At 41.8% G+C, this 128,538-nt stretch overlaps 11 protein-coding genes across 11 annotated transcripts in view; 4 read left to right on the top strand and 7 right to left on the bottom strand.

The window, feature by feature from the left end:
* LOC135492807 (MFS-type transporter SLC18B1-like) overlaps positions 1-6,866 on the bottom strand; it is a 25,843-nt gene extending 18,977 nt beyond the window's left edge. The window contains exon 1 of the mRNA XM_064779450.1: positions 6,813-6,866. Coding sequence (XP_064635520.1) covers positions 6,813-6,860 — 48 coding nt within the window. The 5' untranslated portion in view covers positions 6,861-6,866. The remainder of the gene's footprint in view (positions 1-6,812) is intronic.
* Positions 6,867-49,806: 42,940 nt separating this feature from the next.
* LOC135492990 (uncharacterized) lies at positions 49,807-51,842 on the bottom strand. The gene is made up of 2 exons (XM_064779740.1): positions 51,378-51,842; positions 49,807-50,628 (listed from the first exon to the last, which is right to left on the bottom strand). The coding sequence occupies exons 1-2, from the start codon at positions 51,840-51,842 to the stop codon at positions 49,807-49,809; spliced, it is 1,287 nt and encodes a 428-aa protein (XP_064635810.1).
* An 819-nt stretch (positions 51,843-52,661) lies between these two features.
* LOC135492989 (putative nuclease HARBI1) lies at positions 52,662-53,723 on the top strand. Its single transcript, XM_064779739.1, has one exon. The coding sequence runs from the start codon at positions 52,662-52,664 to the stop codon at positions 53,721-53,723; it is 1,062 nt and encodes a 353-aa protein (XP_064635809.1).
* Positions 53,724-75,701: 21,978 nt separating this feature from the next.
* On the top strand, positions 75,702-76,727 carry LOC135492988 (uncharacterized). The gene has a single exon (XM_064779738.1). It carries the CDS (start codon positions 75,702-75,704, stop codon positions 76,725-76,727), a length of 1,026 nt encoding a protein of 341 aa, XP_064635808.1.
* A 3,775-nt stretch (positions 76,728-80,502) lies between these two features.
* On the bottom strand, positions 80,503-82,538 carry LOC135492987 (uncharacterized). The gene is made up of 2 exons (XM_064779737.1): positions 82,074-82,538; positions 80,503-81,324 (listed from the first exon to the last, which is right to left on the bottom strand). Exons 1-2 carry the CDS (start codon positions 82,536-82,538, stop codon positions 80,503-80,505), a joined length of 1,287 nt encoding a protein of 428 aa, XP_064635807.1.
* Positions 82,539-83,357: 819 nt separating this feature from the next.
* On the top strand, positions 83,358-84,419 carry LOC135492986 (putative nuclease HARBI1). Its single transcript, XM_064779735.1, has one exon. It carries the CDS (start codon positions 83,358-83,360, stop codon positions 84,417-84,419), a length of 1,062 nt encoding a protein of 353 aa, XP_064635805.1.
* Positions 84,420-84,886: 467 nt separating this feature from the next.
* LOC135492985 (myb/SANT-like DNA-binding domain-containing protein 3) lies at positions 84,887-86,299 on the bottom strand. The gene is made up of 2 exons (XM_064779734.1): positions 85,885-86,299; positions 84,887-85,185 (listed from the first exon to the last, which is right to left on the bottom strand). Exons 1-2 carry the CDS (start codon positions 86,297-86,299, stop codon positions 84,887-84,889), a joined length of 714 nt encoding a protein of 237 aa, XP_064635804.1.
* A 7,676-nt stretch (positions 86,300-93,975) lies between these two features.
* Positions 93,976-98,526, top strand: LOC135492984 (uncharacterized). Its single transcript, XM_064779733.1, has one exon. It carries the CDS (start codon positions 93,976-93,978, stop codon positions 98,524-98,526), a length of 4,551 nt encoding a protein of 1,516 aa, XP_064635803.1.
* Positions 98,527-99,813: 1,287 nt separating this feature from the next.
* Positions 99,814-100,758, bottom strand: LOC135492983 (uncharacterized protein K02A2.6-like). The gene has a single exon (XM_064779732.1). It carries the CDS (start codon positions 100,756-100,758, stop codon positions 99,814-99,816), a length of 945 nt encoding a protein of 314 aa, XP_064635802.1.
* A 2,215-nt stretch (positions 100,759-102,973) lies between these two features.
* LOC135492982 (uncharacterized) lies at positions 102,974-106,024 on the bottom strand. Its single transcript, XM_064779731.1, has one exon. The coding sequence runs from the start codon at positions 106,022-106,024 to the stop codon at positions 102,974-102,976; it is 3,051 nt and encodes a 1,016-aa protein (XP_064635801.1).
* Positions 106,025-126,534: 20,510 nt separating this feature from the next.
* On the bottom strand, positions 126,535-127,578 carry LOC135492981 (putative nuclease HARBI1). Its single transcript, XM_064779730.1, has one exon. The coding sequence runs from the start codon at positions 127,576-127,578 to the stop codon at positions 126,535-126,537; it is 1,044 nt and encodes a 347-aa protein (XP_064635800.1).
* Between the last annotated feature and the right edge of the window lie 960 nt (positions 127,579-128,538).

Below are 128,538 nucleotides of genomic sequence, written 5' to 3'. Positions count from 1 at the left end.
TCTGGTTCATGTGCACTTTGACCGGATCTTCTTCAGAGATTTTCGGTAACGATTCAACCATTGGTCTAATGTAACCATTTTGTTTCATAGGTGTTACCTGATTCATAGGTGTTACCTGATTCATAGGTGTTACCTGGTTAATTTGACTGAAATACTTCTCTAAAGAGACATAACTGTACATTCTTTCACTCATGATTTAGAATAAAAAAAATCATTAAGTAATAGGGAAACTTGTAGTTTTATCCATGTTACGTATTTTAGTAAGTTTGGTAAGTTGGTTAGGTTTTTGGGGGGAAAAAAAATTAAAAAAACCAAAGACCCCCCCAGTGTTAACAGAAATTTTCCATGTTGGGTTTTTGGTAGTGTTTATGGGTTAAAACAATGAATTCTTGACAAATGTACATGAATAATGATGAAGGGTGAAGTTTTTTGCCCATGATTCTAGGTTTTGTCGTAGATAGTCGTACATACGTTTCCCTATTACTTCATTGCTTATACATAAAACACACACATATTGCCTGAAAGAATGTACATGTTCAGAGTAGTGTATCTTCTTCTTCTTATGATTTTTAATGGATGATAACGGCTTTTGTGTAATACGCAAGAACCTAGTTCATACCGTTAAAAAAAAAAGTAAGCTCCTAGATTTTGATAACTTAGGATACTGGCGATGGCATGATTACACACAGGTTAAAAGCGTTGGTTATGTGGGCATACATTGTTTGCGCGTGTTGTTAACGTTGAAGGGTGTTGTGACAACCAATGTTACGAAGGTAACAACTGGACATTTACTCGGGACATGCCGTTTTCGAAACCACCTGTAAGAAAAACGATAGAAAACGAGACTTTTCGAGTCCTTTTGTATTCTACCGCACCTAATTACGATAACATTCGAGTCTTTTCGACACTTTTAGACTCCTACATGCGGTTTCAATAGATGTGATAAGAATGCGGATTTGCGACACCTATAACGTATTGCAGAACTGAAATAATTGCTCGATCTGAATACCTCTCGAACTCTGTCGAAAAAAATCGAAAAAACGTCTCAAGCAAAAGGATCAACATTTTCGGTCATTTACGATCGTTTTTGTTAATATTCGACAGAGATTACACCAGCAATCACAATGGGATAAACTGTTTCGATTTTCTTCGAAACTTTCCGAGTTCTTGCCCAGCATGGCTCGCAAAGGCCGGGTCTAATTCCTTGAGATTTCCGAGAGACGGTTTAATGACCGTAAAGCATTTCGAGTGGTTTTCGAGTGATTTCGAGACCGATGCAGATTCCGAGAGTTTTCCGACAGAAAAACGAGAGTTGCTGTTCATAGTGTTTGACAATGTCACCCCACCTTGGGCCAATGTCACCCCGTCTTACGGTAGGCAATTTATACTGGAAGTTGATAAAACTTGGAATCAGTGAAACCATGTAACCTGTGCTAAACCATGGAATCAGTCCTAAAAATGCATAAAAACATGAAATAATGCCATTGGAACCTAAGGTGGTTACGAATCAATATTTGGATCTTATTTTTACATGATCAGATCGGAATTTGACGGTAGTTTAGAAATCAGTCGCATTTCCGATTCAACAACCTATATTTTAGAACAACCCAGTCATACCTCGCCTCCAGTGTACATTACTGATCTCCCAAATATGGGCATACACATCACGACACGCCCACAACACACCCATAATATGGACCAATCAGCGCTCCGCTCACTACGCCACCACACGGGGCCTATTTGAACTACGGAGCGGTGTGATCACACAGGGTGATACAGAGAAAATTGACTACATCATGCAGTACCGGCTGGCACGTATCCGTACATTATCTTAAACATGACAAGAAACGTATAAGAAGATTTATTACCGAATTTTTTAGCCGGGTTTGGAGAAGAAAATGAGAACGAATTCCTTCACGGTGAGCGATTTCGCACATTTTCTTCGAGGGATGTAGATATATTTTCGTGATGTCACCAGTTCTAAGCGGACACATTTTTTAGTGATTCCCGTGAACAGGTTTGTCCTATCTACCAAGCTTAAAGGTCATATATCAATGTTTTTTGCCATTTTCTGCTGTAAGACGATTTCAAAAGTGTACCTAACACTTTATACAATACAGAAAACCAAATGCAATTAGCTCCATCCATTTTGAAGATATAGCCAATTATGTGTTTGACAACTTGATTACCTGATCAGGCTAGCAACTGGCTTGTTAGAGCCAGGCGGCGGGTTCAGCAAAAGTTGTGATGTAGATCAGGTCATCTGTACATGTCATGCAATCATAAAAGCAGGAGGGCCTTAATTAATTATGCACACCTGGAAGTAATGTGTTTCATTCACTATGGTGTATTGTGTGGCTCCGAATTGTGTCAAGGCTAGCACAAAGAACAATCGAATGACGGATGGGACCAATTTTCATGAATTTCCAAAGCCAGTTGAACGAGAGAGGAGGAAGCTGTGGATTCGGAAGTGCAAACGTTTGGAGTGTTGGAAGCCTGGGCCTTCGGCCAAACTTTGCAGTGATCACTTTATCGATACGGATTATCACATGAAGCCGGATATCTGCATCCAACTGAATATTAAATGCCACTTGTTAAAAACAGCTGTTCCAACCATGTCAATTGCATTTAATGCCCGAGGCTGCTGAGGTCGGTTGTTATACATAATGTGTAGGCCCCATTGGGGCATGTGATACCGCATAGTGTCTTCTTGTGTTCCAGCCATAGCCATAGGTGACAGCGACACAGGTCAGTGTCAGTGACAGCCACTGTCAATGACATATTATTGTCATCTGACATCTAGGCCTATCTAACGTTGCACGGCATTATATCGTCACGTCAAGATGATTGTGCATAATACCGTCACTTTTCAATAGTAGTTCAGCGTCATGACATAACTGGCGATACAACACTGACGAGGCGAAACAATATTGTGCAACATTAGTCTGTTCAAAAATCATACATGTTATGCATCTGCAACCGTCTATCAATGTCTTCTTTGCTATATCGGCAGGTCTGCCATGCAAATTGATTAACCACAAATTCTAATCACTTTCGTCCGAATGATCACTCTCATTATGATCTAGTGATATTAATGGCTCGAACATGTACAGCTCAACGTTTAAATATCCTTCTGTATCGACCAAAACATCCTCAAATTCACTGCTCTCACTCTCTGAACTGTATGCGGAAGCCATCTTGCTTTGTTCTGACTGACCTGATCTACGTCATCAAAAAATCCCTAGCGGCCACATGTGGAACTAATCTAAAGTTGTGTGTGGTGGGAAATTCAAATACATGTAGTTTAAAATTGAAAATTAAAATAACTAAATAATGACTTTATTATTAGAATTTTTTTAATGTCTGGGATCTTGTTTTTTTAACCCTCAACATATTTCATGAGTATCAAGCATGTTTTCAAACCTTGATATATGGCCTTTAATCAGAGCATTATATACAGGGTGTCCCAGAAAAACCCAATCCTGAAGTAATGGGATAATATGACCAAGTTGCGGACTACATGGCCAAAATCACGTTTTTACCATAAAGTAGAAGCAAAATGCTTTCCAATGATACATTGAGGACATTTCTCCAGTCAAGCATGACTGAGCACCACTGCTTTGAAAATGGCATGTCAAAATCCACTTGTTTCAGTTGGGAGTCCGAACATGAAGAAAGAAACCAAGACTTTTATCAATTGAGGATATTAACATTTTTTAATCAATAATTACACAGTTTATGCACCAACACCCTCCACGTGTCCACCTCCCCTTTCAATGCAAAGTTCACAACGGCGGCGCATGTCAGCCACAGCTCTTCTCACCATTGCTGGATCTTGGCGCAAGATGTCGACTTCGTGTTCAATGCGAGCTCGTAACTCTTGGATGTTAGGCGGTGGACTGGTGTAAACTTTGTTTTTTAAATACCCCCACAAGAAAAAGTCACAAGGGGTCAAATCCGGTGACCGGGCCGGCCATTCGATAGGATGGTTCAGAGCAATTACTCGGTCCTGAAAAAGTTCCCGCAAGCGATTCCGGACAGCAATGAGTCTGTGGGCAAGTGCACCGTCCTGTGCCCACCACAGTTGTCGGAAGACACCAGGTTGGAAATGCAACTGCAGCTGGGGCACAACATCTTGGTTGATCATCATCAGGTATGCTTGACCATTCACATTGCGTTGAAAGAAGAATGGTCCGATAATCGTACCATTACCACACAGTCCTATCCAAACGGTGATCTTTTCTCGGCTCATGTTTTTCTCGAAGTTGAAATTGGGGGGATGTCTCATAGGCGCATATTCAACACAGTTATGGGTGTTAACTTGTCCAATCAATGAAAATCCTGCTTCATCGCCAATCGTCAACCACTCGAGAAACCTTTCATTTCTCCGACATCGCTCAAGGAGCCATTCAGCAAAACGTAGTCTTCTCCCCAGGTCCGCAGGCAACAGTTGATGACGAACGTGCATTCGATATGGATGGAAATTCAGGTCAAGCTTGGTTATGCGATTGAACGATGAGTTGGCGATTCCAAGTCCATTTCTCCTGCTACTGGTTCCCCTTGGATGCTCGAGAAGTTGCTGTCGAACTGCGGCAATGTTATCTTCAGTTCGCACCGTGCGTTGTCTACCTGAATGGCCCTTGTTCAGATTGAGGCTTGTTCCATGTTCTCGGTACTTCTTCACATTTGAAGATTACAAAGATTACAGGAGTCAACAAAATTAATTTTATTCAGAGAAATTGACCTGTCCTGCAGGTGGTTGGAATTTACAATACAAAGGGTCATGACATTGTGCTCTACTGCGTATCCCTAGTGAGTCGATCTATCCTTGGCGCAGACAGGTTCAAATTGGCTACATCTTGAATAGATTGAATTGCGATGAAAATCTAATGCAATAAAGGAGCAATATCGAAGAGACAAATTAATCAAACCAATTGTCCACAGACTCGGACCCTGAAATGGCGTGATGTATGCGTGCATATAAAAGTATATCAATTGGTCCGATAGAGATGATGAGGCAATGTCAATATGCCTTGTTCCTTAGTCAGCAATATGCCCCTTTTTATACGGAGAAGAAGGAGAACCCAGATAGGCCTTCACATGTCGGCTTCCAAATGGCTCGAACCAACTGTACTATCACTACTATAAATTTAAAATGCGTGCTCCTCCTACATGTAGCAATGTCTCGGCCAAAAAGGCACTTAGTCGACAGGCAAGCTAGAAGTTCAGCACCGTGAGGAGCTCCTTGGTAAGGCCATGTCAGGTTCCGCACGCCTCTCAAGTATTGAAAGCTGTGGTGAGCACATAAAAAGACCATGGTCATCTTAATTTGAAAATCCCTTCATAATCAAGGGCTACCTCTGACTCAAACAGCACCCATAAACAATTGACCACCAATTTGACCCCAGCTCCTAACTGCGGGAAAACCCAAGTCCAGCGACCAAAAGTACCAAAAATACATTTTTGTTTACATTTGAACTGCACACATGCGTTTGTTTACAATTTCATTTCCCGCGAAATCTCGAAAATCAGGTGACCTGCAATCGTGGATTGAAAATAACATTAACCTGGGTTCAGCAGGTCAGCATTTCATTTACGCATTTTGCCCCCTGGGGAGCTGAATTTGAGTCGAATCGCCCAAATTTTTTTCCGTAAGCAACATTTTCTGCGGTGTTTATAAGCAAGACTAGATTTGAAGTGCCTCGGTTGTTTTGATTACAAAATGCCCAACTTTGTCTACAGATGGCTGGATGGAACGATGGAAGGACGGACACCAATTGAATAGCTATTTGACTAGCTCCGCTGACTTTGTCAGCTGAGCTAAAAATTATGTAAGTTAACCCCTCATGAAGGTTATTGTCCCTGTCTTCCAGGTCAAGTGTGACAGTGAGTGCACATTCCATTTCACTGGTTCATCCCAATTGAAACAAATGCGTTTGGACACACCATTTTCAACACAATGGTGCTCTCTGATGCACGACTGGAGGAATGTCATGAAGGTATCATTGGAAAGTATTTTGCTTCTACTTTACGGTAAAAACGTGATTTTGGCCATGTAGTCCACAACTTGGTCATATTATCCCATTACTTCAGGATTAGGTTTTTTCTGGGACACCCTGTATACAAAATGATTCTCCTAATAAAAACGTTTTATTCTAGCATATGGAATACAAAACAATCACAAATCCTTTCTTTTGCTTTCATTGAAAAGAAATCATTAGATATTTGTAATTGCGGCCCGTCATGAATATAAGTTTATTTTTTAACGACAACAACGCATTTCAAATGCATTTCATGATGACGTCATCCTCCACAAAAAGGTGGTTTCTGGAACTACTGGCTAATTGCTATCAATAAAGTCAGCTGGGACGAGATTGGCAGTTGGAAGGGTATAAATTGTGGTAGGAACGCACCCGATTTCACGCGGTACTTGCACAGTGATGCCACGGTTAATACTGACTATTCCATGGTTTAGCACAGGTTACATGGTTTCACTGATTCCAAGTTTTATCAACTACCATCTACACTCTCTGGTCAATGATAAAAACAGCCTAATTCATTGATTTCTTTCGAATTTCCCCACCCATTATCCAGTTCAGCAAGTTCGCTACCGAAAAAACACTCAAGGTCCCAACCAGTGACTTCTTGACCACTGGATCACTTGACCACTGTGGCCCCTGGACGGTAATCTCGTGTGAATGAATAATGAAACCACGGTAGCCACTGTCGACAAGCGTATCACAAAATACCGTGCTGTACAGGCTGACTACTGATATTAGCTAACGCATGAAAGCGTACGTGAATATACTTACAATTAATGTAGACATTCTTGACGGGTAAAGTGACGTCAGTATTGTCATACCGGTGCAAGAACAAGTGGCAGCAGCGAGCGCGTTGGCGATCCTCAGAATGAAGCATAAAGTTGTGAAGGTCCTCGTGTCCTGGGCCATGTCAAGCAAGCTGAAAAGAGGAAATGGAATTTTAAGGTTAAAAACCATATTATGTTAAGCTTTGAGACATGCTTGATACTCATGACATATGTTCAGGTCAGAAGAAAACATCATTCCAGACTACTAGTTTTTCGTTTGATTCATTATTTGGTTATTTCAATTTCAATTTTTAACTATTTTACTTTCTCGCTAAACATAACATTATAATTATTAGCTCCGCATGTGGCCGCTAGGGATTAGTTGATGACTTAGAAAAGAGCAAAATGGCTACCGCATATTGGTACAGTTTAGAGAGTGAAAGGCAGGGTTATCTTACCCATATAATGTAGTAGTTACGGCACCAAAGATGCATCCGGCCAGGTACATATATTTCGGCGTTACTTTACTCATCTAGGAAAAAAGCAATTGTGTTACTTAACATGAATCTGTCTGCGTAAGGCTATAAAAAGAAAGCCGGTCCCTTTTGCGCTGGGTAAAGCGATCGCTAAAGCCAAAAAATATTTATTTCAATGACAGGACGTGGTGACTGCTAATTGACTTACATGACTGTGTACAAGCGCGACATGAGCAGAGCCTGCTATACTACCAGGAAGTACATTCACATCCAATGGCCCAATTCTTTGTTGTATAGGGTGGACAAGTGCACATATTAATGCTGACGGGGTATAGCGGATTCACATTGAAATATCCTTTCGTAACAAAAGAATATATGTGATCAGTGCACTCTCCTTCCGGGAGATATAGCATGCTTGTTTGTATACAGTGCACATGATATTTTTAGAAATTAATGGATTTGATCAGCATACTCGATAACTTCAATGTCGGGGGTGTAAAACGATTCCCTTTCGTTTTGTTTTGTATATTAGGTGTCATACTCTGAAACAGTGGTTCTCCTTTTTGTAAACTTTGGATCAATGTAGGCGCCACTGTTGAAGAATAAGCTATGCTCTTGTACACTGAAGCTCTTGTTCCATTTTCCGATCAGCGATCGATGCAAATATGTATACACTATAAGCATACAGATGCCGCCACTGTGAGACAAGACCACAATTGATTTTTTAAGCCTTTTAGCAGTTAAATTGTCAATGTTTGACCGCGACGCATCAAAGAATGCGTGGAGTTGTGAAACTGAAATTCGTATATGATATACGGGTTAGTCTTGCGAGTGACTTGTGCGATTTAAATTGGTGATTGACCGCGGAAATTTTTTTATAATCGACAAATTAGACAGACTTTGATATTTCCACTCTTTTCAGCCAACTGGCAGAAAAAACTCAAAACACGCCCCCTATTACCCAATTAGCAAAATTCGATATTAATTTCTTCATCAAATAATTTATTTATATCTGTAGACTTGCCACAGCAAATATTTTTTCAATACCTCTCCAAATATGTACTTGAGAGTTAAAAACATGCACTCGTCTAATTGATAGGCCTCGACCCTCCAACCTATGAATATTCATTAGTGGTCTTGTCTCCTGTTTTGTAATATGACTTTGTATACAATATGCAGTTTAGATTTTTCACAGAGGGTTAATGGAGTTACAATGTATATACGTTTATAACCTTTTGACAGAAGGTGGTACGCATGTACTAATAAAGGCCAGATGAATACTCACAACTGCTCCGACTACGGGCGAAAAAAGCATATTGGCAAACTCGAAAGAAGCAAAGATGGCTCCGGTCATTGTTAAACTGACTCCTTTCTTAGCAGCCTGAAGAAATATAAGATTATGTGGGTTTAGGCTTAATACATGTATATATTAGGGAGTTTTCGCAAAGCCTCCAAAACGCCAACGTGAACGTATATTACACCGAAAAGGCACTTGCGTTGGCGTTCGCCAAATAAAGACCAAATAATTTTCTTTTGTCTCGCTTCAAGCCCCCAATATTAGGAGAAATAATGGCAATTTTTTTAATTTTAGAATTATACATTGAAGTTGCTGCGACATCATTCTCAAAGATGTTGAAAGAAATAATTTCACGATTCCTTCAGGAAACAACATCCCCTTTAATTGTCATGTTGGGACTCTACAAGCAGGGCGTAACTAGGGTCACTCATCGAACCTATTCACGCGTGTTCGAGAAATTCGTCCACGCTTATCGAATCGAAGACAATGCAGGCCCGTAGCTGTACATTTTAGTCACCCGAAGATGACCAATTTGAATCCTATAGTTCCTGCTTATAGGCCCCCTATTGCGTACTGTGTAAAAGGGCGTCATAAGCAGAGCCTGCTCTACTAACAGGAAGTACATTCCAATGCCCCAATTCTTTGTTATAGGGTGGACAAGTGCACATAAAATTCCGACGGGGTATAGCCCATTGAAAAATTAATAGCAATTCGCATTGAAATAACCTTTCGTAACAAAGAATGTGATTAATGGACTCTACTTCCGGGAGATATAGCATGCTCGTTTGTACACTGTGTTCTGCATCAATTTGAAAACCCGCTTACCTCTTTCGGGAAAAACGGCGCTAGCAGCGAATAACCACAAGAGAATAAACCGCTTACGGAGATCAAGCTCACAATACAAACAATATCACAAAACAAAAGTGTGTCCTTTTGCGGCTTCTCGTCCTCCGTATCCTTTCCCAATTCCGTCGATAGAGGTCTCTCCGTCATCTCTTGGTCAAGGTCGTCGTTGTTTTCAATGCAATCATTTGCTGGAGATGAAGAAGATTGGAGAGTTAGAGTTTTGCGGCCACACACAGCACATTTTGATTATCGACATTGAAATAGAGCCGATTTTTTTAGATAAATTTTTGCTTGATTTCTGCCTATAACTTCTCTCTTCCGTATTGTTTTTCTACGCAAAGCCTTCGATGCACTCAAATATGCACAGATTGTGCATGTCTTCTACATCACGAGACAAGACCACCATTGATTTTCCAAGCCATTTCCAGTTATTTCAAACGCCCGCCGTCAAAAATACTGCGTGGGGTTGTGAAACTGAAATTCGGATATGATATACGGGTTAGTCTTGGGAGTAATAGGTGCGATTTAAACTGGTGGTTGACAACGGACATTTTTTTTTTAATTGACGAGTTTGACAAAAGTGGACAGTTTTACTCATTTCGGCCATTTTCACTCCAAATTTGAATGGCGCCCCTATGGCCAGCTTGTCAAAATTCAAAATTATTTTTTTACCAAATAATTTATTTATATCTGTAGACTTGCCGCAGCAAATATTTTTTCAATACCTCTCCAAATAATACTTGATAGTTAAAAACATGCACTCGTCTAATTGATAGGCCTGGACCCTCCAACCTATGAATATTCATTGGGAGTATTGTCTCTCATGAGACAAGACCACAATTGATTTATTAAGCCTTTTAGCAGTTAAATTGTCAATGTTTGACCGCGACGCATCAAATACTGCGTGGTGTTGTGAATCTGAAATTTTGTTATGATATTCCGGACAGTCGGGCAAGTAAATGGTGACAAATAAACTGGTAGTTGACAGCGGATTTTTTTTGATAATCGACAAATTAGACAGACATTGATATTTCCACTCTTTTCAGCCAACTGGCAGAAAAATCTCAAAACACGCCCCTATTACCAAATTAGCAAAATTCGAAATTAATTTTTTCATCAAATAATTTCTTTATATCTGTAGACTTGCCACAACAAATATTTTTTCAATACCTCTCCAAATATGTACTCGAGAGTTAAAAACATGCACTCGTCTAATTGATAGGCCTGGACCCTCCAACCTATGAATATTCATTAGTGGTCTTGTCTCTCATCGGAGACTTTGGATGTGCGCCGCCATGCTTTGTTTAAGTAACATATAGCCCCGAAAATAGGTAAGGTAACCTATAGTCATCGTTGATAGACTCTACAAAACATGTGCGATGATCCCATGTGGTTCTGGAATGCATCAACAGATAAGATTAATGTTCAGTACAACCTCTCTATTGCGGACACCCATGGCACTGGGCGTTGGTGTCCGTAATGTAGAGGTGTCCTTAATACGGAGGTTATGCCATTATTGTCCAAAAAGTGGATTCATGTGTATGAACACGGGGATTCGTGAAGCTAAGTCTACGTACCGGGGTATTACATATTCCATTTAATTTTGAATATTAACTACTTCAAACACTTTGATGCGATTTATATGCGAACTTGAAATTACTTGATTGTAATACCTTATGGCATTTCTAGTTGAGGTCATATGAATTCGCCAACATTGATATATGCAGGTTGTGTTCGTACGCTACATACTACATAGACAGCGTATATCCTTAATTAGTTGTATAAAAGCATTTGATTGAGCTACTACACATCAAGTTTTATTCTTTGTAATTAAAGCACAAGGGGACAAAAAACTCAATGGACTGCAATTAATGTTAGAATATACAGTAGCCTGGCAATGTGATGAGCAGTGAAGAAAATTAAACGAAACGTAGGAGAGCAACGGACATTGAATTCACTCCACCCTGTAATTAACTGAACACAGTGTCTAATTATGTTCATCAAATACGCAAACTTCGACTACCTAAGTGAACACGGGAAGCCATTGTTTTTGCTTACTGTCCGTAATTGTGAGGTGATTGGACCAAAAAGTCACCATGGCCTTGGTGCAATTCGGAGTAGAGAGGTGTCCGCTCTACAGAGGTTTTGGTTAAAGCAAATGACTTAGAAAAAATCGGGACTGAACGAACATGTCCGTAATTCGGAGGTGTCCGCCTGGCAGAGGTGTCCGCAAGGGGAGGTTCTACTGTATATTGAAAATAAAGATTTTGATGAACTAACCTGGCGTACCCATGTTGAGGGCCTACTTGAACTCCTTCTATATCATATCATGAACATGTGGCCTATATCCGACCGCTTTGATCACGGGAGAGAGAATGCAGGCTTTGGCGGTAATCGCCAATACACAACTGGGCCGGTATTTAAGTATGATTAAACTCAAAGTGTCATACTTAGGCTAGTATGATACTTATTTCGGAATTCATAAACGCACCTAAGTATTGCCAAAAGGGTTATTGTCGTCCTGGGTGATGCACAATATCACCCAGCCTCTATCTGGGTGATGCATAACATCACCCTGGGTGACATTGTGCATGCACAACATCACCCTGGGTGATCTTGTGCATTCGTTTCGCTATTGGTGACGGGGTTGTCGAATCGGCGGACGTGGAAATGTTCACGGCCAAAAAAAATGGCGGCCGTTCATATGGTTCACCAGAATCAACGCCGAACTTATTACAGGTCAATGTAATAGAACAAAAAGAATGAAAAAAGAATGAAAGTGCAGTGAACTGCACAAAAAACGCGCCGTGCGCGGTCGTCTACGGTATATAGCAGAAGTACCATGCTACGACTTGACAACCTCGTCACCAATCGCGAAACGAATGCACAAGATCACCCAGGGTGATGTTGTGCATCGCCAGATAGAGCCTGGGTGATATTGTGCATCACCCAGGACGACAATAACCCCTTCAGCCTAAGTATTATACTCAGCTTAGCATGATACCTAATTCTAGGCATCATGCACAACTTACTGTGGTTGTGAGGGAATCATGTCAGATTTCAACCACAATAATGATTAATTTTGCGGTTTTGGTTTGAGTGAGCGCACTGAAATATGACAAGTTCAGTGTCTGGACGGGGATATAAAAGCCTATTGCCAATATTGGGCCAAGGTCAGTTCAGATTCGAACAGCAATGGCTGGGGAAAACACAGCAAAAAGAAAGCCGAATTTCACTGCAGCAGAGAAATTCCGTCTTTGCGAAGTGTATGAACGGGAGTTCTCTATTCTCACCAACAAGTTTTCTTCGACTGTGTCCAATAAGAAGGAGCATGAAGCATGGCAGAGGATGACTGCAAATATGAACAAGAGAAATCCTTTGGTCGCTCGGACCGATGCGGAGTTGCTGAAAAAATGGCAGAACCTCTGTACGACTATGAAAGAGGAATATCGCACTTATAGGAAGGAACTAACACGAACACGTAAGGCCGTTTTTTAAAAATTTGGTATTCAACTCAAAGTGAAGGATTTCAACTTTAACATCCAATCTAAACACTCAAAACGTGCCCCTCTTTTACAGGAGGAGGACCGCCCCCAAACGAACCATCCCCCATATCCCAAAAGATAGCTGCTCTAGTTGGCAAAGATGACCCAACTGTCCACGGAATCGACGGAGGGATAGACAGCTCACGGCCGCCAAATAAGATAAGCTCTATCGAAACGTCAAATGATGAAGCTACTGCCAGTATCAGGTTTGTTATCACTCACTACGCACTTTTACATAACAACATCGTTTCTGCTTGTGCAATTGTCTATTGTGTCAAAGTTGTTCTTATAGTACGAATTCAGTCAATACCATTCAAAAAGAGTTCTCTAAATGCATTTAAACGTGTTTCAGTTATCATGATGCAACGAACAGCGAGTCCAGTGACATTGAAACTACAGTACCAACACAGCAGAAACAACGCCCAAAATCCTGCCATGTCGTCCACTCCTTCACACGTGTGGTTCCAAGGTCATCCGCGGTGTCGACATTGCCTAATTCATGCCCTCCACTGGATGAAGATCAGCCTAAAAATAGGCCAAAGGGCAAATGTACCAACGATAAGAATGATGTCGTTGTCCTTCAACGAGAACTGTTGGCTTTAGAGAAAGAGCGTGCTAAAAGTGAAATTGAGAAGCTAGCATTGGAGAAAAGGAAGTTGACCCTCGATATAGATGTGCTGACCTTGAAAAAACATAAATTAACTGCCAATGACACACAACTTGTTCCACCCGAGACCAGTCAAAGAAGACAACTTAGCTACTACTCAAATAGAAAATCTCCGTTTGACTATTATCTTACAAATTTGTAGGAAATGTAGGTTTTTTTAGATTAACTGAAATAAATTACGTATGAAACGCAGAATGTATTTCGTCTTTCCTACTTACATGTTTATTGGAAGTGATTGTCTACGATGGCGTTCCTTGCAGCCGCTCCATTTGCTCTATCTGGAAGTACAGCAACATTTTCGGGGTCTTCATCAGGTTGTGGCTGCCTTGGATTCCGACGCTGAATAGGCACATCTTCGAAATCTGGGAGACCTCTGTTAATCGCAATATTTTGTAGGGCTGCACACACTGCAATTATCTCACATGATTTCTGTGGGCTGTGTCTGAGTTCTCTCTCAACAAGGCACCTCGTTTTCTTGTGGGACTTGTTGTAACGACGCTGTGATGCTGTCTCAGGGTTTAAGAATGGGGTCATCAACCAAGGTCTTACAGGGTATCCACTGTCCCCAAGTAAAAGTTCTTCACCATTTCGGCCCGTCATGATATCTGCAAGTCCACTCTCCCTCAGAATTACTGAGTCATGCGTACTTCCCGGCCACTTAGCTACGACATTTATAAAGCGATATCTTGTGTCCATTACAACCTGTACGTTTATCGAATGATACTTCTTGCGATTGAGGTAACGTCATTCATGCTGTGACGGACCTAGAATCCACACGTGTGTTCCATCCACGAGACCCACAACGCCGGGAAAATTGGATATGTTATGAAATTCATCAACAATGTTGGGAATTTCATCTTGCGAGGGAAACCTTACGATCCTTGGGAGGAGAGGCAAAAGTGCATGGGTCACTTGAGTGATAACCCTGCACATCATTGGTTGTGAGATGTGCACGGAGTCCTCTGTAAGAATCTGAAACGACTAATCAAAACCTCGGATCACGTGAATTATGCCGCGGCATAAATAGGAATTGTTGACGGAAGTGCGATTTATGCCGCACCATAATTAAAACGATTGATGCCGTGGCATAATTCTGAATTCTGCAGCGGCATAATTCACGAGATCCGATGTTTTGATGTTCCGATGTTCCGATATTACCCACTCAGTTAACCGTTCTCTCCGATCTCAACGCAATCCTCTTTTGACGCCTGTTTAATCCTAATTACTAATTAATAATTGGTGACTTGTAATTAACCTCAGCGATGGTGTACGTGTTGTTTGTTGTTATTTTTTAACAAAACTTAGGATTAAGCTTGATCAAGTGGCATAGTCCCTCTGCGTCTGCTTCTTCTGCTGGCTCTGTCAAAATGACGTCATTGGGAATACAAAAGGCTCATCAAAGTGCTAATCATATCTCCAAACTCCGTATGTTGGTGTCATAGAATGCCATCAATGCAAACGAAACTGTCAACCAAGGAATCGATGCGAATGATTGAGACGATCATCATGCTGTTCTTCCACACCTTTCGTTTATGTTACACCAAACGATTACCGGTTATTTCACCCGTGACGACCGATGTGACCTTTTCATCGCTCATCGCAGCGACACTTGTCGAAGGTCGCAGCGACTCGATCGCTCGTTTGAGGTGCGTGTTTAACACTTACCGGTGACGAGAAGTTCCGTAGACTGTTTTAGAGACTGCCTGCCTCGTTTTGATGGATCAAATACATATTCATAGAGCAGACCAGCAATGCAGCCACCTAGCAGTGGGCCTACCCAAAACACCTGCAAGTAGAAGCGACATGTTATTCATAGACTACACTCTTAGAAATAAAGTCTTCAAAAACCGACACAATATGCAAGCTGTAGAAATTTGGTTAAAGGACAATATGGAGTTTTCGCAAATCCCCGGAAACGCCAACGTGAACACCTATCTCATTGTTTGATCTCCTGAAAACGAAGGGGAACAATGGCATAGGCATTACGTTTCGGGGGCATTGCGAAAACTCCTTAATAATAATGCATAATCTCGCGAGTTCATTAAGCTCGCTACACAAATCTATGTCTAACTAAAATCATTCTCGCCCTGGCTCCACAGCGACGAGGAGACTAGCCTCTGTGGTCCCACATGTTGATGGAGGATTTAGTGCAGATCGAGAAGACTGGGTCCAATCGGCTCGGGATGATACGGACGACCTCAGGACTCGGCTAGTAAACAGAGAGATTTGGAATCGTTCTGACTGATCAGTTGGGAGTAACGGCTTGAACCGTATACGAGTGAGCCGGGCCGTGGCTGAAAGGGTCGCACCGAGACAAGAAGTGACATGCAGATACCGCGCCGTTCGAGTTAACCCGAACGTAACGACGAAACCAACTCAGTACGCACATCACTGACGCGAGACAAACGACTTCTAAGTTAGTAACTCCATAATCTGATAACACCTTGTGCAAGAGAGACTTCTTCCTCTCGCGAGAAGCACTGAAAAATCCCGTTTTGGTTTTTTTTTTTATTTGTAAATTTTTGCGCAAAGTAATTATCTTGGGTCCATAGGGACTTGAAAAAGGAATCGACACTGTCGATATTTCAATTAAAAGTCGCTAATTAACACCTCACTTCGTTAGTGACGTCTGTTGCACAGAAATTGCAAAACTCCCCAACTCAAAGCAACCTGAAATTTCAGAAGTGTTATGGCAGCTTCAATCACACATCAGAAGTTTTACACGCCGCATTCCCTCAGTTACGCAGAATGAAAAACAACTCATTCGATTTGTCAGTGCAAACGGGAAATTGCTACGGAAACCACGTAAAAAGAATTCATCATAATTCCTCATTTTCTTGACAGAGAAGCCGCCTCTCATCTCGATCAAATCATACTCATCACTGCTCCGGAGTCTGCAGAAAAAAGCCATATGCAGATCTTCATTCGGGTCTCGAATCAAATCAAAATATGATTATGGCGTCGTCTGCCAGCCACGGAGAGGAGTTTTTTGTTTCTTTCTTTGTTAGTGAACAGAGATGCGTTTATTATGAAAGACTCTGTTATCATGAATTGGATTTAATAAAGACTAACGTTTATAGATTCTTGCTAGTATCTGCTACGACATTTATTGTTTATACCAGTGTAGAAACGGTCATTATGGTGACTGGGGGATGGTCCTGATTTCTGCGGCCGTCCTCCGCCGGTTTTTTGAGGCTTGATGTACACTATTGTAAACACACAAATTATGTTATGTGCGGTATATTTGTTAATCTTTTTGTCACCTTCCGTTCTTTTGTTATACGCACACCACAATGTAATCGATTATTACATGAATAAAGATACATAATAATAATAATTGCCAATACGCCAGGTGGGGGGGGGGGTACTTTTTCTTGTTATCTGTATTACTGCAGGCTATCGCTATAATTGGGTTTGCAGGCAGATTTCGCCAGGTCAACATTTTGGAGAAGGCAGCTGAAGGCCACGGGACATTCAATAGAAATAACACAAGTGCCCCGCTAAAAAACAGCTGACGCCTGCAGCATTGTAATGGGTCTGATATGTGACCGCGTAGAAAGGAGTCGGACGATAAATCATATCATATTCTTAGGCATATTCTAAACTAAACCGAGTCAAAACCTTGAAAAGAAACCTTGGTCAAAAATGTCTTTGGTATACTTGCTGACACCGAGGTTAAAACAACCTCTCCAATCTAATTCAATCTCCGCGCCGCGAAAAATCCGGTGTTGCGTAAAATTACTCAAATTGTTTACAATCTTTTTCAAAGTTACCGCTGAATTGTGCCAAGAACGCAAGATTCAGTTACGATAGCAAGCGCCCGGGGAAAATAATGTACTTTTTAAAAGTTTTTATCTCTTTTCATGAAAGCATTGAATCTGTTCGACGGCACAATCGTGATTCCCGCAGATATTGACTACGTTTCGAGATTTTTTCACCTATTCTTCACAACTAAATTGCTTTTCAAAACATTGACAACAGACTTTTGACGATGACGTGCTTTGTAGGTCGCTTTTTTAAACCGTTAACTGGGATTTTTTTTCATCTCTCGGTGCCCGAAAATACCACGTCATGCAGGTCTTATTGTTGCCCGTATTCCATTTCACGACTGAAAAAAATAGCACTTCGCGCAAAACAAGCCGAAAAATGGCCGGGAAATTTGTCATTATTTTTACTCTCTAATTACGATGAAACGGCGTACAGCAAATGGGATTGGGTGCAGTCAAATTCAAATCCGGTGCGTAGGTCCAGAGTACTATCGTTCTATCTTGATAGTTTTAATCAATGTCTCTGCTGATAAACAGTCACAAGAGGAAATGACGTGCCAGCCTTACTCAGGACCGACTGTTATCTTACGGCAGGCGTTGACGTCCAAGCAGTGATGATAACAAAGTTGTATTGCCAGCAGTGCGTGCTGCGATAGTCAGACGACCAACCGACATCGAGGTGGGGGTGGAAGGGGGGAGGGTGGTAAGCAATTCATAACAGCAGTACCGAAACGTCAACGTGAACTCCTATCGCATTTGAAAACACTGGAATCACGTCACATTTCATTCCGGCAACTTCGTGACTTACGTACTTTTAATCTTGTTGGTATCTCAACAATAGGATATTTCATCCGCACATTCATCGGAGACACAGCATAGGATACACCGCCAGTCTGTGTTCCATGATGACAAACACTGATAAGAATATATCCAAAGATGGCCGATTTTGAGATAGCCCTGACGTGCATTGTGTGCAAAATAGGCTGCGGTGCAACCGGGAACTGGAACACATCCCAACGGTTTCTGCAGCCGCTAATCTAAATTAACTGAAGACGGAAGGTGACTTTGGGGCCCTGGACAATTTTTCATTTCCGACCTCGTGGTGCCTGGGTCATAACTAGAATGAGTAAACACTCAAAGATTATTTACAAGTCGCATATTTTGAGAAGGCTGGCTCCAAGAAGTGCAATTCCAATAAAATGGCTGTTGGCTGGGCCGACGTATGATCACACTGGGTTATCAGCTCTGCTCGTCGTGATTTGTCCCTTAGAAACTGTAAGTTCCTCGACTCATTAGCCCTTTCATTGCCAAGAAGCGTTTGACCAAATGGAAAATAATAACAACTTCAAAGGGTGCAGGGTGATGATGGAAAATGCGTTCTTATCTTCTTTCTTCTTTACATGATCACCAAACACTTGCCTCGGGCTTATACCACCAGTGTGAGTCGTTCAATACTCCGATACCACTTATGAGAGACAAGAAAATTCATGAACATTTCTGTGTTTTCTTTTGTTAAAAGGGTTGATAATATTTCGTTGTCTAGTTTTCCAAGTGTTATTTGATTGATTGACAGCTGTCACGTGATATGATCAATTTGCCATCGCATTCGAATCTCACCATCGGCGCGAGGACGGCATATCGATTGAACAGTGAGATGTTTAATACAATAGTCATGATAGTGTAATCCTGTCCCGAATAGAGAGGTTGCGATCTTTAACATCTTGGTAAACGTCATTTGAGTGGTGAATTAGAATCTATGATGGCCCATCATTGAATCTATGCTGGGACTGACCCGATACTAGCGTCCGATACTAGCTTCCGGAACTTATTGTGCGTTCATCTCCAGTAACTTGGATACTAACTGATAAAGGCACAGTGCGTACTGAAAGCTATCGAGTCCTCGGAAGATATTATGAAAACGGTGCTACTCGTATTTTTTTCACGGCTCCCGTTGCGTAACGGCTGGCCCCGTTACGTAAGGTTGTGTTTGAGGTCGAGGAATAAGAAAAATAATACGAAGTTGATGGGACGGGACTTACCCATTGGTCTTTCCAGCAGCTTGTGATGAACGCAAGGCCTAGCGCCCGAGCGGGATTGATAGCAGAATTGGAATAATGCGTCTGAAATAAAAAGAGAATTGGAAATGAATGTCAAGTACTTTGAGACTCACAGTATGAAGCGCTAGAACTTACATTTCATTGAATCGCCATGTTGATACCAATGCTAATTTTACAGCGGTCTTCATCTACGTACATGCCAACTCTTCGGTCTCGTACCTCGTTTCTATTTCGTTTCTGTTTCGTTCCGTGTTTTCAGACACCCAAGCTTTACCTACCCCTACGAGATGTCTAAACATCATGGAGAGCCCCACAGCGAGCGGCTGACTGCCTAAAGTAGGCCGATTTGGATCCACTGTGGCGAAAAATGTTAGCACGAATAAAAATGTTGTAATGAAATGAATGCCGAGGCTCTGTATTATTGTGACGTCATCGCCCATCGTTGCTACTCCCATGTCTCCGCGGAATTTCGATGGTACCATCCTGAAAAGAAAAAATGTGCAAAGATTTTGATATGAGCCCAATATTACTATGATTTTTGCATTATTGAATTCGATCTTGTTGTCTTTTAAAGAACGAGAGCCACACTTTTGAAGTGTTGTGAGGTTGCAGGCCAAACATGCCCCCACTGGTCTGTCCATTCGATGGCGCCATTCTGCAAGAATATACTTGGCAAGAACAAACTCAGTGCCAGGCTGTTAAACAAAATTTAATCACTACAACTTGCTGTAAATTCTATGAAATCCGACACTGATTTTCCTCGGAGGATGCCCGCCTAATGGAACGAACGGAACAACCGTATTGTTTATCTCAAATAAAACACAACACAAATAATTTGTTGTTTATGACAAAGTAATTACGTTTTTTATCAAAAGGCAGGATTTCCGGTAGAGTCTGCTGATAGACTTGGATTTTGCTATACGTAGCTAAATGAATTAAAGGAGCATTTTCTTGGTTCCCGCAGCGGCTGTCGATCGGTTGGTCCCGGGGTGCGAGAAGACCGAGACCAATTAGGTCAGGGCCGGAAGCTGGCTGGTGAGACGAACATGACACCCAGGCTTCACGGAGGTGAATACAGTGCACTATCTGAAAACAGATCAATGTGGCAAGTTCTTGCTGTTCTGATTCCAGGGGCGAGAAGACCCGCTTGCTTCCAACTCAGTAGTCGGCCATGGTTCGATGCAAGTAATGCCCACCATCAGATAGCCAGATTTCCGGGGGGTTCCGGTTGGATCACTGAGCAGATAGGAGATCGTATGAGCGGTTAACAAAATTCCTCCTCTTTGAAGTCCAAGTCCTCACGAACCATATCCTCTGACTCGAAAGTTGCCGTCCGGGCAAGGACTTCCGCATGCAATGCCTGTCCTCCAGGGTTTGACCAATTCGTGACTGGACCTCTTTCAGCTTCTTAGGCCTACTTAGCCCCGGGCGTGGACGTGATCTAACCTCATCAATAGCGGGTTCTTGGCTTGTACCTGCCCTACTAGCAGCGGGTCGCTCTACTGACCAGGCCTTGATGGGTCTCGGGGCTGGTCCGGCCACTTCATTCGCCTCTTTGAGAAGATCCTCCAGATCGATATAATCCAGGGATTCTCGACTGTCACTCTCCGTGACACTGGGAGACAGCAAACCTTTTTGGTACGGCCTAACATCCGCTACACGTTCGGTGCTGTACCTTCGTTCTTCTACTGATTACTCCATGGAGGAATAACTCCAAGACTGGTAGGAGTACAGATCAGCAAGACACTCCATGCTGTCACTCCTTCTGCCAAAGTAACAATCATCAGCGAATTCTTTATCGTCAGCGCTCTTGACATCTACCTTTTTCTTCTTAGCCGACCTCGGCCTGGCTTTCTTCAATGCAGTAGCATTCTCTCTCCTCTCCTGCTTCTTAAACGGAACAACCTTACACTAATTGCAGCCAACTTAATTTTTGTCTGCAAAAAAATATTCCAGCAATGAATGTAAAAGGTATAGCTAACCACTAATAATTAAATTTACTATAGGAAGACTCAGATTTATCAGAGCTTTTAGCTTCGCTATACTTCGTACGCTCTACTTCGTAGTCAACATCTCCCCGGGTTATACCTTCAGAAGTTTGAAATGGAGCGCCATCTCCCGCTGGTGGTAATTCTTTGGTCATTTTTCCAGTAATACGATCCATCTTTTTTTTCTTTAGCTCACTGGAACGCTTTCCTAATTCACGAGACCAAGCAATTTGCTTAGGTAATCTTTGTTTTTTAGGAACTGAAGCAGATGGTGAAGCGGGTAGATTAGATTCAGAGGCTGTTACATCTTTCCCTTGTGAGTTGTTCGCTGTTTCCTGATGTCCACTCTGCATTTATTTCCCAAAAATTTAATGTATCTATTGGAGATGGCGCTCCCGTTGAAGTTTTATGTGAAACGTCGTAAGTAAACTAGTTGTGGCCACGGCCATAAGACCCCCCAATTTCAAACTGAGAAAACCAATCCACCTCTCCAACTCATTCATCACGATGTAATCATTCCTAAGATCCTCGTACAGATTATCTCTGTCACAATTCGGTAAAATCCACCCAGCTAAGGAGGAATAAGCTTTGATGGCCGTTTTGCTAAATGTGTCACTAGCTCTGGAGGATCAGCTGCTCTGATAAATCCTGTGATATTTTAAAATTTCTTTTTCTGACATATAATCAAGGTAGTTAAAAGTGAATTGCTTCCCAGTGAATTTTGTTGTCTTTCCAGTGGCAACAAAAACCTCTAGATCCCCCTTTGCACGTGTACCTTGTTCGGACAAGACTTGACTAGGGTTGACTGGGTTTTGACTGGGGGTGACTGGGTTTTGACTATAGTTTGTTGCCTAGTCTGATTTTTATTCATCTTTAGTTGATAGAGAGTCCGTCTGCTAGTCTGACTGCTAGTTGGTATTGAGGACACTATGGCATCTATCAAATCTTCACTGGAGTGCCAGCTCCCGCCGGAATCGATTTCTCTGCTCATTTAAGAACTCATTTGCGAGTAAGATCTAATGCCGTTACAAAAACGACTAGAGAAAAATTATCATCATCATCGGAAGAAGTTATGAAGGCAGTTAGAAATGTGAAGGCTGGGAAAGCAGTTGCTCTCGATAGAATATCAAATGAAATGATAAAAACATCGTTACCTATATTGATGCAGGCTTACTTAAACTTGTTCAATGCTATTCTTAACTCGGGAAAATTTCCAAAGGTTTGGAGTGAAGGTTTAATTGTTAAAATTTGTATAAAGCCGGTAGTCGTTCAAATCCCGGAAATTACAGAGGAATAACTGTATTCAGTTGCCTGGAGAAAGTATTCAGTACGATTCTAAATAATAGACTAGAACAGTTTATTAAGTCAAAGAAGTGCTTATCGGAATGTCAAATAGGTTTCCAGAAAAAGGCGCGGACATCGGATCATCTTTTTATAATCAAAACTCTGATGGACAAATATGTCAAGAAAGAAAAAAAGCAAATATATGCCTGTTTTGTAGATTTCAAATAAGCATATGATAGTATTTGGCATCAAGGTATTTTCTTGAAGCTCCAAAAGAATGGAGTGAGAGGTAAATTTTACAATACAATCAAAAGTTTGTATTTGCAAAGTGAATCGTGTATTAAGATGCCGTTGGGTAGATCAGAATTTTTTAAGTGTGCTTCAGGTGTTAAGCAAGGAGAGCTATCAAGTCCGGCGCTGTTTAATATATATATTAATGACCTGTCTGAGATATTAGATAAGAATTGTAGAGATCCACTTGTGTTGAATGCAACTTATATAAGTCACCATTTGTATGCTGATGATTTGTTGCTTTTTTCCCAGACCAAAGAGGGTTTGTAGAATTCTCTTAATATTTTGTCAAATTATTGTAAGGATTGGAAGTTAAACATAAACATTCAAAAAACCAAGGTAGTTCGATTTTCCAGGGGCGGTCGTATATCAAATGAAAATTTCATTGTTGATGGACATTCAATAGAGGAAGTTCAGAGATATAAATATTTGGGTATGGTTTTAGCCTCATCATGTACCTTCACATATGCAAAGTCTAATATAATTGAGAGGGCTAAAAAAGCTATGTTCAAGGTTAAGGGTTGTTTAGGTTATGGCAATGTATCAGCTGGTCTCGGTTTACAAGTATTTGACCAGTTAGTGAGACCGATTTGTTGCTATGCGTCTGAGATATGGTGTGCTGAAGACTTGGATAAGAATAAAAAGTTCAATATGCAGTGGGGTTTTCAGGAACATTTCTGTAACATGCCTATTGAGGATTTGAATACTTCGTTTTGTAAATATTTACTTGGGGTTAATAGGAAAGCGGGAAATTTAGCTGTAAAGTCAGAACTTGGTAGGTTTCCCCTGGCTTTTAGTTTTGTTTCTCAGTGTGTGAATTTTGGTAAACATTTATTAGTATCTGAGAACTCCTTGTTGGTTAGTGCAGTTGTTGAAGCTAAGCGGTTGACATCAGATGGGTATTTTTCATGGTTTTCTTTTTTCAATGCTTTGTGTAAAAAGGCTAACATAGATCCCAATATAGATTCAACAAAGGAAATTAAAATTAAACTACAAAATCAATACCGTAGTTATTGGGAAAAGAATTTTATTGAGAGGTATAAAAGTGATCAAACTGGGAAATTTAACACATATTCTCTCTTTAAAAAGAAATTTAATTATGAGTCATATCTTGACCAAATTGTAAATTTTAAACATAAAAAAGCGTTAACTAAACGGCAGAAACGTTAAACAACGCAATTGTGTCAACTCTTGATCGAAAGGCACCCCTTAAAACGCAACGTATAACAGCAAGACCCAATAATCCTTGGTTCAGTGAGAACATCGCCATAGCACGGAATCTTCGGAGGCAGCTAGAGAGAAAATGGTTTTCATCCAAACTCGAGATTCACAGACAAATGTTTGTGGCACAACGGGAGTGTGTCGTCAATCTTATTCGAAATGCAAAGAAGGACTATTACGAGGAACGACTTAGCACAGGAAACCTCAAGGAGACATTCAATGTGATTAAAGAGCTCACTAATGATAGTGACTGTCACCTTCCATTGGGCGACCCATCTGTTGTGGCAAACGATTTTGCAACCTTCTTTAGTGAAAAGATCATCAAGATCCGTACGAACCTTGACAATGTGGTGCCAACACATGCACCTTCAGAGATTTCTGAACAAGCATTCTCAGGAATTCCACTTGACTGTTTCACTCCAGCTACTGAAGACGAAATGAAAAAGATCATTTTGTCCATGGCTACTAAGTCATGCGAAATAGATCCTATCCCCACATGGCTCCTAAAAAAGACCATTGGGGACCTTCTTCCGATTTTAACACTTGTAGTCAATGAATCAATGTCAAGTGGGACTTTCCCAGAATGTTACAAAAAGGCTTGTGTGCGCCCGCTTCTGAAGAAACCCTCTCTAGACCCTGAGGTATCGTCAAATTACCGTCCAGTATCAAACCTTCCTTTCATGTCAAAAGTTGTTGAGAAGGTTGTGTCAAAGAGGCTGTCAGATCACTTTGACACAAACAGGTTGTTTGATCCAATGCAGTCAGCATATCGAGCTAAGCATAGCACAGAAACTGCCTTGCTTAAAGTTCACAACGATATTGTCCATGCCATGGATTCTAACAAAGCTGTTCTGTTTGTGGCACTGGATCTGTCTGCTGCTTTTGACACACTGGACCACCCAATTCTCCTCAAACGTCTTGAGAATAGATTCGGGGTTACCGGATCAGCATTGCAGTGGTTCAAATCTTATCTCACGGGGAGGTCACAAGAGGTGACGGTGAAAGACGCTGTATCAGATAAGGTTCCTTACTTTTTGGAGTTCCCCAGGGTTCTGTACTGGGCCCTCTCTTGTTCACTGCATACAACAGTCCTCTTGGCGACATTATCCGATCATTCCTCCTGCCATATATACTGTTTGCTGATGACAGTGGTCTCTACATTATCTTTGATCCAACTAACCCAACCGTGGTGCAAAATGTTATTTCGAGCCTTACACTATGTGTTGAGTCAATTAAGGAATGGATGGTGAGAAACAAACTGAAATTGAATGACAGTAAGACCGAATTTTTCCTTGCATGTGTAAAGAACCTACAGAAGTATGTGTCTGATCTGAAATTGAAAAGTGGCGATACTGAAATTGAGCTGAGTGATACCTTCATGATTCTTGGTGTAACATTTGACAGAGAAATGTCCATGAAAACGCATGTTAACAATGTATGCCGTGCGGCAAATTTCCATCTCTATCGTATAAGCAAGATAAGATCTTTGCTCAGTAAATCAGCAGCAACAAGTGCAGTGCGGACCTTAGTTGTCTCGCGGTTGGACTACGCAAATAGTCTGCTATATAACATCTCTGAGGCCAATGTGCGTAAGCTTCAACTGGTTCAAAACTCGGCAGCTCGTCTCGTCACTAGGGTGTCCAGAGGGGATCATATCACTCCGGTTCTGTGCGCACTCCACTGGCTTCCTTTGAAAGCAAGGCTCGAGTACAAGGTTAATCTAATGGTCTACAAATGTCTACATGATTACGCACCAAAATATCTCGCAGACTGCTTGGAAGTTTACAAACCCTCACGCTCCCTGCGGTCAAGTACAATGGGTCTGTGTAAGGAAATCCGCACAAACCGGGTGATAGGCTCCTCTGCATTCGCAGTGGCGGGACCAAAGCTATGGAATGAGCTTCCAAATAGTGTTCGTGGCCAGAGTACCCTGGGTCGTTTTAAAACTGCACTAAAAACTCATATTTTTAAAAAATTCTTTTGAATCCTTTGCACGTTTTCTTTAGTAATGACTTTTATTCTATCATGTATTAATGTTATGTTTTATTATAAATTGTAAAGCGCTTAGAAGTTTTAACAACGTTAAGCGCTATAAAAATGTTTTTAATAATAATAATAATAACTAAATTTAGGGTTAGTAATCATATGTTAGAAATTGAAACAGGACGATATAGTAAACCACAAACCCCAAGGGGTGAAAGATTTTGTTCACAGTGTAGGGATTTAGGTCGGATGGTAGTTGGTGATGAATTTCATTTTGTTTTTAAGTGTCCCAAATTTGCGAGTGAGAGTGAACAATTACTTAAATACTGTTATTGTCTATATCCAAATTTGTCAAGTTTATCGCAAAAAGATCTTTTCATTTATTTGATGTCATCTGAAGGGGAAATAATTAAGAAGGTAGCAAAATTTTGCAATTTAATGTATGAGTGATGGGTCTAATCTGCTTATAATAATTTTTTTTTTGTAGCTTTTGTAAAATGTTCATTATTCATGTTTTGTTCTTTTACTCGTCTTGTATGCTTATTACATAAAAATCCAATGTAAATGTACTTTTATAAGGAGTAATAAACAATTTGAATTTGAATTTGAATCTGCACTGTGTGGCTGCGCCATGGAAACCTCAATGGAAACAACATGGCGGCACTTCAAAAATCGTGTAGAAAAAAACCTGAACAAAAACGGTTTTTCACCTGAACAACAGCGATCCTACCTTCATGGGAGTATCAGACGGAAATATGATTGAGAGCAAACTTTGGAGATGCCAGTGACTAAATTCTCAAACATTTGGCTTCAGAATCGAAAACAAATTCGAAAACGCCGGGTCGCCAACGATCAAGTCTATCGGGTCTAACTAGGCCGTGCCCAAGAACTAACGTGGCCAAGATAATCCGTCTCCGTAAGTAGGTTAACACAACGGTAATCATGAACCACCCTGCAGCTACCATTCTTCTTGTGGATTAAAAGACAAGGACTGGACCACTCACTCTTGACTAGGCTCAACTATATCATGTACGCAACCTCTTTTTAAGAGCTTTGTTCTTTGCAGGACTTTTATGATAAGGACCAATATTTTCAAGGTTTAGCATCATCAACATCGATATAAAAAATATATATATGATATATAAAAAGATGGTACGGGCCTTAAAGGGTTTCAAAACCCTTTCCGGCATAGTCACTTTAACATCGTATGCGTAGCCATCTAGTACTGTATATCTGACCACAGCTGGCCATACATGAACGTAGCCTGATTGAATTGTAAGAATGTCCATGGTGCAATAATGATATTACCCCCTGGTTCAACTATCCGTACAGCGACCTGTTTGTTGCACGCCATGATGAATCCCACCTGAAAAAAATTAAAAAGGCATGTTACTTTCAGTCCCAGGCTATCAGCATACATGTTTGATCAACGAGTGAAGGTTTTCAATCATAAAGGTTTCCACAAGTTCACATCGAACAAGGGTTGCCCCGTTAACTGCAATGAATTCCAAGCATTGGACATGTTGGAAGGGCCACGTCTTTAAAAAACGCGCCAAAGCCCTGTTCACGTGACCTGTATGTATCATGATGACGAGAATACGTCTGCTGCGGCAAGGTCCTTAAAAAATCGCAAGATATCGTGTTAGATTTGTGCCATCGTTTGGTATAATTACATCTACGAGATTCATCAAAACATTATTCTAGTCTTCATTCGCGTATTTTGACTTTTCATCGTTTTAATGCTCGATATGATGAAAATACTTACAACATGCAACACGAAATCCCGCATGAATTCGGCAATTAGTAGCAACATCCGGGTCTTCAACTTCCAGTTGCCAAGTGTCATGAAAGAGGACGACGGTGATTGCCTGACACATGCCTGTATGAATAAAAGTCGTTAGATGTCTCCCTGAATAACGTCATGACTTTATTTGGATTTGGAAAATATTGGAATTTTTGAAATAATGAAATTTTTCATCCGGTGGAACCACGACCATGCGAGCGGTGAACGGTAACATGTTTGGCAACATTTATCTTGGCCTTAGACATGCTTGAGGAACTTAAAGTTTTGGGAGCATATACCATTGCTGGCCGAGGAGCCTGAATGCGAAATGTATCTCTTCAGACGTCTGCATTCAGAATTCTATAGGCAAAACTTGACAGTTTAGTTTATACTGCCTAGGTGTTTTTTCTCACTGGGTGTCTTTGGCTGCGCAATGTTAGTGAGAAAAAAATACAGAAAAACCTTACACAGGATGGCAGCCAAAACTGATGTCACTTTAAAAGTGGTAACGGGTGAAGCAATATTTGTTAATAAGCTGGAGAAAAAACAGCCACATATTTGATATTTTCAAATCTCTTTTGAAACAGAAAAAACAGAAAGTTCCCATTTGGTGCTATAAAGCGCACATACTCTCTACCTAACCTTTTACTAGCATATATGAATTCAATCGGGGAAAATGGAGACATTGAAGGTACTAGAGGTGTCCGTAGTTGGCAGTTTACCCTGCAGCCAACCAGTATATCATTACTTCCTAGGACATATGATTCAAGGTAGGCTTGGTGTTTCCTACTCCAGTTGGCCTCATTACCAGGCCATTTTGTCGTTTTCTTAACTTTTTTGTATTTGCCCTTGTATTGCCTGGTTCTTCGATAAACCATAAACCCTTTCTTTCTGGTCTGTATGACCACATCGTTGTCCGAGGTAAATTCTAAAACCATTTGTCTGGGAGGGATTTTCTTCTTTAACATGTTTAAAGTCACACCATTTGTTAAAACCGCTTCTTTAGTACTTTTTACCAACATGATAGTGTAAATAGTTAAACGTTTTCCAGTACGATGTCCTTTAGAACAACTAATCAAAACATTGTGGCCACTGTAGTGTGGCGTAAGCCGTGTATTTATCCGAGAGCATGGATCAGTTCGAGGAGGGATCATTCGATATGCATGCCCTTTGCCAACAATATCACGAAGCTCATAAAACAGCCTCCCTGGCTTTTTTCCCATTAAAGTAATAAATGAATTTCTGAACAAGCACTGGTCCCTGAAAAGGTGCAAGTGAGAGCCGTGTCTAAATGTGCTGAAAAGTCGGAAGCTTAACAGTTGACGACTATGATAAAATCGAGAGATAGCCTGATAAACTCCACTTTTGCTCGAAATTCTCAGGTATCCTGAAATTGCGTCGTAATACCAATAATCCCTAGGAGGATGTAGTTTAAAGGTAGGAGGTGAAATCTTCCAATGATATTTGTACCGTATTGTACCAATCAACTCCTATTTGATCACAATTGGAGAAATACTATTAGATGAGGGATTCATTAGTAACAAAATTAGACTCAGACCTTCACGGCTAACATGAATGCAAAAACCTCAGCAGCTAAGTTAGAAAAAACAAAGGCTGCCAGCCATCTTTTGAGCGACTTTCAGCCTTGTTTCAAATGCGATCAGCAGTCCGCAGAACACTTTGTATTCGCTTAATACTGTGCTTCTGATATGGAGCATCAAAATTAGTATCACCGATCACTATTCGGTATCTTGATTTCTCTAATTTGAGGCCATGCAGTTCATTCCAAGAAGACTGACTGACCAACGACCGTGATTCGTGAACCGCAGGTTGAAATCGCCCGTGGAATATTTCAAAACATTTTGTATCATCTCCGATGAAGAAAACATAGGTGGCGCTATTTCGTATTCGTCCTCCGTAAAAACCAGGAAGCGTTTGATGCCGCAATGCCTCCAGTGTAATGGAATCGTAGTCCTGGTAGAATGCCATGCGCCATAACAGACCATGGGGCATCACCACACGGCAGGAAAATGTTAGTTCTTTTCGTACGTCGTGGCAAGGCGGTGCAGATGATCACACAATACACTATCGTGTGCAAAGTTTGTATGCGATTTACTTGGCAACGTCAATGGCGTTATTTTCCAGAAGTCAGTTGGATATTGACTAAATGAAAGGATCTTGACATGAAGATTTTTTAGAGGTGCGTATTGTCAAAATCGATTGGATACTTTTAAAATGAGAACGATATGCAACTTTTCTCAACCTCTTGGAGCAAACCGTGTAGTAGCAAAACCAAGCAAATAGTAAGGAACTGTCCGATTTTTGCTGAATGTGTGTGAAGTGATGCTCCTTTCGATGCTCCACATCCCATGCACAGTTAATTATACGGTATCGCCACGGCGGTTTCCTGGTTGTCTATCATATTTGGGCGGTCACGTGTTTGTGTTTTCGACCTGGCTTAAACATGTTAAAACTGACATGCATGCATAAAAACCCCAGCGGCCAAGTTCTACGCTACTTTTAAAATACTATGAGTGGAGATAAAGCCTGCTTATCAACAGCGTTGTTATTTTAAACCCACAACTTATTCCATTAATGAAATTTTCCTAAAACACTTTCTTGCAATGAAACCTACTAGTGATAGAATTCTGTCTAATGTAATGTCCACTGAACACTGAACTTTTTCAGCAGCTTGTTTCAGTGGTAATCAGTTTAATCAAGCAGGACTAGAGACACGCATAATAAATCCTATCGCCTCTAAGTTTCATTGCAGAATAAAACATGATGGGTTTCGACATTGTCGTTTTACATTGATTGTTGTTTTTCTGGATTAAAAAATGACCTCCTTAGAAGCCCTGAAAAGGTAACTTTGAAACAGGTGAATGCACCCCCTAGTGGTTTCGATTAACCTTTCGCCTGTTGCTGGATTCACAAATTGAATGGGTGCTGCGAGAGATTTTTTGTAAGAAAAACTGACAAATTGTTTTTGTTTGCCAATCGATGACTTTGTATAATCCTTAAAAACAGTTTCTGACAATTTATTGTTCACTAATTAGATGAAATAACTATTGTGCTTTATGGATTGGCCACCAGTGACGGAGATTCCTCTGGTTGCATTATTAATGATTGGGACAAAATGCCTTAAACCAGTTTTCCTGGCGTAAAATGAGTCTAATTTATCACTGAATACACATAAATGTTTGTAAACAAACTTTGTATCTTACGATGAGTGTTCTGGAAGTAATTCAAGTTGCCAAACGAGTCTACTGCTAGATCATGATCCAAATACCTAGGTAAGTTTATACGAAGCGTTCTAATGAAATGTTTAATGAATCCATTGTAAAGCTTGCCCGTTAAGCAGCAGACAAGTGGTTTAAAATCCAGTCCAATATAATACCCTTGGAAGTTCGAATATATGAAGCGCACCCAGCTTCTAGAATAACCTTTTATATTCATCTGGACTTTGTATGGAAATCTGACAGATCTGATCAGATTAACAGTTGTTGCTGTTTTGTTGTAAATGGATACTGTATAGTAATCATGCCTAAACCCAATTAAAAAGTTGAAAATCACCTCCACATAAAACATATAATAGCCACGTAATCCATTTATTCCTAGTACTCCATTCTTAAAAATAATTTTTCTGTTATCAAATATGACATCGTATATTATATACACCCTAGGCCCTCTTTGATTTACACTTATAGTACATGTAGCAATTTTTTCCTCAACAACAAGAGACAAACAGTTTCTTCTCCACTTAAGGTAACTGAATGATCTTTTCAAAGTAGTTTTTATGAACATCTTGTCCTTATGAACAAGGGAAATGTGACCAAAACTCTCCCTGATAAAATCAAAATATTGAATGTCTGCTTTCTTTAATGACGAAGTAAAAAAAACTATACTGTCATAACTGCAATAAGGCCTGATGTTACCAAATTCTTCTCTGGGCCGGGAAAGCCACACATTATGTACTATGTTGTAAGTAACACTGGTTTTATTGAATCGGAAAGTCAGTACATTGTCTCTTGACATAGCCAGTAGATAGCCTTTGCGATAACCAAAACCAATATAGTGATACTCATTCGACGGAATGGAAGGTACGATTCTTATCTTATGCATCAATTTCATGGCAACATGCCCCTGCTACGAGAGATGTTTGGCATTGTATTAGCTGTTGGGTTCCTTAGGCTCCCTTAAGGGATTTGGCTGTGTTTTCAATGAGCACGTCTGTAGTGCACAATAGCATAAAATGCTATGTTATAACCAAGAATTTGAGGATTAATTATTAATTATTTCTGCGAAACATAAGTCAACAAGATTTTCTAAAAATTCTGAGCAAATGAAGCGACATTGATATTGTACCCGGGTTTCAACCCAGATTCCTCAAACTATGCGCATGATTGTAGGAGGAAATTTGAAAATATTACCTTTTCTTGGAACATGAAGCTTCCCAATTTCCCAACCGCATGTTCTTTTCCCAAGCATGTTCCAGTCTTGTGACTAAGCTGACAGCAAAACCCCTTGCCACTTGGCACAATATTAAATGTTGAACAAACCTTCATCATGACGCAGATGATGCTGCAGTGTAAAAATGACGCCGCAGCGAAAGATCCGAGATCAGGATTTAGAAGCTCTTTGTTGATAATCAACTGTTGGAATAGTTTATTTACTAAAAGCTTGGTCATTTTAGCTGAAACGATTTATTACACTTATCAATTGTTTTTTGCAAATAAGTGTGACTGTTGAATGTAGGTTGTTAAGTGTCTCATTAGTGCAGGTTGTAAGATGATGACCTAGGTGCTCGGTTCCAGTCTTGTTTGGGAATAACAAATATCTTTGCAAAAATAGAACATGATGAAACTCGTCATCTTTTCGTTAGTTCTGCTACCCCTGTTTTCTTTCTCCTGTTTGGAGGATCCGCAATACCTAAAATCTTGTTTTCCTACCCTACCGATACCACCTTTTTTTTTACGCCTGTCGCAAGACGGACGTATTGTGGCATGGGCCTGTCGTGCGTTGTGCGTCCGGGCTATAACTTTAGAACCGCTAGAGATTTCACTCTCATTTTTTGGTAGTAAGAACAGGGGGCTGGTAAGGTTGAGTTCGATATCTGGCGTGTTCTCACTCACGAATCGGCCACTCTGGGGTGGTATGTGAAAGCACAAACAAGACAATAACTCTGCCAATTTTGGTCGCAGCTTGCTGAAAATTTTATGGCAGAAACCTCATGGAAAGGGACATAATACGTTGTACTGGTTTTGACACTGACCTTCATTTCAAGGCCACAGAGGTCAGAGTTTGTGTCAAATTACGAAATGTTCACATTTCGTAAACCACTGAAGCTATCGATCTCAATCTATGTACATGTGTACCCCTATAGGTGACAGTAATTCACAGACTAACTTTGGGCGTTATATCATTCATGGCTTGGCCACCAGGGCCATTATGCAAAAACACAAAAAGTGTGAGAACTCACTCAGTATTGGTGGCAGCTTGCTGAAATTTTTATGACAGGTACTTCTTATAAGGAGCATAATATGTCCTACGGGTTTTGACCTTGACCTCTTTTCAATGTCACAGAGGTCAAAGTTTGTGTCAAATTACGCAATGTGAAAACTTCATGATCACTGGAAGCTATTCATCCAAATCTCTGCTCCTATGTACCCCTAGGCGACAGTAACATTCGACCTTATATCCATCCTCGTTTGGCCACTAGTGGGTGTTATACAAACAAATAAAAAGTGTGATTACTCGCCGATGGTTCGTCGGATTGGTTTCATCTTACTATGTGACAGGAATGTAGGGCTGGGATGCCTAGTGATTTTCGCCCAATTCGATATCCGGTATGACCGCCAGGCGGCCATCTTAAATTTCAGATTATAATCGTAACTGCTGAACGAGTCATCAGATGGCCTTGAATTTTCTGTGAAATGATGGGGTGAGGTGAGAGAGGTCACCTATTAATTTTGAGCCTGATCCAATATCAAATATGGCAGCCAGGCGGTAATCTTGGACTTCACATTCTGGACTGTAACTGCAAGAACAAGTAGCCCGATGGGCGTCATCTTTCTGTATCATTGTGGAGTTGGGTATATATACGTACAAGCCGAAATATCAAGTGACAGAGTTAGAAATGCTATACAATTAGACCATGCAGCAACCGCAAATTACCGGTACATTTGCCATGCTCGTGGTTAGTTTCGGAGTGCGGTGCGACGGGCGTATTATGCTGCCGCTTTGTGGTACACTTGTTAACATGTTAGTATTTTCACGTTTTTGACTATAGAAATTGAAATGGTCATTGAAATCAAAATTTTCTCTAAAAGGTTTTTTGGACCTAGCATTTGATACCAAAATTATTTACATTTACAAGTTCATACAATTGGTACTTCATTTTAATCCTAAAACTAGAGAAAAGTTTGACAATACCGAGTGTCACTGGCCCTGTCGTGTCGGTAGGGAGCCAACATGATGACGTCTGTGCTGCAAAATCTGCGAACAAAACTAAAGTTCATCGGCTATTAAAGATGGGAGATCAGTACCACGCCAAACACAATCAATATATACATTCTGTGTACATAGAGTTTGGTCAAAAAAGTGCCCAATCATTATCAACAATTTATATGTGGCATCCATATAACAATAGAAACATGAAATTTTTGAAGATTCAAATATATTTTGCCCATTGATCTGGGCCTACTAAAATACAAGTCCTTAACTGGCCAGTGAGACCATATTTTTGTAAAAAAATCATGAAAAAGTATATTCCTGTGATGGCCAGACTCTGTAGATTTAGAATCAACCGGAGATTGAGGATTATATCTAATTTCATTCATCTCAGCCATCTATTTACCGCAACTTGACATTTTTAGTATGCCCTCTTAGAAATTTCTGGTGAGGACGAATGCAATACTCTATTGTTAGGTAAAGTTTGAAATCTGGATGCCTTTTTTACCCGAGGTCTCAAGTACACCGATACCTGGAAACGTAGGGAATTTCCAATTTAGACAGTAAAAAAATGTAACCCAAAAAATAATAGTACACAAGAGCATATCTGCAGGTAGTTGCAGTTTTACAATTACAGGGGAGTAGCTAGCGGGTAGTCCCCCCCCCCCCCTTCAGAAGTCGCCAGAAAATGAGAGCCTCCCTACAGAGTCTTTTGCCGCCCCCAACACCAAAAAGCTAGCTACGCCCCTGGATTACAATGTACCAGTAATGATAAAGTGATGACATGATTTTTGCCCAGTCCTTGGATCAGTTGAATCATTTTGAATCAGTTGTTTTGATGGGGCCTGAAAAAAGTGTCGCAGTAATAGAAAGTTCTTGTCCTATTTTTGTAATTTGTGCAGACGCCATAATACTACGTTACCTCTTCCCCCCTTCGAGAAAAACAGATAAGATCAGTGTTAAAACGTCGACACCAACTCCTGTGATGTTTTCACCATCGTTGTATACTTCTATGAACTAAGGGGCCTTGTCCAAATTATTCGCCGAAATTCACCGGTGAATTTCTGGCGAATTTACGGCGAATTTTTACAAGTTCTCCAAAATTCGCCAAAACCTCCTCAAAAATCGTCAAAAATTCGCCGGAAAGTTCGACAGAAATCGCCTAGAATTCGCCATAAAATCGCCATAAATTCGCCGAGAATTTGCCATAAAATCGCCACAAATTCGCCGGAAAATCGCCACAAATTCGCCGGAAATTCGCCACAAATTCGCCAAAATTTCGCCGAGAAATCACCGCTGGTATTTCAATGAACTTCGCCGAAATTCGCCGATCGAAATATATCTGGCTCAAATTCGCCACAAATCGCTACAATCTGGCGAAAATCACCTCCTCGCCGGTTCCTCATTGCAATGTCGTAAAAATAGAAGATCTGTAGCTACCTTGTGTTGGATTATAAAAAATATTGCCCAAAAATAGCACATCCACTGTCAATGTAGAACTGACTGTTCAATGCACGTCTACAGAGCAAAACCATTATAATTATTACTATAGTCCAGGTAACCTCGACCGCCGGGGCTGCGTCGATTCACTAGGAATAAAGCCCAATGTACAGCCAATGTACAGAGCACTGAGAAATACTGAACGCTCCGGTATTCAGTAGGCACGAGGATACCTGGGAATCCCCAGCCTAATACCATTAGTCCCCACAGTGGCGCTGAAGTCGCTGCCTTGGGATCTCACTTATGTTCGTTTATCTGGTCGCGCCGTGTATCGTAGGATAGGAATAAGTAAATAACCACATTAACGAGGCAAAAAACACTAACTGGTAATTTTTAGGATGACGATACAAAGAACAGGGTGAGCTGCGACTGCTTTCTGGTAAAAAAATGCGCCCAAAAATACGGAAATTCGCCAGATTTCGGCGATTTTCACTTCGCCTCTCCTCGTCGAAATTTGCCTGGTATAAATTTCGCCAACGTTCAATGATAAAAACTCGTCGAAAAATCGTCGGGAATTCGCCGAAAGTTCGCCTGAAATTCGCCTGCAATTCGCCTGAAATTCGCCATAAAATCGCCGCTAATTCGCCAAAAATTCGCCGATAATTCGCCATAAATTCGCCGAAATTCGCCTTCAAAATCGCCCAAACTTCGCCAAACATCGTCAGAACTTCGCCAAAATTCGCCGGAGACTTTCGGCGAATTTAAGGCGAATTTGTGGCGTTTTTGGGGCGAATTACGGCGAATTTCGGCGAATAATTTGGACAAGGCCCCTAAGTGTGGCTCACATGAAATGCGAACAACTACAAATAGGGAGAATAATGGCCATTTTTTAAAGCACTATGATGAGTGTTAAGACTTGGCACCAGGACCTGTTTGCTGATATCTGATCTATTTTAAGACTTATAGCCAATATTTGGAATAAATGTTACTAAGTATAAGACATTCAGATTTGCTTGAAACTTGGCACATATGTTTACTTATATTTAAATCGTGAACCCATGCTTGCTATGAGTTTGGGGAAAAAAACAGTTCAATATACTTGAAATAAAATACTGTGCAAAACATTCAAAATAAAATTTCTTTTTATGATTTGTACTCAGACAAAGCTTGGACAGAATCTTTCACCACCGCCAAATAAAATAATATTCATAAGACTTATATTAGTTTCAGTTGCTCAAAGCGCTTCATATTATTACTCCTAGCTATCACGAGTGGGAAGCATTTTCCGACTTATTAACGGTTTCTCTAACTTTTTGCTGATTTCTCCGACTTTTCTCCGACATTGTCCGACTTTTCTCCGACTTTGTCCAAAATGTAATATTTCCATAAAACCTGTGAAAAGAACTAGGTCTTCCCAAAGTAGGCAATTAAAGAACAAAGGCCTCAATTGAATGGGGTTAATGAGGGGTGATGCAAACACCCAGAGTAACCTTAAGTGTGAATACCAATTAGCTCATCTCCTTGGACCCTTTGCATGTCACACATGAGTGCATCTGGGTTGGACAGAATCTTTCACCACTGCCAAATAGCCGAAAGAAAGATGAACCGATATACTCATATCGCACGTAAGTCCTTGGTTATTGTGTAATGTTCTTTGATTAGGTGCAGAGTCGAATCAGAAGAAAATTCAAACAGGCTATAGATAGGGTAGACTGGGGTAATTGTAGCCCCGGTTTTATTGTAGCCCCTGCTACAATTAATTGATTAACATTGATTGAAATCCCCATACATCAAACAGTGCAGGGGCTACATATAAACCGGGGCTACAATTACCCCATTCAACCCTACATCATATCCTACCGATGTCTTTCAACTCATACTCTGTCCCTGGATGGACTTCCTCGACAACTACATGTATTCTAAAACAGGTTGTGAACCAATTTCTCAAACGAGTTCCGTTGTTGAAAACTCATTCGACAAGGGGCCATATGGGCCTACAATTTATACGATAAGTTGAGCACAAAGTCAGACAAACCCGAGGATGTTGAAACAGCTGGGCATATACAACATGTCGGACTGCAAATTGGTAGATAAAGATGATCACAGGCAGAATACAGGGACCGTATTCATGAAGCTTTCGTAACTTTGTCACTAAGAACGATTTACGTGGCTCTTAGTAAGACTTTAGTAACAGCCTAGTAAGCCACTACGTATTATTCACAAAGCATTATTAACGTATTACTACCGCGTTACTTACTAAGCCTCTCGTAACACCCTATATGCGTGAACGCGCTTGAGCTGAACAGTCATGGATTTGTTATGTAATCCACTTGCGCACGACCTCATTGTCTAAAACGAATATTTGACTGGACTAGCTTACGTCGTTTTGGAGATATTTGTCACACTGCAAGGAGGATACCGCGGTGACGTCACATCACGTGATCCCGACCCATATTACTGATCGCTATGGCCATTCAGATTCAGTCTACTGACAGCACCAGCACTGAACACATCTCCACGTCTCACTGTCTGGTGCGCTCCTGTACACAAAAACACCAATAGACATGAAACATTGCAATACGTATGGATTCTTTCTGTGTAAAATAAAATTTACAGAGCAGATTAACTTCCACGAATAAAAAAGACGTTTGGCGTGGCCAAAATGCGGAAATAATGTCTCCGCTAAAATACACTACGAAATACACTAGGCAATGCACTACGCAATATACAGTAGAGATGCAGTTGAGTTTGTTATTGTTTTGACTTAGAAGCCCGCCCATATCATAATATATTCATGTATTCATGAAGTATGAACTCATTTCTGTCCCATAAAACTCTAAGAACAGTCAATTTCTCCTTAAATCATCACCGAAACCGCGATATCCGCAGGAAGATTTCGTTCTAGTGTCCGAAAATGCATGATCTTACAGGGGCGCTAACTCGACAAATAGAGGGGATCTATGGGGATCTATCCGAGTTTTAGGTCCTACAGGTCTCGAACTTGTAAAATCTGTAAACATGCCTCCAAATCCCATTATGATAATGAAGAGATTGCCCCATATCTGGGAGACTGTTTTGAAACCATCGCTAATTTTGGAAGATCGGTGCCCGGCTATTTGGTTTAAAAAACCCTATTTTTCCCCATCAAAACAGCACTTTTCATTATTCAAATGATAGCTTATTGCCTGAAGACTTATTGCATAGCAGAAAAGTACTAATAACTCTGATTTGATGCGAAAAATCTAACTTTTTTGATGACTTGATTTTCCCTTGGCCGTGGATCGAGTTGGTTTACAATATGCAGCGCCATCTTGGAAAAGCCGTGACGTCACCGCGGTATCCTCCTTGGTCACACTGTTAACATAGAGAGTCAGAAATCGAGGAGCAAGACCGTTAGCCAGCAATGTGAGGAGGCAAAGGGGAATCGCCGGAAGGCCAATTTCTCGCCAAGTGAAATTATGAAGTTAGTTGATCTAGTCGAATTGAATTGGGCCGTGATTAACCACAAATTTTCCGATGCCGTAACACTTGAGAGGAAGGCCGACAGGTGGACAGAAATAACAAGAAAAATCAACAGTGTAAGTCCTAAGGACTACCAAAGCGGTTCATCACAAATGGGATGTCTTGAAGTCGAGGGCAAAGCAGAAGGCTACCAAAAGGAAAACGGTGATGAACCGAGCCTCCATCGATTTTTCCATCTTCCAAACGTACGTTCAATGATACTTCGAACTCGCCTGTGGTGAACGTTGTATCGTCTGTCGGCTGCATCTGCCGGGCGGGAAACTGGTGTCATGAGGCAGGGTCTGAGTGGATAGGCACTGTCACCTAGTAGGCATCCTTCATCATTAAGTAGTCCACGTTCCATATTTACTTTCAAGTTGCAGTTTGACCAAATAAACGCATCGTGTGTGGCACCTGGCCATCGGGCAACGATATTTGTGAATTTCATATCATGAGAACGCTGATACAAATCTAATGCATCATAGACGTCAAGAGGCTGCAATCGGTCTCTAAACACACGCTGCCTTCGTAAAGCCCGTCTGGCTTCTACATCTAACAAGATCAACGCCGCTGCCATGATCGCTGCATGTAAAAGTGTCGCCAACTGTCTAAGAAAACGCTACGAAGCCGAAAACACCCCACGTAACACTAGTAACGACTTACGAAATCGATTGAAGTTACGAGTGCTTCATGAATATGACGCAACTCGCTAAGAACGACCTACGAGTACGTAAACGCTTACTAAGGCCTAAGAAGGCTTCATGAATAAGGCCCCAGAGTTCTAGGGCTATGAACTCAACAGCGAAATGGGAATGACGTAAGGATCGATAATTTGTGAAATCTAGCTGTCCTTGAAGCTTTAGTTCGTACCACAATTGTGCTTTTGTGGCTAAATTTATTTTTTGTGAAGAACTGCATCCATTGGTAACATGCCTTATTCACTCGATTTTTCACACATGAAAAGAACATTTTGTATTGTTGTTGAATTGGTTATGTATCAGGGACCGTATTCATGAAGCCTTCGTAACTTTGTCACTAAAGCTAGATTTACATGTATACGTTGAAACGGGATGCGTGATACGTTTCCATTTCCAGCATCCGAGTTTCCGATACACATTTATACGTAATATCGAGCGCTTTATTAAGGGCAAAACGGATCCGTCAGGTCATTCGTCAATATGGAATCTTCCGACGAAGATGTCGATATGTTGGTCTGTGCACTTGCATATGAAACTGTCAAGGCCAGGAAGAGGAAAAGACGGTTCTGGGTACATGATATATTAAAAAAAAGAAAATCCCATGGAGACTACCACACTCTTGTTGCAATTGACCTGGAAAGTGACGAGGACAAGTTTGTGAAATACTTTCGACTTAATCATGATCAATTAGCCGAGGTACTACACTACATTGCCGCCGACATACAAAAACACAGCAGAACAAGGGAAGTGATCTGCCCAAGGGAGAGGCTGGCAGTATGTATCAAAATGACGTCATTTCAAAGGAATTTCTATCCGTTCACGTACCTGACAGCACGGATGCGTTGGATTCGACCAACGTATGCGCTTAAACGCACCCGTTTTATGCAGTTGTCGGAGATATGTGAATGCGCAAATGGTTAAGCATGTGTTGAAAAATTTTCGTTGGACGGATGCGTTAAACGCATACGATATACGGACTATAAAACGTATAAATGTCAATCTAGCTTAAGAACGATTTACGTGGCTCTTAGTAAGACTTTAGTAACAGCCTAGTAAGCCACTTCGTATTATTCACAAAGCATTATTAACGTATGACTACCGCGTTACTTACTAAACCTCTCGTAACACCCTATAGGCTTGAACGCGCTTGAGCTGAAGAGTCATGGATGTGTTATGTAATCCACTTTCGCACGACCTCATTGTATAAAACGAATATTTATACAGTGACTGGACTAGCTTACGTCGTTTTGGAGATATTTGTCACACTGTTAACATGGAGAGTCAGAAATCGAGGAGCAAGACCGTTAGCCAGCAATGTGAGGAGGCAAAGGGGAATCGCCGGAAGGCCAATTTCTCGCCAAGTGAAATTATGAAGTTAGTTGATCTAGTCGAATTGAATTGGGCCGTGATTAACCACAAATTTTCCGATGTCGTAACACTTGAGAGGAAGGCCGACAGGTGGACAGAAATAACAAGAAAAATCAACAGTGTAAGTCCTAAGGACTACCAAAGCGGTTCATCACAAATGGGATGTCTTGAAGTCGAGGGCAAAGCAGAAGGCTACCAAAATGAAAACGGTGATGAACCGAGCCTCCATCGATTTTTCCATCTTCCCAACGTACGTTCAATGATACTTCGAACTCGGCTGTGGTGAACGTTGTATCGTCTGTCGGCTGCATCCGCCAGGCGGGAAACTGGTGTCATGAGGCAGGCTACAAACTGCAAACTTTCGGTAGCGAAAAATCGGAGCGCAACGCAAACTTGGAGAGATGCTGGTACGGCATGTGAGCGCAAGGTGTCCGGGGCAATTTCGTCCTCCAACAGGTCGATGACTTCGAGAAGGACTGGTCTAGTCATCCGGTAGCGCTGATACAAATCTAATGCATCATAGACGTCAAGAGGCTGCAATCGGTCTCTAAACACACGCTGCCTTCGTAAAGCCCGTCAGGCTTCTACATCTAAACAGATCAACGCCGCTGCCATGATCGCTGCATGTAAAAGTGTCGCCAACTGTCTAAGAAAACGCTACGAAGTCAAAAAACACCCCACGTAACACTAGTAACGACTTACGAAATCGATTGAAGTTACGAGTGCTTCATGAATATGACGCAACTCGCTAAGAACGACCTACGAGTACGTAAACGCTTACTAAGGCCTGAGAAGGCTTCATGAATAAGGCCCCAGATTAGTATGTACGCAAAATTATCAATGAAAACAGACCTTTTAAAGGTTTTTAAATGTATGATTGAAAACGTTTTGTCTGTATGAAGAACCCGGTGTAGAAGTTTAAAATGTCCTAGGATAAAATGTCCGGGAACAAAGGATTCTATTATGAGCTTCAATCTCTGAGCTATTGACGGTCAGGGTCTCTATAGAACCATATTGCAGAATACAATAGGGCCGGACACTTTTTCCAGGGGGGACACTTTTTACTTTTACACCGGTATTACAATCTTTGAAAAATTTCTACAGAATTTCTCTATTTATTAGGACTAGTGACTGTTTTAAAAATCAACTAAGAGAAAATTCCTATATTCATAGTCAATATATATCATAGCATCAGTGAATTTGTTTGTATGTTAAGGGTATTTCAGAATTAAACTTGAAACAGAGTTGTCGAATTCAATATCGATAACCGGGACATTGATCAGCCAACTGATATGAGCAATTGTATTTAAACGGAGCCTTTAGCAATCTATATATATGCCTGGATCTCTAGTCGAAACACAACTTCCTGTAACAGACAGGATGCCTCACTTCGGTACCAGCTCCTCATTTTGTGCACATCAGCTCTCTTGTCTATGCTATTCCATGACTTTACACTAAGTTTTAACTCTGGGGTACAAAAGTAACAATTCAATTTCAATTCAATTCAGTTCAATTTATCAAAATCCATATAGAACCTAGAAAGGGCTATCACATGAGTAGGGAAGGTTTCTTTAGAGCTAAGAACTCGAACGAGAAACGACAACGGTAACGACAATGACGTCGTTACGTTTACCGCGAAGAAATAACGTTAGTTGGGTTAAAAAGCATACATGAATTCCCGGTAAACGTAACATGTTCATTTGGGTGACACTGATCCAGGAAAGACCAGTACTAGGCTTTTTAACTGACTTATTTAATGTTTTAATGTGACTTGTAATGACAATCGAATCCTGCGCGAACATTTCTTAGCCTTCCAGGGCCTGGTGTAAACGGCTATGTGCATGACACTTTAAGATACAATTTTTTTGTAGTCAGTATTGGTGATTCACTCTTAATCCTTTTTTGCGTCATTTTTCGCGATTACTTCTCACTGATTCCGGTGATTCTTCGGTTCTTATTGAAATGGTTTTACAGCGACAGCACATCCTGCTCTTGAGAGAAACGAAACTTCGGCAACATGTTCCATTTGAGTGTGTCGGAACTGATGATAAGAGATGACAAGATAAGAGATGATAATGTGACTTGTAATGACAATCGAATCCTGCGCGAACATTTCTTGGCCTTCCAGGGCCTGGTGTAAATGGCTATGTGCATGACACTTTAAGATACAATTTTTTTGTAGTCAGTATAGGTGATTCACTCTTAATCCTTTTTTGCGTCATTTTTCGCGATTACTTCTCACTGATTCCGGTGATTCTTCGGTTCTTATTGAAATGGTTTTACAGCGACAGCACATCCTGCTCTTGAGAGAAACGAAACTTCGGCGACATGTTCCATTTGAGTGTGTCGGAACTGATGATAAGAGATGCAAGCCGCATCCTGGAATGTAGGCCCCGCCTACCTGAATATCCTATTGACCGATCATAGTATAGTTTACCTTTTTCTGTATCTTGTGACATGCATGTGTTTTGTTGTTAGTATTAAAGTTTAGTTATAGTTAGAAACTCAAGGTGTCCAGTCGGCCATTATTCAAGTACACGTCCCCGCATGCAACACTCACCTGGAATCTTCACACGCGACACTTGATGCGGTGACCAGGATCAACCCGCTAAGCTGATTCCAAGATGAGCGACGAAGAGAGAATCAAACGGTTTACCCAAGAGAGAGGCGGCAAACGAGCTGCCATAACAAAGATTCTGAAAGTGATGGACGATCTCTGTGAAGAAATCAAAGTTGAGGTTATCCGCGAACTCGCAAACGTGGCCGAAAAGATTGATACGAATTTCGCCAAGGCCAGCCTATTGCCTAATTAGCTAAAACAAGTCCAACGCATTGACGCCGATATACAAGCCCTGACCAAAGATGAAACACTCCAAGAAGTGGTTGTCGAAGATGAAGACTATTCTTCGAGAATCCAAGAAAGGCACGCATTCTACATACGATTCGCAAAACGCCATCAAGATGCAATCACCGCACCCCCTAAATCGAATGTGCCATGCGTTTGTTCATAACCACACAGTCAGCGACGAAATTAGGCGCCAACGACCCTGGAAAAGAGATCATCAACCTGACAGCTTTCGGTGGGAAAACAGACACTGTTCGCCAGATCCCGAAAACAGTAATCAATCTAAACACAGCGACGAAAGGCCCCGGCCTAAATCTAACATTGCTCATTGTTGATACAATCTCGACGCCTGTGAAAACGCCCAACTCCGAGATTCCTAACATGCCGCATATTGCGCCCGTCCGTAACGAATTGGTCAAAAACCCGCACTCAACTATGGACATAAACGTTCTCATTGGAGCCGACCATTATTGGTCTGTAGTTGGTGACGAAATCATCCGCCCGCCGGATAACATGATCGCACCCACCGCAGTGTCCTCCAAGTTCGGTTATTTGCTTTCAGGTCCGACCCCCGCAAACACACAACGCAATGACTCTGCCAGCCCCCGCACTCGTCACTATTCTAAGTGGTATAGCTGATCACACCATTGAATACAAAATCGCCAATGCATTTTGGGAACTAGAGACAATAGGTATCAAGACAGATGAGGACGATTTAGACCCTGGTCAGGACTTTTTGAAACGTTGCCAGGGCACAAGCTTGAAGCGCAATGAAAACGGACAATACATAGCCAGCCTCCCATGGAAAGAAAGCCATCCGGAATTGCCATCGAATTATGACGTCACATGCGCAAGGAAAAGAGCCATAGTCAGAAAACTCGACGGTAACATGCGACGTACGTACAATGACATCATAGTTGACCAACTCCACCGCCAGTTCATACGCGAGGTGCCTGACGAAGACGCCACCTGCGGTCACTATCTACCCCATCATTCAGTAAAAAAGGATTCACCAACCACGCCCATTCGGATTGTATATGACGCATCGTGCCGAGCAGCTAGAAGACCAAGTCTGAATGACTGCCTAGAACCAGGCCCGAATCTACTGAATGACCTGGGCAGAATCCTGCTTAGATTTCGGCTACACCCTGTAGGATTAAGTAGCGACATACAGAAAGCATTTCTCCATGACAAACTAGCTGAAGCTGATCGGATGTTCACCAAATTCCTATGGTTGGGAGACCCTGATGACCCCGAGAGTAGATTCCGCACGCTCCAATTTCAAGTGGTACCATTCGGGACAGTATCATCACCATTTATGCTGTTGGCGATGATAAAGACACACCGTGACTCCTATGACACACCGCTAGCAGCAGACATACAAGAAAACACGTACATGGACAACATATACGCCAGTATTCAACCAACGGATGCCATGACGTACAATGAGAAAGCCAACGAAATGATGGATGACGCAGGCCTCAAATTACGCGCTTGGACCTCGAACGATACAACCATCCGCCAGAGGGCACAAGCTGACAACATTGATGACCCCAAACCTAAGGTTCCCGCACACGGAATGATTTGGGACACTGAAGCCGACACATTGACCTAAAACAAGAGGAACAAGCCTCAGACGCTCCAACCAACTAAACGACAATAGTGAGGCTTCGTTATCCCATTAAGAAGTCATTCACCGAAAATAGTCAGCAGTGACAGTCGTTTTTTTCCACAGTTTTCATCGTTTCGACCGACTGTTTAGTGGATTGTAGTACGGCCTATTTACATGTTGTCTCGACTTGTCTAATTAAGACTTTGTACTGTATCGCATGGTCAATCAATTTACAGTATAAATCTAAAAGTAACTTACCGGCGATCGAACTTATCGTGTATACACTATTTAGCCGGTTGAAGGGCACCTGTATGGCAAGCGGAGTGTCCAGTAATTAAAAAAAATAGTTTTATTCAAAAAACCTGTTTTTTTACCAAATAAACTAAGTTTATTTGGAAAAAATATAGTTTTTTAAAACAACCTTGTTTATTAGCTAATAAACCGAGTTTCTTTAATGAAACCAAGTTTTTACCTAATAAACCTTGTTTATATCCACAAATGTCAAGTTTAACAAATAAACTTGGTTTTATTCCCTAAAATATAAGTTTTTCATCCAGTGGTAATAAACTTAGTTTTATAGAAAATAATCTTGGTTTATTAACAATACCTGGACAAATGGCTAATAAACCTACCTTTTTACGTAAAAACTTGGTTTTATACAAAACAACTTAGTTTTTTGCAATAAAACCTGGTTTTATTGTAAAAATGTAGGTTGTTTTGAATAACTGGACAAACGGCGTGCAAAAACCTACTTTCTATCGAGAAACTTGTATTTTCTACCTCGCCCCATGTACACAAATCCGCGATGTTATCGGGACGAGGATGGGCAACCTCGGCACCTCGTGGTACTACTGCCCTGTAGCCAGTGCGATTCTTGCGCTAGCGGTAGCACATGTAGCATACAATCCGGTATCACTATTGAACCTCGTTCCTAGTCATCCTGATCACCGCATTCATACATGGGAAAGCTTTGTAATGCTGCACTGCACTGCACTCTGTAAACTAGTTAGTGAGACCCTAACCTCATCCCAGATAACTCAATGTAGGTAGGATCGAGGTTTAAAAATGTAAGTTTTCTAATAAACCAGTTTTAAAAAAAAAAACTAGGTTTATTAGTAATAAACTTAGTTTTTTTAAATAAACTAGGTTGTTTTGGTAATAAACCTTGTTTTATTGAATAAATGGACATTTCTGTACATAAACTTATATTTTATACGATTATGTGGTAAAAAAACAAGTTTTTTAGGTAAAAAACCAGGTTTTTTAGCATAAAATGTTAGTTGATGTTAAAAAACCTACTTTATTATGAAAGAAAGTAAAAAAAGAAACTCGCTTTATTAGCAAATAAACAAGGTTGTTTTAAAAAAACTTATATTTTTTCCAAATAAACTTAGTTCATTAGGTAAAAAAACAGGTTTCTTTGAATAAATCTAGTTTTTTTTAATTACTGGACACTCTGCTTGCCATACACCTGTACAAAAGGTATACTGTCTTCTCCCACTTAACCGAGCGCGGGTGAATCGTAAAATGACTGAGTCCAAATGAATAGGCCAATTTTACTGGTGGCAGGCGAACATTAGAAAGAACAGCCACAGCTGATCATTGACTCCCTTTTCGTGGGCAATGCCAATGTCTTCCACGTAAGTGGATAAAAGACATGAACATTGACATGGGGTAGTCCTGTACTGAATGAATGAATACAATACAACTAGCGTCCTCGTTGTATGCCTATAGTGTTGGTTGACCAGAAATTTATAATCTAGTGTCTATGATAAAGCCAGCTTCATGGGTCTGCAGAATGTCCCAATAAAGAAGTCTTGCTGTCAACGAATGAATTAAAGAACAGATTTACTTATTAATTTACCAATCAATTTTATTATCCAAACGGGATTTACTTCCATTGTTGATCTTGGCACCATATCAAACAACACGAACGTCTCATTCATGTTCATGATGACATCAAAATCAGCGTCTCTGATGAGGTCGGCAAAATCTCCCCGGTAGTCGGCAACTAAAGCCTGGGCGTTGTCAGGTAACCCCCTTGAATCGTTGGTCTTCCTTCGATAGCTGATTTGTTTCCTGAAATGGAATTTGCATATTGTTAAAATTCACCGAATACAATCCATACGTTAAGGCCGATCCATGCAACAGCGGAATAAAGCTCACCTTTCCATAAAGTTGCTAAGCCAATGTGCAGATGCATGGAAAAGGTATAGCAGGGGTCTCTGTTCTTGTCTTTTGGCCTTCGTTTCGTTCGGAAGCTCTGCCCACCATTGCCGAAATTCTCTTCCAGCTTGCCCTTTAATATCCTCAACGGAAACAGGGAAACCAAGTCTTCGGCACTCAAGGAACCAGGTGTTCAAATTGTTTTCCATTTCGGGCCACTGTGCTGAAATAAAAAAGCTAACACGTTTAACATCTTTGGAAATATTGATTGGTGATGACCACTGGTATGAACGAAATGTTAGTCCTAAGAATAAAGGTCCCTGGAACAATAATACTGATTGTTAAAGGCATGGTCAGGGTCAGTCGCTTTGATGTATCATGCGACTTATTCTTCCGTCCATGACACAGAAGCGGACTTATTCCAGTCAGTATAGGCCAACAAAGAAGGAAATTCATTTAGCGAGGAATAGAATGCTTGAAGAAAAACTACCTTGTGGATCAGTTCCGTGTTGCCGTTGTCTCCTCCGTCTTCTATGGTCTTGAGTTGATTTATCTCTGAGGGCAAACAAGTCATCCTGTGTGCTTATCGAACGTCTAAATGTCTGCGGTGCTATGCGGTGGTGTCTAGCACAGGATGTCGCAGTTTCAGCATGACGTAATCCTATAGCATGCTCCAATTGGTATGTCTCGATAAGGTCAATCTTCTGATTGAGACTGTAGCTTTTCTGGTGCCTACGTGCACCCGGTACAGCTTGGTTAGCATCATCTACATCATCATCATCAGTAGTGGTATCAGGGTCAGGGCTGTCAACATCATTTCCATACTCCATTCCATACGTTAAGATCATCATGGTGCCTGCTAGGCCTACCCACAAACTCCATCGGATTGCGTGCATCTTATGCCCGCTGTACACGATCCCTCAAAATTGGATGAAAAAAATTTGACCGAAAAGATTGATCGTGTATGGTGGGAAATTGGATGAAATATTTTCCATCAATCAAAGATTGATGGAATAGAGCCGGTCCTATTTTTGAATGACGAATTGATAAAATTTGACCGTGTACAGCGGGCATGGATATTTATTGAACAATTAACCCTATTGAATTGAATTGTTCGTGGGTTCACCGAAATCAATGATCGTCCATTCCTCCTTCATGATGACGGTGGTTATGCAATTTGACGGGTTTGTAATGCAAGGCCTAGATTCCACAGTTTGCCTCTCATAGACGACAACATGGGCTGGACGCAGAGGGCAGTGGAAATCATGATAGAGTCGTATAGGGCCCACCCAATCCTATACAACACCAAAGATGCCCTGTACCACAATCGCGTTAAGAAGGAACTGGCCTACCAAGAGGTACTTGAGGATGTCTGCAAGGAAAAGAGTGACTGCACGGTTGATGACGTGAAGAAAAAAATGAACGGGCTACGCAGCAACTTTGCTAGGGAAATGGAGAAGATAAACAAGACCAAAAGAAGTGGTGCTGCGGCAAAGGATGTGCACAAGCCAACCGTATGGTGGTTCCAGAAGCTGCTCTTTCTTAAGGACCACGTAGAGGCGAGGCCCAGTTCTTGCTCAATGTCGAGAGGCACAGATTGCAATGATACACTTGACAAGGTAATTAATTCTTAACATCATTTTATTTCTCTGACTACAACAGAATTATTCACTGACTGTACACACACAGTTATACAAGAATGGCTGCCTCATTCTACGCTGCAAATTTACCTTGCCACGATACTCGACCAATATTATTGACATAGGAGCAAAGGTAGTCTCTCTGAGCCTGAGCCGCATTTGTAGACCTGTTGCCAGCTTGAGATGAGATGCGTTCATATGCTACTTCCGACTTTCTCACCTCTCTCCAATCACCATCTGTTACCTGGCCTCTGCTCGTGTCTTCTCTATCCATGGAACTAGGAGGGAAGTACCGAGCAGGGCTCCTCGTGCGGAGATAGTTGTGAAGGGCGCATGTAGCAAGGATTACTCTCTCTACCTTATCGGGTGATAATAACATCGGTGCAAGAAGGACTCTGAAGCGATTTGCCAGAATCCCAAACGCATTCTCAACAACGCGTCTCGCCCTGCTCAGCCTGTAGTTAAAAATTCTGTGGTCAATATCAAGGTTTCGGAACGGGTACGGTTTCATCATGTAAGTATGCAGAGGGAATGCATCGTCTCCTACCAAAAAATAAGGAATTGGGGCGGTACAATATTTCAGGGGTTCAGCATCTGGAAAATCTATACTTCCGTCTACTATAGCCTTGTTTAGGTCACTTTTAGCAAAAACACCCCCATCTCCCACACGGCCATTTGTCCCTGCGTCAATCATAAGAAATTTATAGTCTGCATCAACCAAAGCGAATAGAATCAAACTATGGGTATTCTTGTAGTTGAAAAAGTACGATCCACACTTCAGAGGTGGGCGAAAAGTCACATGTTTGCCGTCGATAGCTCCAAGACAGTGGGATAGATTCCATCTGTACTCAAAATCTCTAGAAACCTGAAGCCACTCTTGTGCGTTCGCTGGCATCTGAAAAAAGGAAAAGTTGCAATGTTAACCTCCACTTTCAGGACTCCTCTGCTAATGACGACTCCGACCAAGAGTTGCATGATGAATCACCACGTCCTGGAACGCCATCGGTATGATACTCAGCAAAACCGTGCACATCCTAGGAACCGAGTAGACCTAAACCAAGGGCGAAAAAGAGTCGTTCTGTAGAGGAGTCGATGTTGCACACAGCAGCTGATGCTTTGACTGAATTGAAAGATGCTGTTGTCAGCAAACATGAATGAAAGCACTAGTACACCAACGCAGAACGAGGACCAATTTGATATTTTTGGTAAATTTGTGGCTTGCGAAATGCGCAGCCTGCAGCATGCTGACATAAGGCAAAGTGCAAAAAGGAAAATAAACATGGCGCTTCTTGATGCGCAAGAGTCTGAGTTGGGCAGAAATACTCAGTTGACTAGAAGAGTCCCTCCGCAGCACATTAATAATGCAACAGTTCCTCCTGGAAAACATGGTTACAACCAGCAGTGTTCCATCATGACGTATAACGGTCTGCCTAGTCGTAAAGATTTTCCAAATGTAACAACTTCAAATGCATGTAGCATGGGGAACACCGCTGATATTCTAGGTAATGCCATGATGCAAACATTTTACAGTACTGAATGATTGTGCATTTAAGTATTTTGTTATTGTAAAGTCAGCTACAGCAAGAAATAAAAAATGATTAAAAGGAAAACATTGCAGTGTCATTTTCATAGTGTTCGTATTACCTTTATGAAATCGCCTTTCAAAACCGTGTAGAGGGCATCGCACATCTCTGGAACAATTCTACCTATCGTGCAGGCGCTAATCCTTGTTGAGAACTCTAGACTTTGGAATGTTTCTCCAGTTGCCAAGAAACGCAACGTCACCGCTAAACGTTCGGCAGGAGTGATTGCCTGGCGCATATTGGTGTCTGACCTATAAACGTATGGAGTGACTCTATCAACGAGATCAGCAAATATCTCTTCATCCATACGCAGATAGTTTTTGTAAGAAGCGGGGTCTTCCAGCCTGAGCTCCTCGTTTAGCATGGCATATGCCCCTTTGGATGCTCTTCGAAGGATCCATGGCCGTGTCCAATATCGGCGTCGTCGTCGTCGTTTCTTCTTCAATGCGGCCATGGCTACTGCCATAGCAGCAACGGCAGCTGCCGCAACAACGGCCACAAGCAGTCTTGACTGCACGGGAGCCATTTTGTGAATGATTGGATGAAAATGATTGACCGTGTATGGCGGGACCCTCTACATACAAATTTGACCAAAAAGATTGATGAAAAAGTTTGATGAAAATGATTGACCGTGTACAGCGGCCATTACCAGAAGAACGTGGTCAAAGCAAGATGGCAGAAACAATTGTGACATTTGACACGAAAGTTCCCTTTATTGGATTTTCCCCTCAAGAAAACGATTCCATAATCGATTGGATAAAATAAATTCATTTAAAAGACTCTGGATCGGTCAACCATTTACATGGACTTGTAATAGACTTACGTAACTTCAATAATCATCACCCTGACTACAGGGATTACTGGCCCTGGCCACGACCAGGCGTTATTGAATTGACAACATTTACAAGGTTGTCTTCCTATATCCATTGGTCACTATAATTGGCTGTCATATTGAATGTTTGCAGCCCACCCGTAAAATACTACAGACTGCCATGTTTCTGGACTTAGTCATTTTCGAGCCATTTTCCTGGCGCTCGGTTAAGTGGGAGAAGACAGTGGCCCGTATTCTAGAAGACTCCTAAAAGCGTAAGGTGGCCCTAAAACGGCCCTTTTAGTGACACCTTCACCATTTTCTATTCTAGAAGCATCCTAAAATACCGCCAAAGGTATACCTGAAAATCCTCTCCTAATGCAAAGGTTGACCCATTTCTAGAAGGTTTTTTAGGATAAGGAATTCCTAACTTTGGGCTCATCTCCACCTTAAATCGTTAGGATACCCTTGGGGTATCCTAAAAGTGTTCCTTACAGGCTGATTTCTGTCACTTGTGCACAGACAGCCGAGAAGATGGGTGACTTTCTTCAAAGAATTGCTGCGTTAAATCGTGTGCGGGCTGTTTATCAACCCAGGATAGACCAAAGAGTGGTGGTGAGGCAACCGCGTGGACAGTATCGGGACGATATTCATGAACTAAATGACGAAAATTTCCGAAAACGGTACCGGTTCACTAAAGCAGGATTCAATTATGTGCTGAACATCATCGCCGATGAAATCCCCCCTGCTCAGAATAATCGAGGACACCCGATTCCGCCGGTTATTCAGCTACAAGTGGCCCTACGTTTCTACGCCACGGGAACATTTCAGATCGTTTGTGGTGACCCTAACAATGTTTCGCAACCAGCAGCGAGTCGGATAGTTGCCAAAGTATCCCTAGCCATTGCTAGAAAAGCGAGAAATTACATCCGAATCCCGAATGACAATGATGCCATAATGATGCATCACAAGTTCTTCGAAAAAAACAGCTTTCCACGTGTCTTGGGGTGCATTGATGGAACACATGTACCCATCCAGGCTCCAAGTGTGGCGAACAGAGAAATCTACAGATGCCGTAAAGGTTTCATGTCTCTGAACGTGCAGGGAATAGCCGATGCAGACATGAAGTTCATTAACATTGTAGCAAGGTGGCCTGGCTCCACGCACGATTCGCGTATTTTGGATAACAGTATGGTTTGTGCCCGTTTTGAAAATGATGAATTTAACGGTCTGTTACTTGGAGATTCCGGATACCCTTGCAGGTCATTTCTCATGACTCCTTTCCGAAATCCACATGGTCACGCAGAAACCAGTTACAACACTGCACAGAAACGCACCCGTAGTGTTGTGGAACGCATGTTTGGAGTTTGGAAACGCCGCTTTCCATGCCTACGAACAGGCGTTCGTGTTAAACTGGACACAGCTATGTTGATCATCACTGCAACAGCCGTGTTGCACAACATTGCAGTCGACCTCGCCGAACCCGACTTCGACAGAGATGCTCCGGAGCCAATTGATGAAGAACTTGCTATTGAAGGGAATGATTTGCTGGGAAATGCTGTGAGGCAAGCAATCGTCCAGCAGTATTTTCAATAATACTAAGGTGGCAAATACTACGAAACATGTGAAAGCTAATCAGTCCCCTGTTCGTATTTCTCGAACATGGTGATAGGCTTTGCACAGGTTCCTCTGTCACCCTGGTAACCTGGATCAATATAGTAGCATCCCTTTCGTGATGATCCCCCAGACAATTGCCTCCAGACAATTCCCCCTCGAGGACAATTCCACTTATGTTTCCGACCTCCAAATTAGAGGTCAGGGGCATCAGACGGTGGCGTCAGCACAGGCGTACTGTATAATACCCTTGACTTATATTTTTGAGGTTGGGAACATATAAATAGTGGAATTGACCTCGGGGTTATCCTGGGGGGTGGGGGTGGGGGGGGGGGGGGGGGGGGTTGTCCTAGGAATCGACCAAGGGACTGGTTAGCTTTATTGAAATAACGAACACAAGACTTGATTTTATGCCTGTTTCGATTTGGGTGCATCTCTTGACAATTTACTCCAACTGTGCAAGTACACGGGAAATCGAAATCGTACTTGAGTCATCTCCATCACGTGAGTTTCTTTGCCGTTTGATGAGATCTGTCAGCAACGTCTCCTGCAGTTTCCAAACCTTCATGCGCTGTTCGTGTTCGGCAATGCGGCGTTCCTCTTCAGTTTCTTGCATGAATATTTGCTGCTTGTAACGTTTGACCTGTAGCTCATGCTCTATCTGCTGCATGTTCATCACTGACTGATAGGCAGATGCACTGCACGGTGGCTCATCAGGGGTAGATTTACGCTTGGTTACTTTGGCTGCAGAATCTGACTCACGAATTAGGATTGGTTGGATCGAAGGAGTAGCAGGATCACTTGAAGTTTCAAGTTACTGGGAGTTCGGCAGTTCCGCGGAGGTTGACGGCCTATGAGCTTCATCGAAAAACGAAGCGTCGCTGGGGGATTGCGATGAGCCAACAGCTGCAGTTGGTTTCACTCCATGGCGATTCACTGGAAAAAATGTCAAGGCCAATATTATACTGAAAGCATGGAAATGTTATTGATATCAACCCTCATATTTCTGAATTTACTTCAGGCCAACCAAATTTGTTTTTATACATTTGCACTGGTTTCAATGTAAACCAGTTAACAACAAGACTGAAAGGAATGAAAATCCCCTGGATTGTAAGTCGTCTTTACAATAACCAGGCATTGTGGAAAGTTTGGGTTGGATTGAGTGACGTGGCCACAATCCTAAAATAGAAATTCAATTGGACATCAAGAAGCCGGACTTGTATTCCCTGGACATTTATTTCTTTACATCGGCGTATGGTAATTTGTTGATGTGAAAGCAGCTCCATTAAATAAAATAATTAGGATATATTTGGCTTCATTTAATTCTCTGAGGATAGCCGAACCTTCACTCGTGCATGTAACATAAGCCCAGGGCTAGGCTGTTCATAAAATATGCGAGGGTAGGATGCGGTGTGCATTGATGGTGCATGTAGCACTACCAACCTGGGACATGATACCCTGCATCATCGTCAACATCATTGTCTAAAGGCTCTATGACGTCGCTACATATCGATGCTACTGTGTGGGCTGAATCATCGGCTTTGTCCTCTTCTTCCATCACTCCACCACCTGTGCGATGCCTGGCTTTCTTTTCCTTGGAAACGTCTTTTTTGGCCTTAGCCTTCATATTGTCCCACATTTTTTTTATGGCCTTTATGTCCAATTATGCCCAAGAACTAACGTGGCCAAGATAATCCGTCTCCGTAAGTAGGTTAACACAACGGTAATCATGAACCACCCTGCAGCTACCATTCTTCTTGTGGATTAAAAGACAAGGACTGGACCACTCACTCTTGACTAGGCTCAACTATATCATGTACGCAACCTCTTTTTAAGAGCTTTGTTCTTTGCAGGACTTTTATGATAAGGACCAATATTTTCAAGGTTTAGCATCATCAACATCGATATAAAAAATATATATATGATATATAAAAAGATGGTACGGGCCTTAAAGGGTTTCAAAACCCTTTCCGGCATAGTCACTTTAACATCGTATGCGTAGCCATCTAGTACTGTATATCTGACCACAGCTGGCCATACATGAACGTAGCCTGATTGAATTGTAAGAATGTCCATGGTGCAATAATGATATTACCCCCTGGTTCAACTATCCGTACAGCGACCTGTTTGTTGCACGCCATGATGAATCCCACCTGAAAAAAATTAAAAAGGCATGTTACTTTCAGTCCCAGGCTATCAGCATACATGTTTGATCAACGAGTGAAGGTTTTCAATCATAAAGGTTTCCACAAGTTCACATCGAACAAGGGTTGCCCCGTTAACTGCAATGAATTCCAAGCATTGGACATGTTGGAAGGGCCACGTCTTTAAAAAACGCGCCAAAGCCCTGTTCACGTGACCTGTATGTATCATGATGACGAGAATACGTCTGCTGCGGCAAGGTCCTTAAAAAATCGCAAGATATCGTGTTAGATTTGTGCCATCGTTTGGTATAATTACATCTACGAGATTCATCAAAACATTATTCTAGTCTTCATTCGCGTATTTTGACTTTTCATCGTTTTAATGCTCGATATGATGAAAATACTTACAACATGCAACACGAAATCCCGCATGAATTCGGCAATTAGTAGCAACATCCGGGTCTTCAACTTCCAGTTGCCAAGTGTCATGAAAGAGGACGACGGTGATTGCCTGACACATGCCTGTATGAATAAAAGTCGTTAGATGTCTCCCTGAATAACGTCATGACTTTATTTGGATTTGGAAAATATTGGAATTTTTGAAATAATGAAATTTTTCATCCGGTGGAACCACGACCATGCGAGCGGTGAACGGTAACATGTTTGGCAACATTTATCTTGGCCTTAGACATGCTTGAGGAACTTAAAGTTTTGGGAGCATATACCATTGCTGGCCGAGGAGCCTGAATGCGAAATGTATCTCTTCAGACGTCTGCATTCAGAATTCTATAGGCAAAACTTGACAGTTTAGTTTATACTGCCTAGGTGTTTTTTCTCACTGGGTGTCTTTGGCTGCGCAATGTTAGTGAGAAAAAAATACAGAAAAACCTTACACAGGATGGCAGCCAAAACTGATGTCACTTTAAAAGTGGTAACGGGTGAAGCAATATTTGTTAATAAGCTGGAGAAAAAACAGCCACATATTTGATATTTTCAAATCTCTTTTGAAACAGAAAAAACAGAAAGTTCCCATTTGGTGCTATAAAGCGCACATACTCTCTACCTAACCTTTTACTAGCATATATGAATTCAATCGGGGAAAATGGAGACATTGAAGGTACTAGAGGTGTCCGTAGTTGGCAGTTTACCCTGCAGCCAACCAGTATATCATTACTTCCTAGGACATATGATTCAAGGTAGGCTTGGTGTTTCCTACTCCAGTTGGCCTCATTACCAGGCCATTTTGTCGTTTTCTTAACTTTTTTGTATTTGCCCTTGTATTGCCTGGTTCTTCGATAAACCATAAACCCTTTCTTTCTGGTCTGTATGACCACATCGTTGTCCGAGGTAAATTCTAAAACCATTTGTCTGGGAGGGATTTTCTTCTTTAACATGTTTAAAGTCACACCATTTGTTAAAACCGCTTCTTTAGTACTTTTTACCAACATGATAGTGTAAATAGTTAAACGTTTTCCAGTACGATGTCCTTTAGAACAACTAATCAAAACATTGTGGCCACTGTAGTGTGGCGTAAGCCGTGTATTTATCCGAGAGCATGGATCAGTTCGAGGAGGGATCATTCGATATGCATGCCCTTTGCCAACAATATCACGAAGCTCATAAAACAGCCTCCCTGGCTTTTTTCCCATTAAAGTAATAAATGAATTTCTGAACAAGCACTGGTCCCTGAAAAGGTGCAAGTGAGAGCCGTGTCTAAATGTGCTGAAAAGTCGGAAGCTTAACAGTTGACGACTATGATAAAATCGAGAGATAGCCTGATAAACTCCACTTTTGCTCGAAATTCTCAGGTATCCTGAAATTGCGTCGTAATACCAATAATCCCTAGGAGGATGTAGTTTAAAGGTAGGAGGTGAAATCTTCCAATGATATTTGTACCGTATTGTACCAATCAACTCCTATTTGATCACAATTGGAGAAATACTATTAGATGAGGGATTCATTAGTAACAAAATTAGACTCAGACCTTCACGGCTAACATGAATGCAAAAACCTCAGCAGCTAAGTTAGAAAAAACAAAGGCTGCCAGCCATCTTTTGAGCGACTTTCAGCCTTGTTTCAAATGCGATCAGCAGTCCGCAGAACACTTTGTATTCGCTTAATACTGTGCTTCTGATATGGAGCATCAAAATTAGTATCACCGATCACTATTCGGTATCTTGATTTCTCTAATTTGAGGCCATGCAGTTCATTCCAAGAAGACTGACTGACCAACGACCGTGATTCGTGAACCGCAGGTTGAAATCGCCCGTGGAATATTTCAAAACATTTTGTATCATCTCCGATGAAGAAAACATAGGTGGCGCTATTTCGTATTCGTCCTCCGTAAAAACCAGGAAGCGTTTGATGCCGCAATGCCTCCAGTGTAATGGAATCGTAGTCCTGGTAGAATGCCATGCGCCATAACAGACCATGGGGCATCACCACACGGCAGGAAAATGTTAGTTCTTTTCGTACGTCGTGGCAAGGCGGTGCAGATGATCACACAATACACTATCGTGTGCAAAGTTTGTATGCGATTTACTTGGCAACGTCAATGGCGTTATTTTCCAGAAGTCAGTTGGATATTGACTAAATGAAAGGATCTTGACATGAAGATTTTTTAGAGGTGCGTATTGTCAAAATCGATTGGATACTTTTAAAATGAGAACGATATGCAACTTTTCTCAACCTCTTGGAGCAAACCGTGTAGTAGCAAAACCAAGCAAATAGTAAGGAACTGTCCGATTTTTGCTGAATGTGTGTGAAGTGATGCTCCTTTCGATGCTCCACATCCCATGCACAGTTAATTATACGGTATCGCCACGGCGGTTTCCTGGTTGTCTATCATATTTGGGCGGTCACGTGTTTGTGTTTTCGACCTGGCTTAAACATGTTAAAACTGACATGCATGCATAAAAACCCCAGCGGCCAAGTTCTACGCTACTTTTAAAATACTATGAGTGGAGATAAAGCCTGCTTATCAACAGCGTTGTTATTTTAAACCCACAACTTATTCCATTAATGAAATTTTCCTAAAACACTTTCTTGCAATGAAACCTACTAGTGATAGAATTCTGTCTAATGTAATGTCCACTGAACACTGAACTTTTTCAGCAGCTTGTTTCAGTGGTAATCAGTTTAATCAAGCAGGACTAGAGACACGCATAATAAATCCTATCGCCTCTAAGTTTCATTGCAGAATAAAACATGATGGGTTTCGACATTGTCGTTTTACATTGATTGTTGTTTTTCTGGATTAAAAAATGACCTCCTTAGAAGCCCTGAAAAGGTAACTTTGAAACAGGTGAATGCACCCCCTAGTGGTTTCGATTAACCTTTCGCCTGTTGCTGGATTCACAAATTGAATGGGTGCTGCGAGAGATTTTTTGTAAGAAAAACTGACAAATTGTTTTTGTTTGCCAATCGATGACTTTGTATAATCCTTAAAAACAGTTTCTGACAATTTATTGTTCACTAATTAGATGAAATAACTATTGTGCTTTATGGATTGGCCACCAGTGACGGAGATTCCTCTGGTTGCATTATTAATGATTGGGACAAAATGCCTTAAACCAGTTTTCCTGGCGTAAAATGAGTCTAATTTATCACTGAATACACATAAATGTTTGTAAACAAACTTTGTATCTTACGATGAGTGTTCTGGAAGTAATTCAAGTTGCCAAACGAGTCTACTGCTAGATCATGATCCAAATACCTAGGTAAGTTTATACGAAGCGTTCTAATGAAATGTTTAATGAATCCATTGTAAAGCTTGCCCGTTAAGCAGCAGACAAGTGGTTTAAAATCCAGTCCAATATAATACCCTTGGAAGTTCGAATATATGAAGCGCACCCAGCTTCTAGAATAACCTTTTATATTCATCTGGACTTTGTATGGAAATCTGACAAATCTGATCAGATTAACAGTTGTTGCTGTTTTGTTGTAAATGGATACTGTATAGTAATCATGCCTAAACCCAATTAAAAAGTTGAAAATCACCTCCACATAAAACATATAATAGCCACGTAATCCATTTATTCCTAGTACTCCATTCTTAAAAATAATTTTTCTGTTATCAAATATGACATCGTATATTATATACACCCTAGGCCCTCTTTGATTTACACTTATAGTACATGTAGCAATTTTTTCCTCAACAACAAGAGACAAACAGTTTCTTCTCCACTTAAGGTAACTGAATGATCTTTTCAAAGTAGTTTTTATGAACATCTTGTCCTTATGAACAAGGGAAATGTGACCAAAACTCTCCCTGATAAAATCAAAATATTGAATGTCTGCTTTCTTTAATGACGAAGTAAAAAAAACTATACTGTCATAACTGCAATAAGGCCTGATGTTACCAAATTCTTCTCTGGGCCGGGAAAGCCACACATTATGTACTATGTTGTAAGTAACACTGGTTTTATTGAATCGGAAAGTCAGTACATTGTCTCTTGACATAGCCAGTAGATAGCCTTTGCGATAACCAAAACCAATATAGTGATACTCATTCGACGGAATGGAAGGTACGATTCTTATCTTATGCATCAATTTCATGGCAACATGCCCCTGCTACGAGAGATGTTTGGCATTGTATTAGCTGTTGGGTTCCTTAGGCTCCCTTAAGGGATTTGGCTGTGTTTTCAATGAGCACGTCTGTAGTGCACAATAGCATAAAATGCTATGTTATAACCAAGAATTTGAGGATTAATTATTAATTATTTCTGCGAAACATAAGTCAACAAGATTTTCTAAAAATTCTGAGCAAATGAAGCGACATTGATATTGTACCCGGGTTTCAACCCAGATTCCTCAAACTATGCGCATGATTGTAGGAGGAAATTTGAAAATATTACCTTTTCTTGGAACATGAAGCTTCCCAATTTCCCAACCGCATGTTCTTTTCCCAAGCATGTTCCAGTCTTGTGACTAAGCTGACAGCAAAACCCCTTGCCACTTGGCACAATATTAAATGTTGAACAAACCTTCATCATGACGCAGATGATGCTGCAGTGTAAAAATGACGCCGCAGCGAAAGATCCGAGATCAGGATTTAGAAGCTCTTTGTTGATAATCAACTGTTGGAATAGTTTATTTACTAAAAGCTTGGTCATTTTAGCTGAAACGATTTATTACACTTATCAATTGGTTTTTGCAAATAAGTGTGACTGTTGAATGTAGGTTGTTAAGTGTCTCATTAGTGCAGGTTGTAAGATGATGACCTAGGTGCTCGGTTCCAGTCTTGTTTGGGAATAACAAATATCTTTGCAAAAATAGAACATGATGAAACTCGTCATCTTTTCGTTAGTTCTGCTACCCCTGTTTTCTTTCTCCTGTTTGGAGGATCCGCAATACCTAAAATCTTGTTTTCCTACCCTACCGATACCACCTTTTTTTTACGCCTGTCGCAAGACGGACGTATTGTGGCATGGGCCTGTCGTGCGTTGTGCGTCCGGGCTATAACTTTAGAACCGCTAGAGATTTCACTCTCATTTTTTGGTAGTAAGAACAGGGGGCTGGTAAGGTTGAGTTCGATATCTGGCGTGTTCTCACTCACGAATCGGCCACTCTGGGGTGGTATGTGAAAGCACAAACAAGACAATAACTCTGCCAATTTTGGTCGCAGCTTGCTGAAAATTTTATGGCAGAAACCTCATGGAAAGGGACATAATACCTTGTACTGGTTTTGACACTGACCTTCATTTCAAGGCCACAGAGGTCAGAGTTTGTGTCAAATTACGAAATGTTCACATTTCGTAAACCACTGAAGCTATCGATCTCAATCTATGTACATGTGTACCCCTATAGGTGACAGTAATTCACAGACTAACTTTGGGCGTTATATTATTCATGGCTTGGCCACCAGGGCCATTATGCAAAAACACAAAAAGTGTGAGAACTCACTCAGTATTGGTGGCAGCTTGCTGAAATTTTTATGACAGGTACTTCTTATAAGGAGCATAATATGTCCTACGGGTTTTGACCTTGACCTCTTTTCAATGTCACAGAGGTCAAAGTTTGTGTCAAATTACGCAATGTGAAAACTTCATGATCACTGGAAGCTATTCATCCAAATCTCTGCTCCTATGTACCCCTAGGCGACAGTAACATTCGACCTTATATCCATCCTCGTTTGGCCACTAGTGGGTGTTATACAAACAAATAAAAAGTGTGATTACTCGCCGATGGTTCGTCGGATTGGTTTCATCTTACTATGTGACAGGAATGTAGGGCTGGGATGCCTAGTGATTTTCGCCCAATTCGATATCCGGTATGACCGCCAGGCGGCCATCTTAAATTTCAGATTATAATCGTAACTGCTGAACGAGTCATCAGATGGCCTTGAATTTTCTGTGAAATGATGGGGTGAGGTGAGAGAGGTCACCTATTAATTTTGAGCCTGATCCAATATCAAATATGGCAGCCAGGCGGTAATCTTGGACTTCACATTCTGGACTGTAACTGCAAGAACAAGTAGCCCGATGGGCGTCATCTTTCTGTATCATTGTGGAGTTGGGTATATATACGTACAAGCCGAAATATCAAGTGACAGAGTTAGAAATGCTATACAATTAGACCATGCAGCAACCGCAAATTACCGGTACATTTGCCATGCTCGTGGTTAGTTTCGGAGTGCGGTGCGACGGGCGTATTATGCTGCCGCTTTGTGGTACACTTGTTAACATGTTAGTATTTTCACGTTTTTGACTATAGAAATTGAAATGGTCATTGAAATCAAAATTTTCTCTAAAAGGTTTTTTGGACCTAGCATTTGATACCAAAATTATTTACATTTACAAGTTCATACAATTGGTACTTCATTTTAATCCTAAAACTAGAGAAAAGTTTGACAATACCGAGTGTCACTGGCCCTGTCGTGTCGGTAGGGAGCCAACATGATGACGTCTGTGCTGCAAAATCTGCGAACAAAACTAAAGTTCATCGGCTATTAAAGATGGGAGATCAGTACCACGCCAAACACAATCAATATATACATTCTGTGTACATAGAGTTTGGTCAAAAAAGTGCCCAATCATTATCAACAATTTATATGTGGCATCCATATAACAATAGAATCATGAAATTTTTGAAGATTCAAATACTGGATATCCTCACCTCCAAGACACACAATGCTCGGGATGTACTTCTGTACATTAAAAAAGGCCCACGATAGGAGGCCTACATGTATCTAGCTGGTATTAGAAACACCCATTCCTTTGATTGATGGGTCATCGGAAATCAACTAGGCCTAATCATGTTGAGCATTCACTCTATTAAAGATTGGTTTTCATGGCTTGAAGATCGATTGCATCACGCCAATGAAGTGGAATCCCGTTCTGTAATTCAATGGGCATCGACGACACGACCTTCATTATTAACCCTTAAAAAGCAAAGTATTGGGATGAACACAAATTGTCATTGTCATTGGGAAATGAAGATCCTCCGTACTGAGGACTACATGCATTATCACGAACCGAGCATTGCCACGAATCGAGCAAGGGATGGAGGAAGAAGTTATGGAGCCGCAGCCTGCCCCTAAACGCCGTCGGCACTATTCATTAAATGAAAAGGTCAAACTGCTCACAGATTTTAGACTCCTCCAGGCAAATAATGAAAATGTTTCAGCTTTGCATTTGCAAAAGACAACAACTTATCACGGTATACGTTCTTTGGTTGGTTAAACGATGAGGGGGTCATCCTCCAGCATCAAGAGGACTCAAAGAGAAGAGGAACTGAGCAAGCGTGCTTTGAGAGAGGAATAGGTTAGTGTAATTCCTTACCGATTTTTGCTATAATATTTCTTCAATTTTGCTTGAGGTGTTGAAACCTTTAGCATTGAAAATTGCGATGCGACACCGCTTAATTCATGCCTTTTGCCTTTTGTATTTTCAGGACTATTTCCGGAGATGGAAAGAAATTTGTACGACTGGTTTATGATGCAACGTGGTCTAGGTATGCCCATCGCAGGACGACAGATATCCCACGAGGCATTACGGTTGTACACAGAGTGGTGGGATGACCTTGGGATGGACCGTCAAGCGGTTATTTTGCGTGAGCAGCCGACACTTTCTGATTTCACCGCATCTAACGGATGGCGTTTAGGTTTCCTTAAGGCACCTTCCCCATAGAGGTATACGGTATACTACACTATACGCGAACAATGGCTTCACAAAGGGTGCATGACCATGAAACTATTGTTCGCGTATAGTATAGTATAGTATAGGGTATAGCTCTATGGAATAGGTGCCTTAAAGACACGGCATTACATGCCGACGGAAAACCAAGGATGACAAGCAACTTCCGGAACATGCTGATGAGGTGGTGACCAACTTTAGGAATGCATTCCACAACACAGTTCGAGATACTGCACCATCTTTCATTGCAAACCTAGACGAGACATTCGCTCTTTTCGACGCATTGCCGAATTACACATACGATACAAAAGGCAATCGCCAAGTTAACATAAAGTCATCGCGTGGGAATACACGCCTTGGATGTAGCGTAACCCTTGGCATAACCAGCAACGGAAGGAAGATGCCATGCCACATTACCTTTGAAACACCAACAATTGCTGCAAGGGAAGAGTTAAGAGCTAATCCACCGCCAAATGTCCATATCGCTCACACCGAAACTGGTTGGGTCAGGACTCAAGTCTTGCTGGATCTCATCGAGGAGATTGTAATACCATTTGTTGGGGCTGACGTACCGTATATCCATCTGTGGGACAGGGCACGCATACACCTGAATGATGATGTCGCCATGCGAGTGGTTGAGATAGGTGGTATCACTGAACTGATACCTCCCAAATGTACTCCGCTTTTACAGCCTCTCGATTTGACTGTCATGGGAAGTTTTAAAAGTAAGCTCCGTTCCAATTGGCGCGCATGGAAGGAGGCGCACACCGTTGATGGACAGTGCCCGCTCATTAGCCACCTTGATGTTGCACGATTGATTGGGGCAGCATGGGATGAAGTTCCCCCGAATGTCGTAATCAGCGGATTTCGCGCCGCCGGTATATTGGGTGATGGCAATGATGAAGATGGCGATGGTAACGGAGGACATGAACTAGAAGCCAACGATGACGAGGAGGGTGATGGGCTTGAATATCTTCCAGTGATGGAGCAAGATCAGTGACATTTGAAATAATAACTAGGATTTTTCTCCATTTTTGGAGGGGTTGTTCCTTTGTCATGTATGCTACTTATACTGTCCAGCGCGCAAACCTAAAGAACAACAATACCAGAGTTATTCTTTCCATTGTGTTGTATTAATAAAATCGGTTATTAAAATTTCTCGTCAAGAATATTCGTCAAGGTTTTTTGAGTGTAGTAGTTTTTAAAACACCCCGTATAATCCTTGGGGCACACGTGTCTCTTCACCACTACAAAGGGAACGCTAAGTGTTACCCTTTATTACTCTGTGGTCGATCCATTTCCTCTCTATTGATCGGGGCTGGTCTACTGGCTATATTCGCATGCAAATCGCGGGTCGGGCCGGTGCTTTAATACGCCCTGCATAAACCCTTCACCCATTGTACCTCTCAATGTACACTGTGCTAAAACCTGGCTGTGTCTTGGAGGTGAGGATATCCAGTATATTTTGCCCATTGATCTGGGCCTACTAAAATACAAGTCCTTAACTGGCCAGTGAGACCATATTTTTGTAAAAAAATCATGAAAAAGTATATTCCTGTGATGGCCAGACTCTGTAGATTTAGAATCAACCGGAGATTGAGGATTATATCTAATTTCATTCATCTCAGCCATCTATTTACCGCAACTTGACATTTTTAGTATGCCCTCTTAGAAATTTCTGGTGAGGACGAATGCAATACTCTATTGTTAGGTAAAGTTTGAAATCTGGATGCCTTTTTTACCCGAGGTCTCAAGTACACCGATACCTGGAAACGTAGGGAATTTCCAATTTAGACAGTAAAAAAATGTAACCCAAAAAATAATAGTACACAAGAGCATATCTGCAGGTAGTTGCAGTTTTACAATTACAGGGGAGTAGCTAGCGGGTAGTGCCCCCCCCCCCCCCCCCCTTCAGAAGTCGCCAGAAAATGAGAGCCTCCCTACAGAGTCTTTTGCCGCCCCCAACACCAAAAAGCTAGCTACGCCCCTGGATTACAATGTACCAGTAATGATAAAGTGATGACATGATTTTTGCCCAGTCCTTGGATCAGTTGAATCATTTTGAATCAGTTGTTTTGATGGGGCCTGAAAAAAGTGTCGCAGTAATAGAAAGTTCTTGTCCTATTTTTGTAATTTGTGCAGACGCCATAATACTACGTTACCTCTTCCCCCCTTCGAGAAAAACAGATAAGATCAGTGTTAAAACGTCGACACCAACTCCTGTGATGTTTTCACCATCGTTGTATACTTCTATGAACTAAGGGGCCTTGTCCAAATTATTCGCCGAAATTCACCGGTGAATTTCTGGCGAATTTACGGCGAATTTTTACAAGTTCTCCAAAATTCGCCAAAACCTCCTCAAAAATCGTCAAAAATTCGCCGGAAAGTTCGACAGAAATCGCCTAGAATTCGCCATAAAATCGCCATAAATTCGCCGAGAATTTGCCATAAAATCGCCACAAATTCGCCGGAAAATCGCCACAAATTCGCCGGAAATTCGCCACAAATTCGCCAAAATTTCGCCGAGAAATCACCGCTGGTATTTCAATGAACTTCGCCGAAATTCGCCGATCGAAATATATCTGGCTCAAATTCGCCACAAATCGCTACAATCTGGCGAAAATCACCTCCTCGCCGGTTCCTCATTGCAATGTCGTAAAAATAGAAGATCTGTAGCTACCTTGTGTTGGATTATAAAAAATATTGCCCAAAAATAGCACATCCACTGTCAATGTAGAACTGACTGTTCAATGCACGTCTACAGAGCAAAACCATTATAATTATTACTATAGTCCAGGTAACCTCGACCGCCGGGGCTGCGTCGATTCACTAGGAATAAAGCCCAATGTACAGCCAATGTACAGAGCACTGAGAAATACTGAACGCTCCGGTATTCAGTAGGCACGAGGATACCTGGGAATCCCCAGCCTAATACCATTAGTCCCCACAGTGGCGCTGAAGTCGCTGCCTTGGGATCTCACTTATGTTCGTTTATCTGGTCGCGCCGTGTATCGTAGGATAGGAATAAGTAAATAACCACATTAACGAGGCAAAAAACACTAACTGGTAATTTTTAGGATGACGATACAAAGAACAGGGTGAGCTGCGACTGCTTTCTGGTAAAAAAATGCGCCCAAAAATACGGAAATTCGCCAGATTTCGGCGATTTTCACTTCGCCTCTCCTCGTCGAAATTTGCCTGGTATAAATTTCGCCAACGTTCAATGATAAAAACTCGTCGAAAAATCGTCGGGAATTCGCCGAAAGTTCGCCTGAAATTCGCCTGCAATTCGCCTGAAATTCGCCATAAAATCGCCGCTAATTCGCCAAAAATTCGCCGATAATTCGCCATAAATTCGCCGAAATTCGCCTTCAAAATCGCCCAAACTTCGCCAAACATCGTCAGAACTTCGCCAAAATTCGCCGGAGACTTTCGGCGAATTTAAGGCGAATTTGTGGCGTTTTTGGGGCGAATTACGGCGAATTTCGGCGAATAATTTGGACAAGGCCCCTAAGTGTGGCTCACATGAAATGCGAACAACTACAAATAGGGAGAATAATGGCCATTTTTTAAAGCACTATGATGAGTGTTAAGACTTGGCACCAGGACCTGTTTGCTGATATCTGATCTATTTTAAGACTTATAGCCAATATTTGGAATAAATGTTACTAAGTATAAGACATTCAGATTTGCTTGAAACTTGGCACATATGTTTACTTATATTTAAATCGTGAACCCATGCTTGCTATGAGTTTGGGGAAAAAAACAGTTCAATATACTTGAAATAAAATACTGTGCAAAACATTCAAAATAAAATTTCTTTTTATGATTTGTACTCAGACAAAGCTTGGACAGAATCTTTCACCACCGCCAAATAAAATAATATTCATAAGACTTATATTAGTTTCAGTTGCTCAAAGCGCTTCATATTATTACTCCTAGCTATCACGAGTGGGAAGCATTTTCCGACTTATTAACGGTTTCTCTAACTTTTTGCTGATTTCTCCGACTTTTCTCCGACATTGTCCGACTTTTCTCCGACTTTGTCCAAAATGTAATATTTCCATAAAACCTGTGAAAAGAACTAGGTCTTCCCAAAGTAGGCAATTAAAGAACAAAGGCCTCAATTGAATGGGGTTAATGAGGGGTGATGCAAACACCCAGAGTAACCTTAAGTGTGAATACCAATTAGCTCATCTCCTTGGACCCTTTGCATGTCACACATGAGTGCATCTGGGTTGGACAGAATCTTTCACCACTGCCAAATAGCCGAAAGAAAGATGAACCGATATACTCATATCGCACGTAAGTCCTTGGTTATTGTGTAATGTTCTTTGATTAGGTGCAGAGTCGAATCAGAAGAAAATTCAAACAGGCTATAGATAGGGTAGACTGGGGTAATTGTAGCCCCGGTTTTATTGTAGCCCCTGCTACAATTAATTGATTAACATTGATTGAAATCCCCATACATCAAACAGTGCAGGGGCTACATATAAACCGGGGCTACAATTACCCCATTCAACCCTACATCATATCCTACCGATGTCTTTCAACTCATACTCTGTCCCTGGATGGACTTCCTCGACAACTACATGTATTCTAAAACAGGTTGTGAACCAATTTCTCAAACGAGTTCCGTTGTTGAAAACTCATTCGACAAGGGGCCATATGGGCCTACAATTTATACGATAAGTTGAGCACAAATTCAGACAAACCCGAGGATGTTGAAACAGCTGGGCATATACAACATGTCGGACTGCAAATTGGTAGATAAAGATGATCACAGGCAGAATACAGGGACCGTATTCATGAAGCTTTCGTAACTTTGTCACTAAGAACGATTTACGTGGCTCTTAGTAAGACTTTAGTAACAGCCTAGTAAGCCACTACGTATTATTCACAAAGCATTATTAACGTATTACTACCGCGTTACTTACTAAGCCTCTCGTAACACCCTATATGCGTGAACGCGCTTGAGCTGAACAGTCATGGATTTGTTATGTAATCCACTTGCGCACGACCTCATTGTCTAAAACGAATATTTGACTGGACTAGCTTACGTCGTTTTGGAGATATTTGTCACACTGCAAGGAGGATACCGCGGTGACGTCACATCACGTGATCCCGACCCATATTACTGATCGCTATGGCCATTCAGATTCAGTCTACTGACAGCACCAGCACTGAACACATCTCCACGTCTCACTGTCTGGTGCGCTCCTGTACACAAAAACACCAATAGACATGAAACATTGCAATACGTATGGATTCTTTCTGTGTAAAATAAAATTTACAGAGCAGATTAACTTCCACGAATAAAAAAGACGTTTGGCGTGGCCAAAATGCGGAAATAATGTCTCCGCTAAAATACACTACGAAATACACTAGGCAATGCACTACGCAATATACAGTAGAGATGCAGTTGAGTTTGTTATTGTTTTGACTTAGAAGCCCGCCCATATCATAATATATTCATGTATTCATGAAGTATGAACTCATTTCTGTCCCATAAAACTCTAAGAACAGTCAATTTCTCCTTAAATCATCACCGAAACCGCGATATCCGCAGGAAGATTTCGTTCTAGTGTCCGAAAATGCATGATCTTACAGGGGCGCTAACTCGACAAATAGAGGGGATCTATGGGGATCTATCCGAGTTTTAGGTCCTACAGGTCTCGAACTTGTAAAATCTGTAAACATGCCTCCAAATCCCATTATGATAATGAAGAGATTGCCCCATATCTGGGAGACTGTTTTGAAACCATCGCTAATTTTGGAAGATCGGTGCCCGGCTATTTGGTTTAAAAAACCCTATTTTTCCCCACCAAAACAGCACTTTTCATTATTCAAATGATAGCTTATTGCCTGAAGACTTATTGCATAGCAGAAAAGTACTAATAACTCTGATTTGATGCGAAAAATCTAACTTTTTTGATGACTTGATTTTCCCTTGGCCGTGGATCGAGTTGGTTTACAATATGCAGCGCCATCTTGGAAAAGCCGTGACGTCACCGCGGTATCCTCCTTGGTCACACTGTTAACATAGAGAGTCAGAAATCGAGGAGCAAGACCGTTAGCCAGCAATGTGAGGAGGCAAAGGGGAATCGCCGGAAGGCCAATTTCTCGCCAAGTGAAATTATGAAGTTAGTTGATCTAGTCGAATTGAATTGGGCCGTGATTAACCACAAATTTTCCGATGTCGTAACACTTGAGAGGAAGGCCGACAGGTGGACAGAAATAACAAGAAAAATCAACAGTGTAAGTCCTAAGGACTACCAAAGCGGTTCATCACAAATGGGATGTCTTGAAGTCGAGGGCAAAGCAGAAGGCTACCAAAAGGAAAACGGTGATGAACCGAGCCTCCATCGATTTTTCCATCTTCCAAACGTACGTTCAATGATACTTCGAACTCGCCTGTGGTGAACGTTGTATCGTCTGTCGGCTGCATCTGCCGGGCGGGAAACTGGTGTCATGAGGCAGGGTCTGAGTGGATAGGCACTGTCACCTAGTAGGCATCCTTCATCATTAAGTAGTCCACGTTCCATATTTACTTTCAAGTTGCAGTTTGACCAAATAAACGCATCGTGTGTGGCACCTGGCCATCGGGCAACGATATTTGTGAATTTCATATCATGAGAACGCTGATACAAATCTAATGCATCATAGACGTCAAGAGGCTGCAATCGGTCTCTAAACACACGCTGCCTTCGTAAAGCCCGTCTGGCTTCTACATCTAACAAGATCAACGCCGCTGCCATGATCGCTGCATGTAAAAGTGTCGCCAACTGTCTAAGAAAACGCTACGAAGCCGAAAACACCCCACGTAACACTAGTAACGACTTACGAAATCGATTGAAGTTACGAGTGCTTCATGAATATGACGCAACTCGCTAAGAACGACCTACGAGTACGTAAACGCTTACTAAGGCCTAAGAAGGCTTCATGAATAAGGCCCCAGAGTTCTAGGGCTATGAACTCAACAGCGAAATGGGAATGACGTAAGGATCGATAATTTGTGAAATCTAGCTGTCCTTGAAGCTTTAGTTCGTACCACAATTGTGCTTTTGTGGCTAAATTTATTTTTTGTGAAGAATTGCATCCATTGGTAACATGCCTTATTCACTCGATTTTTCACACATGAAAAGAACATTTTGTATTGTTGTTGAATTGGTTATGTATCAGGGACCGTATTCATGAAGCCTTCGTAACTTTGTCACTAAAGCTAGATTTACATGTATACGTTGAAACGGGATGCGTGATACGTTTCCATTTCCAGCATCCGAGTTTCCGATACACATTTATACGTAATATCGAGCGCTTTATTAAGGGCAAAACGGATCCGTCAGGTCATTCGTCAATATGGAATCTTCCGACGAAGATGTCGATATGTTGGTCTGTGCACTTGCATATGAAACTGTCAAGGCCAGGAAGAGGAAAAGACGGTTCTGGGTACATGATATATTAAAAAAAAGAAAATCCCATGGAGACTACCACACTCTTGTTGCAATTGACCTGGAAAGTGACGAGGACAAGTTTGTGAAATACTTTCGACTTAATCATGATCAATTAGCCGAGGTACTACACTACATTGCCGCCGACATACAAAAACACAGCAGAACAAGGGAAGTGATCTGCCCAAGGGAGAGGCTGGCAGTATGTATCAAAATGACGTCATTTCAAAGGAATTTCTATCCGTTCACGTACCTGACAGCACGGATGCGTTGGATTCGACCAACGTATGCGCTTAAACGCACCCGTTTTATGCAGTTGTCGGAGATATGTGAATGCGCAAATGGTTAAGCATGTGTTGAAAAATTTTCGTTGGACGGATGCGTTAAACGCATACGATATACGGACTATAAAACGTATAAATGTCAATCTAGCTTAAGAACGATTTACGTGGCTCTTAGTAAGACTTTAGTAACAGCCTAGTAAGCCACTTCGTATTATTCACAAAGCATTATTAACGTATGACTACCGCGTTACTTACTAAACCTCTCGTAACACCCTATAGGCTTGAACGCGCTTGAGCTGAAGAGTCATGGATGTGTTATGTAATCCACTTTCGCACGACCTCATTGTATAAAACGAATATTTATACAGTGACTGGACTAGCTTACGTCGTTTTGGAGATATTTGTCACACTGTTAACATGGAGAGTCAGAAATCGAGGAGCAAGACCGTTAGCCAGCAATGTGAGGAGGCAAAGGGGAATCGCCGGAAGGCCAATTTCTCGCCAAGTGAAATTATGAAGTTAGTTGATCTAGTCGAATTGAATTGGGCCGTGATTAACCACAAATTTTCCGATGTCGTAACACTTGAGAGGAAGGCCGACAGGTGGACAGAAATAACAAGAAAAATCAACAGTGTAAGTCCTAAGGACTACCAAAGCGGTTCATCACAAATGGGATGTCTTGAAGTCGAGGGCAAAGCAGAAGGCTACCAAAATGAAAACGGTGATGAACCGAGCCTCCATCGATTTTTCCATCTTCCCAACGTACGTTCAATGATACTTCGAACTCGGCTGTGGTGAACGTTGTATCGTCTGTCGGCTGCATCCGCCAGGCGGGAAACTGGTGTCATGAGGCAGGCTACAAACTGCAAACTTTCGGTAGCGAAAAATCGGAGCGCAACGCAAACTTGGAGAGATGCTGGTACGGCATGGGAGCGCAAGGTGTCCGGGGCAATTTCGTCCTCCAACAGGTCGATGACTTCAAGAAGGACTGGTCTAGTCATCCGGTAGCGCTGATACAAATCTAATGCATCATAGACGTCAAGAGGCTGCAATCGGTCTCTAAACACACGCTGCCTTCGTAAAGCCCGTCAGGCTTCTACATCTAAACAGATCAACGCCGCTGCCATGATCGCTGCATGTAAAAGTGTCGCCAACTGTCTAAGAAAACGCTACGAAGTCAAAAAACACCCCACGTAACACTAGTAACGACTTACGAAATCGATTGAAGTTACGAGTGCTTCATGAATATGACGCAACTCGCTAAGAACGACCTACGAGTACGTAAACGCTTACTAAGGCCTGAGAAGGCTTCATGAATAAGGCCCCAGATTAGTATGTACGCAAAATTATCAATGAAAACAGACCTTTTAAAGGTTTTTAAATGTATGATTGAAAACGTTTTGTCTGTATGAAGAACCCGGTGTAGAAGTTTAAAATGTCCTAGGATAAAATGTCCGGGAACAAAGGATTCTATTATGAGCTTCAATCTCTGAGCTATTGATGGTCAGGGTCTCTATAGAACCATATTGCAGAATACAATAGGGCCGGACACTTTTTCCAGGGGGGACACTTTTTACTTTTACACCGGTATTACAATCTTTGAAAAATTTCTACAGAATTTCTCTATTTATTAGGACTAGTGACTGTTTTAAAAATCGACTAAGAGAAAATTCCTATATTCATAGTCAATATATATCATAGCATCAGTGAATTTGTTTGTATGTTAAGGGTATTTCAGAATTAAACTTGAAACAGAGTTGTCGAATTCAATATCGATAACCGGGACATTGATCAGCCAACTGATATGAGCAATTGTATTTAAACGGAGCCTTTAGCAATCTATATATATGCCTGGATCTCTAGTCGAAACACAACTTCCTGTAACAGACAGGATGCCTCACTTCGGTACCAGCTCCTCATTTTGTGCACATCAGCTCTCTTGTCTATGCTATTCCATGACTTTACACTAAGTTTTAACTCTGGGGTACAAAAGTAACAATTCAATTTCAATTCAATTCAGTTCAATTTATCAAAATCCATATAGAACCTAGAAAGGGCTATCACATGAGTAAGGAAGGTTTCTTTAGAGCTAAGAACTCGAACGAGAAACGACAACGGTAACGACAATGACGTCGTTACGTTTACCGCGAAGAAATAACGTTAGTTGGGTTAAAAAGCATACATGAATTCCCGGTAAACGTAACATGTTCATTTGGGTGACACTGATCCAGGAAAGACCAGTACTAGGCTTTTTAACTGACTTATTTAATGTTTTAATGTGACTTGTAATGACAATCGAATCCTGCGCGAACATTTCTTAGCCTTCCAGGGCCTGGTGTAAACGGCTATGTGCATGACACTTTAAGATACAATTTTTTTGTAGTCAGTATTGGTGATTCACTCTTAATCCTTTTTTGCGTCATTTTTCGCGATTACTTCTCACTGATTCCGGTGATTCTTCGGTTCTTATTGAAATGGTTTTACAGCGACAGCACATCCTGCTCTTGAGAGAAACGAAACTTCGGCAACATGTTCCATTTGAGTGTGTCGGAACTGATGATAAGAGATGACAAGATAAGAGATGATAATGTGACTTGTAATGACAATCGAATCCTGCGCGAACATTTCTTGGCCTTCCAGGGCCTGGTGTAAATGGCTATGTGCATGACACTTTAAGATACAATTTTTTTGTAGTCAGTATAGGTGATTCACTCTTAATCCTTTTTTGCGTCATTTTTCGCGATTACTTCTCACTGATTCCGGTGATTCTTCGGTTCTTATTGAAATGGTTTTACAGCGACAGCACATCCTGCTCTTGAGAGAAACGAAACTTCGGCGACATGTTCCATTTGAGTGTGTCGGAACTGATGATAAGAGATGCAAGCCGCATCCTGGAATGTAGGCCCCGCCTACCTGAATATCCTATTGACCGATCATAGTATAGTTTACCTTTTTCTGTATCTTGTGACATGCATGTGTTTTGTTGTTAGTATTAAAGTTTAGTTATAGTTAGAAACTCAAGGTGTCCAGTCGGCCATTATTCAAGTACACGTCCCCGCATGCAACACTCACCTGGAATCTTCACACGCGACACTTGATGCGGTGACCAGGATCAACCCGCTAAGCTGATTCCAAGATGAGCGACGAAGAGAGAATCAAACGGTTTACCCAAGAGAGAGGCGGCAAACGAGCTGCCATAACAAAGATTCTGAAAGTGATGGACGATCTCTGTGAAGAAATCAAAGTTGAGGTTATCCGCGAACTCGCAAACGTGGCCGAAAAGATTGATACGAATTTCGCCAAGGCCAGCCTATTGCCTAATTAGCTAAAACAAGTCCAACGCATTGACGCCGATATACAAGCCCTGACCAAAGATGAAACACTCCAAGAAGTGGTTGTCGAAGATGAAGACTATTCTTCGAGAATCCAAGAAAGGCACGCATTCTACATACGATTCGCAAAACGCCATCAAGATGCAATCACCGCACCCCCTAAATCGAATGTGCCATGCGTTTGTTCATAACCACACAGTCAGCGACGAAATTAGGCGCCAACGACCCTGGAAAAGAGATCATCAACCTGACAGCTTTCGGTGGGAAAACAGACACTGTTCGCCAAATCCCGAAAACAGTAATCAATCTAAACACAGCGACGAAAGGCCCCGGCCTAAATCTAACATTGCTCATTGTTGATACAATCTCGACGCCTGTGAAAACGCCCAACTCCGAGATTCCTAACATGCCGCATATTGCGCCCGTCCGTAACGAATTGGTCAAAAACCCGCACTCAACTATAAACATAAACGTTCTCATTGGAGCCGACCATTATTGGTCTGTAGTTGGTGACGAAATCATCCGCCCGCCGGATAACATGATCGCACCCACCGCAGTGTCCTCCAAGTTCGGTTATTTGCTTTCAGGTCCGACCCCCGCAAACACACAACGCAATGACTCTGCCAGCCCCCGCACTCGTCACTATTCTAAGTGGTATAGCTGATCACACCATTGAATACAAAATCGCCAATGCATTTTGGGAACTAGAGACAATAGGTATCAAGACAGATGAGGACGATTTAGACCCTGGTCAGGACTTTTTGAAACGTTGCCAGGGCACAAGCTTGAAGCGCAATGAAAACGGACAATACATAGCCAGCCTCCCATGGAAAGAAAGCCATCCGGAATTGCCATCGAATTATGACGTCACATGCGCAAGGAAAAGAGCCATAGTCAGAAAACTCGACGGTAACATGCGACGTACGTACAATGACATCATAGTTGACCAACTCCACCGCCAGTTCATACGCGAGGTGCCTGACGAAGACGCCACCTGCGGTCACTATCTACCCCATCATTCAGTAAAAAAGGATTCACCAACCACGCCCATTCGGATTGTATATGACGCATCGTGCCGAGCAGCTAGAAGACCAAGTCTGAATGACTGCCTAGAACCAGGCCCGAATCTACTGAATGACCTGGGCAGAATCCTGCTTAGATTTCGGCTACACCCTGTAGGATTAAGTAGCGACATACAGAAAGCATTTCTCCATGACAAACTAGCTGAAGCTGATCGGATGTTCACCAAATTCCTATGGTTGGGAGACCCTGATGACCCCGAGAGTAGATTCCGCACGCTCCAATTTCAAGTGGTACCATTCGGGACAGTATCATCACCATTTATGCTGTTGGCGATGATAAAGACACACCGTGACTCCTATGACACACCGCTAGCAGCAGACATACAAGAAAACACGTACATGGACAACATATACGCCAGTATTCAACCAACGGATGCCATGACGTACAATGAGAAAGCCAACGAAATGATGGATGACGCAGGCCTCAAATTACGCGCTTGGACCTCGAACGATACAACCATCCGCCAGAGGGCACAAGCTGACAACATTGATGACCCCAAACCTAAGGTTCCCGCACACGGAATGATTTGGGACACTGAAGCCGACACATTGACCTAAAACAAGAGGAACAAGCCTCAGACGCTCCAACCAACTAAACGACAATAGTGAGGCTTCGTTATCCCATTAAGAAGTCATTCACCGAAAATAGTCAGCAGTGACAGTCGTTTTTTTCCACAGTTTTCATCGTTTCGACCGACTGTTTAGTGGATTGTAGTACGGCCTATTTACATGTTGTCTCGACTTGTCTAATTAAGACTTTGTACTGTATCGCATGGTCAATCAATTTACAGTATAAATCTAAAAGTAACTTACCGGCGATCGAACTTATCGTGTATACACTATTTAGCCGGTTGAAGGGCACCTGTATGGCAAGCGGAGTGTCCAGTAATTAAAAAAAATAGTTTTATTCAAAAAACCTGTTTTTTTACCAAATAAACTAAGTTTATTTGGAAAAAATATAGTTTTTTAAAACAACCTTGTTTATTAGCTAATAAACCGAGTTTCTTTAATGAAACCAAGTTTTTACCTAATAAACCTTGTTTATATCCACAAATGTCAAGTTTAACAAATAAACTTGGTTTTATTCCCTAAAATATAAGTTTTTCATCCAGTGGTAATAAACTTAGTTTTATAGAAAATAATCTTGGTTTATTAACAATACCTGGACAAATGGCTAATAAACCTACCTTTTTACGTAAAAACTTGGTTTTATACAAAACAACTTAGTTTTTTGCAATAAAACCTGTACACAAATCCGCGATGTTATCGGGACGAGGATGGGCAACCTCGGCACCTCGTGGTACTACTGCCCTGTAGCCAGTGCGATTCTTGCGCTAGCGGTAGCACATGTAGCATACAATCCGGTATCACTATTGAACCTCGTTCCTAGTCATCCTGATCACCGCATTCATACATGGGAAAGCTTTGTAATGCTGCACTGCACTGCACTCTGTAAACTAGTTAGTGAGACCCTAACCTCATCCCAGATAACTCAATGTAGGTAGGATCGAGGTTTAAAAATGTAAGTTTTCTAATAAACCAGTTTTAAAAAAAAAACTAGGTTTATTAGTAATAAACTTAGTTTTTTTAAATAAACTAGGTTGTTTTGGTAATAAACCTTGTTTTATTGAATAAATGGACATTTCTGTACATAAACTTATATTTTATACGATTATGTGGTAAAAAAACAAGTTTTTTAGGTAAAAAACCAGGTTTTTTAGCATAAAATGTTAGTTGATGTTAAAAAACCTACTTTATTATGAAAGAAAGTAAAAAAAGAAACTCGCTTTATTAGCAAATAAACAAGGTTGTTTTAAAAAAACTTATATTTTTTCCAAATAAACTTAGTTCATTAGGTAAAAAAACAGGTTTCTTTGAATAAATCTAGTTTTTTTTAATTACTGGACACTCTGCTTGCCATACACCTGTACAAAAGGTATACTGTCTTCTCCCACTTAACCGAGCGCGGGTGAATCGTAAAATGACTGAGTCCAAATGAATAGGCCGATTTTACTGGTGGCAGGCGAACATTAGAAAGAACAGCCACAGCTGATCATTGACTCCCTTTTCGTGGGCAATGCCAATGTCTTCCACGTAAGTGGATAAAAGACATGAACATTGACATGGGGTAGTCCTGTACTGAATGAATGAATACAATACAACTAGCGTCCTCGTTGTATGCCTATAGTGTTGGTTGACCAGAAATTTCTAATCTAGTGTCTATGATAAAGCCAGCTTCATGGGTCTGCAGAATGTCCCAATAAAGAAGTCTTGCTGTCAACGAATGAATTAAAGAACAGATTTACTTATTAATTTACCAATCAATTTTATTATCCAAACGGGATTTACTTCCATTGTTGATCTTGGCACCATATCAAACAACACGAACGTCTCATTCATGTTCATGATGACATCAAAATCAGCGTCGCTGATGAGGTCGGCAAAATCTCCCCGGTAGTCGGCAACTAAAGCCTGGGCGTTGTCAGGTAACCCCCTTGAATCGTTGGTCTTCCTTCGATAGCTGATTTGTTTCCTGAAATGGAATTTGCATATTGTTAAAATTCACCGAATACAATCCATACGTTAAGGCCGATCCATGCAACAGCGGAATAAAGCTCACCTTTCCATAAAGTTGCTAAGCCAATGTGCAGATGCATGGAAAAGGTATAGCAGGGGTCTCTGTTCTTGTCTTTTGGCCTTCGTTTCGTTCGGAAGCTCTGCCCACCATTGCCGAAATTCTCTTCCAGCTTGCCCTTTAATATCCTCAACGGAAACAGGGAAACCAAGTCTTCGGCACTCAAGGAACCAGGTGTTCAAATTGTTTTCCATTTCGGGCCACTGTGCTGAAATAAAAAAGCTAACACGTTTAACATCTTTGGAAATATTGATTGGTGATGACCACTGGTATGAACGAAATGTTAGTCCTAAGAATAAAGGTCCCTGGAACAATAATACTGATTGTTAAAGGCATGGTCAGGGTCAGTCGCTTTGATGTATCATGCGACTTATTCTTCCGTCCATGACACAGAAGCGGACTTATTCCAGTCAGTATAGGCCAACAAAGAAGGAAATTCATTTAGCGAGGAATAGAATGCTTGAAGAAAAACTACCTTGTGGATCAGTTCCGTGTTGCCGTTGTCTCCTCCGTCTTCTATGGTCTTGAGTTGATTTATCTCTGAGGGCAAACAAGTCATCCTGTGTGCTTATCGAACGTCTAAATGTCTGCGGTGCTATGCGGTGGTGTCTAGCACAGGATGTCGCAGTTTCAGCATGACGTAATCCTATAGCATGCTCCAATTGGTATGTCTCGATAAGGTCAATCTTCTGATTGAGACTGTAGCTTTTCTGGTGCCTACGTGCACCCGGTACAGCTTGGTTAGCATCATCTACATCATCATCATCAGTAGTGGTATCAGGGTCAGGGCTGTCAACATCATTTCCATACTCCATTCCATACGTTAAGATCATCATGGTGCCTGCTAGGCCTACCCACAAACTCCATCGGATTGCGTGCATCTTATGCCCGCTGTACACGATCCCTCAAAATTGGATGAAAAAAATTTGACCGAAAAGATTGATCGTGTATGGTGGGAAATTGGATGAAATATTTTCCATCAATCAAAGATTGATGGAATAGAGCCGGTCCTATTTTTGAATGACGAATTGATAAAATTTGACCGTGTACAGCGGGCATGGATATTTATTGAACAATTAACCCTATTGAATTGAATTGTTCGTGGGTTCACCGAAATCAATGATCGTCCATTCCTCCTTCATGATGACGGTGGTTATGCAATTTGACGGGTTTGTAATGCAAGGCCTAGATTCCACAGTTTGCCTCTCATAGACGACAACATGGGCTGGACGCAGAGGGCAGTGGAAATCATGATAGAGTCGTATAGGGCCCACCCAATCCTATACAACACCAAAGATGCCCTGTACCACAATCGCGTTAAGAAGGAACTGGCCTACCAAGAGGTACTTGAGGATGTCTGCAAGGAAAAGAGTGACTGCACGGTTGATGACGTGAAGAAAAAAATGAACGGGCTACGCAGCAACTTTGCTAGGGAAATGGAGAAGATAAACAAGACCAAAAGAAGTGGTGCTGCGGCAAAGGATGTGCACAAGCCAACCGTATGGTGGTTCCAGAAGCTGCTCTTTCTTAAGGACCACGTAGAGGCGAGGCCCAGTTCTTGCTCAATGTCGAGAGGCACAGATTGCAATGATACACTTGACAAGGTAATTAATTCTTAACATCATTTTATTTCTCTGACTACAACAGAATTATTCACTGACTGTACACACACAGTTATACAAGAATGGCTGCCTCATTCTACGCTGCAAATTTACCTTGCCACGATACTCGACCAATATTATTGACATAGGAGCAAAGGTAGTCTCTCTGAGCCTGAGCCGCATTTGTAGACCTGTTGCCAGCTTGAGATGAGATGCGTTCATATGCTACTTCCGACTTTCTCACCTCTCTCCAATCACCATCTGTTACCTGGCCTCTGCTCGTGTCTTCTCTATCCATGGAACTAGGAGGGAAGTACCGAGCAGGGCTCCTCGTGCGGAGATAGTTGTGAAGGGCGCATGTAGCAAGGATTACTCTCTCTACCTTATCGGGTGATAATAACATCGGTGCAAGAAGGACTCTGAAGCGATTTGCCAGAATCCCAAACGCATTCTCAACAACGCGTCTCGCCCTGCTCAGCCTGTAGTTAAAAATTCTGTGGTCAATATCAAGGTTTCGGAACGGGTACGGTTTCATCATGTAAGTATGCAGAGGGAATGCATCGTCTCCTACCAAAAAATAAGGAATTGGGGCGGTACAATATTTCAGGGGTTCAGCATCTGGAAAATCTATACTTCCGTCTACTATAGCCTTGTTTAGGTCACTTTTAGCAAAAACACCCCCATCTCCCACACGGCCATTTGTCCCTGCGTCAATCATAAGAAATTTATAGTCTGCATCAACCAAAGCGAATAGAATCAAACTATGGGTATTCTTGTAGTTGAAAAAGTACGATCCACACTTCAGAGGTGGGCGAAAAGTCACATGTTTGCCGTCGATAGCTCCAAGACAGTGGGATAGATTCCATCTGTACTCAAAATCTCTAGAAACCTGAAGCCACTCTTGTGCGTTCGCTGGCATCTGAAAAAAGGAAAAGTTGCAATGTTAACCTCCACTTTCAGGACTCCTCTGCTAATGACGACTCCGACCAAGAGTTGCATGATGAATCACCACGTCCTGGAACGCCATCGGTAGGATACTCAGCAAAACCGTGCACATCCTAGGAACCGAGTAGACCTAAACCAAGGGCGAAAAAGAGTCGTTCTGTAGAGGAGTCGATGTTGCACACAGCAGCTGATGCTTTGACTGAATTGAAAGATGCTGTTGTCAGCAAACATGAATGAAAGCACTAGTACACCAACGCAGAACGAGGACCAATTTGATATTTTTGGTAAATTTGTGGCTTGCGAAATGCGCAGCCTGCAGCATGCTGACATAAGGCAAAGTGCAAAAAGGAAAATAAACATGGCGCTTCTTGATGCGCAAGAGTCTGAGTTGGGCAGAAATACTCAGTTGACTAGAAGAGTCCCTCCGCAGCACATTAATAATGCAACAGTTCCTCCTGGAAAACATGGTTACAACCAGCAGTGTTCCATCATGACGTATAACGGTCTGCCTAGTCGTAAAGATTTTCCAAATGTAACAACTTCAAATGCATGTAGCATGGGGAACACCGCTGATATTCTTGGTAATGCCATGATGCAAACATTTTACAGTACTGAATGATTGTGCATTTAAGTATTTTGTTATTGTAAAGTCAGCTACAGCAAGAAATAAAAAATGATTAAAAGGAAAACATTGCAGTGTCATTTTCATAGTGTTCGTATTACCTTTATGAAATCGCCTTTCAAAACCGTGTAGAGGGCATCGCACATCTCTGGAACAATTCTACCTATCGTGCAGGCGCTAATCCTTGTTGAGAACTCTAGACTTTGGAATGTTTCTCCAGTTGCCAAGAAACGCAACGTCACCGCTAAACGTTCGGCAGGAGTGATTGCCTGGCGCATATTGGTGTCTGACCTATAAACGTATGGAGTGACTCTATCAACGAGATCAGCAAATATCTCTTCATCCATACGCAGATAGTTTTTGTAAGAAGCGGGGTCTTCCAGCCTGAGCTCCTCGTTTAGCATGGCATATGCCCCTTTGGATGCTCTTCGAAGGATCCATGGCCGTGTCCAATATCGGCGTCGTCGTCGTCGTTTCTTCTTCAATGCGGCCATGGCTACTGCCATAGCAGCAACGGCAGCTGCCGCAACAACGGCCACAAGCAGTCTTGACTGCACGGGAGCCATTTTGTGAATGATTGGATGAAAATGATTGACCGTGTATGGCGGGACCCTCTACATACAAATTTGACCAAAAAGATTGATGAAAAAGTTTGATGAAAATGATTGACCGTGTACAGCGGCCATTACCAGAAGAACGTGGTCAAAGCAAGATGGCAGAAACAATTGTGACATTTGACACGAAAGTTCCCTTTATTGGATTTTTCCCTCAAGAAAACGATTCCATAATCGATTGGATAAAATAAATTCATTTAAAAGACTCTGGATCGGTCAACCATTTACATGGACTTGTAATAGACTTACGTAACTTCAATAATCATCACCCTGACTACACGGATTACTGGCCCTGGCCACGACCAGGCGTTATTGAATTGACAACATTTACAAGGTTGTCTTCCTATATCCATTGGTCACTATAATTGGCTGTCATATTGAATGTTTGCAGCCCACCCGTAAAATACTACAGACTGCCATGTTTCTGGACTTAGTCATTTTCGAGCCATTTTCCTGGCGCTCGGTTAAGTGGGAGAAGACAGTGGCCCGTATTCTAGAAGACTCCTAAAAGCGTAAGGTGGCCCTAAAACGGCCCTTTTAGTGACACCTTCACCATTTTCTATTCTAGAAGCATCCTAAAATACCGCCAAAGGTATACCTGAAAATCCTCTCCTAATGCAAAGGTTGACCCATTTCTAGAAGGTTTTTTAGGATAAGGAATTCCTAACTTTGGGCTCATCTCCACCTTAAATCGTTAGGATACCCTTGGGGTATCCTAAAAGTGTTCCTTACAGGCTGATTTCTGTCACTTGTGCACAGACAGCCGAGAAGATGGGTGACTTTCTTCAAAGAATTGCTGCGTTAAATCGTGTGCGGGCTGTTTATCAACCCAGGATAGACCAAAGAGTGGTGGTGAGGCAACCGCGTGGACAGTATCGGGACGATATTCATGAACTAAATGACGAAAATTTCCGAAAACGGTACCGGTTCACTAAAGCAGGATTCAATTATGTGCTGAACATCATCGCCGATGAAATCCCCCCTGCTCAGAATAATCGAGGACACCCGATTCCGCCGGTTATTCAGCTACAAGTGGCCCTACGTTTCTACGCCACGGGAACATTTCAGATCGTTTGTGGTGACCCTAACAATGTTTCGCAACCAGCAGCGAGTCGGATAGTTGCCAAAGTATCCCTAGCCATTGCTAGAAAAGCGAGGAATTACATCCGAATCCCGAATGACAATGATGCCATAATGATGCATCACAAGTTCTTCGAAAAAAACAGCTTTACACGTGTCTTGGGGTGCATTGATGGAACACATGTACCCATCCAGGCTCCAAGTGTGGCGAACAGAGAAATCTACAGATGCCGTAAAGGTTTCATGTCTCTGAACGTGCAGGGAATAGCCGATGCAGACATGAAGTTCATTAACATTGTAGCAAGGTGGCCTGGCTCCACGCACGATTCGCGTATTTTGGATAACAGTATGGTTTGTGCCCGTTTTGAAAATGATGAATTTAACGGTCTGTTACTTGGAGATTCCGGATACCCTTGCAGGTCATTTCTCATGACTCCTTTCCGAAATCCACATGGTCACGCAGAAACCAGTTACAACACTGCACAGAAACGCACCCGTAGTGTTGTGGAACGCATGTTTGGAGTTTGGAAACGCCGCTTTCCATGCCTACGAACAGGCGTTCGTGTTAAACTGGACACAGCTATGTTGATCATCACTGCAACAGCCGTGTTGCACAACATTGCAGTCGACCTCGCCGAACCCGACTTCGACAGAGATGCTCCGGAGCCAATTGATGAAGAACTTGCTATTGAAGGGAATGATTTGCTGGGAAATGCTGTGAGGCAAGCAATCGTCCAGCAGTATTTTCAATAATACTAAGGTGGCAAATACTACGAAACATGTGAAAGCTAATCAGTCCCCTGTTCGTATTTCTCGAACATGGTGATAGGCTTTGCACAGGTTCCTCTGTCACCCTGGTAACCTGGATCAATATAGTAGCATCCCTTTCGTGATGATCCCCCAGACAATTGCCTCCAGACAATTCCCCCTCGAGGACAATTCCACTTATGTTTCCGACCTCCAAATTAGAGGTCAGGGGCATCAGACGGTGGCGTCAGCACAGGCGTACTGTATAATACCCTTGACTTATATTTTTGAGGTTGGGAACATATAAATAGTGGAATTGACCTCGGGGTTATCCTGGGGGGTGGGGGTGGGGGGGTGGGGGGGGGGGGGGGGTTGTCCTAGGAATCGACCAAGGGACTGGTTAGCTTTATTGAAATAACGAACACAAGACTTGATTTTATGCCTGTTTCGATTTGGGTGCATCTCTTGACAATTTACTCCAACTGTGCAAGTACACGGGAAATCGAAATCGTACTTGAGTCATCTCCATCACGTGAGTTTCTTTGCCGTTTGATGAGATCTGTCAGCAACGTCTCCTGCAGTTTCCAAACCTTCATGCGCTGTTCGTGTTCGGCAATGCGGCGTTCCTCTTCAGTTTCTTGCATGAATATTTGCTGCTTGTAACGTTTGACCTGTAGCTCATGCTCTATCTGCTGCATGTTCATCACTGACTGATAGGCAGATGCACTGCACGGTGGCTCATCAGGGGTAGATTTACGCTTGGTTACTTTGGCTGCAGAATCTGACTCACGAATTAGGATTGGTTGGATCGAAGGAGTAGCAGGATCACTTGAAGTTTCAAGTTACTGGGAGTTCGGCAGTTCCGCGGAGGTTGACGGCCTATGAGCTTCATCGAAAAACGAAGCGTCGCTGGGGGATTGCGATGAGCCAACAGCTGCAGTTGGTTTCACTCCATGGCGATTCACTGGAAAAAATGTCAAGGCCAATATTATACTGAAAGTATGGAAATGTTATTGATATCAACCCTCATATTTCTGAATTTACTTCAGGCCAACCAAATTTGTTTTTATACATTTGCACTGGTTTCAATGTAAACCAGTTAACAACAAGACTGAAAGGAATGAAAATCCCCTGGATTGTAAGTCGTCTTTACAATAACCAGGCATTGTGGAAAGTTTGGGTTGGATTGAGTGACGTGGCCACAATCCTAAAATAGAAATTCAATTGGACATCAAGAAGCCGGACTTGTATTCCCTGGACATTTATTTCTTTACATCGGCGTATGGTAATTTGTTGATGTGAAAGCAGCTCCATTAAATAAAATAATTAGGATATATTTGGCTTCATTTAATTCTCTGAGGATAGCCGAACCTTCACTCGTGCATGTAACATAAGCCCAGGGCTAGGCTGTTCATAAAATATGCGAGGGTAGGATGCGGTGTGCATTGATGGTGCATGTAGCACTACCAACCTGGGACATGATACCCTGCATCATCGTCAACATCATTGTCTAAAGGCTCTATGACGTCGCTATATATCGATGCTACTGTGTGGGCTGAATCATCGGCTTTGTCCTCTTCTTCCATCACTCCACCACCTGTGCGATGCCTGGCTTTCTTTTCCTTGGAAACGTCTTTTTTGGCCTTAGCCTTCATATTGTCCCACATTTTTTTTATGGCCTTTATGTCCAATTTGGAAACATTTTTCTGGCTGTTGTACCGTTTCAAAATTGTCTCCCATGCAGTTTCCTTCTGTCTCCACACTTTAGAACTGTTTTCCCTCTGTTCAATAATTCCCTTCTCGCTTTCAACCAACTGCAACAGAAGTTGCCTCTCGACATCGGTCGAATTTCTTCGTTTCTTCCCTTCTTTTTTAAGATCATCCATCATGGAGTGCAGCAATGTACTGTACCTCTGGAACAACCACGAATTCACACTGTTAAACTGCGACTCAGGCCTATTATCAGTCAACGTGTCCTGCCTGACCTCTGCTCGCAGTGCGTGGCAGGCTATTGTTCAACGCCCGGCAACATGGTTAGGAACACCTTCAGGTCCACCTGAAGGAAAGTGTACTTTCCTAAAGGAACTCCTCAGGCGAAGTCGTTCCTTTAGGTTCACCTTACGAAAGGAAAAGGATTAGGAAACTTTCAGAATAGGCCACAAGTTCACCTTACGATAGGTTAACCTTAGCAAAGTGGACCTTTGGAAAGGTTCACCTAACCCTATATTTCAGGAGTCTTCTAGAATACGGGCCAGTATTTTACGTGTAGTAGGCCTATGTGAAACAGGCGCACCGAAACTGGCTAAATAGCGTTTACACAGTATATTCAAAACCCACTAGCATGTGTTCAATATGACAATTCAACAAAATTGCACTGAATTATTCGTACGGTGGCTGGGAAAATACATCGCATGATATATTTTTTAACATGAAATTTTATTTCGGAAATACGAGATGAACTCTGGTGGATCGAGATGAACCCATTGGTGGAGATAGTTCAGAAGAAACAAAATAATGTGATGTCCTTTCCCAGTCGCCGTGTATTCACGAGTCGATTGTGTCATTTTACTTGTTTGTATTTAGGGTCACCGATGCGGACGGTTCGCTAGACATGGAAGAAAAAGCGAGCGGGAGTGATGTATCTAAAGACAAGTTAAACGTAAGTAATTTTCCTCTTTTGTCAGCTGAAAATAAACCTGGGTGAATAGTACTCTTCATGGGTTTTTTAAAGGACGTGATCGGGAGACACTCGATCACCACGCCTGTATCCCATCGAATTTGGAACTCTTGGCTCCGGTTCCAATCGAAACCTTCCTTGAAAGAAGGAAAATGTCGGCGAGTCGAGATTTGTACGTTGACGTTTTTTTGGAAATACCAGATCATCATGCCCAAATCATCCTTAAGCCACAGGCGATTGATTTGTTCGCATAGACTGGTTAATAGATGCCGGACGTGGAGGTTATCTTCAGATTTTCTGGTTTTCAAAATTAAAGGAGTACCGCGCTAAATTCGCGTACCATTATGATCTGCAACGTGACATCGTTTTTGGACTGTGCCAACAACTCTTATCAATGATTGACCCATGAAATGGAAAAAATCAGTTTGTACCACTTTTTTCTATTTGGACGAATGCGACACTGTCTGGTTTACAAGAGCTTGATGATTAATTTCCGGAGTGGTAAAGGATTGAAACATCTTACGAGCGAGAAATCGATAATATCAGGTGAAAAAACTCTCGGCGTCGTAAACGTCGTAAACACATTTGTGCCAAATGTCTGGCAAATACATTCTTATTCACATTTTGCTGGGCGGTAATTTGAGAAAATTGTTTTGTCAGGAATGAAAAAAATGTTTGAAGTAGCAACAGTTTGGAAAAGTTCATTCTCCCCCTGTTCAACGAACGGATAAGACATGTAATACGATAGAGCTGATATCTTTTGTATGTATACAATACTCCTCCAGCCAGTTCTCAGATACAGTATAAAAAACTAAAGTTAGTTTATTATAGTATCGCCCCTAATGAAAGGACCAGTAGCTTTTGGCTTATGAGACACTCTTTACTTCCAAACTCTTATCTCTAATGCCAGGCGCCTGGCGAGAAGGCAGTTTGTACCCTACATTTAACTAGCTGGCGGCTAACCAACCGGCCGCATCGGAAAGAGGTTACCAGCGTGCCTTGAACCTTCGACCTTCCGTTCACGAGGCGGACGCCTAAACTACTAGGCCATCGAGATCGTAGACAGGATATGTCGTATCATTCATTTCAACACACTTAAAGGCCATATATCAAGGTTTGAAAACATGCTTGATACTCATGAAATATGTTGAGGGGGAAAAAAAACAAGATCCCAGACATTAAAAAAATTCTAATAATAAAGTCATTATTTAGTTATTTCAATTTTCAATTTGAAACTATTTGAATTTCCCACCACACACAACTTTAGATTAGTTCCACATGTGGCCGCTAGGGGATTTTTTGATGACGTAGATCAGGTCAGTCAGAACAAAGCAAGATGGCTTCCGCATACAGTTCAGAGAGTGAGAGCAGTGAATTTGAGGATGTTTTGGTCGATACAGAAGGATATTTAAACGTTGAGCCGTACATGTTCGAGCCATTGATATCACTAGATCATAATGAGAGTGATCATTCGGACGAAAGTGATTGGGAAGTGGAGGATGAACGCCCTGAACTGAATTTGCATGGCAGACCTGCCGATATAGCAAAGAAGACATTGATAGATGGTTGCAGATGCATAACATGTATGATTTTTGAACAGACTAATGTTGCACAATATTGTTTCGCCTCGTCTGTGTTGTATCGCCAGTGATGTCATGACGCTGAACTACTATTGAAAAGTGACGGTATTATGCACAATCATCTTGACGTGACGATATAATGCCGTGCAACGTTAGATAGGCCTAGATGTCAGATGACAATAATCTGTCATTGACAGTGGCTGTCACTGACACTGACCTGTGTCGCTGTCACCTCGCTGTCACCTTGCTATGGCTGGAACACAAGAAGACACTATGCGGTATCACAGGCCCCAATAGGGCCTACACATTATGTATAACAACCGACCTCAGCCTCGGGCATTAAATGCAATTGACATGGTTGTGTAGCCACTGTACAGTGGATGACATGCGCCATTTGGGTAGTATGAGTGTTGTGTGCATCAGCAGTGTATAAATCATGAAATAGTGTTCAACTCAGTTCTTGATGTTTACGTTTTTTGGCTAACGAATGTTCCTTTGGAGGCTGTCGCATGTAAGTGGGGTTGGTCAAATCGAATACAGATGGAACAGCTGTTTTTAACAAGTGGCATTTAATATTCAGTTGGATGCAGATATCCGGCTTCATGTGATAATCCGTATCGATAAAGTGATCACTGCAAAGTTTGGCCGAAGGCCCAGGCTTCCAACACTCCAAACGTTTGCACTTCCGAATCCACAGCTTCCTCCTCTCTCGTTCAACTGGCTTTGGAAATTCATGAAAATGGGTCCCATCCGTCATTCGATTGTTCTTTGTGCTAGCCTTGACACAATTCGGAGCCACACAATACACCATAGTGAATGAAACACTTTACTTCCAGGTGTGCATAATTAATTAAGGCCCTCCTGCTTTTATGATTGCATGACATGTACAGATAACCTGATCTACATCACAACTTTTGCTGAACCCGCCGCCTGGCTCTAACAAGCCAGTTGCTAGCCTGATCAGGTAATCAAGTTGTCAAACACATAATTGGCTATATCTTCAAAATGGATGGAGCCAATTGCATTTGGTTTTCTGTATTGTATAAAGTGTTAGGTACACTTTTGAAATCGTCTTACAGCAGAAAATGGCAAAAACCTTGATATATGGCCTTTAAGACCTAATATGCGCGTCTGCTTGGCGCATATGCTGAACGATTCGATACGCAAACGTGGGATACGAGTTATTTCAGCGGCACAGTTGCCAAGACGTGCTCAAGTGCAACAAGTGGTAGCGTAAATTCTTGTCTTTTTACAACTAGAGTTCGATGACTGATGTTTCGTATCTTCTGTTTGCAGAGTGATAATATTTACATCATCGATTTGGAAGACCACTGTTATTGCTGGGTTGGTTCTGGGGCCTCCATAGACGAGCGGAGAAACGGATTAACTTATGCGTCAGTAAGTATATGTAGTTTGTGAGAACCTCAAAGAGGACGTTTTCCTGCCCTCGATTAGTATCGTTGAAGGTATGCGCAGATCGTTAGAAAAATATGTTAAATTTGAAAACTTACAATTGCGTAAATATATACTCCGAAATGTAAGCTGGGTAAATATACAAAAACTCTAAATACCAAGTTTCAGCAAATGTGCATGCGTGATAACTGCAGTAGGGCATTGGGCATAACTGCATTTTTATTTTACCGACCCACAAGTTATTACAAACGACGTAAGCAGAGTGTTTTTCAATCAGGGCAAAATATTTAGTTCTCAGTTGAACTGGATGGAAAGGAAATCGCAATTATTTTTATGTTAGAGCAATAAACCACCTTTGGAAATCAACAGAATACCTCGTTTCGTAGCGAGATACATATTGTCTAGTCGCCATAAGATGAAGAAGAAGAAGAGTATGGATCAAAATGATTCATCTCCTTGGTGAGGATGATTTTATGAACGTTATAGATGATTTCGGAGTGAATATTTCGTTCATACACTATGAACTTCATCAGTTTAACTGACATGGTTGACCAAGGTCGCCGAGTGGCGTCAGCAGACCTCGAGAGTTGTCTGGTCTGCGCTAGACTTGAGCTGTATACAAAAAATTATTTGAATTTCTGATACATGGTCACAGTCACCAGCATGGATGTTTTTTTTTCCAATATCTTAGCTTCAGTTCAGTACCCGAAATGATATGGCCTCCGGGGTAAAATTGACCGTTCACGGCTGGAAGTTGATTCACGGGCCAAAAAGATCCAAAATGACCCCCAAGACTTCAGATCCCCTAAACTTGAAAGTATCATGGTCGACCCACAACGAAAATTGTATGGTGTGAAGAACTACCGTCCAGTAGTCCTCCGAGTGTTACCTTCATCGGAGGGTCTAGTTGAGGAAAATGTTTGAGTTGCTACATGTACAGATGTCGGCAAATTAACTGGTTGCATAAGCATTTCTGGTGTGTACATACACGTGTGTGATTGTTTCAAAATATGGGCATGCTTCATCAGATGTATTCAAACCTAATCTTCGGTTGTTGTTTTTTATTCGTTTCAGAATTATCTCAACAAAACTGACCACCCCTATAACCCGATATCTGTCGTATCAGAAGGAAAGGAAGATCAGGCATTCAAAGAAAGCTTTTAATTGATGCACTTGCATCTTTATCGTAAAGTGAACAAGATCTAGTAACCATATAATAAAGCCTAACTAATAAAGTATAACTTACTTGTTACATGTACTTTTAGCCGTGATAATGTTTTTTTTAAACATTTATCAAGTTCGGTTGAATTGACTGTGCTTAAGTAATTGTTTGCCTGCACACATACGGTGACGGCTATAACTTGCGATTTTTGTACCTCAACATTACCAAAAAATAGAGCTGATAATCACTAACTTTTATATGTTATCGCTTTCTTTACCCTGCATTAATTCCAAATATGTTACATAGCGAGAGAAGAAGACAGGTCTGTTTTAACACTAGAATTCAAGCGGAACGAACTCACTGAAATCTGTCAACAAACGCAGATGGTCACTGCTGTTGTCTAGTGTCAGACACGGTTCTAATAGTCAACCACAAATTATGCAGTTTAGGGAAATACTGGAACTGGGGTGAGGTCAAAGATTTGGAAATATTTTCATATTATTTTCATCTTGCAACCAACAATTGGGTGGCTTCAGTCATATACTCTTCGTGTAATCTCGTGTTGTTTTTATGCGGGCAGAAAATGTCACAGTGATATGTCTACCGATTTCTGATGTAAACATGTTCGAAAGAAGTGGATAGGTATTGCATATATTAGAATCTTGTGATCATATTATATATACATGTAACATTAGAACGTTACATTTTTTGCAGACTTGTTAAATGTGATGTGACAACTACGATGTTTTAGATGCACTAGGACCCCACTCGCTTACCATGTTAGCTCCTTAAAGGCATATCACCGTGACAAACATATAACATAATAAGCAACAAGCATTGATAGGTATATAATTACTCTCTATTGAAAGCTCTGTGTGTGCGTGTCACAGTTAAAGAAAATATCATGAGGGAAGAACAACGCAGTATTACCGCAAACGGTTCTCGTTCCGTTCCCCGTTATCGGATACTATCATGGTTATTTATTCATGACATCATGGATTAGAGAAATTAGTTTCGCATTCCCGACCGAGATCCAGCAGTGACTGGCGATTTCAAAGGTTTTCCGTGTTTTGACCGACTGTTTATCACGCTATCTCGACTTATCAAAAAGAAAACTGTATCTGGTCATATTATGGTCAATGTTAAAAAGGTCATTTATCGCCGAATGTCTCTTAACAAAATTGCCATTATTTGTTCGCGATGGAGCCAACGGGTTCCAAGGCCTGATTCACGGTATCCGCTTTCAAAGACGGGAAGACCACCTGATGCCCTCAAAGTGATGTCGTCATGAACAAAAAGTTGTCATTCTCGGCGGAACAGTATTTGTGCCGCAATTTATTCACGAGTCTGGCAAATCCATGAATACGTTCCCATATATGTTCACAGTAAATGATCGGGGTAGACGTTACCTTATTACAGTAGTTTAGAAGAAGTGTTCAACCCATTCATCCTTATTAGCACTGAGCTTATGGTGTCGTAAACCTTATTGATCGTTTTGAATGGTTGTTCGTGCTATTACAGGTTCACGTGACCTTAACCCAATCTTTATTATTACATGTGACATATTTATTCTCATATGTACCTAGGGTTTCATCCTATGTTTATGTGGTGTTACATGCACTCCTGCTCTTCCTCTACTTTGTTAATAAAAGTATTTCATATTTCCTGGCCTAAACGATCCCATAATCAATATCGTGTTGTCTTCGTCATTCTCGGTATCTTTAACAAAAATCAATTACCCTGGAGAAATTCGAAGTGCAAGTGTTTGGGAATAGCAAGGAGAGAAATATTGAAACCTGGAATTTGGAAGAAAAAGGTTCAGCATCAATATCGACAAACAATTTGAAGTGGTTTTTTTTTTCAAATCGGGCAAGAACCGAAATAACCTGTTGGCGTTGCCAAATTCTGAAGCTAAAAGTAATTTGGTCAACCCGTCTTTGGAAGATACTTTTGTCTATTTTGCCAAGAGGTAATTTCTTAAGGTCGCTTTGAAACTGAAAATGGCACGAATGGTGCAAAAATACGCCCTTGTGCCAATTTTTTTTACATAAAAAGAAGCACTGGAAAGTACACATGCCATTCGTAACAATGAATTCGTGACATAAAGGATTAGACGATAAAAATCAGGTCCAGAGGTCCCAAGTTCTAACCCACAACGAGACCAGCTCGATCCGTTACCGGTCTCGTCAAGGAACCGTTTTTTGTGCCTTCAACGACTGTGTTGGGATTCGGAAAGTGTCAGCAAGTCTCTGTCAACTATGGTTACCACAGCGCTAGCAGATGACTGTAACAAATTCGAAAACTCAGGCCGATTCAACGGCGAATAACTCCTGTTTTATGGCACTCGACATGGATTTTTTTTGGTACATGTAGATATTTCTAGATAATAAATTTAACACATCTGTTATAGGTTTGTATAGGTGAGGCTCTCCTGAATAAATAGAGAAAACTGTGTTTTTACAGTCCTACAACCTCCTTGATATAACTCCGCCAGGGGGTCACTACGCCAGCCTCCGGGAATTTCACAACAAGATTCTTGGTGACATACGGTCACTTGAAAATATGGATGTATCAATAGAACAATGTGCAACCTTTATAGTTCCTGTCATTGAAAGAAAATTACCAAAATTTCTGCGCGAGAAAATCGGTACCGCCGGTCAAGGAGACCGTTTCCAGGTTAAAAAATTCATGGATCGATTCACTGAGGAATTAGAGAATATAAGCGAAAGAATGGATACACCAACGACAGCAACGCAGCAGAGGAATAATTCTCACGCAGGAAATAACAGGATCTCCGTGGAATCGTTCGTGAGTGTGCCGAATACTACTTATACTAAACCACCGCCGCAAAACTACAACCGACCAAAAGTGTGCCCTTTCTGTGCAGGACCGCATAACCCTTTCGAGTGCAAACTACCAGCGCATGAAAAGTTCATTGCCGTGCGTCAACATAAACTTTGCTCCAACTGCCTCGGACCGCATTTCTACCGGGAATGTCAAAATCTAAAAAGATGCCGCACATGCGACCGGTTTCATCACACCAGTCTGCATGATTATTTCGCCAATTCATCCAGAATAAACCCGCCTCGAAATAATTCTCAACAACACGCAACTAGTGGCTGTGCCATTGCGCCACAAAGTCATTGTACCGTTACCGTTAGAAAGGAACAACCGCCAATCGCAAACCCACTGGATACCGAAAATACACATGCCATCCCAAGTGAGACTCAAAACCAGGAAAAGTCTAAACCCAAAGAACAGGAAATGGATATCATCCTACTCGAAACCGGGAAAGTCAAACTCCTAAATGACGACAAAGAAACCATCGCCGGTGTCCTCATCGATAGAGGAAGTATGGTAACTTACATCAGCAAGGAAGCCGCTACAAGGTTAGGATTGAAACCCCACCGTAAAAGACCGCTAAATGTGAATGGATTCGCCGGACACGTCACCAAACGCATCTATGACGCAGCCTACGTCAACGTTAAAACAAATGACGGAATTCAAACCATCGAGGCCCTCATATCAAACGATGAAATCGTGAAACCCATCACTCAGATAGGCTGGGACGCCTGCCAGGAGTATAATTATATTGCTGGGCTTGATTTAGCCAATGATTTCTCAGATAGGGCCCTGACTATCGATTTAATGTTAGGAGTTGATTTCGCATTCGAATTCCTCGAAAACCGCATGGTAAAAGGAGACGGGCCGACTGTCCAGTTCAGTAATATAGGATGCTTCGTCTCTGGACCGCTGAGGCCAAAAATGACACCCACCATTATCACCACTGCTTCAAGTGAAGCTACACCTCATAAGGTAGCGATCCAGGATAACGAACTTGCCTTTTTAGAATCATACCTACAAGCCAATGCCTTGCATACCAGTGACGTCACCGACACGGAATACGACCAAAAGTTCAAAGACGAATACCTGAGCAAAATACAATACAAGGATAGCCGATATTACGTGCCCCTGCCATGGAGGACAGACCATCCTGAGCTGCCCAACAATCTGGAAACCTGCAAATCGAGAATAAAACAAGTCATGGGAAGATTGCGTAAGTTAGATTTAATTGATGCCTACGTCAATGTCATGCGTGAAAACATAGAGAAAGACTTTGTGTCTGAAATCTCCCATGAGTCTACAGCTGACACCGAAGGTTACTACGTCCCTCACTTCCCAGTCCTACGAGACAGTGAGACCACACCCGTCAGGATCGTGTTTGATGCAAGCAGCGGATCTCCATCTCTGAACGACTGCCTGTACGAAGGACCAAACATGCTGCAGGATTTGAATGAATTGCTGATGCGCTTTCGTGTTGCCAAAATAGGACTCACCGCCGACATCGCCCGCGCATTTCTATCCGTACGACTGATGGAATGCGACCGAAAGTACGTGAAATTTCTTTGGTATAAGGATAATGACGTCACAAAGGAAATTGTACCATACGCCTGTAACACGATAATATTCGGCAATGTATCAAGCCCCTTTGCCCTTGCCATTACGCTACAAAAGCATCTCGCCGCCCATGCTGATTCTCCTGTGGCTAAAGATATGCAAAATAAACTGTATGTGGACAATCTCTTAACTGGAGTGGACACTGATGAAGAAGGATTAGCATACTATCATGAATCACGTGGATTGTTAAATGCCGCCGCCATGCATCTCCGTCAATGGGGCTCAAACTCAGAAAAGCTTACCAACCAGATTCAAGCAGACGGATTACAAACTAAGTCAAATGACGTCGGAGTCCTCGGTCTCAAATGGGCCACCAAATCGGATAAACTGTTCATTGCAAAAAAGGAGTTACCATTGCCACAGGCACTTACAAAGCGGATCGCAACTTCACTAACCGCTTCCGTTTTCGACCCACTGGGGTTAATAGCACCAATGACTGTTCCCGCCAAAGCATTTGTAAATAAACTCTGGAAGCAAAATAGCAATTGGGATGAAAACTTGTCATCACAGGACCAAGAACAATGGATAAAGATAGCCGAAAACCTCAGACAGGTGAATGATGTGAAACTACCACGTTGGCTAGGTGCCAACACCAAAAAACCACTTGAAATCATTATATTCTGTGACGCATGTCCAACCACCGCACTTGGATGCGTCGCCTACGCTAAACAGGATACCACTATCGCGCTGTTAGGATCCAAAAACAAAGTCATATCCAGCAAAAACGCACACCAAACAGTACCAAAACTTGAACTGATGGCCATGGTGATGGGAGTTGAATTCGGCGACACCCTGCGTAAAATCTACGCAAAGGACTACCCAGCGATTGAAATTACCTACACCACAGACTCTGAAATCGCCCTCTACTGGTTGAAGTCAGGAAAGAAACTCAAACCCTTCGTACAGAATCGTGTAAACATCATCCGGGAGAAATCCAACCCCAACTCATGGTATCACGTGGCAACAGATGAAAATTCCGCCGATATCCTGTCCCGAGGTGCTACACATGAAGAATTACAGAGATCGTCATGGATCACAGGACCTAAATGGTTAACCCAGCCAAGGCATACATGGCCCCTCAAGAATATACAGGACAAACCTGAAATCGCGATAACCCTTGCCGCAGGAGTAGAAATGGCAAATGTTTTTCAACCAGCCAGTCAAAACATAAACATAAGCAATGTCATAGATATCAACAGGTTTAGCTCATTGCAGAAACTTCTCCGAGTCACCGCGCTTGTGACACGCGCCTTCAGGTCAGGACCAATCAACCGTAGCATGCTTACTGCAGAGGATGTAAACAAAGCCGAGAAATTATGGATATCACATATCCAAACCACAGCATATGCAGACGTACTGACCTACTTCCAATGCCTCCACTCCGGGAGGGCTACCAGGTTTCCTAAACGCCAAGCCATCATTAACCAGCTCGGACTATTCATAGATAAATCGAACATTATCCGCTGCGGGGGGAGAATCTCCGCCGCTGATGTGGCACCGGACCGCAAATATCCGATTCTACTGCCCCACCGATCCTACCTGACAACATTGGTCATTCAAAACGCTCATCATACCATGGTTCACTATGGTGTTGGCTCAACCATGGCACACCTTCGTAACAAATACTGGATTACGTCCATGCGGGCGTCAGTGAAGAAAGTCATTGGACGCTGCGTCATCTGCAAGAAAGTAGCAGGCCGGCCATACCTCACACCCGTCGCACCACCACTACCAGAATTTCGAATAAACGATCTAACCGCCTTCAAATCTACAGCAGTGGACTTTACATCGCATCTCTACGTGCGAGTCAATAACACCACTCAGAAAGTGTATGTCTGCCTCTTCACTTGTTGCACGACACGCGGTGTACACTTAGAAATCACTCCGGATCTTACAGTGGAATCTTTCATCAGATCTTTCAGACGATTCACGTCAACACATTCCACACCAAGCCTCATATATTGCGACAATGCTAAAACTTTCACAGGAGCCGATGCAGAACTCAAACGCTTATACAACATTGTTAGCAGTGACCGCTTCAAAAATCACCTCACCGACAAAGGAATATATTTCAAATATGCGCCTGTACAAGCAAGTTGGTTCGCCGGTGTTCACGAGAGACTAATTGGTGTAACCAAATTAGCACTTAAGAAAACTCTAAACAAATCACTAGTCTCGATTGACGAATTCCAGACCCTGATTAAGGAAATCCAGGCTACCATAAACAACAGACCACTTACATATCTATCAGCGGATCCGAAGGAACTGAAGGCCATCACGCCAAATAACCTCATCTACGGACATGATGTCACATTGTTGCCAAATGAAGACATGCAGAATGAATCATTTGATCCAACATACGCCGGTCGCGATAAGCTTGAAAAAATAGCACACAAACGCGCTCAACTCCTAGAAACGTTCCGAACACGCTTCTACGATGAATACCTCGCGAGATTGCGGCAACAGCATCAATATGAACTCAGAAAGCAAAACGCAAAAAGTGACGTCATAAAACTCGGCGACGTAGTGCTAGTACACGACAAGGACACGCCCAGAAGAAAATGGAAACTCGGAATAATCATGGAACTGCACCCAGGAATCGATGGATTGACTCGGTCAGCACTAGTGCGCACCGCAACTGGAAAATCAAACCGCGCGATTGGAAAATTGTACCCGCTAGAGCTAAATGTTGACGAATTAATCGAGCAGACCGCATCTGAAAAAACTGTTTTGAACAGAAATGAAACGAGTCGCCCTAAAAGGTCAACCGCGGACCTTACTAGGCTGAGGATCAGGGAGAATCTAGACTATTACGAACAGTAAACCTTAACCGAAACTCTCCAGCACACTATGGATTACCGAACGCCAGATACATGGACAAATGGACTAATGGGGTAGCAAGTAGACCAGGTCTTGACCCGTCTACTAAGGAAATATAAGGTGTCTCCTTCCCCTAGCCAACCTACGGGCCACCCTATGAGCAGGGGTGCAGTACCCGTTTTAGCTTCCCTCCGTCGGGGTTACGACGCCTGTCGTCCATGAGAAAAGACAAATAGACATTATTCAAAAGAATAGACATTGAACTTTTTATGATCAGCAACATCGACACGAAATGGATTATCAGTTCTGGCATCATCTTTTCATCATTTTGTATTTGAAGGTTCTTCACTTATTGTGTATTAGTCATAGAGTTATGTTTAGCAACATTGTACACGCGCAACTTTAATTGGAATGCAGGTGCATAGTTTGTTTAGATTACATTTAGTACCGTTAGGGTAAATTGAGGATTCATTGTTGACAACCTGTCACTCGGGACTGGCCCACTTTATGCACGCGTATTTCCGGAAACTTGAGGTCAAGTGACCGGCTCACTGGATGTAAACACAACTTAGATCTCGCTCGGCCGGGAGTGTCAGATATTACATATGGTACCACCCAGAGCTTCGTTGCCAGAATCTACATCTGTTTTAGATTAACCCGGGGCCACGGGTAGCGCTAGATTAGGACTTTCTCACGTTCGCAGTTTGCTTTGATGTCTGTAATATGCCACATTTGTGGGAAAATAAAGATATGATGATTCAGTTGTTAGTATGAAACCATCGTGTTTAGTTCGCCATCAGATCTGCGATCGCTGCAACTCCCATTTAGTAAATGTGTAGGAATCATCTTGCCATTTAAGACAAGTTTATTAAAGTAACTAAGATATATAAAGATACAGGTCACGTGATGATTAGTAAGCTATATAAGGTATATGGTTAGTATGGTTAGTATAACGAGTAATAGGTAATATCATAACATCCCCCTTACGGAGAGGAAGCAAAGCAACACAAAATAGTTAACTGCAAATCCAAGAGTCAATTACAAACATCAAAAACTCATATCGCACGAGACGCTGAATAAAGATTAATCCAAATAGTCTGCAAGTAAATCACCTTGTTATGTCTGAATGAAAATAACTATGAACTGAACTAAGGTCACGCTAATACTAAAACATAAACATTTAAAAGTTATATAAGAACCACACGCATTTTCCGAAACCTAAACACAAGAGATTAGAGGCTGGTCTGCTCTAATTAATCAGTCTATTCACATCTGTTGAGTTGAGTAACTTTAGCATAAGTTGAACTCATGACCATATCTATCCGGTGGTCTGACAAGACGACCTGACCTTGTTGTAACTAACTGCGGGGTGTCAGGCGTAGTGTTTATGAGGAGTTCATTCTCACGAGATTCTAGTCTTTCATTAAAGATTGTTGCGTCAGAGTCTACATCTTCAATTTCCTGTTCCAGGTCATTTTCCTGGATACTGCCCCTGGGCACCTGGCGGAGGTGTCTACGGTTACGTCGCAAAGTGTTATTCCTTGTTCTGACCAGATATGATCTCGGATCAGATGTCTGCTGTTCCACAATTCCTGGGGATCCCTGTTTATCCGGAGAGGTTATGATAACATTATCGCCGGGGTTTAGGGGTTTGAGTGCTCTAGACTTCCCATCAAAGAATGCCTTTGCCGTATCCCGTCGCGTTTGTATCTGCTGCTGAACTTTGACTGCATCCGCTGGTAGGAGTTGTGAAGTTGCCGTTGGCAACCTCGTGCGCAGGTTTCTACCCATAAGCAACTTGGCAGGCGATGCCATGTCTGCTTCACGTGGTGTACTCCTGTATGCTAAAAGTCCTAGATACGGGTCTTCTCCTGTGGAGAAGCTTCTCTTGAGAATTTTCTTGACGGTCTGCACAGCTTTTTCAACTAGTCCATTTGATTGTGGGAATCTTGGTGATGATGTCACCAGCTTAAATTCCCATGCTTTTGCGAAAGCTTGAAAGTTCCGGCTAACTAGATTAGAACCATTGTCTGTGAAGAATTCGTCAGGTATTCCATGGCGCGCAAATATAGATTTACAATGTTTGATTATGGTTTCACTTGTAGTGTCATCAAGCAGTGCTATCTCGAAATAGCCTGAGTACGCATCAACTATCACTAAGTAGTCTTTCCCATAGACCACACATAGATCACTAGATATGTTTTGCCACGGCCTTTGCGGTATGGGATGCGACATGAGCGGTTCCTTTTGCTGTTTATTGCAATGTTTCTGACATGTTGTGCATTTTGAGACCATTTCAGCGATTTGACTATTTAGTCCTGGCCAATATATGACCTCCCGCGCACGTCTTCGACACATTTCTATTCCTAGATGTCCCTCATGCACTTTTTGCAGCGAGTGCGACTTTCATGCGAGTTGCGAGTTGCGAGTTACATCTGCGAGTTGCGAGTTGGATTTACCACAATTTGCTAATTTCAGCAGGCAACTAAGTTAGACATTCCTAGAACCAATCAATGACACTGGTAATGAACGACTGGTAATCAATGGTCAAAAAATGTTGAACTAGCCCAACTTGCAGAAAAGAAAACCCCCATGGTTATTCTTTTCTGCGAGTTGCCTGGCTGAAATTGCCAAATCATGGTAAATTCTCTTGAATTTGGTCATGTTTGGCCACACTGGTAGGATGCCTCATATCAGAGATGCCCTCTCTCATTTCAAGTGTCATTTATTGGGTCTAGAAATGGCTAACTAGCCCAACTCGCAGAAAAGAAAAACCCCAGGGTAATTCTTTTCTGCGAGTTGCCAGTTGAAATTGGCAATTTATGGTAAATTCTCTTGAATTTGGCCATGTTTGGCCACACTGATTTTTTTTTTTTTTTTTAATTAATAATGATTTATTGGACACATAATACAAAACATAACACAAATATACAAACTTACATAAAAATGTGCCCAAAAGGAGGGCCACAAAGGTGTAAAACCTGTGCAAGTGGACTCCAATAATTACAGGGAAACCTGTGCCGATGGTAAAGTCACATGCTTTAATATATACATTATGCCGATCTGCAGTTAGGACACCGGCAGAAACTGACCAGTGTGCAAGGATTATTGCAATCCACAGTTGCAACCTTATTCAAATAAAAAATATTCAATAGGCTGCCTCATATCAGAGATGCCCTCACTCATTTCAAGTGTCATTTATTGGGTCTAGAAATGGCTAACTAGCCCAACTCGCAGAAAAGAAAACCCCCAGGGTAATTCTTTTCTGCGAGTTGCCAGTTGAAATTGGCAATTTATGGTAAATTCTCTTGAATTTGGCCATGTTTGGCCACACTGATAGGCTGCCTCATATCAGAGATGCCCTCACTCATTTCAAGTGTCATTTATTGGGTCTAGAAATGGCTAACTAGCCCAACTCGCAGAAAAGAAAACCCCCAGGGTAATTCTTTTCTGCGAGTTGCCAGTTGAAATTGGCAATTTATGGTAAATTCTCTTGAATTTGGCTATGTTTGGCCACACTGATAGGCTGTCTCATATCAGAGATGCTTTCTGTTATTTCCAGTCTCATTTATTTGGTCTAGAAATGTTGCGCTAGTTTAACTCGCAGAAAAGAAAACCCCCGGGGTAATTCTTTTCTGCGAGTTGCCTGCTGAAATTGGCAATTTATGGTAAATTCTCTTGAATTTGGCCATGTTTGGCCACACTGGTAGGATGCCTCATATTAGAGATGCCCTCTTTCATTCCCAGTACCATTCAATGGGCAAAACATGTCGAAATAGCCCAACTCGCAGAAAAGAAAATCCACAGGGGTAATTCTTTTCTGCGAGTTGTCTGCTGAAATTAGCAAATCATGGTAAATTCTCTTGAATTTGGTCATGTTTGGCCACACTGGTAGGATGCCTCATATCAGAGATGCCCCCTCTCATTTCCAGTGTCATTTATCGGGTCTAGAAATGGCTAACTAGCCCAACTCGCAGAAAAGAAAATCCACAGGGGTAATTCTTTTCTGCGAGTTGGACTAGTTAGCCATTTCTAGACCCGATAAATGACATTGGAAATGAAAGAGGACATCTCTGCTATGAGGCTGCCTATCAGTGTGGCCATACATGACTAAATACAAGGGCATTTGGCCATGCTTTGCCAATTTCAGCTGGCAACTCGCAGAAAAGAATTACCCCAGGGTGTTTTCTTTTCTGCGAGTTGGGCTAGTTAGCCATTTCTAGACCCGATAAATGACACTGGAAATGAGAGGGGGCATCTCTGATATGAGGCATCCTACCAGTGTGGCCATACATGACTAAATACAAGGGCATTTGGCCATGCTTTGCCAATTTCAGCTGGCAACTCGCAGAAAAGATTTACCCGGGGGTTTTCTTTTGCGATTTGGGCTAGTTTGACATTTTTAGACCCATTTAATGACACTGGAATTGAAAGAAGGCATCTGGCATTTTTAACTCGCAAATCCAACTCGCAACTCGCAAATGTAACTCGCAACTCGCAAATCCAACTCGCAACTCGCAAATGTAACTCGCAACTCGCAAATGTAACTCACAACTCGCAAATCCAACTCACAACTCGCAACTCGCAGAAAAGAAACCCTCTTTTGCAGCATGTCTTTGCGCATTGATGGCGGAATCACAATTTTGTGTCCTTTGAATATGTATCCTTCAGTAATGTATAGTTCATCGCGACAGTTCCAGTATGGTTTCACGACATCTGGAACTTCAGAACAATTTTCCGGCCAACCTGATTCTATAGTTTTATACAATGTCTGCAATTCAGAGTCAGTTTGTATTTCACGTTTTAGCTCATCAGCTTTTCCTGCGGTTATTGGTAAGCTAGACACTAGCGCATGAACTTGTAATTGGGCTTCCTGTGAGAGTTCATTATCACGATCTGAGTCCTCCAAGTATGCTCGACTTAACGCGTCAGCTACATACATTGCCTTACCAGGCACAAAACGCAAGTTGAAAGTGTACTTTTGCAACCTCAGTAGAAATCTCTGAATTCTGGGCGGTGCCTGCCCAAGTTGTTTCTTAAGAATTGACTCAAGTGGTTTGTGATCTGATTCGACGTCAAAATTCCGCGCATATAAGAATTGGTGGAAACGCTCGCACCCAAACACAACTGCTAATGTTTCTTTTTCAATCTGAGCATAACGCTGTTCGGTTGGCGTTAATGCCCTTGACGCATAAGCTATCGGTGTCCCATCTTGCAAAATGGCGCCACCCAGTCCTTTCTGAGATGCATCAACTGTCAATGTCACTGGTTTTGTTACATCATAGAATTTCAGCGTTGGTGCTGTTGTCAACATTGTTTTTAATTGCGCTACAGCATCGGACTGCTGTTTCAGCCAAGCCCACTCAGCATCTTCTGGAAGAAGCTGCCTGAGCGGTGACGTAATGTCTGACAAGTTCGGCAAATACTTTCCAAAGTATGTTACTAATCCTAGAAATCTGCGTAATGCGGCCTTGCAATCTGGTTGAGGCATATCCACGATTGCTTGCACTTTCTGCGGGTCCGGTTTGACCCCATCTGCGCTTAGTAATCCTCCTATGTAAACAACCTCTGAGAGTCCAACTCTGCATTTGCGTCTATTGAGCTTTAACCCCTTCTCCCGTAGGCGATCCAATACTTTCCTAAGTCGCTCGTCGTGTTCCTCTTTCGTGCGTCCCCAGACTAACAAATCGTCGATGTAGCTGATGACTCCCTCCAAATTTTCCAGAATTTGCGTCACTGCTTTATTGAACACTTCAGCACTCGAGGAGATTCCGAACGGAAGACGGAGAAAGCGATACCTCCCAAAACATGTGTTGAATGTTGTGAGCATAGAACTTTCCGTATCCAACTTTTGTTGCCAGAATCCATTGGACGCGTCAAGAACAGTAAAGTACTTCGCCCCAGCGAGTTTAGTGCTAATTTCATCCAATGTGATCAATGGAAAATGCTCCCGTTTCACAGCAGTGTTTAAATCTTTCGGATCTAAACAAATACGTAGCGATTTATCTGATTTTTCAACTAACACAATTGAATTTACCCAATCAGTGGGCTCATCCACTTTTTTGAGCACATTCATACCAACCAATCGATCAAGTTGAGTTTTGAATCTATCCTGCATTGCAATGGGAAATTTCCTCGGCGCATGAATCACTGGTTTCACTGATGGATCAATTTCAATATGATGCTCTGGCACATCTAGACAACCAAGACCTTCGAATATATCCCTATATTCGTCGAGTATGCATTCACTATCGGACGTAGGCCTATTAAGCGCATCGATACGTTGAAGCAAATTCATCTTGACAGACGTGCGAAGCCCTAGGACCGGATCACTGCGTTTGTCCACTACTACGAAATCCTCGTAAAATGTGTTATCCTTGTATATGCATCGAATCCTGCAACTCCCTGCCACCGGTAGCGGTGTTCCGTCGTAAGTGGTTAACCGTATTTTCGTTTTTATGAGATCTCGTTTGTTACAGATCCGCTTGAATAGGTCATACGGCAGCACGTTGGCCTGTGCTCCCGTATCTATCTTCAAATTCACGAAAACCTGCCGCTGACCCATCTTCAGTTTCGTTAGCCATTGTTCATCAGACTCGTCTGTTCCCTTTAACTGATTGATGCTGCCAATGAACAAAGACTCGTACGTACCGTCATCGTCCTCCTCCTCTACGCTGTGGACTTGTTTATTGGTTGACCTGCAGCAGCGGATGAAGTGATTTAGCCTTTTGCAACCCTTGCATTGTTTGCCATAGGCAGGACATTGCCGTGGTTGATGAAAAGTCCCGCAATTCCCGCACTTGGGTCCGCTGCCTTCATACGTTGATTGGTTATGATAACCCGAGGCGGCTTTGTTGTATCCTTGTCGGCCTACTGCATTTACTGTTTTGTCAGTCTGTTCATCACGCCGCTGTCCGTTAGACAGCGAACTCATCTGTTTCTTGGTTAACTCAGCTGCTCGGCATATATCTATCGCCTTGGTGAGGGTGAGTTCCTTCTCCCTAAGCAGACGTTCTCTCGTGCGATCCATTCGTATGCCAAATACAATGCGATCCTTTATTAAGGAGTCTCTTAGAGTGTCAAATTCACAGTCCTTGGCTTTTATTTTTATATCCGTGAGGAAACAGTCAAAGGACTCGCCTTCCTGCTGTATCCTTGAATTGAATCTATGGCGTTCAAATGTTACATTCTTCTGAGGCGTGCAATATTCCTCGAATTTTTTAATAAGCGGGGCGTATTCGACATCATCAGGTAATCCAAATGAATTGAAAACTTCCAGTCCTTCATCTCCGATTGAGTGGAGAAGAAGAGCGACCTTGATAGGTTCCTCCGTTATCCGTGATGCCGTTAGAAATATCGTAAATTTCTGCTTCCATCGCCTCCAATTCGCCGAAATATTCCCCGTTAGAGCAAGAGGTGCCGGCGGCTTGAGATTCGGACGTTCTGCCATGACTATTTGTGGGCCCGTGTTTTCCTCCTCTGTCTCGTCATCGGATGACATAGTTCATTAATACTGATAGTCCACCCTAAGAACGTTATGATCGTCGAAGAGTGACCACTTCTGTCACCATGTTCTGTTTCTTGCTCAGGCATAGATGCAACACGCACAACGGTCGAAGGGTATAAGCCAGTTTATTAAAGTAACTAAGATATATAAAGATACAGGTCACGTGATGATTAGTAAGCTATATAAGGTATATGGTTAGTATGGTTAGTATAACGAGTAATAGGTAATATCATAACAACAATGCGACCTGGCCTAGTGATGAACATCATCGCAGATGGCGGCAGGACTGGGCTTGCGATGCAATGCAAAACTCTTCTTTCTAGAAAATGGATCCGTCGGCTTAACATTTCTCATTTGAGCTTAACAGCAGTAGCGACACCTAATGCACCGCCCCCAGGGCCTGACGTCAATATGGCATCTATGCACCTGAAGTCCCCAATAACTCACATGGACAACTGATCACTACAACTGTAACTTAGTTGAAGAACGCAATGGCCGAGTTCGAGCATGAGCTGAAGTTTTACCGAGTGGATAGTAACGAAAGCCCAGACAATCTCTTTTAAAAACTCAAAATTCAAACATCGACCTGGTGCGTTTGCGAATGTATATTCAATGTTTTCTCATTATATTCACGTGACTAATCTACACGCGCTTGGCAATATTTGGTGCCGTTGTAATTAGACAGCTGATATACCGATATCTTTCACGAAATGTTTAAAACAGCCGCAATTATGATTGTACCATTTTGGCCGCTACTGATGCCACTTTTGTACGGATTTCTGCGCCTAATCTCCCGGTAAGTAAGCAGTTAGACGACTGAAAATTGTTTACTACATCGGACAACAACAACAAATAGAATCCAACGGTACTTTAGATTTATTGATATCGGTCTAAAATTTCCAAAATGAGCGGCAAAAAATGTTTTTGAACACCGAATATGCTAATGATTTGAGATATGTTTATCGAGTTTTCGAGGGAATACCGACCTCATTGTACTATAAAAACAGATGTGGTCCACAAAACGTCATTTCATCAGTGTAAGTGATAGTGATGTGCTGTCCAAACATGGTTCAGCATGAGTAGGCTATATTTCACCAGATTTACTAGTCCATTTTGTTTTTGCCCAGTCCATTATCTTTTGTAAGTTTAGTATATACTTCCTCGTGAGGTAAGCTGTTTTCGAAATCATATTTGAGGCTGACATGTTTTCACCATGGCACCAAACACTTGACCTGTCTATCTCACGATATAAAACTTACCGGTGCCTCCTCGAAGAGTCAAGACTGCGAGAGAAATAGACATCAATTCCGTCAACTATAGTATGATCACTCATACGGACACGTTTTAGTCCAAACATGTGCAAACGTTTTAAATACATTGCAAAATAATTCCATTCATTTTTTTTGTACTACTAATAAAAAAGAGATGTTAACCACCAGACACAAGTCAATGGTGAGTTAGAAAAGGGGTTGCGAGTTTACCAATTCTACGGTGATATACGTCGTTTGGCACCCAACGAGTTCAATTGATCAACGAAGAAATTCGAGCAGCATGCGTTTATACGTTTTGGGAGGGTAAAATATGACATGCATGACATGACCAATTACTCTATATCAATTCTTAGTGACGTATAGGACTCCATTAATTCAGGTCATATCACCTCTTTCATTGGTTGTTTATTATAGGTACAGAAGCCTCGTCGTGTCGTGCCATGAATAGGTTACAGATTTCAGCTAATATATTCCACCGAATGATAATCCATTAAAGTGAAAGTACTTACAGTCGTCATGAAGACTCCTCAATTGTTCATCACTTAGTTTGGTTCGATAGATAAGAATTTGAGCGATATCAGCTCGAAAACACGGCTTGCAATCACGTTTAGATATAAGCAGCTTGTAACAAAGGCACCCAATTATCGTTCCTCTCCAACTGATATCCAGGATTGGATTTTTATGATACCCTACCAGTTCAAGTTGTCTCCCATCAATGTAAAGGTAACAGACTTCCTTTAAAACATTCACCATGATGATAAACTGATGCCATTGATCGTAGAACAAACAACCTGATTTATAGGTAAAAATGTTCTGACTTTTTTGACTACTCATGCCAAAATACACGACAAAATTCGGCCAAACGGAGTCGACATGAACATATCCCTTTTGATTCATGAATGTGATCAGCGTCTGAGTTTTGAATCTATCTATATATACATATTTGGGTCTGAAGTAGAATATAATGGTCAACCAGCCGCCTCTGAGATTGACCGCTGGGGCGGTTACACACTGCTTAGGTTCTCTGCCATTATTGAAAGTTATTACCCGCCCAAAGATAGATGAGTTGACATAAGATGCACTCTTTCCATCAAACATCCTGTATCGTTAAATGAAAGGACGACAATGATTGCATGCATGCATATACTGTAAAATATGCGATAAGCGAACGGTCCACACAACTGGTCGAGGAAATCATTGCGTATACATGTGCAGGTCCTTTGAAATAGGCCTTGATGACGCTAATGACACGATTTATTGAGCATGTGTATGTACCACAAAATCCATGTCTGATATCACTTTGAATTTAGATGACATTGAATAACCGATTTAACGCTGGCCTACTCGTGCATTTAAGATTGTCAATCGCAAGCGTCAGTAAGAAACCAGAATGATGTGCACTGTCTTTTTTGGCATTTTGATAATGTTTTCTGATTTCGTTCATCCAATGGATAATGACGACATCAATAATGTTGTTGAAAATGTCGATGCCTATCAACCTCCTGCTCGGTGTCATCGATCGTATTGACTGGCGGAGAAAATCCGTCTGCTCGATGACTATGAAAACGAAAACATCAGGCAGCCTCATGGGATTTCATCGCCCCAGTTTGCCAGGGAGTATAACATCCCCTCCCTCCGCGACTATGCGCCGATGGCTCCGCGAAGACTGAGGATGACCTCCGAGAGAGACATTGCGAAACTACGAGCAGGCAGGTCAACAGGCGCAGACAAAGACAAAGAGGCATTGGTGAGTGCTGTATTGTGCTTTTAACAGAAAATTAACGCCATCTTCAATGTCATTTTCTTTCCAAGTTTGATGTCCATAAGAACCTGGAACTTTAAATTTGAAATTGTTCTTTTCTAAAGTCCACATTTTTTTCAGCCTTATGGCCAGAGGTTGACAGGTCAGTTCGTGAATGGATGGCAACAAGGCGACAACATGGGGTACCTGTCTCGGGTGACGACATGATGATTAAAGCTGAACAGTCTTTCCGAACATGGTGGGCAGTGCTTCCCGAACAGCAGCAACAGGAATACCGGCAGCATCGGCCACAATTAACAGACTTCAGGGCGTCCAGAGGGTGGCTAACTGGTTTTCTCTCTAGGAACGGGAAACGGGAAAATGGGATTGAACTTGTGATAAACATGAATGAAACGTTTGCTCTTTTTGACATGGCGCCACAATACAATACAATACAATACAATGAAAAGGGGGCAAAACAAATATTGATCTTCGCACGTCCCGAGGGAATCCGAAACTAGGATGTACCGTAACTTTAGGGATTACAAGGAATGGGAGAAAGATGATTTTGATAACATTGAAATCGAAGACAATGGTCTAGAATTTGTAGATTTGGACGAAGAATTGACTTAAACCCAGTATTAATCATCACATCCTGTTTGTCTTTCTTTTCATCCAATTCAACTCAATGAGCCCAAGTGCTTTTGCACGAACGCGGTAGAAGTCTACCACCAATAACCCCTAGACTATAACCACATGAAAACGACACTTGTCATCAGCGTCATCTAGGCCTATTTCAAAGGACCTGAACATGTTTACGCAATGATTTCCTCTCGACCAGTTTTGTGGGCCGTTCGCTTATCACATATTTTACAGTATCAAGCCACAAGCAGGAAGGACGAAGCTCTTCGACTTCAAAAAACAATCCGGTGGAGGATAGAATGTCCGAGGGACAAATGATCATATTATCAAGAGAGTCGAATGTACTTCAGTCAACCATCCAACCAACCAACAAATCATTCAGCGATACTCAGTAGAGATTTCGAGGAACATACTTCCTTTAAAACATTAGAACATTCTTCCTTTAAAACATTGACCGCGATGATCAACTGATGCCATTGATCGTAGAACAAACAACCTGATTAATAGGTAGAAACATTGTGACCATTTTGACTACTCATGCCAAAACACACGACAAAATTCGGACAGGCAGAGAAAACATTAACATATCTCTTTCGATTCATGAATGTGATCAGCGTCTGAGGTTTGAATATACCTATATATACATATTTGGGTCTGAAGTAGAACATGATGGTCAACCAGCCGCCTCTGAGATTGACCGCTGGGGCGGTTACACACTGCTCGGGTTCTCTACCATTATTGAAAGTCATTACCCGCCCAAAGATAGATGAGTTGCAATAAGATATACATATTTGGGTCTGAAGTAGAACATGATGGTCAACCAGCCGCTTCTGAGATTGACCGCTGGGGCGGTTACACACTGCTTGGGTTCTCTGCCATTATTGAAAGTCATTACCCGCCCAAAGATAGATGAGTTGACATAAGATGCACTCATTCCATAAAACGTCCTGTATCGTTCAATGACAGGACGACAATGATTGCATGCATGCATATATCAAGCCACAAGTAGGAAGGACGAAGCTCTTCGACTTCAAAAGACAATCCATTTGAGGATAGAATGTCCGAGGGACAAATGGACATATTATCAAGAGAGTCGAATGTACTTCAGTCAACCAACCAACCAAACTAACAAATCATTTAGCGATACTCAGTAGAGCTTTCAAGGAACATTAATTCCTTTTTGCCAATGATCATCCAAATATGACCAGTGCTTAAAACATGCGATGTGTAGTTAACAGACACAATGCTTAAACAATTGAATAAATGCAAGCATGACACAATATTGTCGGTTCGAACCAATTTTCTCCTCCTACTTTGACACGAGACGACCAGCCTAATTATAGCGTATTTTCAGGTCACAGAGGTCTAATTTTTGGTTACCTCAGTAACACCAGTCTCTTTCAACCTCGATAACTATAAATCTAAAATGAGTTGACATATACATCTAGGCAAATGATAATTTTGGGAACCAAATCAAGTCTGATTCACCACTTGGCTTCATCATAGGGTCATCTCCTGCATATTGGAGACCCCCCCCCCCCCCCCACCCCATCGGCCCTTACTGACCTTATGGCTCGAGAGCTGCCATCGAAATTCCAAGTCACATCGGCTGAAATTTGATGGCAAAATATAAAAAAAGTTATACGGGTAACTTCGTCACCCAAATTTGTTCCTGAATTCTCAAAAGGGACTATGTAGTTTGAAGGTCTGGTACGCCGTGGGGCAAACCGATGGGACGCCGTGGGGCAAACCGGTAATATTATCATCAGTTTTCTCCAATACATACTTACGTTTCAAGCCTAACGAATGGACTATTCTTTGTTTCGATGGAATGGAAAGTAATCCAAGACCCATAACTGCGGCAATCATCAGATATCTAGGCATCATGATAGGGTGGGTCCGGATGCAGTTATTTTTTTAATGGTTTGTGGTGGCTTATCATAACAAGACCAGAACCATTGATTCTGATCATTACATATAGTTTAATTATATACTAATATATTGACTTGTCCGCCTGATGTCGTATTTGGTTAGACCTTGAACGATGATCAAGGTATTGACACCTGAGGCAAATTACTTCATGTTAGGAAGATAAAACATGCCAAAAACGTGACCACAATCGGCGGTAACTCTCGCAAGGAAATGTAGAGGCTAACCGCTGACACGACAACGAAAATCTTTTATCCTGAAAAACGTGTATGACTGATTATTTTTTAACTAAGTATCAGAGATGATTAACGAGTGTCGCATAAATTAATTGTATCACAGAAATCGATGACATTACAGACATTCGTACAGCGTATATCGTCGTTTGCACTGTTGCGAAAGCTACCTAATTAATAGCTAAGGGTTGCCCCTTGTCATCTTTTGCATACATGTGACCATGTCACCATGAGGTAAGTGGTATGTCCATATGATTTGAAAAATAGGCATCATAAAAACAAGGCGCTTTACATATCAAATAGCGATTTTGTGAAATACTTGTAATGGATTTTTTTGCTTCACACTGTGATAAATGCCCTTAGGTGAGTCCGAAATCCGAGTCCAGCTTTTACCAACTACCGATCCTCAGTAACTTGGGGTTCCGACACAACTCTGGACGGGTAGCCTACACACGTAGCCTTATCCGTGTCTATGGATTTTACTAAGATAATTCTCATTAGGAGAAAACAGGCTGCCCATCTCCCAGATTTGAACTTTTGGGCAAATTGCTCCGACCATTTCGGCCGACCAACTACATAAGCGAAGTGAGAGCGGGTCAGGCAGAGAGAAACCGCAGCTTCCAGCCCACCACCACCTTGTTTCACAAATCAGCTGATACGCTGGTACAGGCATACACATGGATATTAGACGAAATCGTTCTTTGTGAAATATTTCTCACACAACACTTTGGTACGTTACAGCAACAGGAGAAGACTTTTTAAACTCCAAATACTTGTCAGCATAAACATTTCATTAATCTTTGGATTTGGTCGAAATGTACCAATAAGGTCTTCTTATTGCATTAGAATTTCCTTAATATCTCCGAGTTCACTCCACGGCACGATGCCAAAACACCTTAGTTTAACTTTTTCGAAGTCAACTCTACATCGGTTCGATCGTCTGCTCTTCACCACCCAGTACCGCCGTATCGATTGGCTACATGTATAGGCACTTTGAATACTATATTCTAAAACAGTCAATCGATAGGTTTATTATGCTTACAATGGTAAAGACGAGCTTATGATGTAAAATTTTGCATGATATGTCCATGTACGCAAAGCGTAATATATGCAAAATTGCAAACGAAAAACTGAACGCTTTGTAATCCTCTTATTCAGCTATCAATTTGTAAAAAGTCAGAAACCGAACAAGAAAACAATTTAACAGCTTCATCATTACCCAAGTATGGCGTTGAATCACTCCACACATTTTGAAAAGAGAAGGACTAAGAGCGCCTGTCCTTCACCAATATTGGATAGAAGGAAAGGGGTTAGCCCGGATTCAGTCCGATTATACGATTTTTACTGATCGAGGAACCTAGAGAGCCTGACCCCTGGCAATCGACCATCCTTCGTCACTTTGCTTCGATCTTATACAGTGTTTAAACGTGCAACCTATCTCGATGCTATTCTCATCTCAATGAAAAAATGATGACAAACTTGATAATGAAACAACCATAGCCAGCTGGTAAAAAAATATCAACCAGAGTTTTCGCCTATGCAGATGATGTAATATTACTTGCACCAACCATGACTGCCTTGAAGTTAATGTTGAAAATTGCTAAGTCATATTCCATCAGTCACTATATCACTTTTAATGCTACAAAAAATAAGTTTATCGTGTTTATTGTTGGGCCAGATCAGGTCCCAGAATTTGTAATATTTGATAACACGATGATTCAATCCAGTGCCTTAGAAATTCATTTGGGGATTCCTATAGGCCCCAGGTTAGGTGATCAACAATTTGATATTGCAATCAATGAATTGTATAAAAAACAAATATGGTGATGGCTTTTTTCCAACACGCCAATACAGAAAATAGATACGAGCTGCCATATAGAACACATAATGTTCTTATCCCACTCATAGTAAATGATACGAACATTCTATAACACAACTTGAAAAGAGGACTTTAAAATACATCCTGTCAGTACATTCCTTGTCAAATGAATACGTCCAAATGAGTGTTACCCTACTTAAACTGGGCAGAAACAGTGGCTTGGGAAATAGTCTGAAGCACATCAGTCACAAATACGGCTTCGATAAAGAAGGTTCTATTGAGGTGTACAGAAATTCACTTGGTTTAATGAGTGATAAACATTTCCTACAGGCCACAGAAAGAGAAAGACAGGTTGCATTGCAAAAAAGAGAGTTAATAAAATTAAGGAGACATGCAGTTGACATACTGACTAACATTGAAAGGGAGGAAATAATCCAATATTTATGTGTAATGTAACACATGTTGGCACCCGTTGTAATATTATGTAATTGATATCGAAATAGACTTGTAATCACTTGTAACCACTGCACCCAGCACTTTGCACACCATGGCACTGTAAAATATGTACCTTTTTGATGTACAAAATAAACATATATATATAATAACCAAAAATTATATAACGTATGGATTCGATAGAAGCGGTATCAAGAAGGAAATGATCTATAACCATCCAAGTTTTTGCCAATTATACGATATCAGGAAAGAAAGCCGTCAGACAATATATGCCTACATAATGGTGTCTATCCTGCTGCTTTTACACCATGACCTGTGGTCTCGAGCTTTCAGACCAGAATAACAAAAATCTCCTGTGATCTGGTGACTTGTAACAGCCACTCGTGCGGTTTTCTTATTATATCAACGACCGGGTATGTCCGGCTGGTCATGCGCCTCTAATACAGTTTTAAGCCGTCTTCACATTATATTGGTGCTTTCTACATGCTCATTACTTTTTCCGAGAGGTACCCAGGAAGAAACGCTTTCACAGCCAAATAGACCTATCCTAGCCTGTCAAACCATAAAATGTTCGTTGCACGTTATGCATGATAATTTCAGGGTTTGGGGGATCGGAAAGTCAGGTGATTTTTGACGGCGAATCAGCTTTTTCACCAAGACAGGTTTAATAAATGAAGCCTCAAAAACAAATATTAGATAAAGATTTCATCATTTTCGTCATTTTCAACACACTTAATTCACACTTCAAGAAGAACTATATTTTAAATGGAAATATTACCATTTAACTGGTATTGTGAGACCGCGCATTGATCTCAAACTGAACTATACAACCGCGATCTGATTGGTTTAATACAGTTGCGTGACCTGCTGCATCACACTAGAGAAACTCCTTGCTGATCAATTATTTACCTTGCTACATTACGCCAGGGCCATACTCTGTCCTGCTGCACTACTCCCCGACCTCTTTACCAAATAATGTTGGCCCTTAAAACCTTTGGCAATTCTCGAAAACAAAATCCATCGAATCGAGCCTGTTCTCCTCCCAAAAAATCGTCACCACTTTGGTTTCGTCTACAAAAAACGATGTTTCCATTCCTATCGAAAGTTTGCCCCGGCGAGGAATTCAAATCTTGCTAGAGAATTCAATTTGCAGGATCGACTGCATGATTGCAGCTAGTAGGAAGTGCTTATGACATCGATTAGTAGACACATATAACTTTTTAATTGAATGCAGATTGATAATGATTTTGGTTCGCATGTATCTCAAGCCGTGTGTCCAATAATTAAGAAAACCTAGTTCTATTGAAGAACACCTGGTTTTCTTCTTTCAAAACTTAGCTTTATGGAAGAAAACCATGTTTTTTTCAATGAAACTAGGTTTTTATTGAACCATAAACCTAGGTAATATGGAAAAAAAACTAGGTTTTCTTTCAAGAAAACTAAGTCATTAAAAACAACTTAGTCTTCTTCGAAAAAGTATAAGTTTATGGCAAGCCGTTCGTCCAATAATTAATAAAACCTAGTTTTCTTGAAAAGAACCTTGTTTTCTTCTTAAAAAACCTGGTTTCATGGAAGAAAACCATGTTTATTTTCAATGAAACGAAGTTTTTAAAGAAGAAAACATGGTTTTCTTCCCGAAAAGTGTGTTTTCAACAAGAAAACTAGGTTTTCTTCCATAAAACTAGTTTTTTTTAAAAATAACTTATTCTTTTTAGATAAAGTGTAGGTTCCATGATTTCTTTTCAAAACCAAGTTTCGAAAAAAGAAAAAACCCTGTTTTCATCCAGCCATTTGACTAATTAAAACAACCTAGTTTTTTCATAAAAACCTGGTTTTCTTCCAAAAAAACTAGTTTCGTTGAAGAAAACATTTTTTTTTTCCATGAAACTTGTTTTTTTAAGAAGTAAACCTAGTTTCGAAAGAAGAAAACCTGGTTTCGAAACAACCTAGTATTTTATACCTCAGCACTCGCGTGGCTCCTTTGGGGCGAGATTGGCGATCCACGTTAGTTTACCCGGGTTGTGCGGCCTTTGGTACGACTGTTCCTTTCCCTCTCACGATAAAATTCTATTATCAATTTCATGATTGCGGCTCTCTGCAACAATTATCGTCATAAATTGTTGAATCATGAGCTCAAAATACATCGTCAAGAACATACCATGCATTCCGCTTCATTGCGTATTTGTATTTGTAGAACACTTATTGTCCTAGAGGTTTTGACCATCTTGTTGACTGTTGTTTTGCAAACTTCCTTTGTTGTTCAGGCCATTCCGAATCGTGCTGAGAGAGCTTCTCAAGCCACCCTAGGTACATTCTACAGGTAAATTGGCAATGTCCTGCGGCAGCTGTCTCTTTTTTGGAAAGGAACAATATAGATTTAAGTTTGCCACAGCAGAGTACTGCGAGTTATGCCAATAATGAAGCCAATATTCGTAGCTTCCTCTTACAATTGAAAGTTGGTCAGCGACACATTCTATCTCCGAATCCGATTGCGATGCTGTCACTAGGTCACTGTCAGCTCAGAGCTGTGCATAGGGCCTACATGCAGCATCATCAGTGCACTGAAATCAACATACATGTAGTAGAAACGCAACGATCTTTCTCTTAATTTGAAGCTGAGTGTTTTGAGTAACGAGTCACTAGCAAATCATTTAAAAACCGGGCACAAAAGTGAGAAAGAAAACTTACCATTGATTGTGACCTTCGACCTCTGACATGTGCGATCGACGCGCTCTCTGCGCATGCAGGCCCGTGTTCACTGGGTGCGTTATTACGTGCGTTATCATGCAGCACACTGCGCATATGTAACGCGTTGCGTAATACGGGCGTAATACTATGTCCATTGGTCCGCATGCTTTCCTTGGTCCCTTTGTACAGCAATGGCGACGGACTCTAGCGAATCAGATACCGAAGTGATTTTGTTTCTCTACGCCTTTCATCGGCGCAAGAAGCGAAAAAGGAGACACGATTACTGGGTTCACGATCTTTGGATGGACCGGGAAAATTACGGGGAGTACCACCACCTCATAAAGACCCTCTTCAGCTATATGAAGATAAATTCCTCCAATATTTCCGTATGACAACAGCCCAATTCCATGATCTCCACGACCTCATCAGAGATGATATAAGAAAATTAACAACATCCTTCCGCAAGCCCATTGGTACAGAAGAACAACTACATGTATCTATTTGCCTAAGGTAACCTATAATAACGTATAAAGATTGTACTTCTATACTAGGCCCAAACTATTAATGAAATGATGGATTCCATATTTTGCTACTTTCTTGGTTATTGTGAGACGCACTGGCTGATGACAAAGTATGGTTGGAGAATCGAACTCTAGTCGGATTGATTGATGGTAAAAAAGACAAATAATCGTCATCAAAATCAACGCCACTATTAAAACCAGTGCCACAGCCAACAGTAGAGAGAGACTGACGAAGAAAATTACTAGTACTGTTACTTGGAGGCCTAGTATCTGATACATTGCTGGAAAACCTGACAGTATCATCAATTCCGATACCCCTGCATTCAGATGGACTTTGTGAGGCATTTGCATACATACTAGTATACTTCATTTCCAATTCATGAACCATGCCATCCCTCCTGTTCCACACGTGATAGTGGGTGATGAAGCCTTTCCTGCCCAAGAGCATCTGGTTCGCCCGTTTCCAGGAAAGAACCTATCGTAGCAGGAAAGGGTCTTTAACTACCGCCTCTCCCGCGCCAGAAGAATCTCGGAGAACGCCTTCGGCATTCTTGCAAATCGTTGGAGGCTGTATCACCGGAAAATACCCCTTCAACCGGAAAACGTGGATGGAGTGATGAAGGCAACATGTGTGCTCCACAATATGCTCCAGATGAGAGGCATCCTAGTTCCTCCACCCTAACGACAAGTGAAAGCAAGTGGTACCAGGCCATTGGGTGAGGGAGAAGAGGTAGAGGATTAAGACATCCATGATGGTATCCTGAGGAGACTAGGAAAACTGAAGGGAAGACCACCTCTGGATCGGCTGGCAGTTCGCGCGGCATTCAAGAAGTACTTTGTCTCAGGTGTCGGGTCTGTACCCTGGCAGTATGACAATCTCATGGCCATTGCAAAGTAAATGTTCATTATATGTACATGTACATGCATGCCTGCATGTCTCATTAGTACTCACCAGAGATATCTAAACGAGAAGCTATCTGTTTCCAGATGTCATCCTTCTTCTGGGTGTCTTTGTATTCGGTCAAACTTTTGTCGTAAATACATGGTTTTTTTTCAACTTCAAGGATTAAAGGAAACTGCCCGGGAAAAAAAGGGGAGTTTTGCACGGCCCGGTCAAAACCTTAGGCGGGAATAAGGATTCATTGATAAATATAAAGAGTTTCAAGGCCCCCAAATCACTTGTAAGGTTCAAAAGATACTGGCCTTTCATTGGTTTACCGTTTGCGTATCATTTACATACTCTCATCTTGAAAAATATGACAATATTTACGATCACGTTATTGATTTTTGCAACATTTTCGGTAACGCGCCCCTTGCGGATCTGTAAGGTACCATTCGATTGCTTGAAAAATGCCTCGTCTCGTCGATTCGCTCGCGGATAAACGCATCAGTTTGACTGCAGCAACTTTTAATTGTTGGAGACAGAGAAGGAAGGAATATGATTATCAGTTTGATGAAAACTTTGCAAAATTTCTTCTTGGGACTCGAAATCCATACTACTATTCTCTCCATTTTCCATTTTCTCCTCTCTCCAACTCACTACCATCGCTATTGACTTCGTAACATACACTAACATTCTTTCGCTATCATTGCTAACTTCATTTACAAGAACACTGGCCTCTTTGTAGCCGATTATGTAACCCATAGTGGAAACACCTGACAGCGCCGCCCGGCATGATCCACGTGCTACTGGCATATTTATAACTCGTAGTAAATAAGGTTGTGAAAATATGCAAATGAGATGCCGTATATGGAAACCATGACGTCACTAAGCAGTTCTTATTTCTGCTACGGGTGGCGCTGTTGCTTGCTTCTGGAGGCGCTATTCAACCTCTTTAATTTGTGAGTCTTGGCATCCTCCGAATTCCTGCTTGACATCCTGACCAACTCCAAACATGGCAAATGCAATGTTCACATATTGCCACCCTTTCATATCCTAGGCCTATGGTCAGTTTCTATTGGCTGATCACATAACACGGACTAGAACTACGTTGCGTGATCCGCTTCATAAAAAAAATCTTTATGGGCCGTATTACGTAGCGCAGTGCAGACCGTGTCATGCACAAAAGGACAGGGTTCTTTGAAAAGCCATTGAACTTTACAATGCGCAGTTTCTATGCGTCATACGCTCCGTGATAACGCAGCGCAAAACGCACAGGTGGACACAGGCCTTAAGCGTAATGGGGCGTGCGTGCTTGGTCTGAGGAAATCCGTAACCAGAGTTGCTAACCCGGTGTAATGTTTTTGAGTGTTTCTATTTTTGAGTGTTTCCCCTCATTGTTTGGGAACGCTAAAATATAGATTGACAAGTTTTTCTGTGTATCCCCCTATTGAAAAGTCATGGTCTCTCTAGCTGCCTATTGTTTGGAAACACTGACACATGGGAAACAACCACAGATGTTACACCGGCCTCTTCTCTCGAGTCTATTCACCAGAGGTAACCAATGAGTGACTTCGCTGGCCCTTGTGATGGCTCAGCCGAGCTGTCACGGTTACGCTAAATCACTTATTACCGCAGCCCTATTGATTCGAAGTGTTGTGGGCCTACTGGTCGATGAGTGCGCATGTGGAATGACGTAAATGGTAAGGCCACTCGCCGACCCTTTATACAGGTTGTCTCATAAAACTGAAGCACCTTTTAGATTGATCCAAACCCCCCCAAAACAAAAAAGGTCCTTATTGAAACTCTGAAGAAAAATCTACGAATGCTTGCATCAGTAAAGCAAAGTGAGATTCAGGCAATGATAGTAGTCACGAAATTCCGAAGAAAAACGAGGAGCTCATCCTCTGTTTTTCTACAACCCTCTTTTTTTGATTTAGACTCCCTAGGCCTACGTGGGAGAAAACAGAATCGAAGTTTCTAGGATTTGTGGTTTTCTTGAGTAATTCTAGGGCCTCTTAGGCCTATAAATGAAGCCCCACTGAGGGTACCCACATTAGAGACAACCTGTGCGGCAATAGATGCTGTAGAGCTGCAGAGAAAACGACGCCGGCGCTACACCGTGACAGAAAAACTTGCCTACCTGAGAGACCAGAAGGAGGCACTTGTGAACGGTACGGTGCGCAGTATGAGAGAGTTCGCCGCCCACTATAACATCCCCTGGGAGACGTTTAGAAGGTGGAATCTCGAGGACCTCGAGCAGAAGCAAGAACAGGGGCATGGCGGGAAGAAGACGGTGATGGAGCCCCGTGATCCGTTATGGCCACAGGCTGAGGACCAGCTTTACCAATGGCTGCAGCAGATGAGAGAGCGTCGCTTCGCAGTCTCCGTTCTCGACATTCAAGATAAGGCGTTGGTAGTGTGGCAAAGCTGCATTGGAATGAGTCAGCCCAAGATGTCAGAGAAGGGATTCAGCATTGTCGCCCTCAGCTAGGGGATTTCAACGCTTCCATAGGCTGGGTGGAATGCTTGATGAAGAGACGCCCCGTGTCCCTACGGAAGAATACAACGACCGTCCCCGCTGATGCTGCTGCAAGGATCCAGACCTTCCGAGATGCGGTTGCTGGGAGCATCGATCATCTTGATATAAAGATGCGGTTCTTCTTTAATATGGACCAAACCTTTGTCCTGTTTGATATGAGAACCATGTAAGGCCATAGACGTCCGATTATCCAGGTCCAATACCAAGCTGGGATACACCGTCACCCTCTGCATCGCAGCCTCTGGAGCAAAGTTGCCGGCGCACATCACCTTCCCCAGAATAGGTTTCGTCCGGGTGTTTGCAGCCCTCCAAGACAACCCACCAGCAGATGTAAAGATTACCCCATCGGAAACTGGTTGGATGAGGGAGGAAACGGCGCACCACTGGTTAGATGAAGTCCTATCACCCTACGTCACCGACAACGAGACCGACCAGTTCCTGTTAATCGTCAATCATTATCAGGTCTACCGGACAGAGAACTTCCGGACGAGAGTCCGCGACATGAGAGGCAGCCTGGATTACGTACCTGCTGGTTGCACATCCCTCGTACAACCGTTAGACGTTGCTGGACAATCTAATAATGTGTATCTTTAGGTTTGAAAAAAAATTGAATCGGGATTTGCATCGTTCTTTTTTATTCCTTCACTGATCACTTCGGACAAGACTGTACATTCAGAGGGATGTTTGGTTTTGTCTCCAGATATGTGACGGACAACTTCTTATTCTTACCAATTTCGCACTGCAAAGTATCGTTGAAAGCCCGAAGCTGGTAAGGGATGATAAGACCTGAAGAAATGCTCCATTACCTCCCTGAGCAGTGCCTCACTTTGAAAGGGCAGGTCAGTCCCTAAAACCAGCAGAAGCCAATATGTCAGTTGGACTTTTTTCATGGACACCCTGTACACTATCAGCCATTAGCACTGGGACACCCTTTACACTACCAATGACGATTAGTTGAAAATGTTCTGGGACACTCAGTACAATGGCCGAAGGCCCGATCCCATTATTCCATTCATAGGAGACCTACGAATCGGTTTCAACAACCCAAACAATAAGGATTGGACTCGAAACTGAAGTATATTGGATATGAGGCCTGGACAACCCTCTCTGGAATCCCAGCCAATGATCGGCCTTCTCAACAGCTCTGTTCGCCACCCCATGAGTCAGGGGCGGCGACACCGGCTGTTAATGAAGTGGTGTTATTTTCATGAAACTACAGTATAGTAGTGATAATGCACCAATCATTTAGTCAGAGAATGAAGCTCCGGGAAAATGTTCTCCTTGTCTTGATTACATTCTTTCCAATGATATCTCGAATGTATAGTCTGCTCCTTCACGGGGCATGGTAGTACCCACATCGCCTCAGTTTCGCAACGAAAATAAAATACGTACATTTTGTCTCCAAATAATGAGTTTGACATACGCTATTTCGTTCGGTTGCACACCCGAGTCGCGACGTGGATTTCAAAGTCCTGATCAACTGTGCGGGTTCGTCATTAAAGCTTTTCATAAATAGCACCTCTGTGAAGAACAAACGTTGTAATATAAACATAACGATAATGTTGCCTGACACAGCTCTTGAAACTACTCATTCTGGCAACCGGGTATAGAAATAAATTAGACAATGCGATCTTACCTAGTGATGAACGTTATTGCAGTTGGCGGCAGCACTGTGCTTGCAATATAATGCAAAACCCTTTTTTTCAGAAGATGGATCCGTTTGCTTAACGTTTCTCAATTGAGCTTAACAGCAGTAGCGACGCCACACCCAGGGCCTGAAGTCAATATAGCATGTATGCACATGAAGTCCCCAATAGCGCACATGGTCAACTGATCACTACAACTGTAACTTAGTGTAAGAACGAAATGGCCGAGTTCGAGCATGAGCTGAAGTTTTATCGAGTGGATCATAACTAATGCCCAGACAATCTCTATTAAAAACTCAAAATTCAAACATCGACCTGGTGTGTTTGCTCTACACGCGCTTGCCAAATTTTGTTGCCGTAGTAATTGGACAACTGATATACCGATATTTTCTGCGAAATGTCGAATATTAGAAGAAATCGAAAGGAACACGCATTTGAAAATATCATGAGATCCAGCCTTTCGCGTTGAGGCGATTTAGAATATTTAGAATTATGATTGTACAATTTTGGCCGCTGCTGATGTCACGTTTGTACGGATTTCTGCGCCTACTCTGCCGGATTTCGCGGTAAGTAAGCAGTTGGACGACTGAAAATTGTTTACTACATCGGACAACAACAACAAATAGAATCCAACGGTACTTTAGATTTATTGATATCGGTCTAAAATTTCCAAAATGAGCGGCAAAAAATGTTTTTGAACACCGAATATGCTAATGATTTGAGATATGTTTATCGAGTTTTCGAGGGAATACTGACCTCATTGTGCTATAAAAACAGATGTGGTCCACAAAACGTCATTTCATCAGTGTAAGTGATAGTGATGTGCTGTCCAAACATGGTTCAGCCTGAGTAGGCTATATTTCACCAGATTTACTAGTCCATTTTGTTTTTGCCCAGTCCATTATCTTTTGTAAGTTTAGTATATACTTCCTCGTGAGGTAAGCTGTTTTCGAAATCATATTTGAGGCTGACATGTTTTCACCATGGCACCAAACACTTGACCTGTCTATCTCACGATATAAAACTTACCGGTGCCTCCTCGAAGAGTCAAGACTGCGAGAGAAATAGACATCAATTCCGTCAACTGTAGTATGATCACTCATACGGACACGTTTTAGTCCAAACATGTGCAAACGTTTTAAATACATTGCAAAATAATTCCATTCATTTTATTTGTACTACTAATAAAAAAGAGGTTTTAACCACCAGACACAAGTCAATTGTGAGTTAGAAAAGGGGTTGCGAGTTTACCAATTCTACGGTGATATACGTCGTTTGGCACCCAACGAGTTCAATTGATGTACGAAGAAATTCGAGCAGCATGCGTTTATACGTTTGGGGAGGGTAAAATATGACATGCATGACATGACCAACTACTTTATATCAATTCTTAGTGACGTATAGGACTCCATTAATTCAGGTCATATCACCTCTTTCATTGGTTGTTTATTATAGGTACAGAAGCCTCGTCGTGTCGTGCCATGAACAGGTTACAGATTTCAGCTAATATATTCCACCAAATGATAATCCATAAGTGAAAACACTTACAGTCGTCATGAAGTCTCCTCAATTGTTCATCACTCAGTTTCGCTCGATAGATAAGAATTTGAGCGATATCAGCTCGAAAACACGGCTTGCAATTACGTTTAGAAATATGCAGCTTGTAACAACGGCACCCAATTATCGTTCCTCTCCAACTGATATCCGGGATTGGATTTTTACGATACCCTACCAGTTCAAGTTGTCTCCCATCAATGTAAAGGTTACAGACTTCCTTTAAAACATTCACCATGATGATAAACTGATGCCATTGATCGTAGAACAAACAACCTAATTTATAGGCAAAAACGTTCTGACTTTTTTGACCACTCATGCCAAAATACACGACAAAATTCGGACAACCGGAGTCGACATGAACATATCCCTTTTGATTCATGAATGTGATCAGCGTCTGAGTTTTGAATCTATCTATATATACATATTTGGGTCTGAAGTAGAATATAATGGTCAACCAGCCGCCTCTGAGATTGACCGCTGGGGCGGTTACACACTGCTTAGGTTCTCTGCCATTATTGAAAGTTATTACCCGCCCAAAGATAGAGGAGTTGACATAAGATGCACTCTTTCCATCAAACATCCTGTATCGTTAAATGAAAGGACGACAATGACTGCGTGCATGCATATATCAAGCCACAAGTAGGAAGGACGAAGCTCTTCGACTTCAAAAGACAATCCATTTGAGGATAGAATGTCCGAGGGACAAATGATCATAATATTGTCAAGAGAGTCGAATGTACTTCAGTCAACCATCCAACCAACCAACAAATCATTCAGCGATACTCAGTAGAGATTTCGAGGAACATACTTCCTTTAAAACATTAGAACATTCTTCCTTTAAAACATTGACCGCGATGATCAACTGATGCCATTGATCGTAGAACAAACAACCTGATTAATAGGTAGAAACATTGTGACCATTTTGACTACTCATGCCAAAATACACGACAAAATTCGGACAGGCAGAGAAAACATTAACATATCTCTTTCAATCATGAATGTGATCAGCGTCTGACGTTTGAATGTACATGTATGTATATATACATATTTGGGTCTGAAGTAGAACATGATGGTCAACCAGCCGCCTCTGAGATTGACCGCTGGGGCGGTTACACACTGCTTGGGTTCTCTGCCATTATTGAAAGTCATTACCCGCCCAAAGATAGATGAGTTGACATAAGATGCACTCTTTCCATAAAACGTCCTGGCTGGTATTTTAGAATGTTCCTTTATTTTGGCCAAAGGTTAACTTTTGCTAAGGTGTCCTTTCGGAAGGTGTCCCTTCCATAAGGTACACATTTTGGTTTTCGTTTTTAGAACCGACTTTATGCAATTCCTTTGTAAAGGTACACCTTTAATGAAAGGTCCACTTTTTGAGGGCATTTTGTAAGTGTTCCTTACGAAAGGCGTAACTTTAACCGATTATCTCATCAGTGCACAATGGGAATGATGCAACAGATGTTTGCAAAGCAGTGTTCTCTCGTCTGCTAGTGGCACTAGGCCCAGTAGTAGTAAAATGGCGATGGAGTCAACACAGGGAAAAGGCGCATCAGTGAAAAAGAAACGCAGAATATTTTCGGAGCTACAGAAGAATTTGCTAGCAACGTTACTGGTCAAGGAGAAGTGCATCCTGGATGTCAAACAAAATACATCGAAGGCGAATAGCGCAAAGTCCCAAGCGTGGGACCGCATCACCGCAGATCAGTTTTAACTCGCAGAAGGGGATACAGAATGCTGATGTTAAAACCCTCAAAAAGGTCTGGGATAATCTGAAGACGAAGGCTAAGAAGGATGTGAGCAAGGAAAAGGAAAATCGAAGGCAGACAGGTGGCGGCACTATCGATCCAGACGCAACAGCAGATGACACGTCCCACATGGTGACCTCACTCTGCAGCGATGTGCTGGATCCACTGGTACGTTACACGTTCAGTATCAGATACATGTATCTTTATTTTTGCAATCTATTACAGCTCTCTACAAACATTTCTCCAAATGTGGTACGTTTCATCACTACTTGATCTAGAATGTTTAAATTGATACACCTTGTTAAACATTTCAGATGCAAATGTCTTATTGATGGAGCCTTCAACATCCGAAGGAAATGCCAATGTAGAAGAACTGGAGTATTCACCACCAAGTGTCGTAATTGACAGCCCCACCCCATCCTTGACAACATCTCAACCTAAGCCGGCAGCCTCAGAGCCAAAGAAAGAAAATAGGGCCACATCAAAACGTCCAAACACATCTGAATCGATGCCTTCATCAGAACAGTCCAGCACTAGTATGTCAGCTGTTGACAGGGCACTCATAATGCAACAAACAGAACATGACCTGCACATTAAACGTCTGAGGCAGAATATGGCATTTGAAGAGGATGAACACGAGGAACGTATGAAACTGTTGAAAATGCAACAGGACTTTGTCCAAAAGTTACGGGACAGAATTAATTCTCCTGCTTCTAGTGGTTGAAATGAATCCAGTTATTCTTTGTACCAAATGTACTCTCAGATGAATTAACCACTGGTAAATGTCATCTGAACAGCAAGGTGTACTGTCAGTGAACCACTAATAAAATCTGATAACTACAGAAAATATTGTTGTACAATTGTCTGTCTCACTGCATTACCAAGTGCATCGTCATTTAGCTGAAGCTCATCCTCACCATCGTCGTCTTCGTCAGGCTCAAAGTCAGGATCCCCTATGTCCCTGGCAAAATTGTGCAGGACAGCGGTTGCAACTATTATCTTCATTGCTGTGGAGATTTTGCAGCGTATCCCGAATTTCAAACAAGGGAACCGCTTCTTCCAGATTCCAAATGTACGTTCAACCCTTGAACGGGTTCTAACATGTGCCTGATTGTAGCGAATTTCTGCTTGACCAACTGGGTTGCGGAAAGGTGTCATCAAAAATGGTCGACACGGGTATCCCTTATCACCGAGCAGTAAACCTGATAGTTCGTTATTTTCAAATCTGTTGCAGATCAAGCTGTTGTCGAAGACGCGCGAGTCGTGGGTGGAACCTGGCCATCTGGCAACAACATTTATAAAACGGAGGTCGGCATCACAAATGCCTTGCACGTTTAATGACATGAAGCTCTTTCTGCAACGATATATTTCCTTATTCTCCACAGGTGGGGGTTGAATTTGTACGTGGACACCATCTACACAGCCGATTACGTACGGAAATCCAGCAATGTCTTTGAATTTGCGCTGCATGGCTCTTGCAGCCTCCTGTTCTGAAATCCTAATGAACTGTTGTCGTTTCCTTGCGATGGCGTTTGAAACTTTCACAACAATTATTGAAAGTGAAGGTTGGGAAATATCGGTCAAATCCCCAGCAACAATTTGAAAATTTCCTGTGGCATAAAATCGCAGCGCTGCTTTCACCTGAATTTCCGGTGGGATTGGGTATCCACGATTGTCAATTGGCTCGGGTAAATCGTCGCGTAACATATCGAGAATTTGCCTGAATCCTTCCCTGACAAAACGGTAACGTTTTCGGAATTGTTCATCATTCCTTCGTACATCTGGATCCACATAAATAGTGTGACGAATCCTTGGAACTCGTGGGCGAGCAGCAATCTGCAGCCTCTCTATATTCTGGACCCTCCGTATGTAGTCTCCCATGCTGATAGTCTGAACGCCGCAAGCAAAATGACAGAGCTGGTAGTCTACACCAAGCTAAAGGGAGACTCAAAGGTTGGTCTCGACCAACCTCAGGAATAAAGGAATTCCTTAGCCAAAATAAAGGTCAACTTTTAGATAAGGAACATTTTAAAAACCATGCGTACCTTACGAAAGGGAGAGAGAAAAGGTCAACTTTTTGATGCAAAGAAAGGTTCATTCTAAAATCGCGAAAGGGTGACTTTACATAATAACAATAGGCTAAAGGTGTACCTTTAGACTAAAGGAACATTCTAAAATACCAGCCCCTGTATCGTTGAATGAAAGGACGACAATGATTGCATGCATGCATATATCAAGCCACAAGTAGGAAGGACGAAGCTCTTCGACTTCAAAAGACAATCCATTTGAGGATAGAATGTCCGAGGGACAAATGGACATATTATCAAGAGAGTCGAATGTACTTCAGTCAACCAACCAACCAAACTAACAAATCATTTAGCGATACTCAGTAGAGCTTTCAAGGAACATTAATTCCTTTTTGCCAATGATCATCCAAATATGACCAGTGCTTAAAACATGCGATGTGTAGTTAACAGACACAATGCTTAAACAATTGAATAAATGCAAGCATGACACAATATTGTCGGTTCGAACCAATTTTCTCCTCCTACTTTGACACGAGACGACCAGCCTAATTATAGCGTATTTTCAGGTCACAGAGGTCTAATTTTTGGTTACCTCAGTAACACCAGTCTCTTTCAACCTCGATAACTATAAATCTAAAATGAGTTGACATATACATCTAGGCAAATGATAATTTTGGGAACCAAATCAAGTCTGATTCACCACTTGGCTTCATCATGGGGTCAACTCCTGCACTCCTCCCCATTGGCCCTTACTGACCTTATAGCTCGAGAGCTGCCATCGAAATTCCAAGTCACATCGGCTGAAATTTGATGG

The sequence above is a fragment of the Lineus longissimus genome, chromosome 8 (assembly GCF_910592395.1).
Source record: "Lineus longissimus chromosome 8, tnLinLong1.2, whole genome shotgun sequence".
NCBI classification, from domain to species: domain Eukaryota; kingdom Metazoa; phylum Nemertea; class Pilidiophora; order Heteronemertea; family Lineidae; genus Lineus; species Lineus longissimus.
This window is presented reverse-complemented; position numbering and strand designations above follow the sequence as displayed.

Coding starts and splice junctions, on each gene's coding strand:
- LOC135492990 (XM_064779740.1), bottom strand. CDS start 51,842: ATGGCTCCCGTGCAGTCAAGACTGCTTGTGGCCGTTGTTGCGGCAGCT. Junction 50,629..51,377: donor TGAAAGGCGATTTCATAAAG/GTAATACGAACA, acceptor TCCTTTTTTCAG/ATGCCAGCGAACGCACAAGA.
- LOC135492989 (XM_064779739.1), top strand. CDS start 52,662: ATGGGTGACTTTCTTCAAAGAATTGCTGCGTTAAATCGTGTGCGGGCT.
- LOC135492988 (XM_064779738.1), top strand. CDS start 75,702: ATGACTCTGCCAGCCCCCGCACTCGTCACTATTCTAAGTGGTATAGCT.
- LOC135492987 (XM_064779737.1), bottom strand. CDS start 82,538: ATGGCTCCCGTGCAGTCAAGACTGCTTGTGGCCGTTGTTGCGGCAGCT. Junction 81,325..82,073: donor TGAAAGGCGATTTCATAAAG/GTAATACGAACA, acceptor TCCTTTTTTCAG/ATGCCAGCGAACGCACAAGA.
- LOC135492986 (XM_064779735.1), top strand. CDS start 83,358: ATGGGTGACTTTCTTCAAAGAATTGCTGCGTTAAATCGTGTGCGGGCT.
- LOC135492985 (XM_064779734.1), bottom strand. CDS start 86,299: ATGGATGATCTTAAAAAAGAAGGGAAGAAACGAAGAAATTCGACCGAT. Junction 85,186..85,884: donor TGCAGGGTATCATGTCCCAG/GTTGGTAGTGCT, acceptor CAGATTCTGCAG/CCAAAGTAACCAAGCGTAAA.
- LOC135492984 (XM_064779733.1), top strand. CDS start 93,976: ATGGATACACCAACGACAGCAACGCAGCAGAGGAATAATTCTCACGCA.
- LOC135492983 (XM_064779732.1), bottom strand. CDS start 100,758: ATGTCGCATCCCATACCGCAAAGGCCGTGGCAAAACATATCTAGTGAT.
- LOC135492982 (XM_064779731.1), bottom strand. CDS start 106,024: ATGTCATCCGATGACGAGACAGAGGAGGAAAACACGGGCCCACAAATA.
- LOC135492981 (XM_064779730.1), bottom strand. CDS start 127,578: ATGGGAGACTACATACGGAGGGTCCAGAATATAGAGAGGCTGCAGATT.